At 32.2% G+C, this 144,179-nt stretch overlaps 4 protein-coding genes across 4 annotated transcripts; 2 read left to right on the plus strand and 2 right to left on the minus strand.

The window, feature by feature from the left end:
* Positions 1-4,398: 4,398 nt before the first annotated feature.
* LOC134691650 (slit homolog 1 protein-like) lies at positions 4,399-29,245 on the plus strand. Its single transcript, XM_063552208.1, has 11 exons — positions 4,399-4,459; positions 10,057-10,227; positions 13,500-13,571; positions 14,947-15,018; positions 20,048-20,119; positions 21,135-21,206; positions 23,356-23,427; positions 23,958-24,100; positions 24,898-24,930; positions 26,794-26,887; positions 28,692-29,245. Exons 2-11 carry the CDS (start codon positions 10,073-10,075, stop codon positions 28,735-28,737), a joined length of 831 nt encoding a protein of 276 aa, XP_063408278.1. The 5' UTR covers positions 4,399-4,459; positions 10,057-10,072; the 3' UTR covers positions 28,738-29,245.
* A 3,957-nt stretch (positions 29,246-33,202) lies between these two features.
* On the minus strand, positions 33,203-63,091 carry LOC134690604 (uncharacterized). Its single transcript, XM_063550572.1, has 6 exons — positions 62,548-63,091; positions 56,902-57,039; positions 55,113-55,245; positions 53,406-53,603; positions 51,766-51,971; positions 33,203-34,031 (listed from the first exon to the last, which is right to left on the minus strand). The coding sequence occupies exons 1-5, from the start codon at positions 63,009-63,011 to the stop codon at positions 51,783-51,785; spliced, it is 1,122 nt and encodes a 373-aa protein (XP_063406642.1). The 5' UTR covers positions 63,012-63,091; the 3' UTR covers positions 33,203-34,031; positions 51,766-51,782.
* A 15,322-nt stretch (positions 63,092-78,413) lies between these two features.
* LOC134690607 (uncharacterized) lies at positions 78,414-88,396 on the plus strand. The gene is made up of 5 exons (XM_063550573.1): positions 78,414-78,457; positions 80,529-80,679; positions 81,355-81,543; positions 86,325-86,495; positions 87,011-88,396. The coding sequence occupies exons 3-5, from the start codon at positions 81,519-81,521 to the stop codon at positions 87,883-87,885; spliced, it is 1,071 nt and encodes a 356-aa protein (XP_063406643.1). The 5' UTR covers positions 78,414-78,457; positions 80,529-80,679; positions 81,355-81,518; the 3' UTR covers positions 87,886-88,396.
* Positions 88,397-98,971: 10,575 nt separating this feature from the next.
* On the minus strand, positions 98,972-114,071 carry LOC134691651 (MAM domain-containing glycosylphosphatidylinositol anchor protein 1-like). The gene is made up of 7 exons (XM_063552209.1): positions 114,005-114,071; positions 112,331-112,468; positions 111,649-111,746; positions 107,792-107,921; positions 103,210-103,391; positions 101,612-101,696; positions 98,972-99,751 (listed from the first exon to the last, which is right to left on the minus strand). The coding sequence occupies exons 1-7, from the start codon at positions 114,066-114,068 to the stop codon at positions 99,744-99,746; spliced, it is 705 nt and encodes a 234-aa protein (XP_063408279.1). The 5' UTR covers positions 114,069-114,071; the 3' UTR covers positions 98,972-99,743.
* Positions 114,072-144,179: the final 30,108 nt, after the last annotated feature.

Below are 144,179 nucleotides of genomic sequence, written 5' to 3' on the forward strand. Positions count from 1 at the left end.
CTACGATATATATATATATAAAAGTAAAGTATGATTTGTTTTAGATCAATCATTTATCAAAGTTGAATAATGAGATAATAATTTACTTTTAACAATCAATTTCCTTTAATTTTGTTAAAATAAGCGATTAAACATAATTTTAGACTCATTCAATTGCAAGTGAATTAGTCGACCTCTTTAAATCCGTATTCATTTGAACTTCAATTTTACCCATGGCTAGAGATTGACAACGCATGCATTGTACGTTTACTGGTTATTTAAACAAAAAGAATGTCAACAATGAAAGTGAAACTACGATTAATCATTTTTCAAAATTACTAATTCGATGCACATACAATCATTCGTATACGGTTAAAACAATGAGAAACATCTATGTTTAATCTATAAAACAAAATCAAACAGATCTAAAATAATCCAATTGCACGTGTTGGTTTAATCTATTCATATCTTTATTTATGTTTACGTCGCTTATATGGTCATCTGAATTCAAATTGATAGTTAATTAGATGAAGTCTGGACTACAATACACACAAAACGAACCTATATATTTTTTTTTATTATTAACGAACCTAGTATATATTATTCACCACATACTCTGTAAACTGTTCATTTTAGACTTTTGATGGTTTGGATAAATGTTTTACATTGTTATAAATCAAATATGAGAATTTGAGTCAAATCGGTGACCATGAATTTGACAGCTGGCGCCCCTTTAAGGAGAATTTGACAGCTAGTGCCCCTTTAAGGAGAATTTGACAGCTAGTGCCCCTTTAAAGAGAATTTGACAGCTAGTGCCCCTTTAAAGATTGTAATAAAGCAGATATATAAGCAGATAATTTTGTTTTGTTTTATCAATTCTTTCAGTGTTAAACAATTTATCTCTTTATGGATATAAAACTACTTTAGATACCTTGTCATTAAAGTGAGATGGTTAGCGCTATAGAACCAGGTTTAATCCACCATTTTCTACATTTGAAAATGCCTGTACAAAGTCAGGAAAGTGACAGTTTTTGTCCATTTGTTTTTGATGGGTTTTGTTATTAGATTTTCCCATGTGATTATAGACTTTCCAAATTGATTTTCCTCTAAATTCAGTATTTTTGTGATTTTACTTTTTGCCACGTTTAGTCGGCCACTTTTTTTTTTAATTTTTGCTTTGTATTGATCTGAGGAGTTAAGTCTGTTTTTAACTAATGGTCATAATATGTTCTTATTTTGTGTTGTAACAAAACTGTCTAATGTGAGGGGACGGTTTGCGCTGTCAAACATTTTTAACAACATTTTTTATGTTACTGTCCCAAATCAGAAATAGTTTAATGATGCTTTTTGTTTCATGTCTTTCATACTTTTGTACGTATATTGTTTGTTTTTAGACAGTTAGGTCTGAAGTTAATTGTTTCATATTTTTCACGTTAACGCCTTTTATAGCCGACTATACGTTATGGGTTTTTTGCTGTTTGATAGAAAAACAATTGTAGCGGGATTAAACGTTTTAATGGTACCAAACCTCCACCCTTATCTGAAACAATAGTGTAAAATCACAGCATAGAAAGACACACTATTAAATACTATTTGGAATAGCTTAACTCAATAAAAACCGTAGTTAAAAAGAGGGACGAAAGATACCAAAGGGACAGTCAAACTCATAAATCTAAAACAAACTGACAACGCCATGCCTAAAAATGAAAAAGACAAACAGAAAAAACAATAGTACACATGACACAACATAGAAAACTAAAAAATTAACAACACGAACCCCACCAAAAACTAGGGGTGATCTCAGGTGCTCCGGAAGAGTAAGCAGATCCTGCTCCACATGCGGCACCCGTCGTGCTGCTTACTTATCAGAGTATACAGCCTGTCTAGACATAGGTATGCATCACGTACTGTGATGAACATTAAACATCATTACATGAAATTGATTGTGGTGTTAACCACTTAACTTTTATTTGTAAAAAAGGAACGTATCATTTGTTTTAAATTGTGTTGATGGAATTCATAATTTTTCTCTAAATTGTGTAATAGGATCCTTACATTGTACTTTTGATTGTCTAAATGGAACGTACCATTATACCTTGAATGTGTAAATGAAACGTGCCATTTTACTTTAGATTATGTTTAAGAAACGAAACATTTTAAGTTTATTAAAAGAGGTTAATGTTGTACTTTTGGTAATTTAAAAAGAAGGTACAATTTTACCTTTGATTTTGTAAAAGGAAATACATTTTGTTTTTAAGAGGAACTTTCAATTTTATCTTAAATATATGTTTTTTGTATTTCATTTTAAAACAACAAAATATTCATCTTAGAATCAGACTCTTTGTGAATATCATTGTATATTACATATTCAAAACCAAAAGATAACCTTTGAAACTATTATCTCTGTATATGGTTTCTTGTTTTTATACATGGCTATCACATTAAAGTATCCCAAACCTTTATCCCGCCTTCTTCTTTCATAATACTGTTCAGTAAAAATTGTAATTAAAATGTCAATGTACCCATTTTGAGACTTTTCAATTATATACATATATCAAATTAAAGTCATATACTGGAACAACGCGTTAACATGCATGAAACAAATTAAAAAAAATATTATATATCATTTGATGTACTTGGTTTCACTTGTGTCATACGAGTGCACAAATTAAATAAAAAGTAGTCCATGTATGATTTAATGAATGTGAAATAAAAAAAACTTAGAGAACATGATGTCATGGATGTTGCACAAAATCAAAAGTTCCCACATATAACACTAGGCGTATATCTAGATAATGCTAGATAATTACATTTTAATTTTTTAATTCGTTTTATTGGTTTTGTGCATTTTGAGAATGATATTCAAAAACGAAATGTATATTTAAACAGTCAAAAGATTTAATATACAACGATACATTAAAAATAAAAAACGATTTTTTGGCAATGATTTAGCAAACTATGTTCGTTTCATAAATAGACTTAAGTACAACTTCGGACATGTTTATTAAATCCAAACATTACTTTTTTAAACATGCGTATTTGATTCATCAATATCCGTATCTTACCAGACAGTTCGTGAAGTCTTATGAGGGACTTTTAATGAACAAAATATTTTATGAAAACAATTTACAAAACTATAAAGATCTTTGTTAAAGTTTTATCTAATAATGTGAAAATAAGGGTGAATGTATCCAAATCATTATCGCTTTAATAATGCAAGGAGTTATAATTTTGCTGTGAATGTAAAACGGTGTTATTTTATCTCTATGATTTTTTAGGATATTGCATATTTCTTATATATCACTTGTAAAAATGTGCTCGTTTTGTGTCAGAAAGCTATCATGAAAAATTGTACCACTGAAACATGTGTTAACACCAATAATATTCATACAGAACCTTATATAAATATTAAAATGCTATAAAAAAAGCTTCAATTATGTGATTTAAAAAACTCTAAAGGAAAACGAAAACACAAAGGCCCGGTAATTAGCCTGATTCGGCGGGTCACATTCGTGAAAAGAGAACATGATTGTTGTAACGAAATGTGGAACATATCAAAGAATTTTACATTCATGAGCAGCAGGATGGGCGCAAAATGTGAGATAACAAGCACATATACCAAACAAAAGTGTTTATTGGTAAATCTATCTTTGCATAAATGGCAATTTGCTCCAAAAAGAGAGCATATCTCTTTGAGAGGTTTTCAAGGTTATGGAGAAGATTTTCTTTTATCCCTACGTTTTCATCTTTATATATTTAGGCCAATGGTGTTGACTTATATAAGTAAACATGATCAACATACCATGAAATACACAAACACCTTTCACTAAATACCCTTAGTGTTTTATCTTCTGTATTTATACTTATTTTTGTCTTTATTGGTCTTGTAATTTGTTAGAAGCAATATATAAAAGTGTACGACTAAAATTTTTGTTGAACAATTGCAATAATAACTGTTTCTGGAGGGTTGTACTTATATGATCAACGAAACAGTTGTCACATGTGCAGCAATATATGCATACCCTTTTGAGGCACATGATACACTTTAGTTTTACATGTTTTGTTTTGTGCAATACAATTTGTCTAGTTCAAAAGAAAAAAACTTCCCGTGACAAATCTGACCGAACAGGTATATGCCGCTAACAAAACCCTTTACTTCGTAATAATGCAACAAGACATCATTACATAGACTTGGCCTTATTTTACATGTACACGAATTTGAACTATAAGAAGAATGATCTTGTTAACAACAATATTGTTTTTGATCAAAATTCAACCTAATACATTGAGTTTCAAATATGTACGTGTTTAACGATCTATGGCATTCATTGAGTTGATAGTCTAATATGAACTATGTTTTTTTATAATCTTAAACGTTCTACCGTGACAGTTTGCATATTAAAGCGGAAACATTAATGATTGAAACCACAGTTCAATGCTCATCAAACGACGATTATGGTTGTATTTTATTTCAGGTGAGGTAAGTAAAAATTTAAAACTATTTTTTTTTTATATATAAATAGATAGATATATACTTTATTCTATAAAAAAATAAGTACAAGCTAACAGAGAAACCTAAACATAGACGTTTATCTGATAACAATTTTCTTATACTGTTTTAACATGTTCTTATATCAGAGAAGGGTTGGGCTCTTAACAAGATGCCAAATCTCGCTAAATTCCCATAGTGTTGCACAAAGTCAGAACATGGTAATAAAGTTGAAGTTGTTGTTGTCAGTTTAATTTGTATTACGTGAAATTTTTTAAATTATTTTTACGTAGTGTCACCATCTGGTTAAGCCTTTATATATTATGTATACTCCTGTTTTACCATCTGGTAAGGCCTTCATCTGATAAGCCCTATTTTTATAATATGTATACTCCTGTGTCACCATCTGGTAAGGCCTTTTTATTATGTTTACTCCTGTTTAACCATCTAGTTAGACCTCTTTATATTATGTTTACTCCTGTGTCACCATCTGGTTAGGCCTTTGTATATAATGTATACTCCTGTGTCACCATCTGGTAAGGTCTTTTTGTTATGTATACTCCTGTTTTACCATCTGGTTAGGCCTTTTTATATTATGTATACTCATGTGTCTCCATCTGGTTAGGACTTTTTATATTATGTATACTCCTGTGTCACCATCTGGTTAGGCCTTTTTATATTATGTATACTCCTATGTCACCATCTGGTAAGGCCTTTTTATATTATGTATACTCCTGTTTTACCATCTGGTTTGGCCTTTTTATATTATGTATACTTCTGTGTCACCATCTGGTTAGGCCTTTTTATATTATGTATACTCCTGTGTCACCATCTGGTTAGGCTTTTTTATTATGTATACTCCTGATTATGAATTATATAGTAATGCTGTTTATCAAATAGAACCGCATGTTTTAGATTAGTGTAGCTTATTTAATGTTGCGAGGCTATTAACCTATAAAGAAACATGTTTGAATTTGATGCGACTGTCTTAAACGTGAGAGGTTTAATGCTAGAATACCAGGTTGAATCCACAAATTTCTACATTTGAAAATGTCTTTACCAAGTCAGGAATATGACAGTTGTTGTCCATTCGTTTGATGTGTTTTATCCTTTGATTTTAACAATTGATTATGGACTTCCCGTTTTGAATTTTCCTCTGAGTTCAAGAATTTTTTGAATTAACTTTTTGATGGTCCTAAAACAAACAATACTATTTTGAATTGTGCTAATGTGTAATAAGAAAGCAATGCATGTGTGATAATTTGGCTATTTATTAAAACCGTTGCTAGGCAACCTTCGTTTCACCTGAACATAAAAAAAATCATAGTTTTGAATAGTTTCTATACGAAGGCTATCAATGATGTATATATAAACTTATTTGGGAAAGAGGCCAAAAACGCCTCTTATCATACCTTGTCCTTTCAAAACAGTCATAAATTCCAGCGTTTTTCCTATGATGACGTTATATAAGTCATCACTGGTTCAAACATGAACTAAATTTCATTGTTAAAAAACAAAATATCCCACGACAATCCACCAGTGTTTCATTTTAAAAGCCATTCAGGCATACGGATGATAGAATTTAAATCTTGAATAAATGGCGACGGTTAATGTCTACCCTGCTTTCTTTTTGACATAAATCACTATTTAAATGTCAACATTACATTTGATCAACATGTTTTAAATATTTTAATTTGTAAGACTGATAGGAACACTTAAATAGTAAAAGTTTTGAAGAAATCATAGTCTGAAAAATGTAAAATCACAAAAAGACTTAACTCTGAGAAAATGTAAATCAAAGGGTTGGTACAGGCATTATTTTATGTAGAAAATGGTGGGTTGAACCTTGTTTTATAGTGTTAAAAATGTCAAAATTAGGGGTACAACAGTCAATATTGTGTTACAATCTTAATCACAATAAAAACAAACAAATATTTACGAAAGAAGCACGAAAAGACATATATCAAATTTAACAACATCTTTCATTGCTATCTAATTTGTGTATTTCATTTAAGTATGTAAAATTCAACCATAAAGATTCATTTTTTTAACTCTGACGTAGAATCGCGCGTTAGATGTCAGAATGGAAGCATCACTAAGATAGAGATAAAACAAATTGTCGCTCAAAGTATGAAAAGAATATAGTCTATACATTTTAGTTATTTTAGGTATATTCTCTGCAGAATGTAAATGAGAAGTTTATCTTTTCTTTCTTGTCGATTGTCTATATGCTTATTGTGTATTTCTTCTAAACAAAAGAGTCACGTCATTATGTATCAAAGGAACACAAAATGGCATATAGACAAACCATTAGCAAATATGAAAGACAAGATTACAAAAATTATAAAAGATTAATAACATAATGGCAGGATATTTAAGTACAGAGCCACGTCATACGTATCAAATAAACACAAAAAGTAATATGAACAAATCACATAAGCAAACATGAAAGATAACACAAACAACACAATTAGAGGATGCATACCAGAATAGTTTGTAAAAAATACTCCATATGATACTTCGAAACTATATTCCTAAACCTTGGACGAGGACTCGACTGACCAGTGAATTATCGGTGACCGATGGTTGACTGTGTGATCAGAAATAGCGTATTTGACGTATCAAGCAGATTATAGGAGAGACTTTCTCTGACAGCTATCAGCTATCAGCGATCAATCTGTCTTTTAATTAATGCAGGGATCTGAGAGATGCAAATGTATTTGATATTCACATTTAACAAACACAGATGTATTTTTACTGTGATAAACGTTGACACCAACAGATAAACATTTACTGGTCTGTATGAACTAGTCAAACGATTTTTCAAACTTATTTTTGTCATCTAAATGAATTTACAATTCCATTAGAAAGTTTGGGAACGATTCACATCAACCATTCTGGACAAAGTCTTTACCAAGATCGACCTAGTTTGAACCATACTCGAGCTAGTCTGAACCAACTCGACTAAGTCTTCAACCTAAACCTGTTTATTTTTTGTATCTATCTATTGTACCTTATCAAATAAGAACTTCTATGCATACCTATATGAATCAAGGACCTACAAATTCTACCTAACGATGGTAGAGAAGATCTGATTCGTAACCTCCTACCCGAGCGGGATTGGATCCTGTACTTTTGACTAGTAACTACTACGACAATACCACCTAGCATTGCGCCAACACCGTATCTCGCCCTCTAACCATAACTTCTCTATATACAATGTATAAATGCTTCTATTCCAAATGTATGTATTTAGTTTTGATGTTATATTTGTTATTCTCATCGGATTTTGTCAAATGCTTAGTTCGTTTCTGTGTGTGTTACAGTTTAATGTTGTGTCGTCGTTGTCCTCTTATATTGAATGCGTTTCCCTCGGTTTTAGTTTGTGACCCGGATTTGTTTTTTTAATCGATTTATGAGTTTTGAACATCGGTATACTACTGTTGCCTGTACAATTAACAAGATAATTAAAAGAAGTAATTTCTGTTGTATAACACAAGTGTCTTTTTATAAATTTAGTTTCGTTAAAATGAATTCACATATACATGATAACATGTTCACATTACTTTATTTAGGAACATCAAATATGCTAGAAATTCAAGCCATGATTCAAATATCCGTAACGATACTAGTATTACAATATATATAATAGAATTTGAGGCATTTTAATAAATATTAATTATTTTTTGTAAAACCAAAAATGTTACACAATAAATAAATATTGATAGAACTTTCATAGCAATCCTTGATAACTGTTTCAAAAAGTAAAGTATTCTAAAGTTGCAGTAGAAATATATTTTAAAATCATAAAAATAAAGTTTGTCATACAAAATGCAGTTCAACACATTTTCATACCTTCGTACAGATGTGTTTTACAGGTATAATAAATAAACCTATATTTTCTAAAATCGTGTATTACTTATCCAGTGATTGAAAAGGTTTTATGATTTAAAATTTACAGGATGGTGTAATTTGCAATGGATGTTATTTAAAATATATAACCCTCTGATCAGGATGATGTAATTTGCATTGGATGTTATTCAAAATATATTACCCTCTGATCAGGATGATGTAATTTGCAATGGATGTTATTTAAACAATTGTACCTTCTGTTCAGGTGTGAGATTTGTAATCAGTGTGTCCGAATGCATTATTTTACAGTTTACCCCTTACTCGCAGAAAAAATCAAACGGGAATAAGAAAGAGCTTTGACAAAAATAACGCAAATACGTCATAAAAATTGTTACTTGTTAAATTAATGCCCCTGACTGCTAATCAGAAGAAAATATTTGTTCATTTCTCTAATTTTTCATTCCTTTTTTTAAATATATTTATATTGTATTTAGAATGGAAATATTTCTTCTGATATAAACATGATAAAGACAAACAATGTCAGTGATTTTGTTAGCTGTTTTTATCTCATTTAAAAGATCGTTACATATTCATTGTATGAAACTATTAAGCCCTTTGTAGTTTTATTAAGGAAGTTAGGAACATGCAAGTTTTGTTAAACACACACAGGCCCCCCAAAAACCCATTTTAATAAGTGTTTACTACTATCGATATAGTTGCGGTTTTCATGTAAAACAGTCCTTCACTTTAACAAGACTCTGACTTTAAAATAAGATAGCTTACCAATCTCGATTTTATAAATCTATAAATAATATAGGATGTTAAAATCTGTAAATAAATATTTATTATATTGTCTCTGTTCTCCGTTCAGTTAAAAGAAAGTTGTTTTAAAAAAAATCGAAATAATAACAAGTAGAGTCAACTATGGTTCAGACTGATCGAGTATGGTTCAGACTGATCGAGTATGGTTCAGACTGATCGAGTATGGTTCAGACTGATCGAGTATGGTTCAGATTGGTCTAGTAATGTTGAGACTTTTTTTCAAGTAAAGGTTCAGACTGAAACAATAGATGGAGGGCTGATTGTGTACTGTTCGAGTACAGGTCGATATGGGTTAAGACTGTTTCAAACGTTTCGAGTAATAGTTCAGACTATTTTCAGTATCAAAGATAAGGAAAAATAAGTACTGTCGAGTATGGTTAGAACTTGGTCGAGTGATATTCAGTAAAATTCAGTCCAATTCAGGCTGGTCGAGGAATAATCCGTACAGAGGAGTGCAGATATAGGCTATTTAAGACTTTTACTGTGTTTTTGTGATGTTTATTTCCATACTCCCTGGTATAAATTTATTTCAAAATATATTTCATTTGCTTTTTTTAAGACAAATGTAATTAAGATTTTTATGACATTTATGCTTCGATATTTGTTTTAAATACGCCAACATGAGAAGTTTTTCATAATGTACATGATTTTTACAGCTGACTTTGCTCATTGTTACAGCCCGTACGGTGACCTATAGTTATTAATTTCTGTGTCATTTTGGTCTCTTGTGAAGAGTTGTCTCATTGGCAATCATATCACATCATCTTTTTCATATAATGTATAATGAGTATCAGACACAGTAATGCACCACTATTTATAAAATAATTCAGTCATTTTAAGATAAGTTTTTTTTTCTTAGATTTAATTAATATGCAGGTAAAGATACTAAAATATACCACAATGATCTTTTGCAGGTATATTAGAGAGACAATGGGACAAACCATTTTATTAATTATATGTACTGTCTTTACAAGTACGGTCTTAGGCTGTCCTGATGTATGTTCTTGCGCTAGCAATACTGTAGACTGCATATCGTTAAATCTAACAACAGTTCCATCTGCAATTCCGAATTCAGCAACAACTTTGTAAGTACTTTTTGAATTAAAGTTAAAAAAAAAATACCGTTCATGATTGTGTTACAACGATAACGTTTAAACTTAAAGATGACAAGTTTTTAACAAGTGGAGGGTTTGTTGTTACATGTATTTATAAGCTGTAGGAGGTTACCCGACGTGTGTGAAGAATTGATCATCCTGTTTCCGAGATTGAAAGCTTCAGCATAATAAATCGCTAAATTGATCAATTTGTTAACGTAATTTTCATTTTGTTAAATTAGTGATAATATTTTGTGTATAAAAAGTAAGATAATAAAATATTTATTATTATTTAAATAAAATAAATTGTATGCAAACAGGAAAGTATTTGAGATTGTGTTTTCTATTGTAATGTGATAATTAATTGTGTATATTGGAAAGTGTTAATCGATTACGTACCCTAAAAAAGGCAAACGATTAACATTTCGCTAACTTGTTCTGTATAAAAAAATACGTATTTTACCAAAACATATTATATATTTAATTTCAAATACTGCCGTTATTTAATTTAATTCTTGGTTCATATGCTCTAGTGCAAGGATTTCTTACATTAGAGATGAATTCACATGTTTTAAAGTCTCACAATACTTTGTTATGGAATGTATATTGCATATGATGTCATATTCAATTGTTTAGTTGAATGTACTTTGTTCAGTTTTTATTTTTCGTTGTAGTATTTTGTTTTAAATTTTTTGGTTATTTTCACGTTTTACTTATTTTTCTTTGGCATTGGGATATTTCATTGTCATCCACTTACGTATTTTAAAGAATACATTGGTATTATTTGTCTTTAAATAAGCTCATAACAGATACCAGGATTAAATTTATATGTACGCCAGACGCGCGTTTTGTTTACAAAAGACTCATCAGTGACGCTCAAATACAAAAAAGTCAAAAGGTCAAATAAAAGCCGAATTTAAAGAGCATTGAGGACCAAAATTCCTAAAAGTGTTGTCAAATAAAGCTAAAGTAATCTATTCCTGAGGTAGAAAAGCCTTTTATTCGTCCGATACTTGAGTATGCATCAGAAGTTTGGGATAATTGTGGGAACACAAATTCTGATCGGATAGAAAATATTCAAATCGAGGCTGCTCGCATAGTTAATGGATGACCAAGTTATGCTAGCCGAAACGCTATTTACAGGGAGACGGGATGAGAAATTAAGCGTAGGGCGGGAGGTAAAAAAGTTAGCCATGTTTTATAAAATTATTAACAATCAGGCTCCAGATTATTTACATGACTTGGTGCCAGAATTTGTGTCTGATATTAGTAATTACAATTTACGAAACAGACACAATATCACTATTCCAGTGAAGTGTTTGTCGGTTTATCAACATTCTTATTTCCCAGCATCCATAACATTGTGGAACTCTTTCGCTATTATTATTAGACAGAGTCCTACATTTTCATCATTTAAAAGCAAATTGCACATGTTATACTATAAGAATGAAAAACCTCCGAGGCGTTTATGCTCTGGAGACCGCTTACTATCTGTATTACATGCCAGGTTGCGAAACCATTGTAGCACTCTTCAATCTGATTTGTTTAATGCAAACTTAGTACAAGATGCCAATTGTTTATGTGGCTTCGTCAATGAAGCATTATTTATTATATTGTAACAATTTTTCATCACAAAGGCTTTTAATGATAAATGGAATAAATGTTTTTGCTGTCAATATAACAATTAAGTTATTGCTCTCTGGTGGTGAGTCTTTGAATTCTGAAGAAAATGATAGCGTTTTTTCTATCTGTACAAAGGTATATAAAAAGTACCGGGCGTTTTTCTCAACTTTGAAAACCTTATTTTGTAACCGATTTTACTAGAACATGATCAATGTATGTATGTTCTTTTGGGTACGATAATAGAATGATCTTTATGATTGACTTTTGTATTTTGAAACGTTTCAATGGATTTAAGTAAAAATACAAAATTGATTCTTACAATTATGTGTATATTTATTCCGTTTTTCTGTTAATCCGTAACTATAAACTATGAGTGTGTAATTTACATTTAAACAAATTCATACACACATGACTAAATTCACTTGTCATGTACACTAACATACTTAATTTACACAGTTCGGTGTGTTTGTATTTATTTGTTTTGAAAACAAGCGCATTCGATTGGTTATATTAAGTGGTAAATATCCATTGATTCGATTCTTAAACTTTATATGTAAATTATTTTTATATCATCATGCTAAAATAATAATTGGTTAAAGTCATATTTATGTAATGTTCATTCATGTGTATATTTCTGTATATATTGGAGAAGACGTTACTAAGTTGAAAAACTTGTGTCTAATCCATTTGTCTCTTTTTGGAACAATAAAATATGTTTGAACTAAACTAGAAAAGCCTTAGTATTTCAAAAATTATAAATTTTGGAAACGATTTATCTATAGATATAATCATATCAATGATAATTCAGTTCAGCACAAAAAAGTGCTGACTGCTGGGATGGTGATATCCTCTGGAAATTAAAACTTCACCAGCAATGTCATCGACCCAGTGGTTCTAAATAAACTCATCACAGATAAGAGACTAGTTAAATTTTACCTGACGTAATGGTTTTACACTAGAAATATTGGGGCCCTTTATAGCTTGTTGTTCGGTGTGAGCCAAGGCTTCGTGCTGAAGGCCGTACATTGGCATATAATGTTTTTATGTTTTTTTTTAAATTGTTATTTGGATGGAGAGTTGTCACATTGGCACTCACATCTTCCTATATTTATATATGAAGGCAAATATGACTACCGTATAATAATAAAACAAAAGAATACTAACGAAATACATATAACAATTGAGCAAAATATAATTGAAGAATGAACATGTTTGGTCAAAGTTGCTTATTTGATTACTTTACACTAAGATTTCCTCCAAGTCTGCCGAGTTGAGAAACAATTATATGGTTAAAAGACATGTTTTTTGTTTTCCTCTTTAAATTGCTTCTCTTTGTTCAACAAAATTGGCAGAAAAAAAGATGAAATATGTGTAGATCAATTATACATTCCTATCTTTCAATTTATTATATAGTAGTTTAAATTGTTTTTCTGTATGCTCAATCTGTTACAAATTTATTGTGTATATGATTTAAAAAAAAAAAAATTGACATCAGTCCGTTTACCTTCATGTTCAATAGGTAAAATTTTATTTCGAAACGAGCTGTTCAAACTTCGTTTGACTGATATTTTCAACGTACTTGTGTACTAGGTAAAATGACAAATGTTGTTAAGCAATACATTTTTAAATCTTTTTTTCAGACAACTAGGTTATAACCAAATCTCCTTGATAAATGAACATAGTTTTAATGGCTTGACAGCGCTTCAGGCTTTGTAAGTTTATTGATAGAAAATAATAAACGTTTCTGTAACCAAAAGCTACCGAGTTTACTTAAAAATAAATTTATTTGTTATACTATTTTGTCATACACATAAGACATTCAATATTTTGGACATTGGATAGATTGAATGCAATAACTCAAGTTGGTCATATTTTGATCAATATAACCTGTTTACTACATAAGAAAAAAATATATTGGAAACAAAAAAGATCTAGTTATAATCGAATTGAGGTCAAAAATTCTTATTCATTGACAGCATGGCCAACGCTTTTTATCATTAATCAGTAAAATATCTTATTTGCAAGTATAGTCTTTTGGCTCCAATATAAGTTATGCGATAACAAATATCAGATATATTTAAATAAATAAATAAATCATATGTAGACCACAATTGTCCTCCACAGATATCCTTGTAATCAATGATGTAACGTATTTTCATTTTGGTATACGAACAATGAGATTATCCATAGTCTTTTAGATTCTGAAAAGGCGATTTACAAAATTGAAAAATATAATTGCCGTTTTTCCTTATTCTTTATTGACGTCAGAACTAATTTGCCCCTATTGGTTTAATATGATATAAGATATATGTAGATAGTTGAATATGTGTTGATCAATTTTCCATTCCCTTAAATCATTTGCCAAGGTAACAACAACAACAGTATTGCAAGATGTAATTAATGTATGATGATTTAAGTTGAAAGAACTGTATAAAAGAGGGACTAAAAATACCAGGGGGACTTTCAAACTTTCAAACGTTATCTAGATAAAAATAAACTGACAAAAGCCATGGCAAAAAAAGAAAAAGACAAACAGACAGATAAAAGTACACAACATAGACAACTAAAATGAAGGCAACACGAACCCAAACAAGATCTGGGGAAGCATATTTGTTTACTGTAGACTATTATTTCTTTCCACTAACCTTTGTCAGCTTTTGATTGCTGTCACAGTTACATATATATCCCATGATATTTAACTTCATTGCGTTTGAAATTCACTTATTTTTTGTTCACGTCTCTGTTCCTGTAGGACAAATGCTGACGTCAGCAAAATTTAGATTGAAGTCTTACAGCACCGCTTTCGATCTAGTTGTTGTATGATAAAGTAACTTGTATAGTATGAATTCTGAATTCAAAAACTAAAACAACAACCAACTGAAAAGATAAAGAACTAACCTTGAACATGTTGAAGATACACCACTTTCAAAATACCTGTTTTATCTATTTGTTCCTGTGCATTAGGTTATTAGTGTTTCGGAAAAATCTGTCTTTCCCTCAGTTGGCCTATAAATTCTACGTTTATTTATTATGATTCATATATAATTAATAGATCCGCATTAAATTTTAGAAGTTGCAATTTTTCAGGTTTTTGGATTCTAATCAAATCACCTCGCTAGATGAGTTTAGTTTCAATGGCTTGACAGCGCTTACAACATTGTAAGTAAATTGATAGTCAAATAAAAACATCGTATTGTTGCAACCATTTGTGACCGGGTATATTACATTTTCTCAAATTCTTATCCGTTTTTTTTTCTTTTCCTGATCTATTGTGATTTTTATTTAATCATCGTGTGGTTCGTCTATTCTAATTTCATCATCAGTTTCTGATGTTGACGTCATGAAAAAAGAGCGACTATACGTGATGACGTCACACAGAAAGACCACATATGTTTGCACATCATTTGAAAAGTTGTATTAAGTTTGTCTGTATATCGTCTATAAATCATAAGAGACACGAATTGCACCACTGAATCTCGTGCATTTATCTTTTTCATGTCTAACATTGTCATAAAAGTGTGAAGTTTGGCTAGACACAAAACCATGTTCAACCCACCATTTCGTCTTGAAATGTCCCATAACAAATTAGGAAAAACGCAGTTGTTATCTTATAGTTCGTTTCTGTGTGTTACATTGTCGTTTGTTTTTTTTGTTGCACTATAGTGTTTCTGTTGTTTCGTTGTTTTCGTTGTTTTTAGTTTGTAACCCGGATTTGTTTTCCTTATAAAAAAAGAACCCGTTATGTAAAACATAATTGCTGAAAGTATGATTTTAGTTGAATGGGTCAGGACTGCCTAAGATAGGCAAATATATCAAAGAAAAGTCGAAAAAAAATGCAAAGGTTAGAAAAAAAAATCCAACAGTTCATTAACACTTAACATACAAAACTATAGATTGAGCAACAAGAACCCTAACAAATACTTGGGTGATCTCATGTGCTCTGGAAGGTTATCATTGATACTTATGTATTAGATTAAGTACAAATCCAGTAGAGTGTCTTATTCAGTTAGTCATTTTCGTTTAAAAGGGGACAAGAAGAAACATATTCGTTGGCATCTGTGAAACCAACCCATGCTGGTGTACATTACATTTACGAACTGATAAGTTCACAACTTGTTACTTTTCGTGTAATGGCTTCCTTGTGCGCGGGTGTCCTCTATCAAAGAAATATTAATTATGATAGGAAATTAAGTCGTGGAATAAAGTCTTCATCTGAATATATATATATATATATACGTAGAAAGATCCACGATTTGATAACTTTTTATTTATATACTTTCTGTGTATATTCAATCATGTCCAGTGTACAATGTTCAATCAATATTGTCGAAAACGTGATTTTTACAATATATATAATCGATATGGTATTTACATTATTACACTGTCTCTTACATATTGTTGACATTGTAAACATCGTTAACATCGTAATTTATACAATGCTGTAAAGATATCGTGTTGACATCATTTACCTCGCAATTTATACAATGTTAACACGATATTGTATCAACTTTGTTTACATTTGCATCAGTCTTTCATACTGTTTACAACGTAATCATCGTTAACATCGCAATTTTTACACTATATTGTGTTCATATCTTTTTAATTGTAACCACTTGTATTCTGTTTACAGCGTTAACATAGTTATTGCGGATAAGATTACCCAAAATTATTTCTATTTTTAGAATATGAGTATATCATCACTTTGATACTATGTAAACGATTCGAACGATGTAAACAAGATATTGTCAACATCAAGATGTATAAACAGTGTAAACAATGTAAACACAAAGTTGTAGAATATATATTCATTCTTTACACGGTGTTGAAATAATATTATAAACTTTGCGATGTATACGATGTGAACGATGTACACATAAAGGAATAGACAGTATTACAATCTATACACGATGTTGACACGATAATGTGAACATCACGGTGTATATACGATGTGAACGATATAAATACAAAGGTGTAGAATATATATATTTCTCTAATTCTATGGGAATTTATCCCTTTCCGAACCCATTGTATAAAAAAAATTAATCAACGTGTGGTTGCTGGTGATCTCAAAAGATCATTGGATGATTTTAAGGGTCATGACCTTTTCAGCTAACTGGATGAATCAAAATATGATAACAAGTGTTAATGAAATTGACAACTTCGTGCAATGTGAAAGGCACTCGAAGGGGATTTTCGGTTCACAAAAAAAGAAACTTTCTTTTTAATCATTAGAGAAACAGATTCTTACATAGTTACTCGTTGATTATCGGATTTATCCAATCTCGATAGTTAAATTATAAATTTTAAAGTCCTCGCCGAGGCGGCTCGGACTTTAAAATTGATAATTTAACTATCTCGATTGGATAAATCCGATAATCCACTGGTATCAATGTAAGAATCTCTCTCTATATATATATATATATATATATGTTAGATCTGTAAATTTGCTTTCGCAAATGTTTGGTTCTTCTTTCGCGGGGATTCGAACCCATGCTACTGTGATATCGTGACACCAATTCGCCTGCACTGCAGCCGTCCCGCTAGACCACAGGACCCCCTGGGCTCTCAAAAAAGAGCTTCGGTGGGCATGTGTTACCTTTCCACGTCAGTTTTAATCTAGCGGCGTACTATAGTACATGATATATAAGGCATGAAGATGTTATTGTTACAGATCAGCTAATTTATCTATAGTAAAGGATTCTACAAATTAATGTAAGATACAGTCACAGAAAATAATTATATTCATAAGTACGTCTGAGTCAGTGACAACCCTACAACAGATGTATCCATCGGATCGCCATCAATGATGGTGATACATGGCTGTGTACATAATGTATATACAACTCGTCTAAACATCAACCCAACAATGTTAGATCTGTAAATTTGCTTTCGCAATTTTTTGGTTCTTCCCTCGCCGGGATTCGAACCCATGCTACTGTAATATCGTGAAACCAAATCGCCTGCACTGCAGCCATCCCGCTAGACCAAACGACCACATGGGTTCTCAAAAAAAGAGCTTACGGTGGGCATGTGTTAACTTTCCACGTCAGTTTCAATCTAGCGGCGTACTACAGTACATGATATATAAGGCATGAAGATGTTATTGTTACAGATCAGCTAATTTATCTATAGTAAAGGATCCTACAATGTAAGATACAGTAACAGAAACTATTTATATTCATAAGTACGTCTGAGTCAGTGACAACCCTACAACAGATGTATCCATCGGATCGCCATCAATGATGGTGATACATGGCTGTGTACATAATGTATATACAACTCGTCTAAACATCAATCCAACAATGTTAGATCTGTAAATTTGCTTTCGCAAATTTTTGGTTCTTCCCTCGCCGGGATTCGAACCCATGCTACTGTGATATCGTGACACCAAACCGCCTGCACTGCAGCCGTCCCGCTTTTTTCATCTTTATTAAGCAGCCGTCCCGCTAGACCACACGACAACATGGGCTCTAAAAAAAAAGAGCTTACGGTGGGCATGTGTTACCTTTCCACGTCAGTTTCAATCTAGCGGCGTACTACAGTACATGATATATAAGGCATGAAGATGTTATTGTTACAGATCAGCTAATTTATCTATAGTAAAGGATCCTACAATGTAAGATACAGTCACAGAAAATATTTATATGCATAAGTACGTCTGAGTCAGTGACAACCCTACAACAGATGTATCCATCGGATCGCCATCAATCATGGTGATACATGGCTGTGTACATAATGTATATACAACTCGTCTAAACATCAATCCAACAATGTTAGATCTGTAAATTTGCTTTCGCAAATTTTTGGTTCTTCCCTCGCCGGGATTCGAACCCATGCTACTGTGATATCGTGACACCAAACCGCCTGCACTGCAGCCGTCCCGCTTTTTTTTTAATCTGTATTAAGCAGCCGTCCCGCTAGACCACACTACCACCTGGGCTCTCAAAAAAAGAGCTTTCGTGGGCATGTGTTACCTTTCCACGTCAGTTTTAATCTAGCGGCGTACTACAGTACATGATATATAAGGTATGAAGATGTTATCGTTACAGATCAGCTAAATTATCTATAGTAAAGGATCCTACAATGTAAGATACAGTCACAGAAAATAATTATATTCATAAGTACGTCTGAGTCAGTGACAACCCTACAACAGATGTATCCATCGGATCGCCATCGATGATGGTGATACATGGCTGTGTACATAATGTATATACAACTCGTCTAAACATGAACCCAACAATGTAAGATCGGTAAATTTGCTTTCGCACGCTTTTGCAAATTTTTGGTTCTTCCCTCGCCGGGATTCGAACCCATGCTACTGTGATATCGTGATACCAAATCGCCTGCACTGCAGCCGTCCCGCTAGACCACACGACCACCTGGGCTCTCAAAAAAAGAGCTTTCGGTGGGCATGTGTTACCTTTCCACGTCAGTTTTAATCTAGCGGCGTACTACAGTACATGATATATAAGGCATGAAGATGTTATTGTTACAGATCAGCTAAATTATATATAGTAAAGGATCCTACAAATTAATGTAAGATACAGTCACAGAAAATAATTATATTCATAAGTACGTCTGAGTCAGTGACAACCCTACAAGAGATGTATCCATCGGATCGCCATCAATGATATATATATTATATATTATAAACACGATATTGAGATAATATTGTTAACGTTGCGACGTATGCGATGTTATGGATGTTAACAGAAAGGTACATATTTTATATACAACATAATCGCGATGTTGGCACGATATTGTCTACATCACGATGTATACGATGTGAACGATGTATTCAGAAAGGTATTGACTATAAACAACATGAACGAGATGATGACTCGATATTGTCAACACCACGAAATATACGATGTTAGGTACAAAGTATGGGTAATATTTATTTCTGACTGCATTGCTATTGATTTAGTTGGTATTATATATAATGAATTTTTCCGTAAACAAAACTGTAATCAACAAATTCCTGTTAAAATAAAGTCCTAATAGTGTAGATACATCCCTTGATATATAACGTCTTGCGTATGAATATTATCTTTCTAGGTAATAGGTAATTAATTTTTCGAAAAGATCTTTCCTACCTTCAGTTGCCATATTTTTTCAACGTAAGTTTGCACTTATTTGTATCACAAAAGTAGTTGCGCTATACATTTTACAAAATGTTCTTTTTCAGAAATATTTACGGTAATCGACTCACCTCGCTACATCGAAATATTTTCAGTGGCTTGACGGGGCTTCGAGTTTTGTAAGTAGATTAAAAGCTAGAAAAATGTATATGTGTGCAACCATTGGTTACCAGGTTTGTTATCGCATTATGTCTCCCTTCTCCTTAGTTCAATCATATATAATCTTATATAATTTAATGTTAGACAAAAAGCATCTTCTGATTGGCTGACGGTGTTTTGTTTATCAACTCATAGACGTAATTTAGTCATTTGATCGTGACGTCATTAACGTTTTTTTTTGTTCATTCCGGTTTAAAATAGAATTGAGAAATAAATTATACGAAATTACTGTAATACTTTAACTATCTATTCGAAATATCATAAAAAAAAATGCGGTTCATAGACAGAAAAAAATATTACAGTCATTACTTGAATATTGTAAAATGTTATTTCTTATTGTATATTTTTGCAGATTGTGAAGAGTTTTTTGCAACCGTCCTAGAAATACCTTTTATATGTATTTATGCTATTTTTGGCGTTACGTACATCTAACAAATGACTAAAGAACATGTGTCGACCAATATTACATTCCCCAAAAAATGTGCAGTGGAAACAGATAGGAAACAGTTTTTCAAAATATAATTACCGCTTGCGTAGTACGCCAGACGCGCGTTTCGTCTACATGAGACTCATCAGTGTCGATCTTAAGTCGCGCAAGACTTGAAGATAACAAGATATCAAGCACTGACGTCAATAGTTAAACTATTCCAGTATGACTGCGCATGCGCTACTTTCGATATAGTTGGTGCTCGTTATATAAACTTTACTGTATATGCGTTTTTGTATTCCAGAACTGCAACAACAATCGACTGTGAATTTAAAATGCTTAATAATAAAGCATACATCTCTTGATATTAAACAATGTATTAAAACAACAACATTTAAAATCATCTATTTCATTAATGTGCAATATGTAAGTGATGTTTTCAAAAAATCTGTATTCCTTTCAGCTAGCATATATTTTCTACTTATTTTTGTAGTTATTTATATTACAAAAGTAGTTGCACTATACATTTTACAAATATTCTTTTTCAGAGCTCTCGATTCCAATCTAATCATCTCGTTAGATTCCAGTATTTTCAATGGATTGATAAAGCTTGAAAGAGTGTAAGTAGCTATAGATTGAGGGCAGAACAAGTAAATTTTAAGAAACTATTGATGACTTGGTGTGTTATTGTATTATGTCCCCCTGCTCCTTGAATTATATGTTATCTTATAATTTGAAAACGATTTTTAGAGTAAGAACAAGTCTTCGCTATTAAGCTGCTCTGCCCTTTGGTGGTACTTTGAAGAACAAAAAAAAGCTAGTTACACGGAAACGTTTTGAATATCCAGTACGCTTTCGTTAGGTGTCCGTTTTATGCGGTAATCGTTCGTTGGATGTTTGTGCGACATCCGTTCTGTCCGGTACGTTTTCGTTTCCCGTACGTTGAATATTCTGTGCGTGTCCCGTTGAGCATTCGTTTCTCGTCCGTTTAATTTGATCAATACATCAACGGACTCCCAACGGATAACAATTTTGTAAAAATAAATTGTTTATCATCAGTTATACATTTGTGTATATAGGCATCTTTTGGTGCTATCCGTTTATGTGTAACAGCTTAAGATATCGAATAATATCAGTTCTAATAATATAATATATACTTGATATAAGATTTGTTATGAAAAGTAATGAAATAAGTAATATTGGTCACATTTTTTCCACACGGATATTTCGCTACAGGAACACTTAGTACACGCGTACGGGAACAGGAAAGACCGGTTATGATCGAAATGATGCCAAACATTCTTATACAACGATAATATACCCAACGTTTTCTATGCGTCTGTAGCTAGAAGTACACTAAATTAAGCACTACATGCCAATTATGTGTAAAATTATGTGTATGTGAATGTCTTGATTTCTAGTATTTTGTGACAGACTAGTTTTTAATATAAACAAGTTCGTAACTTATATAGATCGATCACGACACTTGATCCAATATTATGAATCGGTTAGTTACAGTAAATCTCCAATATGACATTGAAATTTTAGCTATATAAATTACCTTTCCCTTTTTTGCAAATAAGACTATTTACCGGATTTTTAATAACATAGGCAACACGACGGGTGCCACATGTGAAACTGGATCTGCTAACCCTTCCGGAGGGCCTTGGATCAACACCGGCTTTTGTGGGGTTCGTGTTGGTTAGTCTTTTGTTTTCTATTTTGTGTCTTCTGTACAACTATTTGACTGTTTGTCTTTCTCATATTGTGTTAGCAATGGTGTTGTCAGTTTATGTTCAATCTACGAGTTTGACTGTTCCTCTGGTATCTTTCGCCCCTCTTTTCTTTTACATAGATCCTTTTTGCAATATTTGCAATAGGTTTTATTAAGGAAAGGAAGAATCTGGACATATTCTTCATAATTAGTATTTTATTCGGAAAGCAAAATTAGAAACCATTGTGCAATCCTTAATTGTTGAAAGAAGAATTTTAGTTTCATAGGACTACCAAAGAAAGGCGAAAAATACCAAAGAGATGTAAAACCAAAAAAACAAAAACTGTTTTCCAAGTATAGTAATTGAAGGATTCTAGTTTCCAAGGACTCTCTGAGTTGCTTAATTTTACCAAAACTACATGTCAGTTATTGACATATTCTAATGCAATTACTTTGTAACAAATGTTCTGATTGGATAACAGCAAGCATAAAATTATCTATCTCCTTGTCTGTAACTAAGGAAGCCGACATTTTGAATTTCGGAATGTATTAACATGTTATTTCTACAAAAATAAACAAAAAAACTCACTTGTTGAGCCTAAAAATCTTCTTTTTACCAAATTTTATTACATTCTGAAACGGCACAGAAGCCAGAAAACGCCCAGTGTTTATGTTTGACGCCGGAAGCATACCTATGACGTCACCTAGTGTAGGGACCAAAGAACATAACATCGTTTCGCGGAATTTTCTTAAATGACAATTACACTCAAATAATAATTGAAATGTAATTATAAACTTGTTTTGCATTAGAATAGAGATAACTGTATTGTATTTGAAGCTTCGCGGACGTCCATCGGTAGTTTTATTGTCGCAAATACCCGTTTACCTGTCTCCGCTCTGCGTCGCCAGGTAAACTAAATTTGCGACAGTAAAACTACCGATGGACGTCCTTAAAGCTTCAAATACAATACAGTTATCTCTTAATTCAAGTATGACTGCACTACTATGTAGTTGGTGTAAGATATAGTAGCTTTTTACAAAATGATATTTTTCAGGAACATGGTGGATAATCAACTCACCTCACTAAATGTTAATACTTTCAATAAGTTACCGGCGCTTTTAGGAATGTAAGTAAATCTATGGCGAAAATATATTTTTCCCGACCATTAGAAACTGCGTATCTGCTTGATTCATATATAATCTTACATTTTGTAGACCTAATTCTTAATAGTTATTTATTTTAAAATTTCCAACAGATAAACGTATTTTGTTTTCATGATATTTCATCATTATCTTAAGGCGTGTCATATCTAAGAAATAAGTTATTATAAGTGCTTCTTTTAAGGGTAATAATAAATACCTAAAATTTATGGTATGTTGACTAATATGTACAAATGTCTCTACATGTCATTTGTTGATTTAAAAAGTTTTTGTCAACAATAGAATATGTGTAATTGTCCCTCAAGGCATACGAGTATATTAAAGACTTAAAATAAAATGGTTTTTACTAATTCAAGTGCAGATCATGAAGGACTATTTTGCAGTTCCAGCTTTTTAATTGCGTTTGTATACCTTACGGTTATGCATGGATCCTCAAACCATTCATGCAGTTTTTATTAAATTAGAAAGATTTTTGTTTTATTTTTTTTACCAATAGACAATTTAAGGACAATCCACTGGACTGTTCAAACTGTGAGTTGGAACAAGTCAAGTTGTACATACTGAGTTCTACAATCGCGGATCGAGATGCGGAGTGTAATGGCACAAAGTTAATTGAATATAATTTCACCAATTGCATAGGTAATATATAATAAAAACAAAATTATACGTCAGAGAAACAGATTATTATTATTTTTTAAATATTTTAAATATCATATCTGCGTTATATTTAAATGATATGAACTCGAGTGTTTAGATTTTTTATATGTAGCGCTGTCTTTACATTTCGGTGTAGCATTTTGTGAAACGTTTTTTTTTGTGCCGTCGACATTTACAATGCAAATGTCCCTTTTATGAATCTAGCCTTTCGTCGATTTATTCATTTTCGTGTGTATCAATTTTAATAGATTGCTCAAAACTTGAATTTTCGTGAATACTTGATTTCGTGTTTTTGCCAATCTTTCCATACATATACTATTGAAAAGGTATTATTCGTTGATGATTTCGTGGTTTATCTGTTCCCACGATACCCACGACAATTGGTGTCCAAAAAATAATGATGAATCCACAATATTTTAAATAGACATGACATCAAATAACACTTGCTTTGGAATTATTTTTCTTGAAGAGTTCGTACATTGGAATTAAATATGACATTTTTTTAGATTTGTGTTATAATCCGCTGTTATAGCAAGTGTCACAAATATATTCTTATGTTTTGCGTAATATTGTGGCACCTATCAAAGTCATAACAGAAGAAGCTGAATCAGCTTAAATAATAATAAAAAAGTATTTAAACTCAACGCTCGAAATATTTGAATTTTTACTTTTGTTGGCGTTCTTTTTTTGTTTATGAACATGAGTACTATGATTTGAGTATATTTTTCTCAATGATATGTTTTTCTTTTTATAATAATGTTTACTATATACGACAACAGGAGGAGCCTCAGTTACAACTAAGCAGCCAACAGGTAGGTCAATGAATAACACGTTTAAAAAAATGCGAACGGAATTGGGAAATATGTCAAAGAAACAACAACCCGACCAAAAAGCAGACAACAGCCCGAGGCCACCAATGGGTCTTCAAAACAGCAAGATCATCCTTCACATGGATATGGTTGTCAGCTGGTTCCAAAATGTGTACTTATTCAGTGAAAATAAAGTGACAACGCCATGGCTAAAAACGAAAAAGTAAAACAGACAAACAATAGTACATATGGCATTACATAGAATACTAAAGAATAGGCAACACGAACCCAACCAAACACTAGGGGTGATCTCAGTAAGGGTAAGCAGATCCTGCTCTACATGTGGCACCCGTAGTGTTGCCTATGCGATAACAAATTTGTTAAATAGTTTTATTCGGTATTTTACATTCTTGAAAGGGAAGGGGGTTGTAGTTACGACGTAAAGAACATTTCCAATATCATTTGCAAAACGGTTATTCGATAACAGTCAACTAACTCGTGATGGCGTCCGTAAAATTTACGAAGAGATGATTTCAACTTCACTATTTGGAAGGACCAACACTGTTATCTGCTGTCATATTTAGTGTCACAATCTATTGCTTTTCCAGTATTAACACCACTGCGTTAATGCCGCTGCTGTGTGAGTTTTAATTTCCCGTGGGTATCACCAGCCCAGTAGTCAGCACTGTGCTGACATAAATTATATTTGAAATGGTCATATGTTCAAATTAACTGTTTACAAAACTAAGGCTTATCTACCGCAGGAATATATTACCCTTAGCTGTATTTGGCAAAACTGTTAGGATTTTTGGTCCTCAATGCTCTTCAACTTTGTACTTTTTAGGCCTTTTTAACTTTGTGGGGATTCGAGCGTCACTGACGAGTCGTTTGTAGACGAAACGCGCGTCTGGCTTAAATACAAAATTTAATCCTGGTATCTATGATGAGTTTATTTCTACGTGACAACATTATGTTAAGCTTACCAGTCAAGGAATTATCTCTAGGGCTTGATGACTTTATTGCTTAACAATTTAAAAAAAAGAAAAAAAAAGAGAAAAAAAAAGGATATCAATAGTGAATAATCAATAAACATATAGTTTATAACTTTAGCCGTAATATTATGTATAACACAAACAAGATAATTATTAAATTAAATTTCTCTATTAAATTTTTGTGACACTCTTGGGTTCTTTTTATTATGTAGGTTGATACTTTCAATTTTCTTCATCAGAAAGTATAGTTCTTTATTGCATTGATTTCGATAGGTCACCAATGAATTTTTTTAATGACGGACACAACTTGTATTCATTTTTAGAAGGGGTTGACGGTCCTAATGAAGAAATGATAAGCACAATTTCTTACAAAAGGATCAAACTTTGTATTTTTTAAATAGTGTGTCAATAATAACACACATACTGCATTAGAAACGTTAGCTGTAAATGACTATTTGTACATACATGTATCACATTAACACACGTTTTTAAAAGGAAACTGTATAAATATTTATTATTCACATTAAAGTTCTCTTGTCAATGACACAAAAACTCCCAGCATGCACTTTACCGGATAAAATATCGGATGCATTGAATGGCAAAATGTCCCGTGTAATGCATGCATCATAGATTACTGTATCCTTATTTTATATTGAATTTATTGAGAACCTTGTGAGAAGGTTAGCGCTATAGAACCAGGTTTAATCCACCATTTTCTACATTTGAAAATGCCTGTACCATTTCTGGAATATGACAGTTCTTGTCCATTCGTTAATGATGCGTTTTGTTATTTGATTTTGCCATGTGATTATGGACTTTCCGAATTGATTTTCCTCTAAGTTCAGTATTTTTGTGATTTTACTTTTTATTTCAGATTGTACGACTATTATTGTTGCTGCTGTGTGTGGATCCATTCAATTTGTTATCATCATCGTCATTGTTTCCTGCATTTGCTGTCACTATAAGAGGTAATACACATAAAAAAGAGGGATGAAAAATACCAAAGGGACAGTCAAACTCATATATCTAAAACAAACTGACAACGCCATGGCTAAAAATGAAAAAGACAAACAGAAAAACAGAAAAACAATAGTACACATGACACAATATAGAAAACTAAAAAATCAACAACACGAACCCCACCAAAAACTAGGGGTGATCTCAGGTGCTCCGGAAGGGTAAGCAGATCCTGCTCCACATGTGGGACCCGTCGTGTTACTTATGTGATTACAAATATTGTTTACTATCATGCTTATTATTGTATCGGATTTATATGTTAAGTACCACTTGGGGTTTTAAGGGTTTCGTGTTCGCCTTGGGTGCGGAAGGTTCTGTGTATGAATCCAGACTGACAAACATCGAATGTTTACTAATTGATACATGTTGATTCTACACGCTATTTGGGGTAAAAGAGTGGGCAACATAATTATGTCCCTAAGGATTGTTACCGATAGAACAAAAACGTGTAAAATCCAGCTGAGCGTGTTGATTGAGTCAAAGCAGGGTTTATTTTTATATCCTATTATCATGTTCTAGACCTGAATACACATTACATTTTTTTATGATTAAAGTAAAACAGCAATCCATCCATACATTCGTCTCATAAGCACCCGACATTGAACGGTAAGAGCAAAGTTGGATCGAAGTCATAATTAAGTGTACAATTAGGGTAACTAGTATATGTCTCTTCTCAGACTGTCATATTGTAAACTGACATTGTCAAAATCCAGCTTAGGAAGACGAGGTAGTTCAATACACGGTTATACATATATTACATTAGCATGTTCCAGTTTAAAAATCCAAACGAACATAATGTAACCATAAATCATTGTTCTCATCATCTTTTTCCGTGAATGTCGGTAAACGGATTACTCAACATATTTGACAAATTATGGCATTTGTACTTATTACTACATAACAATGCGTCAGTAAGCGGAGGGATACAAACTGATCAAACAATCCTATTATTTTTATTTTGAGTTATTAACGTGGTACCGAATACCTTGACAAAAATTAATTGATTTGCATAGGGACAGTCTGTTTGAAGATGTGTGTGATAAGAATGATTGCCGTTATAATTATTACTGATTTCTTATCACGTATCAGTGTCATCAAAGGAATTTAAAAAATAGATGCGTTGACCCTTTGACAAGAATACAATATTTCAAAAGAAATTTAGCCACACACTTTATCAGGAAAATTCTATTGGATATATAGGAGTTTGACAATACCCTCTATAGTGTTATGTACCACCTTTTGATGAGGTTGGAAAAGGGTTATTTTCGTGCAACGTGTTTTGCCATTTTTTTTCACGTGCAGCCGTGCAAATGGTTCGTTATTCAACATGTTTTGTGAAATCGGTAAAAAGATCAGCGTTCAGGACATTTTAATTGATCGTTCATCATGAAATGGAATTTTTATTTCGCGTTCTTTTGTATAGATACCCCTACACCCCTAAATAGACTACAACATCATGTGTTCTCTTTACATGCTGATATCTAAATTGTGTTGAAGCGTTTACTTCACTTGTTTAAATACAAACTCAGGTATTTATACTTAACAGAAATGAAAGCCTTCTGTGGTAACTATATACATATTCGAATTATAAAATTAGACGCAGGATACCAGAGGAACAGTAAAAATTCGAAGAAAAAAAACGATGAAAAGGCAAAAAAAGTGTTAGAAACCTTACTTAGAATATAAAGACACAAACACAACCTAAAGATTGTAAATTATAAATTAATGCTTTGTTTTGTTTGATTTTATTTACAGCAAACACAGCAAACGCAAAGTCAATAGCGTTAATATGGATAAATAGGATCAACACATATTCAACACAATTACAATCTGTACGGACCAACAGTTTTTACCTGGTATAACCAATGATATTTCAACTGATCGGGCGGAGGCAAGGTTTTGATTTACATAGGGACAGTCTATATGAAGATGTGTGTGATAAGAATGATTGCCGTTGTAATTATTACTGATTTCTAATCACTTATCAGTGTCATTAAAGAAATTCATAAAACAATGACTGGACACTTCATTGATGAGTTTATTCTAAAACACCTATCTATCGATAGACTGGTCTATTATGAGCGAACCGGTTAAACTCCGCCCAGTCAAGTGAATTAAATCGAAGAATAGCTTTCTATTACATGTTTGATAGTATATCATTTACAGTACAATCTATCATTTTGTTGTCATCCTGTACATACATGTATGAACATCTGTTTTTTTTTTTTATGTTAATGTGAATGCTGACTGCTGTATTTTTGACATTTTTACCTATTATGTCTGTTTGTTTTGTTCATACATCGTTGTCAATATAATGCCATTAAATTTGATGTAACTGTCATACAAATGAGAGGGTTAGCTAGCTAAAAAACAGGTTTCAATCCACCATTATCTACATACGAACATGCCGGTACCTAGTCAGAAATATAACATTTGTTATCCATTCGTTTGATGTGTTCGAGCATTTGATTTTGCCATTTGATTACGGACTTTCCATTTTGAATGTTCCTCGAAGTTCAGTTTTATTGTGATTTTACATATTTATATATGATATTCAATGAACAAGTATTCAGAGAAAGGCGAAGGGAAGGGTTTTCATCCGATTTTTCCGGAAATTAGTATTCTTTCTAGAATCCCGAAAAATTAATCTGTTAAAACCAATCCTTATATGTTATTCTCTTTTATTTAGACTAGTTAAAAGAAAGTAAACTATGTTCTTTTGTTTAGAAATCAGAGACAAAATTTTCCCATTTTTTTTTTTACTAATGTACGGTTAAATATCTAAGAAAGGGAAATTTGAAAGGGGGATAAAAAATGCCTGAGGGACACTGAAACTCATAAATTGTAAATAAGATGACAACACCATAGCTAAAAAATACAAACAAAAGTACACAAAAGACATCATAGAAGAAAACCATTGACGAAGCAGAACGAACCCCAGCTAAACTGGCAATGATATTAAGTGTTACGGAAGGTAAACAGATCCTGACACATATGTTGCCCCCGTCGTATTTCTCATGTAAGTAACCCCCCCCCCCCCCTCCGTAACTGGGAAGTCACGTTTGTGAGAGGAGGACGTGATTGTAGTAATGACATTATGAAGATATCAGTTATAACATGTATAATCTGTGAAACGGATATTTCATAACGGTTAAAAAACACGTGATGGCGTCCGTAAAATTTACGAAGGGCTTTTTTTAACTACACCATTTGGTACTCTTGGTTTAATATCTTCGTAATGAGCATTAATGCTCTATCATGTAAATCATGATATGAAATACAAGTTCTGGAATATCGTATCAAGTGGTATAAATAAACTCCATATGCAGACGCTGCTGGAATTTTGCTACATAGAAATGGAAATTCCAAAATTGAGAAGCTGAAATCATCTCTTTTGTCGTAAAGTGTTGTTTTTAACCAACCCATATTGTCAATTTATAGATGTTAGTCCAGATATAAGGTATACTTCACTGTATTTGTTGTATATTTATCTCAAGTTCGATTGGCTAGATGCGTTCAACATAGTCATCATATTCGACTTATTTAGTGCGAAAACGTCCTTTATGTTGCTAAAAGTAAAGAAATAGTATTCAGTTAAATTATTTTCTTTCTTTCTAATAACATGAATAAGTTCCTGTATAAAACCATCCTCAGAAGAATAAGGAACAGGCCGGCAAGTAGCGAGACACGTTTTGTTCCCATTGAAATGTCGATTGTAGATTGTGTATTCAAAAACACGTTCTCCAAACGTAACAAATATAATGAGAATTTTTGGCTGGATTCAGAGTGAATTTTATTAAGTTGATTGTATTCCTCCCTTCTTGTGTCTACTTCTGCCATTTTTTTGTTATGTCTGCTCTTTGAATTTGTCTATATTTTGTTATGGGGAATACTTGTGTGATTTGTACAAAAGTAAAATGTTTAAATGCTTTAGCATTGAAAGAATCTTAGATTGATGTTTTCTACAATATTTTTTAGAATCCACATCTGTTGCCAGAATAAGCAGTTTCACAATAACTTTTGAGCCCGGTTTTAATGCTGATCAAATTTATGTTAATAGTTTTAAAAAGTGGTTCGTGGTGCTCTTGGAAGACGCAACATGATATCGTTGTTTGTTAGAACACATATGTAGTTTAGGTATCTAATACAGTGATGGAAGATCCGTGCAGTTCTTCCTCTTTTGTCGAAATTACAAAGAAACATAGAATGACAGAAAAGACCTATATCAATCCAGGATTCCATATAAGGTAAATATCGTCGTGGTTTATGCTGAGTTTCCAATTGTGTATTGTCCATACCTTATTCAGTAATCAAGCAGTTTATGTAATGTTATTTACACACAAAAACGATGTTGTTTGATGCTTTGTCTTGGGGGGGGGGGGGACATCATCAATATTGTCATGAAGGTAGGACAAGAGTTTTGCAACATTTAAATCATTTATGATTGACGTAGCATGGGTAATGATAGACCCATTCAGTTTCTTAATTCTGATTTGTATCAACGACCTCTCAGCTGTAATCCATTGGAAAGAGTATCTTTGTCTTCTTTCTCGCGTTTAACATATTGCTTGGCATAATCTTGACTACATGTACAAAGGAGCAAAACTGAAAATTACCAATTTAGGGACAGCAACCCAGCAACAGGTTGCCTTATTTGTCTGAAAATATCAGGGCAGACAGATTTTGACTTGATTAACAATTTTCGTCCCCGAGGGTATCACCAGCCCAGTAGTCAGCACTTCGGTGTTGACATGAATATCAATTATATGGTCATTTTTAGAAATTTTCTGTATACAAAACTTTGAATTTTTCAAAAAACTAAGGATTTTCTTACCCCAGGAGTATTTACCTTAGCCGTATTTGGCACAACTTTTTGGAATTTCGGGTCCTGAATGCTCTTCAACTTTGTATTTGTTTGGCTTTTTAACTATTTTGATCTGAGCGTCACTGATGAGTCTTATGTGGACGAAACGCGCGTCTGGCGTATACAATTATAATCCTGGTACTTTTGATAACTCTATTAACCCATTTCAGATTTGCTCTAAATGCTTTGGTTTCAGAGATATAAGACAAAATCTATATTTTACCCCTATGTTCTATTTCTAGCAATGGCGGCCATCTTGGTTGGCTGGCCATGTCAACGGACTTTATTTAAACTACATACCCTAATGATGATTGTGGACAAGTGGCTAAATTTGACTTTGTAGTTTCAGAGTAGATTTTTGTTTCAGGTTACAAACATTTACGAAAAAATTTTGAAAATTTACTATAAAGAGCAATAACTCCTCAACATGCCCAATTTACCATTTTGACTTACTTGTAGATCTGACTTTACTGAACATTATTGCTGTTCACAGGTTACCTCCATCTATAATAATATTCAAGATAATAACAAAAAAATTGGCAAAATTTCCTTAAAATCATCAATTTAGGCGCAGCAACCCAACAACGGGTTCTCCGATTCATCTGAAAATTTCAGAGCTGATAGATATTGACCTGATAAACAATTTAACCCCCATGTAAGATTTGCTCTAAATGCTCTGGTTTCAGAGGTATAAGCCAAAATCTACATTTTATCCCTTTGTTTTATTTTTTATCTTGGTTGGTTGGCTGAGTCACCGGACACATTTTTCAGACTAGATACCCCAATGATAATTGTGGCCAAGTTTGGTTTAATTTGACCCAGTTGTTTCAGAAAATAATTTTTTTGTAAAAGTTAACGATGTCAAACGCCAGACACAAAGTGATTAGAAAAGCTAACTTTTCCCTTCGGACCAGGTGAACTAAAAATACTGATCTCTGAGGAAAATTTAAAACAGGCAGTCCCTTATCAAATTGCAAAATCAAAAGTTCATGAAGTTCAAACACATCAAACGACTGGATATGAACTGTAACATTCCATCTTTCAGCTCCAATGCAAAATTGAATGAAACAAAATACAAACGGACTCATTGACACTCATACCACATCTTTCTATATCTATCAAGGTGTACTCTTCTTATAACAATTTCAACCATCAAGAATTAGGGCCTCAGTGGCCGAGAGAACAAAGTAGAAACTACTGTAATCACTAACCACATAAAAACGAAGTGGTAAGTTTGGGTGCACTTGACTCCAAATCTTAATTGACTAGGATCGTCAGTTTTCCTATTAAAGGTTGTGGTATTCTCCAGGCACCACAGCTTACTCAACAAATAAAAACTAGCCGCCACAACAAAGCCTAAAGGCTTTGCTTAAAAATGCTGTAAAAACAACTCAAAAACAAATACCTTTACATACATTTTATATTGATTTTATACTGCAACTTCATTTGATACATTCTTGGACAAAAAAACATATTAGTAAGGAAAAAAATTAATACCAAACTTAGCTTATGTAACAATATATGCATGGTCATTTATTTATCATTTCTTCTTATCTCTGATAAAATTCAAAACGCTTAAACAGACTTCTTGTGTCGCTTCAAAAGTAAGTAAGAAGCAAAATCCCTCAGGTTAATAGTTCAACATTTTATGGCAGTTGTTAATGAGTATGTCGAGATGTTGCACAAGTTTTTGTTAATCATAGCATCTATTCGGTAACTGGTATCTGACGTAAATTCTATTTTGCATAATTATCATGAGAATAAACAATTTCAAAATAAATGGTCACAGTCCTCTACATGCATTAGGTGTTTGTGGTGTGCGACATAGTTAATATATTTTTTGTTTTTGTTTGCATGGTGTAGTGTTAATGGTTAGTTCCATGATTTATCTGACTGAGTGATCATGATTTGTCTTATGTTGATATTGCCCTCTGAATTATGGTTTTCAGCTTCAATTTAGACACATCTGCATAAAGAAATTTCTGCAATGGAGCAATTCAGGCTTCCTTTCCATATCGATCTAAACATGTCTCATATAAAAAAACATGTCACATATTTCACATCTGTAATAACCTTAGAAAACCCATTGACTTCGTTCAGACTATTTGAAGCCTCAAAATTTACACAGATGTATCTGAAACTGTGAAAGCCAGTGAATATTATGTTCCCAATCAAAAGCTGAACATTCAGCTGCTTGCCAACTCAGATATCTTGTCATGACGGCCATATACCTAAACTAGAGGCTCCAAAGAGCCTGTGTCGCTCACCTTGGTCTATGTGAATATTAAACAAAGGACGCATTTGAATTCATGACAAAATTGTGTTTTGGTGATGGTGATGTGTTTGTATATCTTACTTTTCTGAACATTATTGCTGCTTACAATCATTCTATCTATATTGAACTTGGCCTAAGAGCTTCAGTGGAAAATGTTAGTTAAAATTTACAAATTTTATGAAAATTGTTAAAAATTGACTATAAAGGGCAATAACTCCTTATGGGGTCAATTGACCATTTAGGTCATGTTGACTTATTTTTAGGTGTTACTTTGCTGTACATTGTTTCCCTTTACAGTTTATCTCTATCTATAATAATATTCAAGATAATAACAAAAAACGGCAAAATTTCCTTAAAATGACTAATTCAGGGGCAGCAACCTAACAGCAGTTTGTCCAATCCATCTGAAAATTTCATGGCAAATAGATCTTGACCTGATTAACAATTTTACTCCCTGTTAGATTTGCTCTAAATGCTTTGGTTTTAGAGTTATAAGCAAAAAACTGCATTTTACCCCTATGTTCTATTTTGAGCCATGGCGGCCATCTTTGTTGGTTGGCAGGGTCACCGGACACAATTTTTAAACTAGATACCCCAATGATGATTATGGCCAAGTTTGGATTAATTTGGCCCAGCAGTTTTAGAGGAGAAGATTTTTGTAAAAGATTACCAAGATTTACGAAAAACGGTTAAAAATTGACTATAAAGGACAATAACTCCTAAAGTGGTCAACTGACCATTTTGGTTATGTTGACTTATTTGTAGATTTTACTTTGCTGAACATTATTGCTGTTTACAGTTTATCTCTATCTATAATAATATTCAAGATAATAACAAAAAACAGCAAAATTTCCCTAAAATTACCAATTCAGGGGCAGCAACCCAACAACAGGTTGTCCGATTCATCTGAAAATTTCAGGGCAGTTAAATCTTGACCTGATGAACATTTTTACCCCTCATCAGATTTGCGGACACAAGTTTTAAACTAGATACCCCAATGATGATTATGGCCAAGTTTGGATTAATTTGGCCCAGCAGTTTCAGAGGAGAAGATTTTTGTAAAAGTTAACGACGACGGACGCAGGACGACGGACGACGACGGACGCCGACGGACGCCGGACGCCAAGTGATGAGAAAAGCTCACTTGGCCCTTCGGGCCAGGTGAGCTAAAAATATAAAACATTGATTTAGTTTTGCATCGCATTTGATATTGATCCTTTACCAATGTTTACAGAATAGGTATTTCAGTTTAAACTTTACAAATATTTAATTTATGTACAACTTATTTGAAAACAATAATATAAAATATAGGTCACTGATGTGTTAAATTTAAAAAAAAAATGCAATGCCAAACTAGAGGCTCTAAAGAGCCTGTTTCTCTCACCTTTGTCTATGTGAATATTTAACAAAGGACATAGATAAATGCATGACAAAATTGTGTTTTGGTGATGGTGATGTGTTTGTAGATCTTACTTTACTAAACATTCTTGCTGCTTACAATTATCTCTATCTATAATGAACTTGGCCCAGTTAGTTTCAGTGGAAAATGTTAGTGAAAATTTACAAATTTTATGAAAATTGTTAAAAAATGACTATAAAGGGCAATATCTCCTTTTGGGGGTCAATTGACCATTTTGGTCATGTTGAATTATTTTTAGGTCTTATTTTGTCGTACATTCTTGCTGTTTACAGTTTATTTCTATCTATAATAATATTTAAGATAATAACAAAAAAAAAGTCAAAATTTCCTGAAAATTCCAGATCAGATAGATCATGACCTGATTAAAAATTTCATATCTTTTCAGATTTGCTCTAAATGCTTTGGTTTTGAGTTATAAGCCAAAAACTGCATTTTAACCCTATCTTCTATTTTTAGCCATGGCAGCCATCTTGGTTTGTTGGCCAAGTAACCGGACACATTTTTTAAACAAGATACCCCAATGTTGATTTTGGCCAAGTTTGGTTAAATTTGGCCTAGCAGTTTTAGAGGAGAAGATTTTTCTAAAAGATAACTAATATTTACGAAAAATGGTTAAAAAATGACTATAAAGGGCAATAACTCATTAAGGGGTCAACCGACCATTTCGGTCATGTTGATTTATTTGTAAATCTTACTTTGCTGAACATTATTGCTTTTAACAGTTTATCTCTATCTATCATAATATTCAAGATAATAACCAAAAACAGCAAAATTTCCTTAAAATTACATATTCAGGGGCAGCAACTTTACAACGGTTTAGTCACGTTTCTCCAACATTTGATAATTAGACTAAAACAACATTAGGGATTAGGGGGCCCTCATAAGGACTGGCATCGTGATAATTACCTGTAATTCACCTTTATCAGGTCTTAACGCAAATATTGTAAAAAGGGATATTGTCCAAAAAAAATTCTTTCAAAAAATTAACAAACCATATATTTTTGGTCGAGTATAACCCGAAACTGTTACGTAATTATTTTCATCCGTATTTGATTTACAAAATTAAAAAGGTTATTCAACAAAACAATCATTATATAGACAAGCTAATTCTTTATCAAACTGAAAATTTCATAAAAAAATATTAAGAAATAATCTCGAAATTATTATTTTTAAAAGATTTTTTTTTATTAGTAGGAGATATTATGGACATAATTGTGCAAATTGTGATACAAGCATGAAATTTGGTAAAAAGGTGGACAAAATGATAGTTAAAAGAAATCAGGTGCTGGCCATCAAAAATTTTCATTTTTTCAAGATGGCCACCGATCATTTTGCAAATGGCGTCATATCCAGTCGGCTACATTTCGTAAATCCTTGAAAGCTGTGTTATAGGTAAAATCCAATGTTAGTTTTTATTAAACGTAAATTACAGTTCCTAAAGGACGAAAAAATAACACATGAATGACAAAAAAGAAGGAACTTCCGGTTCCAAAATGGCGGCAAATTTTTTGAAAATGTATTTTTTTCATAATTTCCATAATTAAGGTAGATTGATGGTATACCGCCATCTTTGATTGAAAAATCACAGTACAAAATCGGTCTAGTTATTTGTCTAAATCTGCAAATTTAGAGACAAATTTGCAATTCAATAGTTGGACTGTTTTTTTTTCTATTTGAAGAAAACTTGTTAATTAATCGTATCATACAAAATATTTTAATAAATATCAATTTTTTGGTTTTAAAATAAAAAAAAATCAAAAGAGCCATTTAAGGGGAGATAACTCTTTTAGAACAAAATTTATACTGGGCTAATAGGGATTTTTTTTTATTTTTACTTGCAGCTAGAAACCAAGTTCGGTGACACCATGTTTTCTTTTTATTTTCTTAAAACATATTATGAAACCTTTCTTCTCACAATGTATTTCAAAATTCTATCTCATAGAATTTTTTTTATGCACACTTATGTGTTTTTTTATGAACAAACTAACCAAATTTTGGCAATTGTCAACGACTCATAGCTTGAAAAATAGCACGGTGACCCATACTTTTTATTAAATTTTTGAAAAGAGCATAGTAAAATCTTCATCTTGGCAAATTATAAAAAAATTCTGACTCAAAAAATATATACTTGTGATCTACCTTAAATAAGTGATATTATATTCTTTGTTAAGATTAAATGCCTAGTTTTGTTAGAAAGACAGGTTGGTTATCTTATTATTATCTGACAGTAGCAAATAAAAAAAAAACGTACAAGCAAGGACAGAACGGTAGCATTTACAGTCACCAACACAGCTGGATTTTTCGCCTCCTCATTTCAAAAGTTCCCGACAGGAGGATGCAACTTTAACGGCAGCCGAAGAAGTCCCTTTTGGTTTCCAACTGTCATCATTTTTTTCTTTCATCCAACCCCAGTGTTCATGAATTGGTACATATATCACGCTGAGCCCAAACTTGTCCTCCTTGGTACGCTGCTCTTTGGATGTGCTCCGGAAAAAAACCCTCTTGTAGGCGAAACTACATCAGAAATCACAATGCCGCTGCTTCCTAGGGTAAATATTTATATCGTGCCTCGTTAACAGCAAATGGTGATGCTGTTCTGTCATATATGATGCAAACAGATGCTTCTATTATGTCCATATGCATGTGTCTTTATACTTCAGCAAAGAAAAAAATACGTCCCTTACATGTTGAAATACTTCCCATGTCATCCAAACTGACCTGTTCCCTTTCCCACGAAAATCCGTCAAAGTGTCACATCCACTGAATGTATGAATGAAAGGAAGAGTAGCTACACGAGGACCAAACGCATTTGAAATATCACGTACAGGAAGCCATCAAAAGTCTTCATTCCTGCCAAAACCTATCCACAGTTTGTTCTGCCATATTTTTGGAGTGCTGTAATTCTTAATACTACTACATCTGTGTCGGTGCTACCTAAAATTACCGTCTTACAATAATTTTCATAATCATGCCGAACATGGACAAACATTCGTATATCTGCTTTTCCATGCTTGCAAGGTGAAGCTGGAAAGTATCCTTATTAGTCTCTAAAAAAGCTTTTCTGTCGGCAAGACACTTGAAAAATTTCGTTTCGTTATCATCTTCATAGAGAAAACTACTCCAGAACCAACTTTTGTCTTGTCACATCTAGCCTTTAAGTTATTCATTTCGTAAACATCTAACACAATATCTTCTCTTGAATACTGATCGATGCAAGATTTTATTTAAGGCAGTATGACACATTTGCAAAGTCATCCAATATTGTTGCCCAAAAAGGTGGCCTGGAATAAACCATTGCCGCCCAATTAACGATAAATGCGTCAGAATTTGGATCTGCAAATTGCAAAATGTTTCAAGTTGATCCATTTGCACCGATTTGATACCACTGTTTAAATGACATCCTAAGACAAAAACAGAGGAGCAGTTTGTCTTTATGGATTAAGAAATATTCCAAATCAATTTGTCTATTGCGACAAGAAATAAAAGTCTAGAAAAGATATCGCAATACTTTGTAAGGTTCTCTCGCTTTGTTTTGTTGACAAAAACGTTAACAGTTTTATTTTACCGACAAAATATGAAGTTTTTTTTTTATCTGATTATAAGAAACAGGTTCTCATTCGTTTTGCATTTGCTTCAAACGATCTTGCCTTTGATCTTTTTAAAGAAATCCTTTTGTGTTCATTAAGTCGTGCATCTGTTATAGAATGCCTCTATCACTAGATCTCGCAAATTCATCTGGTAGTCAACTGACTTCTGGTCCAGCTACCATCAAAACGTCTAAATGGGGTCTTCGGTTAAACCCATGACAACACATCGCCCTTTACAATTGCATTGTTTTATTTTTTTCTGCCTGATCAATTGTGCTATAAGAAAAATATTTTCTGGTCTTACGTACAGTGAAATTATCATTTTCAAAATCAATTACCACCCTTGGTTGATGTAAGAGAAGGTAAGCCAGATCTCGGAGAAGGTCGGTAACGATCGAGAACATGTAACACGATCAAGACCTATATACATACGGTATCATGCTTAATATGGACTGTGTGTACAAAATCTGACTCATGAAATGAGCATGCAACCAAATAAGTCACAAGAAGTTCTTATTTCATAATTGAACGCCAGGAATTAAACTGTGGTCGAGATGACTATATTTTCTTACACCAGTCTATCAAATCATTGAACGTGACAGAGTCATGACATGATTATAATTTCTGTGGTTAGCTTTCTTAAGCCGATATATACCATTCAAGCTAAAACAGAGTTATATGATGCGCGTGTCTAGTCCTAGGTACAATTGAACATACATACAAAGAATGTACCGTTCTAGGTGTTGCAATATTGGTTTTATTGAGGACATATGTTCTTCTACTATCACGTAATATATCACCAAGAATTTTATAAAAAGTCATTTCAATGTGCAATCTACCTCACATGACGATAAACTTATCTTCTCTGTACAAATCAGGCCATTCCCACTGAATATTCATAACCAAAACTGGCTGATCTGCCGTTACTATTGATGTTTCTCTCGTATTAAACCCATTTTCCGTCTTATTCATCAAATACCTGATCATTGTAAAAAGTAAAATCACAAAAATACTGAACTTAGAGGAAAATCAATTCGAAAAGTCCATTATCACACGGCAATATCAAATAACAAAACGCATAAAAAATGAATGGACCAGAACTGTCATATTCCTGACTTGGTACAGGCATTTTCAAATGTAGAAAATGTTGGATTAAACCTGCAACTGAATGGGCTTGTTTTTAAACAGTGGCATCATAGATTTTACACTTACTTGAACAGCTCTACAAGACTACAAGAGCCTTGCTTTTTAGAGTAAAGAGATGAACTACGATGTATACCAGTTTGCCCTGGTAGTGCATACAAACACTAATTATGTCTATAAATAGTTTGCGCATGCGCAAAATTTATAAATCATGTGAGTTATAACCTTTAAAAACGTTATCAAACAAAATCATAATATCATTGAAAATCCAAAATCACTTATTTTATATTAAATAGTTAAAATGATATTTAATGAATTTTGTTACATTTTCGCGCATGCGCAAACCCTGTATATGTCAAATACTCATGTCTAGTGAATTATTTTTTTTTTTTTTTTTTTTTTAAAGTTCTCATGTTTTATTGATAGTTTTTCACATTTGTTAGTTGATACATCAAATACCGGTACCTTATACCGGCCTCGTTAACCGTTAGTAGTAATAAATTTTGTTAGTATTTGTTAGTTTAATTTGTGTTTGAAACATACATTTTTTTAATTAATAATATAATCTGACTGATTGTTAGTCAATTACAAATAGAAAAAAAATACAATATAAGCATATATAATTGCAAATCATTCACATTTATAATTACGTAATTTTGTACCGTATTTGACCCTTACTTTAACATTCTCATTATTAAATACAATCTACCTGACACATATTGCTCGTTTAGAAAAATCGTGCAGATGTCTTAATGTGATCAGATAATCGTAACTTGACGTGATTGAGGGATAATATACTTCACGTGTTAATCTTTTCGCTTTTGGATTATTATCAAAAGGTGAGATATTTTATGTTTATTATTATAGAAATATGAATTTATTATCTTTGTTCATAATCTGTACCTTATTGTGTTTTGATTTAAGTTTTAGAATAGGTGTAATTTAAGGGTTTTTCTTTACGGCCGCTGAGGTGTCGATTTTTATATTTTATAATCTAACAGTTTAAAGAATTTTTTGAAATTTGCGAATTAAATTACTTTTACTTTTTTTTACACATCTGTTAACTTCAAAATATAATTCAAATTCTTTTTTAAAGATATTGTATATGTCGGCGGATTTTGTTCTTTGCTCCGACGTGTAAAATGATTTGTAAATTGAGAAACCTATCAACGTTATAATAAGATTTATGTCATTATAATGTCGGTCTCCTATTTTATATCCAAAGACTATATCTATTAAGTTTATTTTCTTACAGAAGTTTATGATATTCATTTTTTCTGTTATTTTATTCCACAAATCTTTTAAAAATTTACAGTCGATAAAAAAATGTTGATAATTGTCTGTGCATTTGCATAAAGTACACTCTGACGTATTATATATTTTCCATTTAAAAAGATTTTCTGTGTTCGGCAATATATAGCTAAATAATTTCCATTTATATACTTTAAGTTTGTTTGTGTATATTTCTTTGTTTGTAAATGATAAGGAGTGTTTAATTTGTAATGGTTTTACGCCTAATAATTTTTGCCATTTTATTAATCCAATGTTTGGAGTTATTTTGTTTTTTAAAAAATATTGATATACGGTTTTGTTATCTAGATCTGCTAAATTTATTTCTGTTTCATTCATTCTGATTATTTTTTCGTTGATATTAACGCGGGTTTTGACAGATTTATTTGTTTTCAGGATATCTATCCAACATTTTGGAATAGCTTTTTTTAATATTGATAGTTCGGCTATCCAGTTGTGTTTTATTTCTAACTTACGTAGTATTGTCTTTTCGTTGATTTGACCGTTTTCGTCAATAATTTCATTTATATAGATTATATTGCTTCCGATCCAATTGAGCATCAATAATGGTTTATTTTTTATTTTTATGTTTTTATTACCCCATATAATTTCTTTGCGTATTTCTCTAAAGTTAGTGGGTGATTTAGTTTGACCTCCACCTTTCCGTATCCAACATTTTACAATATCCAGATAAAATTCTGGTAGTTCAGTTGTTATTTTAAGTGGTTTTAAATTTTTAAGTTCTAAATTCATTTTGAAGATAAGGAAGTTTTTCCCGTATTTATCAAAAAAGAATCTCGGAATAATTGACCAATTTTCATGTTTTGACTCCATTAGTCTTGATACCCATTTAATTTTAAGTGTGTTGAAGTAGCTGTCGATATCTATCATATTAAGTCCTCCCGTATTGTAATCTGCTATGAGAGTTGACCTTTTTGATTTATCTTGTTTACCGTTCCAGATGAAATTAAAAATTTCTTTTTCTAGATTGTCGCAATACATTTTATTTATGACTGTCATACTTGCTAAGTATGTAAATTGTGGGATGATAAGTGATTTGATAATAAGAATTTTACCGATGATCGTAAGATGTCTTTTTTCCCAAGATTTCATGAGTTTTTTTGCTTTTTCAAACTTATTTTCCCAATTTAGTTTGGCGCATTCTGCTTTATTTGTGCCGAAATACAATCCCAACACTTTAACGGGTTTATCTGTGAATTTTATATTATCTACCTTATCTTTACAATTTTTTAGTTTTCCTATCCAAATTCCTTCCGTTTTGTTTTTATTTAATATAAGACCAGAAAATGTGCCAAATATTTCAATAACGTTTAATGCTGCTATAATTTCATTTTTTGATTTAAGAAAAAGAGTGGTATCATCTGCTAACTGGGAAATTTTTAAATTATGTTTTGAATGGTCAAGTTTGATTTCAAAACCTTTAATGTTATAATCATTCCTTAATTTACATGCCATAATTTCAACTGCGATCACGAAGATCATGGAAGAGCAGGGGCATCCTTGACGCACCCCCCTTTTTAGACTAATTGGTGCAGAAATCCATCCATTATTGAACACTGAGCTATTTATATCAGAATATAACGTCTTGATCCAGTTAATAAATGAACTATTAAAGCCGAAATGTTCGAGGGTTTGGTACATAAAGGTCCATTTTAAAGTATCAAATGCTTTTGAAAAGTCTAGAAACAAAATTGCACCTTCAACATTAAATTTGTCGGCGTAATCTATGATGTCTTGTATTTGTCTGAGATTGAAGCCAATATATCGTTTTTTTATATATCCTGTTTGGTCTGCATTTATTATTAAATTTAGTACATTTTTTATTCTTTGAGCTAATGTGTAAGATAGTATTTTATAGTCCGAGTTTAATAAGGAGATTGGCCTATAATTTGAAAGATCTAGTGGATCATTCTTTTTGTATATAAGATTAAGAATACTTTGTCTTTGAGAAAATGGTAGCTTTTGCCTGTCGTAACTTGTATTAAAGATGTTAACAAGGATTGGACCTAATGATTGCCAAAACTTTTTATAGAAATTTGTTGAGATACCATCTTTACCTGGGCTTTTATTGGGTTTTAAATTGTTTACTGCTAGTGTTAGTTCATCTATTGTAACATAGCCATCGCACGTCTGACTTTCATTTTTTGATAGTTTATTTTTTACTTCAGTACTGTTAATATATTCCCATGATTGGGCTATGTTTTCGTTTTCTTTTGAATATAGTTTTTCGTAAAATTTCTTTTCAATTTGAAGTATTTCACTTTGATCTGTAACAATATTTCCTTGGTCGTCTTTTAGTTTTATTATTGTTTTTTTTGTTTGTTTATTTTTTTCTAGGCCTAAAAAGTAAGCTGTATTTTTTTCGCCTTTTTCTACCCAATCTTGTTTAGACCTTAATTGGGCGCCCTTAGCTTTATATTCATAATGTGTTTCTAGCTGATTTTCAATTTGATTTATTTTTTGCAAAATATCATTATTTTCATTTTTTTGGTATTTTTCAGTTAAGAGTGTTAATTTTTTTTCCATTTGCTTTATTTCGTTATTTTTATTGTAAGCTCTACTTTTGCAATAATTTATTGTAAATAATTTAATATCAAGTTTAATCGCGTCCCAAAGAAGATGCACATCCGTAGTTGTGTCTTGCATGATAGTTTTATATTTTGTAATTATTGTCTCTATTTCTTTACAATATTCATTTTCTTCTAAAATAGAATTATTTAATTTCCAGTATCCTGGACCTTTACTTTCGGCCGTTACGCTTTGTAATTTAAGAGATACGCCTTGGTGGTCTGTGCTTTTTATTAATGCGGGTCTTATATCGCTTGATTTTGTATTGAGCACAAAATCTTTATTAATTAAAAAGTAATCAATTCGACTTGCTTGACTGAAGTTTTGTCTTTTCCAGGTAAACTGTACTTTTTTCGGATTTAAATATCTCCATATATCGATTAGATTGTGTGTTTTAATTAAAGATTTTAAACTGTTTACTGGTTTTATATTTTTTCGTTTTCCATTAGTAAGTTTTCTATCTAAGTTTGACAATGCATCGTTCATGTCGCCGCCTAGTATTACTGTTCCAATTGCATAATTACTTATGAAATCAGACAGATTTTTAAAGAACTTGTTTCTTTCCGTTTCTATGTTTGGTGCATATATGTTAATGAGCGAATAAATTATGTTTTCTATTTCTATATTTAACATTAGTATTCTACCGTCTTTGTCTTTGTTTTCATTAATTACTTTACATTCTAACTTATTATCAATTATAATGGCTACCCCTCTACTTTGGGTTGTACCATGACTAAAATAGATAACGTTACTAGTTTCAGTATATAATTTTTTTTCAAGATTTGCATCATAGTGACTCTCTTGTATAAAAGTTATAAGACTTTTTTGATTTTTTATCCATTGATAAAATCTTGTCCTTTTCTCTTTATCTCTGAGTCCTTTAACATTTAGCGTACATATATGGATGTCTTTTATCATATTGATTGATTTTAAATTTGTTATTTATTTTATTTAAAGTACGCTTGACTGACTCGTAACTACTTTCTTTGTTGATAAATTCTAAAGGTGTAACACGTGACAGCCTGGTGGTAAAGTTGTTTAAAACTGTTGGGTTACTTTTAGTACCATTCATTAAAATTTCAAAGTTGTTTATTATTTTGATTCTAATCATAGGTGGTTTGTGCATTCTTTCTTTTTTAATTGCACTTTTAATTTTAAAAAGTGAAGATAAAAATAGGCATTGTTTTGTCTTCACACATAAACAGTTGTTGTTTATATAAATATATTTTTCTGGGACTTTCAATTTTTTATTTTTTATTATTTTAGCTTTTATCCCAAAAGTGCCTAGTTTAGTTAAAGTTTCCGCTAGCCGTATGTGATCGTTTGGCATGTTTGTTCTAACTTTAAATATAAGCTTTAAGATGTTTTCTGATCTTATGCATGTTATAAGGTGTTTACATATTATACAATGTATACAATAAAGAAATACGAGTACATGACAGTAGCGCAAGCATGCAAACCATGCGCATACAATGATGGTAACATACAAACTGTAACACATGTCTGATAAAAACAGAGAATACCTGTACGTTGTTAGACAGTCTTTTGGTATCTCTGTTGTGGTCTCGTAACAAATAGTATACAACAAATTACATATTAACCAATGTATATATAGCTGTAAGTCTTTACATTGCGTTACTGTAATATAACAAGTTCTATAACACAAAGTCATTCGTTTACTACATGATTTCCTTGCTGTATTACGTAACTTGTGTTTGTGTATCTGAAAACATCTATTTACAAACAGTATCATCATGTACGAATAATATGAAATTTTATTTATGTAAATATGTATTACTTTATTTAATTTTATTGATTTATTTTTAGGTTTATTAGATAAGATTTGACAGTCGGTGCTTGTCAGAACAGATAATGTAAGTATTACTGTTGTTATCTTTTCTTTTAATATTTTTTGTTGCGATCTTGTTGCATTATATCTGTTGTTAATAAAGTTTGAATTGTTACTAAAAATAGAATTGGGAAAGCCCATTTTTGAAAATGTATTTGATTTTATACATTTCTTACAAGTAAGTTTGTTGATAAAATACAAATGTACTAGTATCATCATCACTGTTGAATACTTCAGATAGCATTTGATTTTATGTTGATACTGAATGTATGACATATAGGTTTCATTTGTGTTATCACTCTTTTGTAATAAAGGAAAACTAAGTATGGAAAAGATTATATACATTATATACAATGACATCATTTTTTTGTTTTTTTGTATTAAGATAAAAGATATAATTAAAGTTTTCGATTAAGTCTTTGCAGCCTTGTTTTCTTTGTCTTGGCTTGGTGGAGTTGGTGGTGTTCTTCCTTTTAGATTTTCTTGTCTTCTATTTGGAGTGGTAAATCTGTTTATGTCCAATTGTTTCTGACTTGTTTGTTTACCCGAATTGTTGGTTTTTGAGACTGCACTATGCGAAAGGCTTTCATTTTTCTCTGGTATGTTTTTCTTTTTTCTTTCTTTTTTCTTCTCTGGGGTAAGATTTTGTTTGTCATCTGTGGTAACTGTTATGTTCTGTTCCAAATTAGTACTTAATTGAATTGAAAGATCTGTACATCCATCTGTTTTGTCCACTTCTTGATTGTGTTGATGTGTGATATCTTCTATGTGTTCTTTTTGTGTTGTTTCTTGCATTATGTTGTCAGGTTCTGTTATTTGATTTTCCTTCTCTTGTTGGTCTTTTGTTTCTTTTTGTCTCATATTTTCAAAAAATGTTGGACAGTTTATTAATTTGTGACCTGACTTGTTGCAGCCTCTACACATCCATTCATTGGGACAGTCACTTGTAAAGTGGCCATGTTGGAGGCATTTACTGCAGATGAAATGAGTGTTTATGTCTATTTGACCAAAGTGTGAGACTCTAGCAAGATATTTTCCAAATTGCATAGTTTTTGGCAGTTGTTCCTCAAATTTCTCACAGAAAACCACTCTGTCTCCTGTTTCACAATCTGTCATTTGATTATCTACTCTTAATCTGTCTCTGTTTATGGATATAACTTTGATATTTCTCTTCTCTAATTCTCTTTGTATCTGTCCATCATCTGCAGATAATGGCACATTCTTTACTCTAACTTTTTTTAAATTGCTTTTATAGTTGGGGTTGTTTGGGTTATGTGGAAGGAGGGGGATGGTCTTTCCTCTGAGGACTACTCCTTCACTTAGGAGTTTAAGCCTGTCTTCTTCTGCGTCTAAATATAACCTCCACATTTTTCCTATTCTCTGAATTCCTTTTATATGTTCTCTTTTTATTGACATTGACATTCCTCTGAATATTTCTAAGTGGGTGAGCCAAAGTTCTTTGGGTGGGTTTGAGGCTCCAAAAACGTCTGTTTCTTTGATAAATATAGGTTTGACACCGTTTGTATCATTTGTTTTTGTTCCGTTTGTATCTGTATTGATTGTAAGGTTACCAGCAGTTACTTTTGCATATGTTGGCGCCATATTGTTTACGTTTTCTGTCGAGTCAGATACATTTCGACTCGGTTTTAAGTGTTTATCATCGTAATATGGGTTGGTTTGCATTGATTGTCTGCTGCCTATGTCACTTTCCCATTCATTTTCCCAGTCTTTAGACATTTTGTTGTTTTTTTAGCATAAAAATTCAATATTTATATGAGAGTTCTCACCACGAGAGACCTTGGTATCAGGGGCGATAATCCTTTTCAAGTGAATTATTCACACGTAAGGAAGGTACCTACTAAACCTGCCAGCTGTTTTTCACTAAAAGAAGGTAAACGAAAAGTTTTTCAGAAAAAAGTCAATATTTTCAAACTGAAAAAACCAGCCATTTTAGAAAACGGTGGTGGCCATCTTGAAAAAAATGTTTTTTTTTAATGGCCAGCAGTTGTTTCTTAAAAAGTATATAATAATGATGCTTTGTGGTAATTTTCATGCTTGTATCATCATTTGCACAATTCCCTCGATTTTGCCTGCTAATATCTTCCACTATAAAAGTAACATGAAAAATCGAAATTTTCACTGAATGTACCTCATTTTAGTAATTTATTCTATTACTTGACATATTTTTGTATTCGTGTTACATGTAAATGTTAAAATCTAAACCAATGCAAAACAGCCAAGTTTTATTTATGTAAAAAGTCATCGAAAGCTATTGTCTTCTAGTGCGAAGAACCATATCTACTTAGTCGTTCTGTCTGTATATCACAAGAGTCGAAGCCAGTTTTCATGGTATGCTGTCTTAAAAGATGAAAGAGTCAGTCGTATATCTGTCCACTTTTTCCAAGAAAACAGAGCTGGTACAAATTGGATACATCACGTCGCGTCGTGATCTATATAGTGTTTAACTGTGGGAATTTGCTTAATGACTCAAGATATATAAATTCGTAATAGCTCTTAAAATACAAAATGTTAATTTTTATTCAAGATCAAAACATTGTAATCTATTATAATACATTACTATGAAAAATAGACAAAATTATAAAAAAAAAATAAAAAAAAAAATGCTTTCAGCCGTACGGTATTATACTGGATGTGTAGTGATTGATAATTTAGTCTTAGATTATTTGTTGCTTATTTATATTTTTGAACAGTTCTTTTATTGTTCTGTTGCACCAATGTCTCAAGATAAGGGGGAGTGTTGGAGCCTGTGTACTATATTCGTTTTTCGTTCATTATATTGTACATAAATTAGGCCATTAGTTTTCTCATTTGAGTTGTTAAACATTTGTCTCAAGATTCTCGGGTCCTTTTATAGTATATTCGTTTTTCGTTCATTATATTGTACATAAATTGGGCTGTTAGTTTTCTCGTTTGAGTTGTTAAACATTTGTCTCAAGCTTCTCGGGTCCTTTTATAGCTGACTATGCGATATAACTTTGCTCAGCGTTGAAGGCCATACGGTGACCTTTCTTTGTTAATATCTGTGTCAGTTGGTCTGTTGTGAATAGTTTTCTCATTGGCAATCATACCACATCTTCTTTTTTTTTATGTATAATTGTATCTTCAATGTCCTTCGGTCTCTTGTAGAGAGTTGTCTTATTGTCTATCGTACCATGCACATCTTTTTTTTTTTATAAAATAAAAAAATTACATCACTGCGTAAGATTATATCGACTTTTACAATTTTGGAAGACTATTAAAAAATATTTATGTCTTTAAAAAATATATACCTTTTTAACAATATTTTGGTTAAGAACAGGTGAATTACAGGTAGATATCAAGATCCAGTCCTTAAGAGGACCCCATAATCCCTAATGTTATTTTAGTCTAATTACTAAATGTTGGAGAAACGTGACCACACCCTTACAACGGGTTGTCTGATTTATCCGAAAATTTCAGGGCAGATAGACCTTGACCTGATAAACAATGTCACCCATGTCAGATATGCTCTAAATGCTTTGGTTTTTTGAGTTATAAGCCAAAAACTGCATTTTACCCCTATGTTCTATTTTTAGCCATGGCTGCCATCTTGGATGGTTGGCTTAGTCGCTGGACATATTTTTAAAACTAGATACCCCAATGATGATTAGGCCAAGTTTGGTTAAATTTGGCCTAGTAGTTTCAGAGGAGAAGATTTTTGTAAACGTTAATGACGACGATGAAGGACGCCAAGTGATGAGAAAAGCTCACTTTGCCCTTCAGGCCAGGTGAGCTAAAAATGGCATTTTCTGAAAAAAAGGGAGATAATTTGGAGCTTTTTCAATAATATATATATTCTAAAAGTCATCAGGGGGCAAACAGAATCGATTTTATTGGTTGATTTTTGTACCATATCATTTAGTAATAACTAATATTGTAATGAATAAAATTTGTAATGAAAAAACAAATGTTTAATTTTTTGCTTAAAATTTTGTACCGCCAGCCTCCTTAAGGCCAAGTGTCATGACAGGCAGGGAGGTGACGTTATTATGTTTGTGTAACCATGCAAATTTTATCATAACGTTTCAACCACTAGCAAATTGTCCTATTATTTACAATGTTTACAAGAGTAATTCAATGTTATATTTCAGAGTGAAAAAAATCTCAAACATATTAATTACAACAATATATATGGTGTTTATAATGAATAAAGTCATAATAAATACCAGGATTAAAATTTTATATTAACATCAGACGCCCTTTTCATCTACAAAAGAACAATCAGTGACGCTCAAATCAAAAAATGTTTAAAAGGCCAAATAAAGTAAAAAGTTGAAGAGCATTGAGGACCAAAATTCCTAAAAGTTTTGCCAAATACAGCTAAGGTAATATATTCCTGAGGTAGACAAGCCTCATTTTTCTCCAAAATTCAAAGTTTTATTAACAGATAATTTATAATTATGAACATATCAATGATAACTCAAGTCAACACAGAAGTGGTGACTACTGGGCTGGTGATACCCTAGGGGAAATAAATCTCCACCAGCAGTGACATGGACCCAGTGGTTGCAAATAAACTGATCATAGATCTCAAGTTTCAGAAACTTTTATATTTTTTATATTTTTGAAATTTGGACATGAATAAATAACAGCTGTGCAATAAGCACGTGATAATATAAAAAAGAAGATGTGGTATGATTGCCAATGAGACAACTATCAACAAAAGACCAAAATGACACAAACATTAACCATTATAGGTCACTGTATGGCCTTCAACAGTGAGAAAAGCCCATACTGCATATAGTCAGCTATAAAAGGCCCTGATAAGACAATGTGAAACAATTAGCCTGTCATCTTGTGAAAAATTAATAATAAATGTTTTAGGAATTATACGGGTTGTACAGAAAGTCATGCTAAGTATATACTGACTCATTCCTTATTCCTGCTCAAACGGAAGTTTATATAAGAGACAGAAAAAAGTAGCTCACAACATGTTTTATCTGATTCCAAATTCAAGCAATAATTCTGATTCCAAAGATTTTGGCAACAGAAACTTTGCATGTCAATACATAAGTTGAAAATTTTCATAAAACAGAAAGTTGATAAAAGAGAGAAACAGAAATTTCAGTGTTCATGGTATAATGTTTCTGCAAAAAAAATCCCCACATTAAGGGTGTAAATTTTTAAGCAATACCTTTTTAACCAAAAAGCTGAATAAAAATTCAATAACACAAAAATAAAATAAAGAATCATCACAAATAAATAATATAACTAACAAGTGTGTGACGTTTTATGCAATTAACATAAATAGTTTCGTAGAGAGCGCTACATGTGAAAAAAAACCAGCATTGTTTTAGTTGCAAAGTCCTGTAACTCAAAAAGTTTTTATCTTATTTTCACCAAAAGTTTACTGATTGTTTGACCATCATAAGAAACAACTATGTAAAGTTTCATGAAATTTGGATAAGCTATTCTCAAGTTACAGTGCAACATTTTTAAGACAGATGCTGGACATTTGTATACAATAATATGTCACGTCAAAAATTTGATTGATGTAAAAAATTTACTCATACTATTCATCTTATTGTATATATTTAAGTTATCAATATGAAATCAGGACCTTTCATATTTAAAACCTACAAAATCTGGTTGAAATTCCACCAGTGATTTCAAAGTAGGTGAAAATGTGAAAGTGAAAAAAACAAAGGACTTAGGGTGATTAAAATATCTTCAAAGTTGATTACTAAATCTAACATAGCCCCATGTGTCATTGGACAGATGCTTGAAGTGATGGGTTACTTTTAAAATTCAAAATCAAATAATGTTTACTTACAGCACTGACAAAAACTGCTACATATATGACTTGATCAATCCAAGTTTAAGTAAAGGTGGAATTATATGCCTTCTATCCTCAGCTTTAAGAAAGTTGTATGGCTGACTAAATCGTATAACAGGTCCAGTTCCTGGAGGAAAAGAAGGATTTCCTGTTCTTATTTGCTCAAAGTCTATTTCAGAACAATCCAAATGTGTAAATGTTATCTGAAAAATAAAGACAAACATGATTTGAACCACTAAAACAATTTAAACAACTCTTTAACAGTTCTCAGATACTGTATATATAATTGGTAATTTTTTGTAGTAGCCTAATTTTTCCGCATTTTTGCTGTCAACACTAAAATTAAAATCCACAAAATATTGTGGCCAAAAAGTCAGACTTTACTTTGACTATCTAATGATGATAATGATTCAGATCGATCAATTTTCTGAAAATGATTCACTTACACTTAGTCTTTTCAGCCGAAGTATTCAATAACTATCATGACTATAGTGTTGAGTGTTTGACATTTCCTTTGTTAAAAAAAAGTCAGTCTTTAATTATCTTATCGAATCTCTCTTTGATATAATAAAAGCATGTACAGGGCAAACACCAAAGAGACAGCTGTCCAGATTCCTTCTTTTATTTTTGACTTTTGTTTAAAATTTCAAAAATTAAAAACTTAAGAAAAAAGCTGCCTACTTTTGCCTCCAAAATCTCAAAAATTTAGTTCCGCAAAAAATTCCACTCATACATTAGTTGGATTAGTTTTTGTATTGAAATTTTTGTTCATGGTCCTGAAAAGCTGTCTTCCTAAAACAATTCATGCAGTAATAATGACTGACCCCCCCCCCCCCCCCCCCCCCAAAAAATAAAAATAAATAATATCACTATTAATACACATTTAGATTCAGCATATTAAAGAACCCCAAGAATTCAAGAATTAAACCTAATTGAAATTGATCAAGAAGTAAGCAGTTTAAACAAACAATAAGACACTGGCGGATTTAGAATTTTCATGAGTGGGGGCCCACTGACTGCCTAAGAGGGGGCCGGCTCCAGTCGCGCTTCAGTGATTCCCTAAATAAGCAACCAAATTGTTTGCCAAAAAGGGGGGTCTGGGCCCCACTTAATCCACCTCTGTAATAAAAATATTGTTTTTGGCTCCTTTTGACACCTTTTCCTTGACAGTTGGGACTTTTCCCCCAAAATCAATCCCAACCTTTCTTTTGTGGTGTGGAACCTTGTGGTACAATTTCATAGAGATCCACAGACTTATATTCAATTTATTGTCAGGAAACCAGAAAATGCATAGTTTTTGCTCCTAATTCATAAACAGTTGGGACTCTTACCCCCAAAATCAATCCCAAGCTTCCTTTAGTGGTATGGAACCTTGTAGTTAAATTTCATTGAGATTCATTCACTTATACAAAAGTTATTGTCAGGAAACCAAATGTCTTCAGACGACGATGTAATAGACATTTTAGCAATAAAAAACTTCCACATTTTTGTGTTGCGGTCGTATAAAAAGTAAGCTCACAATAATTTCATACTAAGAAGACATTGGCTAATAACTATATACTTTTATGCTCCAGTTATATTTTGAGAATTTTTTAATTATCATATAAGAGTGCATTGAAACTTTCAACAACACTTACACTAGTGCACTGAACAATAAAACCAAATAGACCATACTGTATTGATGATTTGAAATGAAAATGTGTCAATAGGTCACCACCATGTTGTCCAATTAAATTAGAAGATATATGATGAATTTGCTGTTGGCCTCCTTCTTCATATCGACTTGTTTTTGGAGGTGATGGTTCTTCATTATTTTGCAAGGCTTCTTTTTCTACCTGAAATGACACATATACATGTAGTACCGTATAGCAGGTTATTTTCACAGGGTGTAAAATGTGGCTTATTTTCCCAGATAGAACAAAGTCACCATGCAAAGGTATTGTTAAAAGTTTTAAATCTGCCAAAATATTTTGCATATCTTATTCAATGGAAATTGTGATTTTATACCTTTGAAAATTACCAGCTTTACATACGTTATAACAAATGGTAAAGGAAACAATTTCCCTTTAAATATCATCCCTAGCAGGGTTGAAAACTAGTACTTTTTTATTCATCAGTTTGGTTTAAGTTGTCTGATAGTTTTGATGTTAATAAACAGAAGGGAGATCTAACAATTTTGAACATTTTTGCTCTAGTCAGCTTTTCTATCTCTTAAGCTTTTCAGGATAACAGACAAAACCTGCATTTTACCTCTATGTTCTATTTTTAGCCATGTCAGCCATGTTGGTTGGCAGGCAATGTCATCAGACACATTTTTTAAACTAAAAACATAATGATGATCATGGCCAAGTTCAAAGGAGATGATCTTATTGAAAGTTACAAACATCAGACAAAATCAACAGATGACAACAGAAGACCAATGCCAATTAAGTGAGAACAAAATCTAAATTGGCCCTTTTAGCCAAGTACATTGTAAAATAAAAAGGCTGTCAGACACCAGTGGCATGTTCAAACTAAGTTAAAGGGTGAATGTGGCTAAGTTTGGTTGCAATTTCCTTGCAGTTTTGTTGATGTTTGTAGAATTTAATTGGCCACATCAGAATATATATGCCAAGTGTTGAGAATAGCTCATACTGGTCCTTCAGGCTAGGTAAGCTTAAAAGTAAGTTCTAATTTAAAATGACTAACATCCTGTCACATTATTTGTGTCATAAAAACACAAAAATGTATTACTATGACCTTCATAAATAAGACCATTAGTATTCTTGTTTGAATTGTTTTACATTGTAATTTGGGGGCCTTTGTGGTATGGGCTTTGCTCATTGTTGACGGCGGTATAGTGTCAGACCTATAGTTGTTAATTTCTATGTCATTTTGGTCTTTTGTGGAGAGTTGTCTCATTGGCAATCATAAATAAAGGCAACAACAGTAGACCGCTGTTCAAAACTCATAAATCCATGGACAAAAAACAAAATCGGGGTAACAAACTAAAACCGAGGGAAACACATTAAATATAAGAGAATAACGACACAACACTGAAATGTAACACACACAGAAACGGACTAAGCATCAGACAAAATCCCACGAGAATAACAAATATAACATCAAAATCAAATACATGAATTTGGGATAGACAAGTACCGTGCCACGTCTTATCACAATGTGAATTTACACTCAAAAATAAGACAAAACAAACGAAGCAACGTTAAAATGTAACACACACAGAAACGAAAATAATATAACAATGGCCATCTTCTGGACTTGGTACAGGACATTTTTAAAAGGAAAAAACACATCTTTTTTTATATAGATCTCAAAGGAAAGTTGTTGCTGGCAAAACATACCTCACACACAACAAATATCTTTGATCCTTGGTCATGGCTGCATTTAGGAAAGTCATAATAAACTAGATCTGGTGTTGATGTTACTTCTACATCTCCAATCCTCAGGGTTTCACATTTTACACCAGGTGCACCACTGCAGTTAAACATACATGTAATGTTGTCAATCATTTTGTCAATACTGTGCATGCAATACTGTAAATTCAGACACTATTGTGTGCATTAATTATTGGGATTTTGTCATTTTCATTGATTTTGGACTAAAATGCACTTTTATTTTTGTGCAATATTCAGAAAAATCCTGTTTTATTCATATAAAAAATAATAATTAAAATGCTAGTTTTAATTATTGCGATTAAAACCCTGTTGCATTTATCGTGTTTATTGCAATTGTAAAAACATGGCAATAATTCTGAATTTACAGTATTAATGATTTCAGTGTCTCTCAATTGTCTTTTATAAAAATAAAAGTCTGTTTACTTGTCACAAGTGGAAATGAAAGATCAAAGAAATGTAAAATCAAGCAATTTAAAAAAAAATTAGTGAGCTCTCTCATGTTTACAAATGGTTTAGTCATGAATTTATTTGGAGGTACTTTTTTGTTGGTAAAAAATTGGTCTATAGTCATGATAGTATACATGGTATATATTCTGTATTCTTACTTGTGTCTTACACAATATTATGCACATCAAAACAAAATAAGTATAGATCCCAGGCTCGAGATGGGCATGTCAGCAAAATTATAGTACCCAGACTCGAGATGGGCATGGCAGCAAAATTATTGTACCCAGGCTCGAGATGGGCATGGCAGCAAAATTATAGTACCCAGGCTCCAGATGGGCATGGCAGCAAAATTATAGTACCCAGGCTCCAGATGGGCATGGCAGCAAAATTATAGTACCCAGGCTCCTGATGGGCATGGCAGCAAAATTATAGTACCCAGGCTCGAGATGGGCATGGCAGCAAAATTATAGTACCCAGGATCAAGATGGGCATGGCAGCAAAATTATAGTACCCAGGCTCGAGATGGGCATGGCAGCAAAATTATAGTACCCAGGCTCGAGATGGGCATGACAGCAAAATTATAGTACCCAGGCTCGAGATGGGCATGGCAGCAAAATTATAGTAACCAGGATCAAAATGGGCATGTCAGCAAAATTATAGTACCCAGACTTGAGATTGGCATGGCAGCACAATTATTGTACCCAGGCTCGAGATCGGCATGGCAGCAAAATTTTAGATCTCAGGCTCAGGATTGGCATGGCAGCAAAACTATAGATCTCAGGCTCATTGTTGAAGGCCATACTGTGACCTATACTTGTACAATGTACCTGTTAATGTCTGTGTCATTTTGGTCTCTTGAGGACATTTGTCTCATTGGCTATCATACCACATCTTCTTTTTTATATCAATATTAATTCACAACACTGTATAAGAGCTGAGAAAGTTTATGATTAATTACAGCTAATTTCCTAAGGCAGCAACTATTTGATTATCTGGGGGCGATTTGTTTCCAGGTTTAGGAGAAAAAAAAATTGTTTCACCTTCAGCTGTCACTATCATGACTATATGTAATTTACTAAAATTGAAAGAAAAAATTTGTTTTTGACATGTCCCCCAAAAAATAGATAGTTTTCCCCCGTAGACAAAAATAAATTGTCTGGAAAAAAATCAAAAGCCCCCCCATGAAAATCAAATGGGTGCTGCCTAATGCCAAAGTTGTACTCTACAAGCATTAGGAAATTAGCTGTAAAAATGTTTTCTCAAATGCAGTTCTGCTATTTTTACTTACATTGCATCTAATCCAAACATTGCACTGAAATGTTGAAACAGCTCCTGAAACAAATGTTCTGAGACTGGTAAATCTTGTTCCCTGAGCCATGTCATATACATCAATCTTTTGCTGAACAGATCTCCATTGACTCTGAATCTGCTTGAAAAAATACTTGCTTAAACAACTTGTTAATCATGTTAATGCTTAAGTATAATGTACTTAATATTGTTATATATACACAATGTACATTGTACATGTTGTACATGATATACAGATATATGTGCATGCATGGTCGTACATGTCAATATATATATGTTTTATGGAAACCTGCGAGAGTTGTGTCCCTTTGTATAAAGATGAATATTTGTCATGTGAAGTTATCTGTCTCTTTGAAATAAATGTACTACATGTATGGAAATACATTGTAGATGTTTTTTTGCTCTTAAAGTTAATTAAGCAAATATAAATATAAAGCAGCATGAGGAGGCAGGTATACATTGTATGTATTCTCAAGTACGTAGTATGAAATGTATGAGCTGCGTTGGATAGAAATGGACCTTATGTAAATCAACATTAATACATGCGCTTACATGTTTTGGTTATGAAAAAAAATCCACAGAAAGCCTAAGACTGTTTGGAAGCTGAATATTTATTTGAATGCTTTAAAACGGACCAAACTTCATCTTTTATTTGATTGTATTTCGTAAATGAATGTTTCAAAGTCAATCAGAGTCTGACACATTTACATATTCACGTACACTTGCATAAGGTCGATTTCTATCCGACGCAGCAAATATGTTGGAGGACATATACATGTAGGATTTGTGATTAAGCATAATACATGTATATGAGGGTCTCACTAATTCGCAACAAGAAGCATCAAGAAGCTTCTTTTTTTATATTATTTAGTGACATGAAAACAAATTTAGCCTCAATATCATGAACATGCTCAAGAAATCTGAATATTAATTATTTCAAATAAACATGATCAATAAATATAATTACTTTATTGCAAAAAGTAAAACCCTGAAGTGTATCTTTTCTTTAAGGCTGGTATATTAAGGTATGTTGGAAGAACTGCATATAATGACAACTGATGAAAATACATGTACATTTTGTACCAATAGCCATAATAAAAAATGTAGCTTGTTCTCCCATAAACAGTCAGGGGACTAACTTAAACAAGTGATTTTCTAAATCATTGATTCAAGTAACATTGTTTCCATAAAGGTTGGAAGTTAGAGTTGTCTTTCTTTAATAATCACCTATTTAAGTAGTACGAATTAATCACTAGAAGAAGTGATTTAATTTTATTATAGCTTTAAATATAGAATACTAATGATCCAGGGACTAATTATGTTTTTAAACTTATCAGAACCAACATCTGTGTTGTCTAGGATGACCAGGTCATGTCAGGAGATGACCTTGTACTGAATCTAGGATAATGACATAAAAATCACTTGTTTAAGTATCAGACCTCAATTTCCTTCCCAAAAATCACTTCTTTAAGTATCATTCTTTTAATAACCCCTACTAATTTCAACACCCCCGAACAGTGGATTTTTTATCGCGAACAGTAGAATTTTATTACATAATCTGAAAGATGAAACCTTGAACTTCACAGGAAAAATCTTTTAAGAAAGTATCAATTCATTATGTAAAGCCATTATTATAGCATTTTTTCAACTAAAATAGAATTTTCAGGTAAATGATAGCATCAAAGGCATAAACCTTGCTACAGTGGAGATCAGTTCTAACCTCTCATTAGAACTGTCAGAATAATCTGTCATAGAACTGTTCTAACCTGTCCTAGAACAGTTCTAGCTAGAACAGTTCTACCCTAGAACTGTTCTAGGTAGAACTGTCAGGATCAGTTCTAGGTAGAACTGACTAAATCAGTTCTAGGTAGAACTGTCAGGATCAGTTCTAGGGTAGAACTGTCTAAAACTGTTCTAGGTAGAACTGACCAAATCAGTTCTAACTGTAGAACTGTCAGCAGAACTGACCAAATCAGTCAGGACTGAAGAACAGTTCTAAATGACGTCACTACAGGAAGGGCACTTTAGAATTTAGAAGAAAGAATCAGTTCCAATTACTTTACTATATATAATAGCGGATTTTTCTATATTTTTACTGATCAAAATTTACATGTACAAATATCGAAGTGGATAGGAGGTTATCCAACTCATCGGAGAAATATTTTTATAAGATTGCAAATGAAACATCATTATTTACGTTTCTTCGTTCCCCGTTTTCAACAGTCTCTTCATAAATATAACTCGGCATTTAATTCATGGAAATTTAATCTTAATTTACCTTGTTTGCCTTGGATTTACATACATGATTTAGGATTCTGTTTTGACAAATGTTCAAACGAAAATTGTACAGTGGATGGATTATGGGATTAATGATATCAGTGTTGTTAAAGGTAAAAAAAACTACATGTCATTGTGTATGTACATTTGCATTAGCTCGTTGCCAAACTTATCCATAACGATTATGAATAATATCTGGGAGTCCTGAAAGTCTGAAAAATATACTCGATCTGAACATAAATGAAATATTTGCCACTGGATGCTACAAACAAAACCAATCATTGTCCTTCTTCAAATTATATATTAACAGTATAGTCAGTATACTATTCCAAGAAGAGAACTTCTCATACATGTACTTTTCATTTCAAAATAAAGTATATGAATCAGTCATGTGAGTGTTGGATTATGCCGTTAAATAGTTTTCTTTAAAAAAACCATCATGAACCATACTGACTTAAAAAGTCACTTTTGTGACGGTTCAATATTTAATAATATAAGTTTGGATGTAACGGGTCTTCTGACGTTATTTTGTTATCAACACCCATAGAAATAAGTTAGTCATGTGAACGTAACATCATCAACGTTTTTTTATGGTTCGCCAAGGTTAAAACATTTTGTTAAAATGAAATTTAGAATTAAATTATAAGAAATGACTGTAATATTTTTTCTGTCTATTCGAAATAACGTAAAAAATGTGGTGCACACTGTTTAAAAACCCGCTACGCACATTTATCAGTGTGCACCAAATTTTTATGTTATTTCTTCATAGACAGAAAAAATATTACAGTCATTCCTTAAATAGTAATATTATCGATACAGAGAGGAAATAATGGCGCTCTAAAATGATGTGGATAAAATTTGGTGTCCTCTTTATCATTCAATATCTGTCCTGACTTAGAAATATTATTGGTTTACAATGAAGCCATATATATTTACATGATAAAGAATATATAGATATAGGAAGATCATGAAGATGTGGTGTGAGTGCCAATGAGAAAACTCTCCATCCAAATAACAATTTAAAAATAAGTAAACCATTATAGGTCAATGTACGCCCTTCAACACTGAGCCTTGGCTCACACTAAACAACAAGCTATAAAAGGTCCCATATGTTCAGTTTTGGTTGATGCGGTCAAATAATTTTGTTATTAAAACGACTCAGTCTGATATATCGAAACTTCTGAAATTTGTTAACAATTCAATATTTTGAATAAAAAGAGGACACGCTGTCATTTGAATTATACAATCCATCGTGATCGGTTGTTGTCTGCTCTATGGTTGGGTTGTTGTTGCCCAGACACATATTTTTGTTCCATGAGTCAGTCTGAGCTATGAAAACTAGCTGATGTTTGTTTCTGATGCGATATTTTGAATAAAAGTAGGAAATGATGGCACTCTCAATCAATGCGAATTTTTTTTGTGGTTGTTGATTTCCAATATATTGCAGTTATTTATAAACTACAATCCCTCTGGACCTAAAATTATAACTGATGTACTGTCCAACTATATAGACTTGCATAAAAAAAAAGAAAATATGGTAATTTTTGGTTGATGTGGTCAAACAATTTATTACACGACTCAGTCTGAAGTATGAAAACTACTGATATTTGTTTACGATTCAATACTTTGAATAAAAAGAGGATATGCTGGCACTATAAATTCATGCGAACAAAATTTTGAGGTCATTGTTTTCCAATATTGCTGTAACTTGTATATTATAGTCCCTCTTGACCTAAAATTATAACTGAATTACTGTGCAGCTATATAGATTTGCAGGAAGAAAGAGCAAATAAGGTCAGTTTAGATTGATGCGGTCAAAAGATTTTTGTATAACAGGTCCGTCTAAGGTATGAAAACTACTTGTAAAAAGATATCACATTTGTTTACAATTCAATATTTAAATAAAAAGAGGACATGCTAGTACTATCATAAATTGAGTGCAAATAAAATTTTGAAATCATTAATGTTTTCCAATATAATTGGTATCCTTGCCTAAAGATAAACTGGATTCCTACAGTTTGCAGCTAAATGTATATAGATTTATATGATGAAATCAAATATGATCAGTTTAAGTTGATAGTGGCTCAATGGCAGATCCAGAGCGGTGGGGGACCCCCTTTTTGACGATCAATGCATTTGAATGAGGACATTTAGTTGGACCCCCCCCCCTTTTAAAACTGCTGGATCCGTCCCTGGTGGTTTGGGCCAGAATAACATTTTACACAAAGATTAAGGTCAGATAATTTTTTTATGTAAAATGCGCCATCCTGACTCCCCAAATGACAAATGTAAAACAATTGAAATAAAAATGCCCCCCCCCCCCCCCCTTTTTCCCAATATTAACGGCTTAATCTATGTTCAAAAATGAAAGAAAAACAAATAATTTATGTAACACATCAACAAAAGAAAATCACTGAATAACAGGCTCCAGACTTGGAACAGTCACATACATGCAGAATATGACGGGGTTAAACATGTTCTCTTGCCGACGAAAAATTTGAAATAAAACCGGCAAAATAGCAAAACTCTTTATAAAATTAATCGCTATTTTGCCGAAGCCTTTATATTTAGACAAAGAGTTCTTGAAACATATAAATCAATTCTAGACGTAGAATTTATAAATCAATTCTAGCCATAGAATTTATAAATCAATTCTAGCCGTAGAATTTATAAATCAATTCTAGCCGTAGACTTTATAAATCAATTCTAGCCGTAGAATTTGTAATCAGAACTGTTCTAGAAGTAGAACTGACTAAAACTGTTCTAGAGTAGAACTTTCAGGATCAGTTCTAGGTAGAACTGTCCAAATCAGTTCTAGGGTAGAACTGTCAGGATCAGTTCTAGGTAGAACTGTCCAAATCAGTTCTAGGTAGAACTGACCAAATCAGTTCTAGCTAGAACAGTTCTAACCTAGAACTGACTAAAAGGTGTCAGGCTGACAGTTCTACGTACTGTCCTAGAACAGTTCTCCTGACAGATTCTGACAGATTTAATGAGAGGTTAGAAGTGATCTCCACTGTACTTAAAAGAAGCAAAAAGTTGATATTTTTTTAATTTTAGTAATTAAAAGATGTCTCATGTACATGTTTTTAAACCTATGTGTTTAAAATTTTGAAAAAACTACAACATTCCAATTTGTGACAAAATCTTGAATTTGCTACTCAAATAAAGTGATTTAAAAATCACTTATTTCAGTAAGTCCCCTGACTGATAAAACCTATAAGATTTCAGTCACCTTTAACAAATTGAAATAAGTGCAAATATGGTCCTGTGACATAAACATGTACTGAGGCATGGTACATGTAGGTAGGCATTTTGAGGCGAAAAAAAATATAATAAAATTACTCACGATTCACGCCAATATTCATCTTTAGCATCTGAGGGACCTGGTAATGGTGGAACACTAAAACTTTTGTCATTCCATGAACCATCATACTTATCATACAACAAAGAAGTTGCAGTTTTAGATGGTACTGATGAAAAGTCATCAAAATTTAAAGCCTGCAATCCACTTGGCATACAAGAAAACAAATGATCACTTATTTTTTTCACTCTCTGATCAATTAATACTTCATAATCATAACTGAGTCTATATATTTTAAAACTATTTATAATGTCCATTGGTGTGTATGCCTTCGACAACACAGTTGTAATCTGCAGCTGATTCAAGTGGTGTTTATCCCAATTTGATGTACATGTTGGGACCTCCGTTTGACTATCGTGGAAAATAGTCCCAGACGATGGACCTGACTCCCTTTCACATTCTAAACTGTCGGAGAACTGCCAGTTAACTTTCTCCCTTAATCTACTCATCCTTTATTTTTGGCAAATTAGGTTCACAAGCCATCTTCTGTTTTCGCAGGGGGATTATTAGTAAGGGGAGGGAAACCAATGATAATATACTGGAAGGATCTATAATTATAAATGTATATGTTCTGTATCTCCATCCTTTAGTAGGAGCACCATCATGTGTTCTGGTGTAAAGAGGAAGACATTTACCACATCGCATCGGTACAGATTTAATGTAAACCTATTGGGACTTTACCATACCAAACGACCATATATCAGATATTCGAAAAATAAATCGTATCTTGCAATTGTCTTGTATTGTGTAAATATCATGCCTATGAAAGGCACACCTCTGGTTTCAGAGTAGAATACATTGGTTTGAAAACATAAATTTACCTCAAAATGACAATAAGTTACAAATAACATTAATATTGATACATTTGAACCCTATTTTTCTAAAAGTTAAAGGTTAATTAACTGATGCGTATTAATTACAGCCATGCATAATGTAATATTTTAATGTTTTGTATTTTTTTTTATATCTACCTCTAGTTGATTTGGTTTTATAACTGTTTATTTGTGTACAGATAAAATTAATGACGCAGTTATAACTATACAAAACCAGGCTGAAGCTAGCGAACAACAAGTTAGACAAATGGCTATAGGTTTATCATCTCCAGTTAAAGTTGGCCGAGGAGCTTGTTTTTAAAGTTTATATAAATATATTTTAAACTTTGTAGCTAAAAAGTAAAATCACAACAATACTGAACTCAGAGGAAAATCAATTCGGAAAGTCCATAATCACATGGCAAAATCAAATAACAAAACGCATCAATTACGAATAGACAAGAACTGTCATATTCTTGACTTGGTACAGGCATTTTCAAATGTAGAAAATGGTGGATTAAACCTGGTTCTATAGCGCTAACCCTCTCTCTTTTATAACAGTCTCATCAAATTTCCTTATATTAACATGATGCGTTAAATAAAAAGTCAATGTGTCTGGATTCGAAGTAATGCACATTTGTGATTAAATTTATAAATATATCAGATATCATATACATATGCATTTAGTTCATGGAATTTACCATGATACATTGTCGTGCCAAAGTTGGCTATGTCATTTAACATTTATGATATATGGTTATATAAAATGGCAACATTTAAAAAAAGACCTTGAATATATTTGTTTCTGTTGTGCACATATTTTTGTACATAAGTTAAGATTTATGTTATTAAAGTATCACCATCCATTACAATATCAGTATATATATACACATAAAGTCATAAGAACCTAACATTTAAGTAAAAGGATGTACATTATTAACGAATTGGTGGCAGGTAATTTTCATTACAACTACCTGCAATGCTCCTTACACGTGTCACCAGGTCGTAGTATCCGAACTGTTTGCTGGTTCTTAACTTTGTAACTTGAGTCAGTGATGAGGATTTTTTTTCGTCTTTTCTTCTATTAATATATGGATGCATAATTTTGTTTGTTTACTTAGTGTTAACTGGAAGTAAACCATAATTATAAACAAAGATGTGGTAAGTCCATATATAAGTAATATACGGGAAAACAAGAAATATCTTTTTTTTTTTTTATAAAATTTCTTTCTAGAAACTAAGGGACGACATCAAAAGATCAATGAAGGATAAAAAAAACTTAATTCAAATAGTTTGGGGGTGGGGGTTAAACTTGCTGCAAGTTTTGTTTATCCTACATCGATTTTACATATATTCATATGGGTAAATCAATTTTTCCCAAGTTAAGTTAAGAGGGGGTAGGGGGGTCATTAAAAAAACTATCTAAATTAAGTTTTTTTTATCCTACATTGAACTTTTGATGTTGTCCCTAAATAGCGTCTGATCATAAACAAGCTTCTTATCCAAGTTTGGCACACAAAAAAACAGGATAGTTTAAGAAAGTCAGTAAAATTTCAAAAACTTTAACCATTAAGTGAATATACATGTTTTATGTGGACGCCACCATCGACGACGAAATGTAGGATTGCTGTCTCTCCTTTACGACAAAAGTCGCAGCCATGACAAAAATATATGGAAACTAACAATGAATCAAATCAAATCAAATGTTTGATTGTCGTAGAAACTTAACAGTTTGTGACTAACACATATTAACACAATAAACATACATACATACATATATATGAACTGTTATTATCACTGTAGCTATGTACTAGTTTATGAGAATAAAATCATTCATTCATATAAAACATACACAATAAAAACAGCATTTAAATTTGTAACTACAAACAAGCTGTTGAGAGTTCCCTGCACTTAGTTCTAATGACTTTTTCAAGAAGGATCCTAACTAATTTGTTTGTAGTCCTTTTCTAGAGGCGTTGATGGATTTAGTAAATAATGATTTTTTCTTCTTTCTTAGAGTTTTATTATAATCACAATAGAGTAAAACATGTTTCTCATCCTCTAGTATGTTACATGTATGGTAATGTCATAATGAAATTATCTCATTTTTAAAGATTTATCTTTCTGTCTTTTGGTACATCATTTATAAAAAATAAAGCAGGATGAAATGAATTACATTAGTTTAAAGTTATCTGATTGGAAGTGAAACCGTCTTTGTATTGTTTTATAACTCTGTAAAAAAAACCTGCCAACTCCCATTCTGCATAACTAATAAAGTAAAAGCAGTTCTCCATACTGAATCAAAAGCCTTTTTTCAGGTCTATGAAGCAGGCATAAATATTTTTTTATGCGTAAACTTTAATGCTATTATCATACCATAAAATGTTTTTGCTCTAAGTATATCATTATCGTATATATATCTTGATAAAATTCCAACGTTTGTCAACTTCATGAAATAAGTTAATGGCAGTTAGTTTTGAAAAATATATAAACCAAATTATGATGTTATGTTTGATTGTTGTTTCACTGCAATTGAGACCATACTTGTGACGTGATGAAACGGGTGTAATCATGTAGAAGCATTTGTATTCGTGACGTCATAATAAAAGGTTTAAACACATTTGCATAATAATATTCATGATGTCATGAAACGGAATTACTCATATTGTTTGCCTAGTCGTTCAAACCGGGAAAAATGACGTAAAAAAAGAAAACATTCATATTATCGATATCTTGTACCGAATTCAATCACAATAGTCCGGCAATTAAATTCTTTTGAAAATGAATTTGTTGAATTTGATCCGTGTTTTGGGGGGATGAATCTAACAGAAAAATTTCCTGGAAAAGACATTTATTACTTTTAGTTCCTTCATTTTGCAAAACATCATCGGCTACAAATGAGTTTATGTGGTTTGTGCATTTTAGTAGCTCAATAAAAAAGAAGATGTGGTATGATTGCCAATGAGACAACTATCCACAAAAGACAAAAATGACACAGACACTAACAGCTATAGGTCACCGTACGGCCTTCACCAATGAGCAAAGTCCAAACCACATAGTCAGCTATAAAAAGCCCCGATAAGAAAATGTAAAACAATTCAAACGAGAAAACTAACGGCCTTATTTATGTAAAAAAAATTAACGAAAAACAAATATTTAACACATCAACAAACGACAACCACTGAATAATTTGCTCCTGACTTGGGACAGGCACATACATAAATACTGTGGCGGGGTTAAACATGTTAGCGGGATCCCAACCCTCCCCCTAACCTGGGACAGTGATATAACAGTACAACATTAGAATGAACTATGTATATGTTATAAGTAACCAAAGTAATCTAACAAGCCACAACGTCAATGCTTATAACCATCATAGCAAGACTATCTTAATTATAAGAAATTTGATTTCCAATGCTCTTCAACTTCAAATTTTATTTGTTTTTGACTTTTTATTAATTTGAGCCTCACTCACGAATAATCCTCATCATAATCCTTGCATCTATGTTGATCGAGGTTTATTCCTATAAACAATTATGATCGGAAGGAGTCAATTTGATCCTAGGTTAATTGTGTTGTGAAATATAAGGAAAGACTATAAACTAATGATAAACACTTAAACGTCGGGAGGTTTTATTTTACATACATTATATATTTAACCCAAAAAATAACTACTTCAATCTGTAATTAATTAGTTTGTCTATATTTACTTATAACTTTAAGTCTAAATCCTAGAAAGATCGAAGTATTCATTATCAAACTTACCTCGTTCATGTCGTTACTATTTTATTTTCCTGCTTGATAGATACCCCATGTACAGATACAAACTGTAACTATGGCGAATGTGTGATATCTGGTTCCAGCTTCTATTGCTCTTGTTGGTCTGGCTACTATGGAGAAAGATGCGAGAGTAAGTATTACTGATATCCGAGGATTTATGTTTTTAAATCAAATGCTCAGATTCAGCAAATGAACGAAAAACAACTGTCATATTCCTGACTTAATACAGGCATTTCCTTGTGTAGAGAATTGTGGCTAATATCTGGTGTTATGGCTAGCTTAACCTCTCACATGTAATAACGTCTTAAAGTATTCCATTATATTAAAATATCGAAGTAATTTTAAAAAATAACCTCATTAGCATTTTATTTTCTTGCTTGATAGATACTCCATGTACAGAAACAAACTGTAACTATGGCGAATGTGTGATATCCGGTTCCAGCTTCTTTTGCTCTTGTTGGTCTGGTTACTATGGAGATAGATGTGAAAGTAAGTAATGCTCCCTAAGAAAAATTAAAACAGAGAGTCATTCATCAAATGACAAAATCAAATGCTTAGATACATCAAATTAATAGGGGGAAAATGTAATATTCCTAACTTGGTCCAGGCATTTCCTTGTGTTGAGAATGGTGGATAATATCTGGTTTTATAGTTAGCTGAACCTCTCACATGTATCACAAACGTTAAGTATTCCATTATATTGATAACAATGTGTGAGCTGTAAGCTGGTATTTTTTACAAGAAAGTTTGGATAAAATTAGATGACACCAGCGACGTGCAATGATTTTATTCTAAAACAGATGACAAGTGTGAATCTAACGTATAATGAACGAGATATATTGCCAAAAATTATACAGCGATTTAATTTTTAAAAAGATACAACGTCATGTTTACTTAGTTACGTTTGCGTATGACTGCTTACTTGTATCAACTACGTTTACTTATGTAGATACACCATGTTCAGGACAAAACTGTAACTATGGAAGCTGTGTTATATCTGGATCAAGTTTCTACTGTTCATGTTGGTCTGGTTACAATGGAAACAGTTGTCAATGTAAGTATACAATAATGTTACAGTTAAATCAAATAAACCTTGTAGATACTTAAGAATATAGTTAGCTAAAAATAAATTTAAATCGAATTTAAAATTTCGACCATGAGTAAGAAGAACCTTGTATTCAAAGGAGCAAAATAAGCTAAAATGACAAAAAATTGTGAAGTATAATGGGGCGTTATGGCTCTCGATTGAAATCAGACAGCGCTAAGACATTGAAAGTGAAAAAGTCTGATAACTATCCCCAATGAACTCGAATGTCCTATCATTGTCTGAATGCGTATGGTATATGAAGTTAGATGCTTTCCGTTATATTCCAGGGAAAGTCAGTCAATTTTGTTTAGTCACTTTACAATCATCACTTTGTAGTGACACATTCGGTTTTCTCTGATCAAAATCTGTCTTTTCTTGACGGTTTCCTGTGAAACGAACATTATCTGGAGAAATTTGTATTTCATGCGGGTTTTTTTTTACCGATTGACTCCAGATTGCATTAAAACTTTGCCGTCTTTGTTCCGGAACAGTCCTGTTATTTATACGAAATTTGGCTCAAATTCCACGTCGGGGTCCAGACAATTACAAGACACGATACGAAGGAGTCCATACAATGCTGCACCGCATACTGTGATAGGATTGCGTTTCGGTAGTTCCTGATTAGCTGCGGAACCGTAGCTGGTTCCTGATTATCCTGAATATGTCGATTTCGTGTATAGGAAAGGACCTTATGAAACGGGTTTCGAAAGGATATCTTCCGTAAGCGTAGGTTTTCGATCTGGTCACTGTCAGATCTCTGTTGGATCGCATTTGCATTGTGGATTTAATTTCGTTCCACGACTTCTTACTCCGGGATCCCTTATATAGTTTTTGAAACGATTATGTCTTTGCAAACTTCAGTCACTGAATTGCTGCTTTGAGTTTGTGGCGATAAATGTTTGATTGTTTCCTTTCTATACCTCATAAAGGTACGATTCAAGTAGATGATGTTTAGAAGTCGCATTTGCCAGAATGATCTTCAATTCGACATTACTATGTTTTAAATGTGCGAGTGAGGGGTTTCATTGTCAAGAAAGATAACAATTTTCATAGATTTCTTTCGCATATCCCGGTTGATATCCAGTGCATATTCAGTGAAAAATGAGTTAGTCATCCACGAATTGTTGTTAGCCTTCCAAGTCACAGAAAGCACTTCAACATCGTAGTTCTGAAAAAATCTTATTGTATTTGCGTTTCAAATGATTGTATATAGACAATAGAAGAACGTAACGTCATTAAAGCTTGCGTAATAAATTATGGACTTTCCGATTTGATTTTCCTCTGAGTTCAGTATTTTTGTGATTTCACCTTTATACTGTTATCAAAACTTTGATTTTTTCAAATTCTAAGGCATTTCTAATTCAGGAATTGATTACCTTAGCTGTATTTGGACAATTCCTTAGGAATATTTGGTCTCAATGCTCTTCAACATCGTACTTCATTTGGTCTTTTAAACATTTTTGGATTCAAGCGTCACTGATGAGTCTTTTGTAGACGAAACGCGCGTCTGGCGTATACAATTTTAGTCCTGGTATATATGATGAGTTTATTTACTGGTTTTCTGCTGAAGGACATAACCAGTTAACATGTATATAAATGTAAGTTTGAAATCTTCTTTATCTTTTGTAGACTCCTACACTTATATCAATGAAGGCCAAGTTATTATGAGTCCAAATTATCCTTCAAATTATTACGACAACGCTGCCATAAGTTGGAGCTACAGAACTGATGTTGGCAGACGAATTGTTATAGTCGTTCTGGCAATCGACCTTGAAGAAAATTTTGATTGGTTAAAGGTATTGTAAAATAAGTTTAAAGAGTTGAATATATGTAATTTATCAAGACATATCAAATTAATCTGCACAAGTTTGAGAAGATGATTTCAACTGATTTCTACGAATGATAAACTACAAACAAAACTACAGTGTTGCTATAACAAGAGAGACAGTTTAAATGTCGGATAAATGCATATAAAAAAGATGTGTTATGAGTTCCAATGAGACAACTTTCCACAACAGATAAAAATAACACAGATATTAACAACTATAGGTCACCGTGCGGCCTTCAACAATGAGCAAATCCCATACCGCATAGTCAGCTATAAAAGGCGATATGACAATGTAAAACGATTCAAACGAGAATAAAAAATAATGGAAAAAAACATTACCTTTTCTATAGTACAAATGTAGAATACACATCTGTTGTGCAAGTCAGTTGACTAACTTACCTCTTAATATATTTATAAAAAGATAATTGGTTAAAAGCCATAGCACAAGTGTATAGTTGATAGTTGGTTTAAAGTAGCAATTGAGACTTTTTTCAATAAAAATTAGTAGTGGTGTTACATTCGTCAATATAAATATGAAAACAACATGGTGTTGAGAAAAAATCTGAAAGGTTTCAAAAGACGAAGAAGTTGATGATGAACAATTGAAATAAAATCAAAAAACACATTTAAGGCTAACAAGTTGTTAATGTTGGCATTTGTTTTTGTATTGACCAATGGAAGTAAGTTCTTAAAACTTACTTTGATATGACACTAGTTCAAATACTACATATAAAGATAGTCGGTAAAAAAAATCATTTCATAGCATGCTAAAGACCAAATACAATAAATACGGAGTTTATAAATTCCATATATCTTGTATTAGGTCATTAGCACACTGTGTAACTTTTATTATTCAGGTTGTTGTAAAGGATCTTTCAAACAAAGGTTACAAACTGTTAAAAGAGGTTTAAACTCAAATGGTCACACTTCATCGAACAAAATCGATAGAAGGTTCTTTTTATTTAAGTATCCGGGAAAATGTAAAACTATAAAAAGGTGCACACAATGTGAGTTGCATATTTTCATTGCAAGTACAAAACAAACGAGATAATTTAAAAATTCCCTGTGAAATAATGTAGGATAACTTAATTACACAAACTGTCTTCCCTCTATTTATAATAATGTTGAACAAGTTTTATTATTTTGCAAAGATAAGTAAAAATATGTTAACATTCACAAATGATAAACCAATATTCCTTAGAGTTTGAAATGCATATTCTCAATGATATTAGCATTCGTAACTTGGAGGAACATTTTGATTGGAAGTATTCTGATATATGCTTATGTTTATTGTCTGCAAGATATGTCAAAGGTGTACAAACAAACAATGTGTCTACTAGGTCTTTCATGTATTGGAACATTACAGATTTCCTGATTAATCTTGGTCGAAACCTTAGGAGTTGCATGATTACACACTATTCACCGTTTCAGAATCTAATGCATTTTGGATAATATTTTCAAAAGTGTACACCAAAACGTCGTAATTTGTTAATAGTCCAGTCCATGTAGCATAAATTTGACCCGAACCTGAAAGTAATTGCAACAGAATATTTTAATTTTTTAATCTTTAGCATTATACCCCAAATATACACAGAAAAAAGTCCCATAAAATCTAACTAGAGGAAGACTAAAAAAAATCAGCATTTAAAATTCCTATGGAGATTTGCATTGAAAAGGGAGATAACTCTTGCAAAAAAGGCAGAAATATCAATAAAAAGTGATACAAAATAATAACTTTACCACTTCTATTCATCAGAATGTATTGATTCTTTAGCGGTCTTTAGAGTATAACAAACATCTCTAAAGGTGTTTTCATATATTTTATCAAGCTATAATCTAGATTTCGTAATTGACCATTTATTTAATTTTTTAACATGTCAAGGTAAAGAATTTAAAATTTAATCCAAATTATTAAGCATGTATTCTACTTTTTGTGGTTTAAAGTTTCTTTAGATAAGTAAGTTGCTGAAAAAATATGATATACAAATATAAACAATACCAAATTTTCACATTATTTTTTCAAAATGGTTACAAAGCTTCAAATTTGCAATTTCTTTAATGAAAAATGCACGAAAAAAATTAAACTACCCATAACACCTAGGTTTTGTACATTTCATGAGCTGAACATTGTATAATTTAGTCAAATACAAACTTATAACCCCATCAAAGTACTAGTATCATACTTTATATAGATATAGGAAGATGTAGTGTGAGTGCCAATGAGACAACTCTCCATCCAAATAACAATTTAAAAATTAAACCATTATAGGTTAAAGTACGGCCTTCAACACGGAGCCTTGGCTCACACCGAACAACAAGCTATAAAGGGCCCCAAAATTACTAGTGTAAAACCATTCAAACGGGAAAACCAACGGTCTAATCTATATTAACAAAACGAGAAACGAGAAACACGTATATATTACATAAACAAACGACAACTACTGTACATCAGATTCCTGACTTAGGACAGGTGCAAACATTTACATTAATTTCAAGAAAAAACAGCCAAAAAGAGACCAAAAGACTCATTTTTGCAAGAGTTATCTCCCCTTCCAATGTTAATTTCCATAGGAAATTAAAAATGTTGATTTTGAGTTTTCCTAGAGATTTTATGGGACTTTTTTCTTTGTATATAAAAGACATAATGCTATAGATTAGAACTAAAATATTTTCTGTTGCAATAAGTTTGAGGGTAAATCTTAGTTTGACTGGACTATAAAAACCACATAAACAATGGAAATGCAACCTATGACGTGACGTTATTTTCACTTTAGGGTACGAACAATAACATTACCCATACTCCTGTAGATTCTGAGGCGGCCAAAACATGTTGTCCGTGCCCGTCATGCCACGTTGCCTGAAAGCTATGTTTTTAAAATTTTCTGAAGTACTTATGTCTCAAGGTCTTATATGATTGGGTCTCTAGGTCTGGAATAAAATCAACATTAAGTAAAATGGTCCTATCGAAAGGGATACATAACAAAATAGAGGTAACTTATTTTCATATTTATTTTAGGTATATCACCGTCCAGATAAGATAACTGAGTTGGCAAGCTGGACTGGAACCCTTTATTCTGGATTTGTTTATTCTCACGATAATTATGTATATATAGAGTTTACTTCAGATGGCAGTGTAACATCCACTGGATTTCAAATTGTGGTATCCCCTGAATAGTAATAGATGCTATAAATGAGAAAAGTGTTATTACTCAACAGACGCCCTTAAAACTGTCATAGAATGAAGGGCTATTAGCCTCCAGGGTTTTACTTCTTACTTCATTTGGAGAAAAACCAAAAGTCTTTAAAAACAGTTTTGAATTTTATCAGAGATAAAACAAATGATATAAAAATGAACACATATATATCGTTAAATATGTAACGTTTTATGTTAGTCTTTTTTCATAGACAAATGATTTTTGTCCAACTTATATGCGTATATAAATATACATATTTATACTGCAATAAGTTAACAATCTTTACATTTATATTGCAGTATAAAAACAATATATGGTTAATGTATGAAAATATACACTGTTTGATATTCTGTACAAAACTAGCGAAGGGCGAGGTTTCTCATCCTCATACAAAACATAAATAAAAATTGCAAAAATCACAAAAATACTGAACTGAGAGGAAATCTAATCGGAAAGTCCATAATCACATGGCAAAATCAAATAACAAAACACATAATAAACGAATGGACAAGAACCGTCATATTTCTGACTTGGTAGAGGCATGTAGAAAATTGTGAATTAACCCTGGTTTTATAGCGCTAACCCTCTCATGTTGATGACAGTCTCTTCAAATTCCGTTATATTTACATTGATGCGTGAACTATTTTTTCTGACTTTGATTTAGTATTGTAAATATGTATAAATAATAATCAATGTATGGTTAACTCAAATCATACACGATGGTTAAACTTGTTTTACAGGCAATACCCCTTGTGTCTTTTTGACTTATTCAATTTTTATTGAGCAAAAAAGTTATGATAAGATTGAGAAAATAATTATTTTAAGGATAACGAAATAAGGTTTCAGCTACCACACCCCTCTATTTTGTTCGGCTAGTTATTTAAGGTCCTTTTGATCATATAGATTCTATCGTTTTCAGAACATAAAAAAAAATTGGCTTTTTTATTTTCCGGATTTAAATGTTCAACTGACGATCTCCTCCGTGTAGCTACTGCCATCTTAGATAAGGTCTTTTTGATCGTCTACCAATTTCATTAAAGGTCATCAACTCCTACCATGCGTCGTCAGCAAATTTACGTTCAAACGAATAATAGGTAGATCTTTATATTTGTAAATTTGGCTTTAATCAGATTACTATTCGTATCACCGTATCACTATTTGCAAATTAGACGACAATCCTCGCATTGTACCCTGTGTTCTATTTTAAGTTAATAGGTGGTCATCTTGAACAGGAAGCCGTATCACTGGACACATTTTCTATACTAGATATCCAAGAAAGATTGTGGAAAAGTTTTATTCAAATTGACTTAAAGTTACAGAACAAAGAACGACTGACGCCAATGACCAGGGGTCTGTTGTTCAACTTGTGATTAAACTAATCATTTGATTAAGTTTAAGCTTTAGAAACGCGCGTCTGGCGTACTAAATTATAATCCTGGTACCTTTGATAACTATTAACGAGTCGTTAAGAGTTAATTGCATGATCAGTAAATACAATTAATAAATTGCGATGTTCAATTCATTTTAATCATTGTATTTATTATGAAGAAATAACATTATAAAAATGTGTTAAACCCTGAATAACACGCGTAGCGTGATATTTAAAATTGTGGACCTCTTTTTTGTTATAGTAATTTCGATTAGACAGGGGGAAAATACTGTCATTTCATTATAATTTAATTATAAACACCATTTTTAAGGAGTAAATTATGAAAAAAACGTTTATGGATTCACGGTCACATAAACAAAAATATGTGTCTGAGCTAAACAAAAAATGACCAATCAGAAGACGTGTTCCAAAATTAAGCTTAATTTAAGACATAGCAGTACTTGCAAATGTTAGAATTAGAAAAAAAAGATTTCAAGTTGATAATATTGAAGACGTATAGATTTTCCGTTAATACTTAGTAATTTGCATTTTACAGTTCTCGAGTCTCTCTCCCAATAGACCACTTTCGAGTTCATCCGTCACCAGAAAAAAACTCGTCAATTATACGCACCTTTATCATTGTCATTTCTGCGTTTAGGGGCGTCGTCACTTCCGTTCCAATGTTAAGCGAGTGGTAAGAAAACTATAATTCTATATTGTACGAATTATTCGGCAAATTGAATTTTCAAAATTGACAACCAGCACTGCTGTCATTAAGGAATTGTCATTAAGTTCCTACAGAACAACCATTATTTCTAGTTTATCCTACACAATGACGATCACTTAGACGCTTGATGAACGTAAATAGTGCAGGGATACAGGCGACCCCCTCTATATGGTAAATGACGTCATAAAGGTGCGTATAATTGACAAGTTTTTTCCGGTGACGGATGTACTCGAAAGTGGTCTATTTACGTAACGAACATCTTTACTTTAAAACAACATATGTGATAAATAATGCTTTAAAGGTCTTATGATAACAAAAGTGTTTCATTAAATATTCATTGAACATTCTTTAAGAGACCACGAGGAATAAAAAGTGTTTATTATGAAACAAAAATAATTCAGTTAAAAAATTAATGATGCACTCAACTTTTACTTTGTTATTGTCTATAAATTAAAAGTCTACAATTTGCCATCCAATATAAGTTAAATGATTCGCTTCTGACCCCCTATGGATCCAAAGAGGGGTAGTAAAATCCACAGTAATTTATCGTTCGCTGTACTTTTCTGTTTGGATTTTGTTGGAAAATAAACGATGAAACAAAAAACATTAATACATGATATCACCATACACAGTAGTTGTGACGTCATGAACACCCTATGAAACTTTCTTACCCCCTACGTATCTATAGCGGGTCACCAAGTGACGGATTTAAACCAATTAAAACGTGATTATTTACCCAGCGGGGCGATAAGCTTAACAATAAAAAAAAGTCGTAGTATTTATAACAATGTCTGGTCTCTTTTTAGTTTTTTTTTATCCAAACCATTAAGTTACTTCTCTTATGTGTTAGCTCAAGTCTTGACGTAGGACCTCGTTTTCTTTCAAGGTTTTTTTCTTCTTGTAACAACCGTATGAGGGGTCCGTAGGTGGGCCCTTGCAAGGTTAAAGTTATGTCCTATCCAATATACCCGTGGCAGACAAAATTTCTCCGTCCAATATCCCGGAGGGTCTTTATAACCTATTAAATTTATTGTTATTTTGTTCATGTCCTGAAAATGCATGACATATTTGCTACTGGACGTTAAGCATCCAACAATCAGAAATCAATCATCAAGCATTTATTGAATCTTTGTAATAGTTTACTTCAATTTATTTCAATCGTGTAATCTTCTAAAATAGATTTGTGTCTTTACAATAGATAGCTTAAGCCTTCAATCTTACAAATTCATCAAAGTTAGGAATAGATTTAACAGACTCTATTTAAGATTGTCTACAAAATGATGTGTGAGCAAAAGTGTTTACAGTATAACAAAATAAATAAAGTACTAGGCCATGAGCGCATGCATGATATGCCCGCCGCTTTTTTTTCATTAAAAAGTAAAGTTCCATAACACTTCAATGTCGTAACAGATATTTATATGTTGTTTCATTAGTTATAAAAATAGTCATCAAAGTTTCATGAAAACTGCTCAATTAGTTATGCTTTTTTGTCCGATAACTTGAAAATGCCCCCTTTTTAGGAATAAAATACCATAGCACGGAAACGTTAAATTTAGAATTCATAAAAATTGAAAGGAAGCTTCCGCTAATAGAGAAAAAAAATCACCAAAGTTTTGCTAAAAGCATTATTTTTGAGTTATTGGCCAAAAACTGCACAATTTCCCTATAAAATGAATAAAACCCCATGATTTGGAAACGTAAAAATCTGAAAATTTATAAAAATCTACAGGGAGCTCTGGTCAATAGATCTAAAACAAATCCTCTAAAGTTTCATGCAAATTGGTACATGTAAAAGAGTTTACGAGTTATTGTGCGACACGTTGACGACGGACAGACGGACGGTCAACAGGTTACACTTAAATGCGTCCCATAAACGGAGGTATAAACATATACAAACATAATATTCGACCACAACGTGACAAGAGGTCTCAATAATATGTCATTTAATATTTCCTGTTGTCTATGTCTTTTAAATAATATAGGCATGCAATAAATTCTAAACAAAGGTCGATGTTGTTTGTGTTTTGTGTCCCCCAGTGGGAATGCACTTTCATCATCTTAATATTTTTTTTTCATTTCGCTTAAGGCCTTGCGGTTACCTGTTATAGTTAATATAGCCACGTCTTTATGTGTGCTAAAGCCACGTCTTTTACTTTGCATATTTTTAGAGTTTATTAACACATGCATATAATAAGGGGTTGATTTTTTATTGTTGGTTGTTAAACGTCAATGTGTATAATGAAGATGATAGGTTGATCGTATATACCATTGAGACAATCAAATAAAATCACATCCGTATCTAAAGAAGGAAAAGAGGGTGCATGGGAAGATAAGACGACCTCGCTATGAAAATTGCTTTTTCAAAAAAAACATTTTAACTTGAGATACGGTTTGAAGTCGACTTTCAAATTCAGAGCATCGTAACCGAAAAAAACCCACACCAGAGACAACCTGACTGCGAATACGTCCCCTCCCCCTGAACCACAGACAACATAAAAAACACATGTACATGAAATACAAAGGATATTTAAAAACCTCACTTATTTTTTGTGTTGTATCGTAGATGATTATACCGTTTCCCATTATTTGCAACTGAACATTAATATATACTGTATGTCCTCAGTACGGGGCACCGAATGGGACTCTTGTGGTTTTGTACTAAAAATTCAATTTTGTACAGACAAAAGTGACTTTTGTTACCTAATTTGAAAATTGGGCGACACAAGTCGTTTGGATTCTGTGAACTAATTTGCATACAAAATTGAGTTTTGTGATACAAAATTGACAAAATTAAATTTTGTCGCCCAAAATTGAGACAACATTCAATTTTGTCAATTTTGTCGTCACAAAAATGAATTTTGTCGTGACAAAAATGAATTTTGTCTCACACAATTGACTTTAGTGTTTTACTTTCCATATCAGGTAACAAAAGTCAATTTTGTATGCAAATAAGCTTATATTTGCATACCTTTTTGACAAAATTGACTACAAAAATGAATTTTGTCATGACAAAATCGAATTTTGTCTACAAAAATGAATTTTGTCTACAACATGGTTACCAAGGAGAAACTAGAAACGACACCTTGGATACAGGACAGGTATGAATTCGCGCGCAATCTCTCTCTCTCTATATATATATACATGTATATGTATATAATTATTCACAAATTAAGAGTTGTAATGAAATCAAATGATACAGGAACTCGTTACTTTTGTTGTGTGGATGCAGGGAATAGGTCCCAGTGATTGCATGTAGTGTATGCCCTTATTTTTCACAGTAAGGGTTTTTGACTTATTACTGACCTGCCTTCATATCCATTCGTTTTTTCGGGAACTTTTAAACGTTTTGTAGCTTTGTTTATTGTTGAAGGCAATACGTTGACCTATATTTGTTAATTTATTTGCTATTTGGTCTCTGGTAAAAAAAAACCACGGGGGTCTGTTCACAGAAGATGAAGACAAATAAGAATTAAAAGTTGTACTGACATGTTTTTATGAAATATGTCCCAGGTGTTTATAAAAAAATAATTGAATGAACAAAAGAAGAATGACAACTAACATTAAAATAACAACAATAAACACTACCACGAAGAATGACAACTAACATTAAAATAACAACAATGATCAGTACCAAGAAGAATGACAACTAACATTAAAATAACAACAATGAACACTACCTAGAAGAATGACAACTAACATTAAAATAAAAACAATGATCAGTACCAAGAAGAATGACAACTAACATTAAAATAACAACAATGAACACTACCTAGAAGAATGACAACTAACATTAAAATAACAACAATGAACAGTACCACGAAAAAAGAAAATAACAACAATGAACAGTACCACGAAAAAAGAAAATAACAACAATGAACAGTACCACGAAAAGAGAAAATAACAACAATGAACAGTACCACGAAAAAAGAAAATAACAACAATGAACAGTACATGTACCACGAAAAAAGAAAATAACAACAATGAACAGTACCACGAAAAAAGAAAATAACAACAATGAACAGTACCACGAAAAAAGAAAATAACAACAATGAACAGTACCACGAAAAGAGAAAATAACAACAATGAACAGTACCACGAAAAAAGAAAATTACAAAGACAATAACCCAAATGATAAATTAAACAGTGAGATGCAGAGAAAGGTTACTGTCTTATTTGTTTAACCGATATATTGGTGTCTGTTTCATGTATAGTCTATACATTCAATGACAAACACCAGCTGAAGGACGCCTCCGGGTGCGGGAATTTCTCGCTACATTGAAGACCTGTTGGTGACCTTCTGCTGTTGTTGTTTTTATTTGGTCGGGTTGTTGTCTCTTTGACACATTCCCCATTTCTATTCTCAATTTTATCATGATTAACCCTTAAATCTATTTATAAAAAAAGAAGATGTGGTGTGATACAAGAGACCAAAGTACACATTCCCCATTTCCATTCTCAATTTTACTACACGCTATATATATAACGTAAGGTTAAATGTAAATATAAACCCTAGTATAGGTTCAATCCTTACACGGTGAACAGGATTTTAACAAACAAAAAAAATAGTGCGCATGAAAACTTCCTTCTACCGGAAGTTATTATTCTTACTGCCACGTACCCACTACATGTATTACGCCTCAATATCACATACTCAGCTGAGAAAAAAGTAAACATATACATTGTAAATATAAAGCAACCATAGAGACCAAACTACCTTACTTAACCAACGAGGTATTCTCTTATTTGAATATCTCGACACTTACACAAGTTAATTGTTATGGTGGTGTAAATGTGTTGTCAGTAAATTGTAAAGTACGCGTACACTGGTTGGTTTAAATTGGTACAACTAGAAAATGGATTTTGATGTTTCTAAAAGATGTTAAAATTAGACTTCAGTCATGACTGTTTCTTCCGAAAACGAAACAAGCATTCCGTTCTTTGTGTTTTACTAGTGACCTCTGAAAAGATGAAAAGTAAAGGAGACACTGACAACGGTATGGCTTTAAATAAACGACCAATAGACAGGCAATAGCATACAAAACATAAAAAACTAAGAATCACGAACCCAAAAAGAAACACACAAACTTAGGGCAATCGCAGGTGTTGCTGTATCCCTCATTGTTAATCGACATCATTTCATTCATTTATATTAATTTTGTATACATACAGGTACTAAGAATTCATGGTGTATACAAACAAACCAGACTATTGGCTATAGTAAAGAGAGATTCCAACAGATGTTTTGGATATGGAGATATTTCAGTCAGTATCCCACAACATTGTAACATACCGGTGTATCTCATCAAAAGAAATAATCCAGGTAATGAAAACGTTTACATTTTGTATACTAGTATATATTACGGTAATGTGTTAGTCCATCTGAGGATATCATATGCCATATACATTTCTGATGGGTATCATGATTAACCCTTAATTTTTTTTTTATAAAAAAGAAGATGTGGTGTAATACAAGAGACCAAAGGACACAGAAATAAACAAATAGGGTACCATACGGACTTTAATAATGAATAACACCCATAGCTATAAACGGCTCCGAAATGACAAATTTAACATCATGGGATCGGTGTGCAAAGGCTCCGTGTTGAAGACCGAACCTTGACCTATGGATTTTTTTGGAATAAAAAAGTTTGTTTCCAGTTTTTGGAGAAAAAAAATAATTTGTTTTTAATTCTGAGAAAAAAAAAATGTGTTTGTTTCACCCTCAGGTGCCACTATATGTACTGCTAAAATTTAAAAAAAAATTGTTTTCGACTTGTCGCAAAAAAAAAATAGATTGTGTTTCGCCGTAGGCGAAAAAAAAAAGTTTGTCCAGAAAATAATCCATAGTCCATCCCCCCCCCCCCCCCCAGAAAATCAAACGGTTGCTGCCTAAGGTTTTTTGTTTTGCCAAGCTGTGTGTATTCACAGATGTTCGACGCGATCAGGTTATCAGGCGACCACTGGGTTGTTTTAATCTTGTGACTATTTATTTCAGTGAAATGTTCAGCTTTGCTACATGAAGTTATTGCCAAACATAAACTACCAGTCGAAGTCAAGTGTGACACCACAGAGGAACCAGAAATACCACTAAAAGGTCGTAGAGTGCGTTTAACCGGGGACATTATACTTAAATTGACACAGGAATGCGATCTGAAATTCATGTATGGGAACCCAGTTAATGAAGGTTTGTTAAATAGAAAATAGTCAAACATGTTTAGAAGAAGGCACTGGCAACCAGATTCATGAAATACAATCTAAAAGACATGATAAGAAACGGCTCTGAATGGAGGGCAATACCATTACTTGTTAGTTTAAAGAAGTTTATATAAGGTGGATTGGAAAAAAGTTATTACAACCCCTTTGCGGGTGTGAGTGCTGCCTTGTAGCGGCATTAACCTGCTCTTTTTCGAAATTTTCAAAAGTGTCTTACATAAAGGAAATATTGCTCTCTCTTAACAAGGTTCAGCCATTTAACGCCCCTTCAGACGGTATATCATCGTTATCTCAAGATCATACTTAGTATAGTATATGCAAATAGTGTCAAGGGAGAGCAAAAAAGTTAGTCCCAAAAATGTTCTCCCTGGAATGGGGATTGAAGTAGGAACCCTTGTGTTTATAGTCCGATGCGCTAGCCCGAAAACCTCGGCACTCTCTTTTTCAATATCTGGTTTATAATGAGGGTCAAACACATTGTTCAAGCAAGTTCAGAACGGCAACACAAGAGACAAACAATGCTAGCCTAAACTTACATTTTGTTTTCAAATTACGAAACAGTTCATATTTTAGTATATTGACCGACCCAATACAAATCTTAGATATTCTTCATGACCTTTATATTTAATTTTTTCATATGATAATATAGAATATAGAGATGCGATATGAAGGCAAGTGAGATAACTATCAACCGACCAGAGACGACATGACGCAGATATTATATACTGTTTTACAGCTATAGAAAACTTCTTTAACTATAAACACAACCCATACTTAGGTATCAAAAGTACTGACACAAATAAGTGTTGTCAATTCTTTAAAGTAAAAAGAAACTAACAACCTGATGTATGTGCAAAACGATTTACAAAAAAACAACAAGAATAAAAGACATTTCTGGATGCAAGCTTACATACAGAGATGCAATATTAAACATTTTTTGGTGTGCGAATTGAGACAAAGGTGTAACAGCAAAACAATGAACACACCTACATTTGTATACACTGTTTTACATGCATACGTACATCTGTGCATTTGTATTCAGATATCGCAGATCAAATTTATTCGTTCATTGTGTAATCATACGTTTTTTGATTGAGTTAAGTCTGCCAATTGATATTTTATCGTATGTTTTTCTTTGTTGTGATGTTATGCTATTGTTTCAGAAAAAGGGAGAAGGTTTGGATCCATTAAAACGTTTAATCCCGCTGCAAATGTTTGCACCTGTCCTAAGTCAGGAATCTGATGTACAGTAGTTGTCGTTTGTTTATGTAATATATACGTGTTTCTCGTTTCTCGTTTTGTTTGTTTTTAGGCATTTTCTAAAATGCCTGGATGATTTAGGCATTTTACAAATTGACTATTTGTTACAGGCATTTTCTAAATTTAGGCATTTTGTAAAATGACTGAAATTTTTAGGCATTTTCTAAAATGCCTGGATGATTTAGGCATTTTACAAATTGACTACTTTTTTTAGGCATTTTACAAAATGCCTGAAAATATGGTAAGGCATTTTACAAAATGCCTAAAAGACTAAAACTGAATGGAATGTATTCAAAATTTTACGACTAAAAATATCAAATAAATAATTTTATTCTATAATTAAATATTGCATGAAATTTAAACAGTAAAAGTTTTATAATTGTAATTAAATCAATCTTTTACATAAACACTGAAGATGACAAGTATTTGTTGCTGCATGTAATGTTTGGATGACAGCGACTGTTACACATTTGTCCTGACTTTTTGCAAAGGCAACGTTTAGTGTTACATCTAGTCTTACCACTAGCACTACAGCCACATTTTGTGTAACCCTGACCATCACACAAAGAAACTTTACTGACAGCTTTTCTAAAGGATATGTCATTATCATAATTTACACAATGAATAGATATAAAATTACTGTCAGATAGTTCAAACTGATTCCTGGTGTAAAGTCCACGTAATATTCCATCTTTAATTCCAAGTTAATATTCCATCTTTAATTCCAAGTTTATAACTAAGGATTTTCTTAGCCCAGGAGTAGATTACCTTAGCCGTATTTGGCACAACTTTTTGGTATTTTTTGGTCCTCAATGCTCTTCAATTTTGTATATGTTTGGCTTTTTAACTGTTTTGATCTGAGCGTCACTGATGAGTCTTATGTAGACGAAACGCGCGTCTGGCGTATTAAATTATAATCCTGGTACCTTTGATAACTATTATAACCATGCTCTTCCTTTCCAGTAACAACAGCCATAAGGTTACGTGGGTCTCCTTTCCCTCGATCAACATGGGGAATTGCAACCAACACATTTGCTCCAATATCCACCTCTGTTAAAACTCTTTCTGATAGATTTCTCATCCTGACAGCTTGTTTTGTCATTGATTCTGATGCATGCCTTCTCTCATTTCTGATGACCTCTTTGTTTGAACACAGGTGACAAGTGATAGTATCAGATATGTTTCCCTTTGAAAACAGCTCATGTATGTACTGTGCACAAGTAGAACACTGAATATTCGAAAAACATAGATTTTCACACACGGCACACACATGAACATCTAATTCTGTTTCCTGAGTTTTAGATTGATTTGATGGTGCATTTAGCTGACTTTCCTCGTCATGTTGGTATAGATTATCAGAGCTTAACTCATTTGGCCTTTCATTGCTTATTTCATCTGGCTTATCAGAGCTTTGAAAATGCTGAATCAGATCTACCTCGGTCTGCAAAGAACCAAGAATCTCTTGAGGTAGTGATGATGATGATAGTCCTATCTTAGCATCACAGCCAAACATTGCCTTGTATGGTGATCTGTTTTTACCAGAATGATGACTGTTGTTTTTTTCAAACTGAACAAATTTCAACCCTATATTCCACTTTTTACTGTTGTTCTCTCTCATCCAGATAACCAGCATGTCTTTGATATCTGCATTTCCTCTTTCAACACTTCCTTGTGACTGAGGATGTCGAGGTTTTCCATGAACTATTGTACAATCTGCCCACATGTCTTTCAGTTCTTTTATAATATTGGCCGTAAATTCACGTCCGTTATCCGACTGCAGGATATGTGGGGCACCAAAAAGTAAAAATATATCTAGTAGCTGATAGGCGACTTCTGATGCGTGCTTTGATGTAAGTGCTCGCAATATAGCAAACTTGGTCAGATGATCTTGATAATGCATGACAAATCTGAAATCATAGACTGAATGTCTACTAGATCAACCTGAGCTCTACTGTTAAAGTCCTTACTTCTCAATGGCTTAACAACTAGACCTTTACTGACAATTTTCCTTTTTTTGAGTTGACATTCTTCGCACATTTCTTTAAACAAATTCAGAGCATGCCTTGTCACATTCGCGTACTTCTTGTTGACATCGTTTAACATTTTATCTCTTCCACCATGTCCAGTGTTCAAATGTGCTCTCATTATAATGCTGTATATTTCCTCTGCATATGCATAATTTAGGATAGGATCTGTCAATGACTGTCGCTTTTTAATCAATTTTTCGACATGACCACAGTGTAACACATCAAATCTGCAATTTCAAAGTATATAAATTTGTTAATTTGTAATTTTTCAACGGTTTCCTTATACAATTAGATTAAAAAAACAATTAAGTAGCAGAAAAAAAGAAAAAAACCCAAAAAGTCTCAATGTTTTGTCAATGAATTGGTGCATGCTAAATATCCAGTGGCAAATATTTCATTCATATTCAAGAGGTCTGTGAGGTAACTTAATGAGAGTTGTCTCATTGGAAATCATACCACATCTTCTTATTTATAATTAACGTTATTACAAGTTGTCAACTTAATTTTTATATGTGATCATGTACTTTTTCACTTGACCATTTGTTAAAATGAGTGCATCATATTTTTATTTTCAATATTTTGCAAGAGCATAGGAGCCTATAGCTTTTCTTATTTACGCTTGTTATGAGAACTTTAAAATAAATTACAGCTCAACAGTATACATGCACCTTCCTTTGCATATGATAATAATCCGATGAATGTCCTTTTAATCCAATCTTAATTTTGTTCAAAATAGTTTCATATTATTCTCTGTTCCATATTATACTTTTCTGATTAGAATCAGAATTTTCAATTAATTGGTTTGTAAATCTTTGTTCTGGTGTTAGAACATCATAACCTTCTGCCATGATGAAAAGAAGATCATTAATGAAATACAGAGTGAGTACTTACTCAAAGTTGTTGGAGTTTCTAATTATAGACACTAAAACTAGTAAAACATAAAAACTTAACCTGCAGGCTAGATTTATAAAGAATAATCTTAAATATATTTAAATCAATACTTTTTTGTAGTTTTACAATATATTTCTATCATCTAATTCATGTATTGCATATTTACACAATTTGCCTGAAATAGACCAGGCATTTTGTGTAATTTTCATTAAAAATTTCAGGCATTTTACAAAATGACTAGGGTTTTTTAGGCATTTTACAAAATGCCTGTCAACTTTAGGCATTTTAGAAAATGCCTAAAAATTCAGTCATTTTACAAAATGCCTAAATTCAGAAAATGCCTGTAACATATAGATTAGACCGTCGGTTTTCCCGTTTGAATGGTTTTAACCTAGTAATTTTGGGGCCCTTTATAGCTTGCTGTTCGGTGTGAACCAAGGCTCCGTGTTGAAGGCCGTACTTTACCCTATAATGGTTTACTTTTTAAATTGTTATTTGGATGGAGAGTTGTCTCATTGGCACTCACACCACATCTTCCTATATCTACTATTATATGCTGTTAACTCTTTTACAGGACAGTTATATCGTAATGTTATTTCGATACCATATCACATGAGCGGTTTAACGTTGACTGCCATAACAGGGTTGGAAAATGGTAACCAAGACTACTGGGTGTCCATCTTACATTCCATGACTTATACAGCAGACAACTACATCAAATTTGAAGGCAAAATGGGCGGAAATGGTTCGTTTTCAATAACTTAATGTCGAAAAAAATCATATGAAGACAATAGAATGTTAAAGTTAAGGTTAACATGAATGGCATTAAAATTGAATAGATCATTATTGTAGGGAACATGTGTACTAAGTTTAAAGTTGATTGAACTTCAACTTCATCAAAAAATACCTTGACCAAAACCTTCAATCTGAGGGGGACAGACGAGTTTTCTTGGTTCAGTGGACCGTGCAATTTGAATCAACACTCTACTTGATTTGACATTACAATTACACATATCAAATCATAGGAAACTTGTATACAACGTTTCAAGTTGATTGAACCTCAACTTCATCAAAAACTACCATGTCCAAAATATTTAACCTGAAGCGGGAAAGACGAAATCAAAACGAAAAATAAAACAACACTTTGCAATCAAAAATAAAGTTTTAAACGCCTATGTATTTATCTATAAATTTTCGTAAGAATCATATCTATCGAATTAAAACATGATTTTCTGATTAAAATATAATCTTTTTGTTTAGATTTTCTCACGTTTTCTACATCAGCACCTACATCTACTATGGAATATGATTTTATTGGAACCAATAAATCTGATATGACAATAAATAAAACAAAAGACCCAACGTATGTATCGACTAAATCCTCCATTCAAGACGAACATCTCTATGAGGAAATTCCGGCTGATAAAATCAAATCCTCGGAGCATAATATATCTAACAACACAAAAGTGTCTTCAGAAGACAGTGAAATAACTGAAATTGCAAATCTTCCATATGAAAATTTCGATAAAATCAGTATTTCAAACAAAACAATAGTGTCTTCGGAGAACGATGACATTGATGCAATCTCAAATCTTCCATATGAAAATTTTAATAAATTTAGTTTTTCAAACAGAACAATAGTGTCTTTGGAGGACTGTGGCAATACTGAAATCTCACATCTTCAATATGAAAATTTAAAGAAATCAAATTCGGTGATTACTAAATCAAATTCTGGTGATTTACAAACAGTTGCAACAAACTCTTCGACAGATTTAGCATTTAAAAACAGGGAGTATCAAAATACACCAATATTAGAAAGTACAAATGATTGCTTCGAAACAAAGAAGATAACGGATAAGACTTCGCCGAGGATAAATATCGTAAATACCACATATTGCCCTCCTGACGTCGAGAATTTGTCAGTTCAAGAATTAGGACAGTATTTACATGTTTTGAACTTGGGGAAACACGAAGAAACCCTTTCCGACGCCCTCATTGACGGATCTCTTATCAAAGACTTGGATGAAAAGTTTCTCCGTGAGGAGTTTGGTTTCACACGATTTGAGGCGATTAAACTGATGAAATTTGCGCGAGATGGATATTTGCCGAAAACTTCACAAGAAACCTTTTTATAACGATCGTTTGCATTTATTGATCAGCATTTTAAAAAAAAGTACTTTTATGGTCGATTTTGTTGATTTAATTTATTCCATTAAAAATGTAAAAAAGTAAAAGATAAGAGTTTCCAAACCGATTGAATATATTTTGTACATGTGACCTACATGGGGGGATAGATTTTCTGTAACTTGTACAGTGATCTTCATTTATAACTGCTATGTCGTCATTTTGGTTTTCTGTAAGAGAGTTGTATTATTGGCAATCATTCTACATTTAAAAAAAAAATCTAGATTTAAAAAAACTTTGGTTGAACCTGTTGAAAACTTATTTGAAACGGGATAGCACATTCTCATTTTACGGAAATGGTGTTAACCGTGCCCGAAAATTTAGAAATGATCTTTGTAAATTTATCGCTCCTTTAAATAAACTTGTTCTAAAAGGTTACCAATTCAACACTGTAATAAGATCATTGAATATTGTTTTATTGGTATAGATATTGATTTTGTTATCAGTGAATTTAAAAATTAAAAGCAAATAAATATTACTAGTATATTACATACATATACATATTCATGGATCTACAATTTGTCGATACCTGTATCTTGGCATTGCACAAGGTCATGATTTCTCAGACGTCTTTACACTAAATCCATTGGATGTTTGATGCGTACGGATTGATAGTTTAGTCTTAGATGCATGATTTTTTTATTAGTTGTTAGTGGCTTTGAACTAACTGTCATATTACTGTGAGTACTCTCAGATCTGTTCCTAGTGTCTTTTTGTTGTTGAGATGTACAAGTACCCGACCACGTCCACTTGTATTTTTGTCCAACTGATGAGTTAAACTTTTTTCCACTGATTTTTATAGTTCGTCCTCATGTTGTACTGTTATACCACTGTCCCAGATTAGGCGGATGGTTTGGATCCCGCTAACATGTTTAACCCCGCCACGTAATAAAATTAAGAAAGGAAATAGGGAATGTGTCAAAGCGACAACAACCCGACCATAGAGTAGACAACAGCCGAAGGCCACCAACGGGTCTTCAATGTAGCGAGAAACTCCCGCATCCGGAGGCGTCCATCAGCTAGCCCCTTCAAAAATATGTATACTAGTACAGTGATAATGAACGTGATACTAAACTCCGAATTATACACAAGAAACTAAAATTAAAAATTATACAAGACTAACAAAGGTCAGATGCTCCTGATTTGGGATAGGCGCACAATTGCGGCGGGGTTAAACATGTTTATGAGATCGCAACCCTCTCCCTATACCTCAAACCAATGTAGAAAAGTAAACGCTTGAAAATACGCTCATTAAAATTTAGTTCAAGAGAAGTCCGAGTCCGATGTCAGAAGATGTAACAAAAGAAAAGAAATAAAATGACAATAATACATAAATAACTACAGACTACTAGCAGTACTTAGATGACATACCAGCTCCAGACATCAATTTAACTGATTGAAAAATTATGTCTTCATCATATCAATTTTACATGTATGTATGTGCCTGTCCCAAGTCAGGAGCCTGTAATCCAGTGTTTGTCGTTTGCTTATGTGTGACATATTTGTTTTCGTTCATATTTTGTACATAAATAAGGCCGTTAGTTTTCTCGTTTGAATTATTTTTCGTTGTTATTTCGGGACCTTTAATAGCTAACTATGCGGTTTGGGCTTTGCTCAAGGTTAAAGGCCGTACAGTGACCTTTAATTGTTAATTCCTGTGTCATTTTGGTGTTTTGTAGACATTTGTCATATTGGCAATAATACTACATCTTCTGTTTCATAATCATCATAGATACTAGGATTAAATTTTAAATTACGCCAGACGCGCGTTTCGTCTTCAAAAGATTCATCAGTGACGCTCGAATCCAAAAATGTTAAAAATGCCAAATAAAGTATAAACCCATTGAAATGTATTTGCCTTTACAAAAATAATCTGCTGCAACAGTTGAGTAATGATAAAAGAGTCATACTTAACAACAAGTGAAATGTATATTAATGTAGTTATGGGGAAAGAAGTAGTAAAAACAAATATGACATTCAAAATAAATTAACTGAGGATTTCTATTAAACCTGAAAAACTCAAACACTTTAATCCAACGGAACCAATTTGGAAACAACTGGCATATTTTTGTTTGGTGAATCGGTTTAATATCGTGGCATTTTTCGTGTTTCAACTTCACGCATTTTAAACAACAAGGAACAGCATGAATAGTACAGAACAACTCGAGTTTTTTATTATGTTGTTCACATCGTATATTGATTTCCCGAACGAAAGCCGGGAACTTCATGAAATCTTCGATCGGTAAAGTGCGATGACTTCTGGTTGCTTTACAAAGACCATGGCGCTGTTTACATTCGGAACAAGTCGACTTATCACATTCAGAACACCAAACAGTAGCTGGTTAGAAAATACCACGAAGACTGTAGATGTCAAAATGTGGTAATTTGCTTGTCATATTTCTGAAATATTTTTTAAATGTGATTAGCTTGGAACATTAAATAATACAGAAACTTCTAAGCTAATTAAAAAAACGAATTCATTGCTTTTATTAAAAAAGATGTTTTTATAAAAATTTTAACCGACTCAATAAACTATCCGACAGAACCAAATTAAAACTTTTGAATTTCACAATTTTACTGTATGACAAGAAATTGTTTCAATAACATAAACGGTTCCAATATCGCTGCACCAGATGCACATTTTGACAATCTATGTCTCTACAATGGTGTAGTGGTTAGTGCATCGGACTACTAACACAAAGGTTCCTGGTTCGATTCCCGTCTGGGATGAAAATTTCAGAGAACGAATTTTCGGCTCTCTCTTGACACCATTTGCGAGTATGGTCTTGAGGAAACGATGTTAGTCCATCAGAAGGGGACGATAAATAGCTGAACCGTGTTAAGAGAGAGCCATATCTTTTGCACGTTAAAGACGCCCTTATAGATTTAAAACTAGGATAATGCCGCTACAAGGCAGCACTCACACTCGCAAAGTGCAGAGGGATTAATACAAGATGCAAAACTTGTTTCCCAATCCGCTACAAATAAAAATGTTTAAACTATGTCTCTACAGTGATGCGCGAGGCCAATATATTTGAAAATGTACAGCTTATCAAAAGGATTAAGATCTATAAGCCAAATAAGACGAAAAAAGTATGACAAAATCCTGTCAATTAATAAGAAATTTTATATGCATGAGGGAGATATATTTCCGAATTCATAATTTGTTCCCAAATTTGGCATTTGTTTTAAGATGTACAGTTGGACGAAAAAAATGAGTCCCAGTTTTTACCAGTAACGATAGTCATTGATATTGCAAAGACATATATCCAACTATTTTGCAAGTCAATTAACAAAATGTCACAAATATTTAATAAACAGACCGAGAGTTAAAATCATTCCTCAGTAAAGGACCGAAATATCGTCCCCCTTCAGTTATTAATTGAAATGAGTGTCGTAATATTATCCACGACTCACTCCGTACTAACTGTTTGAAATAGATAAAACGGGAAAAATCTCTTTTTTTCAATTCAGTAATGAACATAGTTGATATACGTATTCAAGATTTTAAAGAACATTTTATTATTAACAATAACCACAATAAACCTATTTCTCGTACTTTTGATCTTCAGTGCTGTACAACTTTGTACCTTTTTCACGTTCGATCTTTTATATCTAGGCGTTATGTATTCAGGTTTAGTTTTCTGTAATTTTTAATACTTCAGTTTCTTTATGTATATCTCTTTCATATTCATTTGATAAAATTTACTGTTTGCAATAGCATGAATTGTTCTATATAATAAGAATGTTCTTATCCCGGGCATAAAACAATGCCGTATTTGGCGAAACCTTTTCAACTTTTGATCTTCAGTGCTGTACAACTTTGTACTTTTTTCACTTTCGATCTATCTGGGCGTCACTGGTGAGTCTTGTGTGGACAAGGCGCGTTTTTGGCTTATTGAATTTTATACCTGATGCTTTTTGTTATCTATTAATCATGTTTTTCTTTGTCTAATATGTTCTCCTATTTATTTGTATTGTAGTCCTGTAATATTATGTTGTTATTTCAATATTATATTTAACTTTGCCATTAAAGTGCGAGGTTTGGCATGCCATAAAACCAGGTTAATTTGGTAATCTGGTAATTTGCTTGTCATATTTCTGAAATATTTTTTAAATGTGATTAGCTTGGAACATTAAATAATACAGAAACTTCTAAGCTAATTAAAAAAACGAATTCATTGCTTTTATTAAAAAAGATGTTTTTATAAAAATTTTAACCGACTCAATAAACTATCCGACAGAACCAAATTAAAACTTTTGAATTTCACAATTTTACTGTATGACAAGAAATTGTTTCAATAACATAAACGGTTCCAATATCGCTGCACCAGATGCACATTTTGACAATCTATGTCTCTACAATGGTGTAGTGGTTAGTGCATCGGACTACTAACACAAAGGTTCCTGGTTCGATTCCCGTCTGGGATGAAAATTTCAGAGAACGAATTTTCGGCTCTCTCTTGACACCATTTGCGAGTATGGTCTTGAGGAAACGATGTTAGTCCATCAGAAGGGGACGATAAATAGCTGAACCGTGTTAAGAGAGAGCCATATCTTTTGCACGTTAAAGACACCCTTATAGATTTAAAACTAGGATAATGCCGCTACAAGGCAGCACTCACACTCGCAAAGTGCAGAGGGATTAATACAAGATGCAAAACTTGTTTCCCAATCCGCTACAAATAAAAATGTTTAAACTATGTCTCTACAGTGATGCGCGAGGCCAATATATTTGAAAATGTACAGCTTATCAAAAGGATTAAGATCTATAAGCCAAATAAGACGAAAAAAGTATGACAAAATCCTGTCAATTAATAAGAAATTTTATATGCATGAGGGAGATATATTTCCGAATTCATAATTTGTTCCCAAATTTGGCATTTGTTTTAAGATGTACAGTTGGACGAAAAAAATGAGTCCCAGTTTTTACCAGTAACGATAGTCATTGATATTGCAAAGACATATATCCAACTATTTTGCAAGTCAATTAACAAAATGTCACAAATATTTAATAAACAGACCGAGAGTTAAAATCATTCCTCAGTAAAGGACCGAAATATCGTCCCCCTTCAGTTATTAATTGAAATGAGTGTCGTAATATTATCCACGACTCACTCCGTACTAACTGTTTGAAATAGATAAAACGGGAAAAATCTCTTTTTTTCAATTCAGTAATGAACATAGTTGATATACGTATTCAAGATTTTAAAGAACATTTTATTATTAACAATAACCACAATAAACCTATTTCTCGTACTTTTGATCTTCAGTGCTGTACAACTTTGTACCTTTTTCACGTTCGATCTTTTATATCTAGGCGTTATGTATTCAGGTTTAGTTTTCTGTAATTTTTAATACTTCAGTTTCTTTATGTATATCTCTTTCATATTCATTTGATAAAATTTACTGTTTGCAATAGCATGAATTGTTCTATATAATAAGAATGTTCTTATCCCGGGCATAAAACAATGCCGTATTTGGCGAAACCTTTTCAACTTTTGATCTTCAGTGCTGTACAACTTTGTACTTTTTTCACTTTCGATCTATCTGGGAGTCACTGGTGAGTCTTGTGTGGACAAGGCGCGTTTTTGGCTTATTGAATTTTATACCTGATGCTTTTTGTTATCTATTAATCATGTTTTTCTTTGTCTAATATGTTCTCCTATTTATTTGTATTGTAGTCCTGTAATATTATGTTGTTATTTCAATATTATATTTAACTTTGCCATTAAAGTGCGAGGTTTGGCATGCCATAAAACCAGGTTAATTTGGTAATCTGGTAATTTGCTTGTCATATTTCTGAAATATTTTTTTAAATGTGATTAGCTTGGAACATTAAATAATACAGAAACTTCTAAGCTAATTAAAAAAACGAATTCATTGCTTTTATTAAAAAAGATGTTTTTATAAAAATTTTAACCGACTCAATAAACTATCCGACAGAACCAAATTAAAACTTTTGAATTTCACAATTTTACTGTATGACAAGAAATTGTTTCAATAACATAAACGGTTCCAATATCGCTGCACCAGATGCACATTTTGACAATCTATGTCTCTACAATGGTGTAGTGGTTAGTGCATCGGACTACTAACACAAAGGTTCCTGGTTCGATTCCCGTCTGGGATGAAAATTTCAGAGAACGAATTTTCGGCTCTCTCTTGACACCATTTGCGAGTATGGTCTTGAGGAAACGATGTTAGTCCATCAGAAGGGGACGATAAATAGCTGAACCGTGTTAAGAGAGAGCCATATCTTTTGCACGTTAAAGACACCCTTATAGATTTAAAACTAGGATAATGCCGCTACAAGGCAGCACTCACACTCGCAAAGTGCAGAGGGATTAATACAAGATGCAAAACTTGTTTCCCAATCCGCTACAAATAAAAATGTTTAAACTATGTCTCTACAGTGATGCGCGAGGCCAATATATTTGAAAATGTACAGCTTATCAAAAGGATTAAGATCTATAAGCCAAATAAGACGAAAAAAGTATGACAAAATCCTGTCAATTAATAAGAAATTTTATATGCATGAGGGAGATATATTTCCGAATTCATAATTTGTTCCCAAATTTGGCATTTGTTTTAAGATGTACAGTTGGACGAAAAAAATGAGTCCCAGTTTTTACCAGTAACGATAGTCATTGATATTGCAAAGACATATATCCAACTATTTTGCAAGTCAATTAACAAAATGTCACAAATATTTAATAAACAGACCGAGAGTTAAAATCATTCCTCAGTAAAGGACCGAAATATCGTCCCCCTTCAGTTATTAATTGAAATGAGTGTCGTAATATTATCCACGACTCACTCCGTACTAACTGTTTGAAATAGATAAAACGGGAAAAATCTCTTTTTTTCAATTCAGTAATGAACATAGTTGATATACGTATTCAAGATTTTAAAGAACATTTTATTATTAACAATAACCACAATAAACCTATTTCTCGTACTTTTGATCTTCAGTGCTGTACAACTTTGAACCTTTTTCACGTTCGATCTTTTATATCTAGGCGTTATGTATTCAGGTTTAGTTTTCTGTAATTTTTAATACTTCAGTTTCTTTATGTATATCTCTTTCATATTCATTTGATAAAATTTACTGTTTGCAATAGCATGAATTGTTCTATATAATAAGAATGTTCTTATCCCGGGCATAAAACAATGCCGTATTTGGCGAAACCTTTTCAACTTTTGATCTTCAGTGCTGTACAACTTTGTACTTTTTTCACTTTCGATCTATCTGGGCGTCACTGGTGAGTCTTGTGTGGACAAGGCGCGTTTTTGGCTTATTGAATTTTATACCTGATGCTTTTTGTTATCTATTAATCATGTTTTTCTTTGTCTAATATGTTCTCCTATTTATTTGTATTGTAGTCCTGTAATATTATGTTGTTATTTCAATATTATATTTAACTTTGCCATTAAAGTGCGAGGTTTGGCATGCCATAAAACCAGGTTTTATCCACCACTTTTATTCCCCTTTAAAAGTGTCCTGTACCAAGTCAGGAAGATGGTCATTGTTATATTGATGTTCGTTTCTCTGTGTGTTGCATTTAAACGTTGAGTCGTTTGTGTTTTCTCTTATTTTTGAGATATTGAGATAAGACGTGGCACGGTACTTGTCTATCCCAAATTCATGTATTTGGTTTTCATGTTATATTTGTTATTCTCGTAGTGTTTTGTCTGATGATTGGTCAGTTTCGGTGTTGTGTCGTTGTTCTCCTCTTATATTTAATGCGTTTCGCTCGGTTTTGGTTTGTTACCCCGATTTTGTTTTTTGTCCATGGATTTATGAGTTTTGAACAGCGGTATACTACTGTTGCCTTTATTTATGAAACATAAACTAAAAGAACTAGCCAAGGAATTTGTTTTTGTCCCGGCCGATAAAGCAGCTAATAATATCATTATTGTTTGACGTAAATTCTACATCGAGGTTCTGAAAAAAGAAATTACCAAATCACCAACAATCTAACTGACTCCATTCTCAGAAAACGACATCTGTAACAAACATAAACTTTTAGCTTCCGCTTTACAATCAAAACCAAATACAATGAAAGTCCCAACTATGTATTGGCTTCCGAAGCTCTACAAAACACCTTACAAATATAGATTTATTTCGTCTTCAAGCCATTGTTCCACAACTAAATTGTCTATTCTATTCACAAGCACACTTGGTACAATACAAAACCTGATAATAAATTGTTCAAAATTAATAAGGCTTTCGAAAATAGTGGAATTAATTACTTTTGGAGTGTCAAGAACTCGTTGGAAGTACTTGATAAAGTGCATGCTTATATTGGTGATTTTGAATCTATTCAAAGTATTGATTTTTCTACCCTGTGTACTCCATTGCCTCACATTCTCATTAAGAAAACAATCACCCACCTAATTAAATGAGCATTTAAAAAGTCAGAATGTGAATATATATGCTCAAACTCTTTTAGGTCACTTTTTAGTAGCAATAAACAAAAAAACTATGTCAGTTGGACTTGCTTTGATACTATATATGCCTTTGCATGTTTACTGGATACACATTCTTGTTCGCCTTGGAGATTCCGTATATCGACAGGTTATCAGAATTCCAATGGGGACTAACTGTGCGCCACTTATTGCGGACCTGTTTTTGTATTGCTATGAGATACTTTTTATGACAAAAATCAGCAAAGACCCATCGAAACAACATCTGATAAACAAGTTTGATAATACTTTTAGATATTTGGATGACATTTTGGCTCTCAATAATGACGACTTCAGTATGTCTACTAAAGAAATTTATCCTGTTGAACTTACTTTAAATAAAGATTATACTGCCCTTTCCTCGATCTTGATATCTATATCACTAACGGAAAGCTTAATACTAAAATTTATGATAAAAGAGATGATTTGTCATTTCCTATCGTTAATTATCCATTACGGTGTTTATATATCTCAACTTGTACGATTCGCTTGTGTATGTAACAATGGTTTAGATTTTAACGAGAGAAATGTATGTATTACTGAAAAAAATATTACATCAGGGTTTTCGATATCACAAACTAGTCAAAACGTTTACCAGATTTTATCATCGTTATAAGGCCATCATTCATAAATATATCTCAACATGCAGACTTCTTATACGTTTAGGTATTTCACATTCATTTTTTTATGGAAATATTCTTCATAAAGCACAAAAATGTCACCCCCAGAAACTAACAAAACCTTTAAATAGACTTAGTAAGAAAGGATATGGTTACGATACTGTTGTCAGGTCATTAAAGATTGCATGTTTTGGCGTTAATATTGATTCACTTATAGTGTCTTTGCATCGGAACTAAACACATTTATTAAAAAAAAACAGTTGTTGGCATGGCACGGGTTATGTTCTTCTCATATATGTTTTAATGATATAATACTAAACCCCTAACGGGAAGGATTGTGCCTTATATTCATATGATGAAATCATAATCTTTCAATCATTTTAATTGAAGTCTGGAGCTGGCATGTCAGTTAACTGCTACAAGTCTGTTGTTATTTATGTATAATTGTCATTTTGTTTATTTTCTTTGGTTACCTCTTCTGACATCAGACTCGGACTTCTCTTGAATTGAATTTTAAATGTACGTATTGTTATGCGTTTATTTTTCTACATTGGCTAGATGTATAGGGGAGGGTTGAGCTCTCATAAACATGTTTAACCCCGCCGCATTTTTGCGCCTGTCCCCAGTCAAAAGCCTCTGGTCTCTTTTAGTCTTGTATTATTTTAATTTTTGTTTCTTGTGTACAATTTGTAAATTAGTATGGCGTTCATTATCACTGACCTAGTATATATTTGTTTAGGGTCCAGCTGAAGGACGCCTCCGTGTGTGGAATTTTCGTTACATAGAAGATCGGTTGGTGACCTTCTGCTGTTGTTTTTTCTATGGTTGGGTTGTTGTCTCTTTGATACATTCCCCATTTCTATACAAAATTTTATAGAATATCGATAGGTCACACTTATTGATATTAGAATTTTCCTCCATAACAACTTTGAACAAACACATTTCAATTATTTACTATTGACTTATACAACCTAAAACGTGGATCTGTTTTACAATAACAACAGACTTGCTCATTGTTGAAAGCCTTATAGTTGTCATTTGGGTTTTTTTTATTTGGAGGAGAGTTGTGTCAATATCAATTATACCAAATCTTCTAATCAGTTTATCTGGATCATGTGCATTGTTTTTATTAAGAGTTAATCTCCACGTTTCACACCACTTGTTTAAAATGTCCAACTGCTTTTGCAGTTTCTCTGCGTCAGGTGCAATCAATGCAATGTTATCATCGTATAATAACATAGAGACAATTTTGTCATCTATTTGAATACCTGAATTTGCTTCTTTAATATTTGAGACTAAATCATTTAGATAGATAAAAAATAAAGTCGGTGATAAAACACAACCTAGTTTAACACTAAGAGCAACACGACAAAATGATGTCATAAAGTTATTTACTCTGACTGCACAATTGACATTACTGTATAAACAGTAAATACAATTGAATATATCGTTAATGCAAATTTTCCTCAATTTAAATAGTTAACAGTCTCTATCAACAGTATCAAATGCTTTCTTTGCGTCAATTGTACCAAGTCAGAAAATTGGCCACTGTTCGTTTATGTGAATGTTTCATTTTCAGTGTTGTGTTTCTGTTATTTGAAAACCTGGTTTCATAGCTATATAGTTGACTTAACCTTACACTTGTATGATTTATGTTAATGATTTCATTATGATGACATCAATAATTAAGCTAATGAAGCACACATAATTTATTAACAGTAATATGTCAGTTCACGTGGGTTTTCACCTGTGGAAAACACATTAACTTCAAGTTATATTTACTTACACATTCATATTTATTGTTCAGTTGACGATTAATAAAAGGGTTATTTAATTAATTGTTGTTACAATAAAAGAGACTGACAGAAAGCATTATATCTGCTGCTTTCTACATGCAAAAATAACGACATATATATAAAAAAAAACTATTTCAATTGTGCTATTTTTTTATTCATTTTTTCATCGTTGTATAATTTGATCATTATAATAAAGAAGTAACTTTTATCATCACACGGTCATCATTAAGGTAGTATGGGTGTCTTCCTCCATCTTGGATTGTAAAAATCAGAGAACCAAAGGTCCATATTTTCTATCAAGCTTGCAAAATTTGATGCAGAAATGCAGATATTTAATGTGAATGTTCATTCAAAAGAACCAATTTATAAGAATATAACTTATAAATATTAATATTTTTGCTAAGGTCAATTATTTTTGTTTGTTCAAAAAATAAATTGAATTGGCATTTTAAGGGGAAGTAACTCTAAAACAGTGCATTTGCTGAAAGATTCTACATGGAATTTTCCTATTTTGTATTTTAGCCAGAAAACATGTACTTTGACCCTTTCTTTTCTTTTGATATGCTTAAAGCATTGTCTGAAAGCTATCTTTTCTTTAGTATTTAACAATTCTATCATTTTGTTTAGTTTCTAATCACAAAATGGTGTTTTTTCCGGTATAATCCATACAAAATATGTCATTTTGTCACATCCTGTAGCTTGAGAAAATGCGCGGTGACCTATAATTTGTATTATATTTTTCAACATATATCAATAGATACTACGTTTTGGCAAAGTATGAACAAATTCTATCATTTTTATTTTAGACTCCCATACCACCTTAGGTACTGGTTATTTAATATCACATGATCATTATAATGAACAAGCAACAACGAATATCCTACAATCAATGTAATCGTTTTTTTTTCTGTTTTCTGTTCAATCTCAAGCATCTAAAAAAGAGAAACAAATAGTCTTACACAATTTGTCTTAACTATTTATGGAGAATTTCTGATATTCAAATATTTTATGAATATAAATGCTTGTTAATGACTGTACAATGTATTACCTAATGTCATATCCTAAGAGAGAATATTTATCTTAAGTGTAGATTATGATTGACACTTACATGTTTGTCTCTTTTTAACTGTTTTACTTTCTGATAAATTACAGATCATGTGTTCATATTCTACATACACTCATCTTAAATTTGGCTTGTCATATTCTGGTACGATTTTTATTTTCTGTCGTTCTGTACAAACTTTTCAATGATTTCTTTATTGTGTTTATCATTCCCATAGAACCAGATGATCAAACTTACAAGCTATAAAAGAGGGACAAAAGACACAAAAGGGACAGTCAAACTCGTAAATCTAAACCAAACTGACAACGCCATGGCTATAAAATAGTTATCAAAGGTACCAGGATTATAATTTAGTACGCCAGACGCGCGTTTGATCTACATCAGACCCATCAGTGACGCTCATATCAAAATACTTAGCAAGCCAAACAATTACAAAGTTGAAGTGCATTGAGGATCCAAAATTCCAAAAAGTTTTTTTTCTAAAAAATATTGCAAGGCTTAATCTTAGTCTGGTTAAGTTTGTTTATGATGAGACGGTATTATGCCTGTCGACTGTTTTACTCAGTGCGTCATCTTTTTCATAGACTTGTAGCTTCTCAAGGGTGTTTAATTCAAACGTAAATGAGACCAAGGGAAGGCACTATGAAAATGAGGTTAACATCTTTTCACTGTATAACTAGTTTAACACCAACCAATTGTTTTAAATTTCTATTTGTTTCTTTTGGTATCTTGTGTGGTTTTTTTTAGGGAATCGCCGTTATTGATATTTTTAAAACAATTTCAATGTTTACATATTTTAACTCTTTTAAAGGTTCCAATCCAAATGCATGTGATACCTTTAAATACAGTTATGCATATTAATTTAGTTTGGTTGAGTATGTTTTTTTTTAAAAGACGATAAACATGTTACTTTATTTTAAAATCACTCATTTTGTTTTTTTAACACTTGCACTGTTAAAATTTTGAAAAGAAAAAAACCAACGTCAACTTTATTATATTTATTGAACAATTGGTGTTATATTTGATGTTTTTTAAAATCAAATGCTTGATGGAATATATTTAAAAAGGTAGATAAAAAAAGGAAACTTTTCACATAAAAACAGTTGTCATTTGTAATCCACATTGAACAACATTTGTTTTGAAAAGAAAACATAGTTATGTATTTTATCAAAGTCAGCTGTTAAACAGGTTAGTTGTGTGATTTGACTTATGTACTTCAAACTATCGCAGAGACAATCTTGATAAGTAAGTATGTATCAGAAAATAATACGTTTCCCAACGATTGTAAATGAATATTTCTTTACAAGTTATTGCTTTTAGATATCATTTTGTATCATATTATTTCTCCTATGACAATTTTGAAGTATTGAACATTTTTAATCGATCGATTGTTACAGATATATCTCTAGAGACATATATGAAAGTTTCAAATGCAAAGTGAATTTAGGAAGAAATGGTCTATTAATTTCAAATGCAAAACATTAAAACATTTTTCCATCAAGTATTATTCTTCTTTGGATGGTTGTTGGTTTTTCCCAATTATAATTTAAATGGGAATTTTTGAACATTGTTTATATTTAAAAAAAACATCATGCAGCATCATGTCATCCTAGTTTCCTCTTTTTATTTAATGGTAATGGAAACATAGATCCAGTGGTTTTAGCTTTACATTCAACGGAAAACAGCTCATGATTATTCCTGCTAACAACATTAATAAATCAATACTTACTAGTACATGTACCAGATTTGAGATTTATATCATCAATAGCAATGTCACTCGTATACCAATCCTTTACAGAAGCTTTTATGGTGATCTGAAAAATAAAATCAACTTATATTTCTGAATTTGAGATATCATATAACGAGAACGAGTATAGCAGTGACCATATCCATAAAACATTTTTTTTTAAATATTGATGAAAAGGTTCTTCATGGATACACACTACTTATCAATTGATAATTCAACTGATTTATATCAATTTGCACAAAACTCACCATTTGATATCTAAAGTATTGTTATCAAGTTACACAAGACTCACCACTTGAGAACTAAAGTGCGGTATAACAAGTAAAACAAAACAGACAATTTGTTAACTAAAGTATTTTATGTCAAGTTTCACAACACTCATTACTTGAAAACTACAGTGTGGTATGTCAAGTTAGTTATGACTCATTACTTGAGAACTAAAGTGTGGTATGTGAAGTTACACAAGATCACCACTTGATAACTTAAGTGTTGTATGTCAAGTAACACAAGACTCACCACTTGAGAACTAAAGTTTTGTAGGTCAAGGGACATAACACTCACCACTTGAGAACTTAAGCATTGTATGTCAAGTTACACAAGACTCGACACTTGAGATCTTAACTGTGGTGTGTCAAGTTACACAAGACTGACCACTTGAAAACTATAGTATTGTATTTCAAGTTTCACAAAACTCACCACTTGAGAACTAAAGTATTTTATAAAAAATTTGAACCAACCGTTTTATCAGAAAAATAACACTGGTTACATAGCAGTTTGACAAAAACTTATTTTGATCTTTGAAAAGCTTTATTTACCTTAACAACATAATGTAATTAAAACGTTAAGCTGATTTTACAGAGTTATCTCCCTGTAGTGTTAGGTACAACCTTACGTACTGTATTTCAAGTTTCACAAAACTCACAACTTGAGAACTAAAGTCTTGTATTTCAAGTTTCACAACACTCACCACTTGAGAACTAAATTATTGTATATCAAGTAACACAAGACTCACCACTTGAGAACTAAATTGTGATATAGTAAGTTACACAACACTCATCACTTGATAACTTTAGTTTTAGGTATGTCAAGTTCACCACTTGATAACCTAAAAGTGTGGAATGTCAAGTTACACAAGACTCAACACTTGAGAACTAAAGTGTGGCATGTCAAGTTACACATCACTCACCACTTGAGAACTAAAGTATTGTATGTCAAGTAACAAAAATGACGTGGAAAAAATCACCAACATGAAGGCTTCACCAAAGAGCAAAGTCAATACTGAAGAGCGTGACTAATGATAAAATTATAAATGACAAATGCATATGACACACTGAGACTGACCTCTATCGAAAATTCATAATGGTGGTGATATGTTTTTCAAGTCATTTGACCTGCAGGACCGTTGTCTTATACTTGTCATATACACATGTATAGATACCACTTCTCCGCAATTTCAGATAACGGATGTTGTTTTTGTTTTCGAAAACATTCTGACGTCAGCATCAAGTGCCTTGAGTGTAATTTCTGCTTAAATAATATTTTTTCATACATTGTTCATAAATGAATCGTAGAATACATACACCGAGATTATTATATAGTGGGATATCTATGGTAGCAGTTTTCCAAGACTCAGGATTAGGTTGCTCTCCTGTTTTTGTCCATATGCTAGTCAAAGAAGATGTTTTATCCCCAGCAGATACTTCCAAAGTTCCTGTAGCTGATCCTTTCATATGGTACTGGAATGTCAGACACCAAGGACAGGCTAGAAAAAAATAATTTAATGATCAATATACTTAAACGACAGCAATGAGACATGAAATTGATATGTTAAGAATGCAGTATCATTCCCGTGCCTATGTTGATTGTTTTTGTTTTATCTAAAAGGTAATTATCCATTGGAATATAATTTAAAGTGGCATTAGCTAATTCGATTTGAAATAAAATATATGTTTTGTTCTTCTTTCAGACATTTACTGAAGCAGAACAATCCTGTTGTACTGCAATATTGACGTCTGACGTAACTTACGTATACTTGAAAATCAGAAGTGTTGTTTATAAGAATACGAAATCTATAAAAAAAAAAAAAAAAGACCAACGCAACCAACAAATTCAATACTAGTATAAACCTAAAATGGACGATACTGGGCATATAAAGAAAAAAGTATGGTTATATACAAATATGATGTGTAATCCGCTAAACATGTGTAAAACTGTTTTTTATAATTTAAGGAAATGTCGTTTTAATTGATGGAATTGAATTTTCTGTTATCTCAATCAATTTAAATGTTTAAAACAAAATGTTGACGGACTAATCAACATCCATGTTAAAGTAACCTTTTTACTAAATGCTAGCGCAGCCACGAAATTACGAAATTAACCCTGGTTCTACGTACTTAACATAAACTACGAAGACCAATAGGTCTGTTTGAATTTGCATATTGACTTTTATAGAACATAATGTTCGTTCCACTTGAGACTGTGAAACATCTAGTTAAATATATGTTTTTTATGTTCATGGCATTACAGGAGATCTCAACATAGTCGAAGACCATGAGGTCAAAACTTTTCACAAAAAAGGACCTAAAAGAGAAGCGAAAGATATAAGAGTGACAGTCAAACTCAAATATCGAAATAGAACTGATTACATACGACACAACATAGAAAAAAAGACTAAACGAAACGGACCTCACCATAAAAATCAGTGTTAATGTTTAATATATGATAAAAAAACCACCTGTAGACAGTTATTTGAATTAAATTAGTTCTAAAATAGTAATAGAGTCCATGATATACACATTTCTAAATAAAATAATAATTTGAAACTTGTTTTGTTTAATACTCCAGAGTTCTCTTAAAATATACCGAAATTTACACAAAGACACTTTCTTTTATTAACCCTTACATAAACAACAGTTATTGTCCTTTTCTAGATTTAGACATTTGAATGTTTTTAAGGGAGACTCCAAACTAAAATGTACGACAATAGTTATCAACGGTACCAGGATTATAATTTAGTACGCCAGACGCGCGTTTCGTCTACATAAGACTCATCAGTGACGCTCATTTCAAAATATTCATAACGCCAAACAAGTACAAATTTGAAGAGCATTGAGGATGCAAAAATGAAGCGATTTGCCATTCCCTTTGGTTAATTTTCCTTCTAGACGGCGCTGTTCCTTTGGCATGCTTGGCTCTATCATACGGTGTTTATGTACTTTTAGTATCTCAATTCGTTCGTTATGCCCGTGTATATAGTGTATCATAGAAATTAACGAACTTAATCAATAAATTACTGGTAAATTATTAAGTCAAGGATTTCGTTTCCATAAATTACTTAAAACTTTTACTAAATTCTTTCATAGTAAACATGGCTGTACATGTGAAAAACTTATTAAAAACGGTATTGCACATCTTGAATTTTACGGCAATATGTAATGACAGAGGAAGACTATGCAAATGCAGAAGTCATCTATGAACACGTGTTAGAAATAGTAGATGAAATCCAAGATGACACTGCTGGCATGCTCAGATTTTATGCTCGACTTCTTATGTACTTATAGAGCGGAAATGACTATCTCATCCGTGTAAACTCATAAAATCTTTAAACAAACGTATTAATAAATTTTGTGTATAGTTTACATGGGCACAAGCATCGACTTTGTAAACAGCAAATTAAAACATTACTAAGTTTGTAATATTTTTAAGCGGGATGTTTAGAGATACATCCACGTTCATGTCTTAAGCTTTTCTTTGAAGAAGTTAACTATTAACTATCCTACTGCCGGTCGATACATATGTTTTGGCATTGCACAAGACATGCCTTTTTTAACTATGCATAACGTTAAAATACTAAATCCCTAGGATGTGTTTCATTTGATTTTAGTCTAAACATGTTGCATGCTTTTTATCATTATTAACTGTTTTTGCTTTTTAACAAATATTATTATTATAACTCTAAATTTTCACTTCTTCATATTATGATTGATTGATTGATTGTTGGTTGCTTAACGTCCAGTGGCAAATGTTTCATGCATATTCAGGACGAGAACAAGTTCATAATAAATACAATAGGTAGGTTGATACGATAAAGGCCATCTGGGATAATGATCGGGGAAATTTGGACTGTCACTGGAAAATGAGGGTATCTTGAAAAGGGACAGAAATTTTGCCTTGCAACAGGCTACCCACGGACCCCTCAAAAGAGCTTCATATTATGAACAGATTTTTTTTTTTTTTTTGTATTTCAGATAAGAGTGAAGGTTGGTACATATTAAAATATGTTAATTTGTTTGCATTTGTTCTAAGTCAAGAATCTGATGTTCATCGCTGCTGTTATGAGTGAGCCAAGGCTCCGTGTTGAAGACCCAACGTTGATCTAAAAGTAAAATCACAAAAATACTGAACTTAGAGGAAAATCTAATCGGAAAGTCCATAATCACATGGCAAAATCAAATAGCAAAACAAATAAAAAAAACGAACAGACAAGAACTGTCACATTCCTGACTTGGTACAGGCATTTTCAAATGTAGAAAAGGGTGGATTAAACCTGATTTTATAGCGTAAACCCTCTCAGTTTGAAGACAGTCTCACCATATTCCGTTATATTTTCAATGATGCGTGAACTAAAAAGACATAATAAATAAAATAGTCAAAATATGGATACAGCGGGCACCATCGTGTATCAATTTTAAAAGAAACAATTTAACAGAACCCACAACACATTTATCTACACGTTGTTAAGATGATAAACAACGTCAGTACGCAGAATCTTTACATCACGACCATCGTGTATTATTTGAGAAGTTAAATATTTATCAACATGGTCTTGGTACCTTCCGATGATTTTTTTTTTGAAAAAGGACGAGAAGTTCTTTGATATACCCCTGGTTCATCAACTTTCTACTCAGACACTGATGGTTTACTTTTACAAATTGTGACTTGAATGGAGAGATGTCTCATTGGCATTCATACCACTTTTTCTTATATATCAATATCCTTAAAATGAGGTAAGTTATATGGCCTTCAAAATATTGTTTATATTCATTACATCTCTGAAGCGACATTAAGTGTCGAAATCCGGATATGGTGCACCAATGTTTGCACCTGGTGTTTGCGGTTTACCATCTTTTCCTCAAGTTTATCATGTGTTTATTGTTTTATGTTTGGTATTAAATTGATATTTAGATCCGTTTTTTTTTTATCTTGTGGTCCATTTTGTTTTCGTAAAAGCAATGGAATTCAGCAGGGTTAAAGAACTTCCGACCTGCGAACCAATTGCGTTTTGGTAAAATAACCTTTTTTACTTTTCTGGTCTTTTTAAAAATGTTTTCTGTGCTGTTTTGAGACCCCACTATTATCAAGTTTGTTGTACATGCACATGAATACAAATTGCTGCTTTTATCCGTCTGAATTATAGGTTGAAACGGTTTGAATGCTTATGAATATATAAAAAGAAAACAGCAATTTATATTGCTAAGCAATATAACAACCTTAAAAATGATAAACAATGAATTGTGTTAAACCATTCAAATAGAAAATTTACAAACACAGAAAGTATTACGTTGGGTAATTAAAGTTTGAACTTTATAAATAAAATCATTTATTTAAAAAAAAATCTAATTTTAGTGTTCCTATTATAGGCGACAACCCTACAGAACACTTCAAATTTCACACAAAAATGGAACTTCCATATTACAAATCAAATAAAAACAAACATGACAAAAGAAGAATGCAATGTCTACGTACTTTAGGATACACTAAAACAATTACTAGCAATAAAGCAGATAAAAACAACATTACAGTAGTTCAACATAAAAACGACTAGATCAATGATGGTAATCAAACGACAAATTAGACTCTATTGAAAAACCAGAGGCAACATACAAATATCATGATTTAAATTAATGAAATGAAATTGTATGAACAACAGCAACTTCTCAGAAGAAATAACATCGAAATTCATCACTTACGAAAAACCAATATATAAAACACCCTTTGCCTACTTTCTGCCTACAATCATCGACATGTCAATCAGAAACATTCTTCTAAAGTCCGGTTATATTCTTTAAGGTAGTCCGTTATTGTGTGAGCATAAAGGTAGATTATCAAAATAAACTGGGGATACACGATAACCAACTATTATGAAAGTAACGAATATCCTACCTTGTAAGTCAGTAGCTTCCGTTGTGAGTACAGCTCTTGTAGAAGGGGAATTATTAGATGCCTCTACGTACATGTAGTATGTCCCTTCGGCTGCTGATCCAGGACCAGTGTCATCGGAAGGGGTCCCTGCCTAAAGCATTAGTAATCAAAACTTAAAAAACAATAAAATTAATATTTATTTCTATCCACGTTTATTACGTTATGTACGGAACAACATGTTAAAGGTGTACCTTTTAAACTCAGAAAAAACAATCCTTTTAATTTGTGGATTATTCCAAAACCGCTTTTAAAAAATTGTATGTCATGTTGTAATGCTATGGAGTGTACACTCTTAAAATGTGCCACCGTTTAACACTGTATAAACCTCTTAAATTACAAAAATAAGCATACAATTGATATATTGATATAATCAAATTGTTATACCACAAATATTAAATTGCATCTTTAATTAAGCTTTCTTTGTTTTTCTCTGTATTGTTTTAATGCTGACACCGATAACACGTGCAGTCATATGTCATTCGATAATTGCTGAAATAAAATTGTAATTTGGAATAATGGTAATGAAGGGTATGCACCAAGGACTCACATATTACAATTTAAATAATACTGTCACACCTTGGTACAAAATATATGTTACATGAGTATATATACTTACAGATTTTGACATGAATAAGGATCGCTTCATTTATTTGTAAAGGGACAACAATGTTACTTTGACACAGATTTATGTTCGGCGTATATAGAATGTTAATAGTAAAATGGAAATAATTATCCTAATATGCAGTTTTTAAACATTTACCGTGATATTGCATAGAAAAAAAACTTTGTATATCTTCAATGAAAGTGGCTTGTCAAACAATTTCCCTGTATGTATGTACAAGATGTGCATATTATTAATTACAGAGTGTGCTAGTGATCTAATACGGTATATATGGGGTCAGTAAATTCCATATGGGATCAGAGTGAAACTCGAATCCCCATATGGAACTTACTGACCCCAAATATACCGTATTGCATCACTAGCATGCTATGTAACGAATTTATCTTACCGACTATCTTAACGTGTAAAATTTTGTTTTTATAAACTATTAACCATTTGCAAATTCAAAACGATTCCAATTCGCTGTTTCAGAATCTAAAGCATCATAAGTAATTTCATTGTTCGAACCCCAAAGTGAAAAAAAAACCGTTACGTCATTGGTTGCATTTCCATTGTTTTTAACGTTTTAAACCAATCAAAACGATATTACCCAGGATGCATTAGATTCTGAAAAAGCAAATTGACTTCTGGTAATTAACACAACTAACGTGTAATCAATGTACAAGTTTCAATCAATAGACCATGACTAAGGACAATATGTCAAATCAGGTTTACAGATATGAAATTTGCAAAAACTGATGCAACTATATATCAAACATAAGATAAAGAACCACTAGTTCAGGTCCGGTCGGAAGAACATACAGGAAAGTAATACATATTCTAATTAAACCATCATATTTAATTATTTTGGGTAACAAATGTGGGGATAGGGAAACAATGTAGAACCCTTGTTGAAAGTTTCTTAAGTTTCATTAATAAAAAAGTATACACATGGAAAAAAGTATTGCATCACCTTGATTTTTTAAAACTTGAAAAATCAATCTTTTATTTTGGATTGACTATGATAAAATAATTGTAAAATGATATTGAAAAGTACATAAAAATGCATTTTACAACTCTTACTGTAGTCGAACTTTACAATGTCAGACATTTCAAAATTAATCTTTAAATCATTGTTCACATCATGGTTGATCGTTTTACGCCAAAGAATTAGTACTTTGTGCGCAGCTTTCATTCAAACGGATAACTGCATCTTAACGTCTTCTGATTCCAGCCATAAATCTGATTTGTTGCTAAGCTATCAATACCATTCTTGACGAAGGGTATTGTTTATTTCATGACTTGTTTGAACTGGGTTGTCGTTTCATGCACTTTACGCCAAAAAGTGTCCCATATATGCTCGATATGGTTCAAATTCGGGCCACGGTTGGGCCAAGGAACATAAACCGAATTCCATTGGAACAATGGATCTTCCTTCACGACGCTAATTTTCAACTTTGGCGAGCTCTGCACTATAGTGGATACGAGCATCTGTGTGTCTTTTCGTATGCAAAAGTCTCCGAAATGGTATTTTCACTCGATAACCAGTAGCGATGAGCCGATCTCGAATAGTTCTTGTTTGAAGGCTCCTATGGTCATCATTCTCTTTTTAGGATTGTATTGTTTGCAATGGGTTTCCTTCTGAACAACATTCATTATGCTTTATTTTATCTAGCGAATGTTATAGGGGGTCTTCTTGACATCGGAAGGTCGTTGACATCGTTTCTTGCCTGATTTTTATTCTCAAAACGACTTGTAGTGGAATGGTGATGACCAACAATACGTGGAATTATCACAGCGACATATCTGCTTCCATCATGCTGGTTATCTGCCATCTTGCTGCAGTTACTAGTATGACTTGTGGATGATCAATTACAAGGTGTCAATAACATAAATTTATAAACTTGGTTATTTTAAGTGTTGAAAACAATGAGGATTAAACCAGCAGTGTTAGTGTTAACGAGTACAGTAGCTGCATGTGCAGATAAGAACTGATAGAGTCGATATTTATTGATTAAACTCAGGTGAAATTTAAATAATGTTTAACTAGTTCTATTTCAACAAATGATTAACAAAAAAAAGTGTTTTTTTTAATTTGAATTTCAATTTGGTGTTTCAATACTTTTTTCCATGTGTATATATGAAATTAAAACACAAGTGCACATTTGCCCTGTTTTTCAGACAAGAAGTTCCTGTTTTATACTTCCAAACGTTCATCAACTAGTACGCTCTAATATGCAATTTGTCATCACTAGTCAGAATAAGGTATTGTTTTGATATGAAATGACTGCCACTTTATATGAACATCCGACTAGGTGCTCATTAATCTTTGAATTTGCCCAACTTAACATAGAAAGCAATGGGGCCATCAATTACTTGTTTGTATACAACAATTGAGTAACCGTATCGCATTGTTCTTACCACTGACACAATCAAATACTAAAACAGGTGTTAACAATGATACAGCGACCTTGACCTATGACCTAGTCAACTCAGGATTAATTGTTATGTTCATTGTTTTGTTTATCAGTATATAATACTATTGAAATCTTTGATTCTAGATGTATATGTTCAAAACCAGATTCCGTAAAGTACAACCGCTTTAATCCTCATTGAAAATGAGTGTCCGTCTCCTACAAAGTATTCTTAATATGCTCTCCAGTTACGCGGTGTGTTTTAATCTGAAAAGGAGGTAAAGCAATCAATTTAGATTGGGAGGGGTAGGCATCTAGTTTTTGCATCATTGTAGAACCTCATATTCTAACGCTGTTTTGGTTTGTTAACCATAGCAAAATACCGATTTCATAATAATTCATTATCCATACCAATTTGGAAACACAGATTATGAAAAAAACATGTGAACTCTCCTCACATTGTTTTTTTAAGCACGAAAGCATTAATTTTGAACTTGTGTATCTAAATATCCATTTACTACATTATCTTCCTCTCTTAAGAAACACTACACTTCATGTAAAGCCGGTCGGTAATTGACCGTTTCAGAATCTAATGCATCCTGGGTAATATTTTCAAAAGTGTACACCAAAGCGTTTTGATTGGTTTAATACGTTAAAACAATGGAAATTCAAAGAATGACGTAAGGTTATTTTCACTTTGGGGTAAGAACAATGAAATTACCCATGATGCTTTAGATTCTGAAACGGCCAATTGTACGACTATTTGTTGAAAGTAGACTTGGTTTTGTTTTAAAAAAACTTACAGATCCTCGAGTCCAATCAAAGTCATCCAGACTTGATTGTCTAAAAAAACATTGTTCAGTTGTCTCAAATCCACAGCTATGATTTATGTCCGGTATAACTGTAAATGATATCAAATCATTTTATGTTTAAGTCGATGGAATCATGAATTAGTATAATCTTAGTATGTACATCTAAGTCATGGCAGTCCTTTTGCCATTTTGATTTATATACAATGTAGTAATTCGAAAAATATAATGAAAATTGTTTTAGCACACATTTGTGCTTTTCATTTTGCATCTGTCCAACCAAATTAGAATATAGATTGAAATGATTATCTGTCTTCGGTTCTGTGATACGGGAAACTTGTTTGCTAGATTTATTCTACTATTTTTTTGACGACTAAGTTAGCAGTTTACATTGCAGTCTAGATAATTCAATTAGCAGCATGATGACATCATCAAGGACAAGGTCGCACTATTAACAATCTACCTTAATTGTTTGGTCTTTAACGGGGAAAGTTCAAATTGGATATGCTTTGTACAAATATGTTATTGTTAGATTTACAATGACGTTGTAGTCGGATATACTAGTTGCTTCATTATTTTATGTCGAGCACAAACTGCTTACGAAAGAGGAAGAACAAAACTTTTCTTTGAATTGTTCAATTTCATTTGCAATATGGTACGTTATTCAAAGATTTGCCTTTGGATTCCTCTCCGCAGCATGGTTTTTTATTGCAGCATATGCCCTTTTCAATCCATCCGAGTCCAAATATTTGTTCACAGGTTAAGCCTTTCCGTCCACATACACCATTTAAAGCCAGACATTGTTCAGTTAGTACTGAAAAGAACAGTACTTCGATACAATATGAAATCATTCGTTATGGTTTATAGATATAGGAAGATGTGGTGTGAGTGCCAATGAGACAACTCTCCATCCAAATAACAATTTAAAAATTAAACCATTATAGGTTAAAGTACGGCCTTCAACACGGAGCCTTGGCTCACACCGAACAACAAGCTATAAAGGGCCCCAAAATTACTTGTGTAAAACCATTCAAACAGGAAAACCAAAGGTCTAATCTATATGCATTATACATTACTATTTTATATGTAAGGTCATAAAATGTTATAAGTAAACCGTTATTGAAAAAGGAGCTAAATATTACCGCGAAGGACAGAGGGGCGAAAAATACAAGATGAACATTTAAACTCTTAAATTGCAAATAAACTGACAACGTCATGCCTAAAATGAAAATTAGACCAAACATTCACATAATAGTACACAAGAATCAACATAGAAAATAAAAAATGAGCAACACTAATAAAACCAAAAAAATGAGGTGATCGCATGTGCTCCAGAAGGGGAGATCCTGCTCTGCATGTGCAAAATTGCTGAAAATTATATATGTAGTTATATCTAGCAATAAGGCAAGCTCTATTTGTTTCAGTTATCAGATTAAACATGGTATTTCACAGAATCATTCTGGAGAAACATGGAAAGAAGTACAACACCAATGATGTGGCCACTTCTTGTCCTTTCAGTAAAACAAAGTTAATGAAATAAGTTTGGATGAGGCCGTCTTGCTCTGTCATACCGTTTTGGTGTAATATTAGCATTGTGTGGATTTTTATTGATTTAAATAAGTTTTGGGTTGAACAATAGTTTGGCTTCGAGCATCACTTGATAGACATTTTTTTGAAATATTGATCTAAAATATGAAGACCTTATAGCTACAAAAGGACGAACAAGTTAATTTACGCATACACTTTTCAGCTTTATGTATTAAGGTTCAAATAGGTATATCACATCCCAAGCCAAATCTTTTAACATTTTATACATTTTCACTTCATCAGGAACTAGCAAACCAAATTATATGAAATCCAAGTATGTGTAAGGCCGAATGAGTTGCTATATTTGGACAATAGATATCTTAATTAATTTTAGAATAACTTTGTCGGAGAGAGTTGGAAACTTGATTTCTTAATACGCAAGGAACTGCAGAAGTGGATTCGACACAGTTTTGATTGTAAATGAAAATAACACGTTTCTAACTACCGCTAATCGTTAACGCTTTATTGTGTTTGTATTGCTGCGAATAATACTGCCGAACTGAGAACACACTGCTTCAAACCTTCTTTTCTTAATAAAACTAATGAACGCGGAAATTCGTTTCTAAAAAGCCATATCAATTGAAAACCAAACCTCTCATTTGTATCTCCGATTGTAGGGTTAAAAGCCTAAATCATAATGATAATATCTACCAACGTGCCTTAACTTACTACTCTTACACGACACCTAACTTACATGACCTTAGCCAATTTACGCCTGTTTGATCATTTAGCCAAAATGCTGTACTCGTTTTAATATACTTACTGCCGCCATTAGACACACAGATGGTGCAGAGGGTGATTACAATCAAACAACAAAACTTCATCATAATTCTGAAATGAATATACTTCTATATCAATTTTATATTCCGGGTTATTGATAACGTACCGATAACCAGCAGCAAGCGCAGTACACTTGTATTCATTAAGGAGGCTCGAGGGTCTAAAAATAATTTTTGGATTTAATATAGGATTTCTCTATATTTTTCTATAAATGATCGTTATCTTATACTTATTAGAAAAATGATATAACAAATTGGGTCACCTTTCATTAACGCTCACAATGTGCCTTCGGAAGAAGCATACATTTTTATTAATGTCCTTTTATTCTGTTGAACTAATAGGAGAAATAGCGATAAGATCGAATTAAAAAAAGAACTAAATTACAGAAGTAACTTAAATTTTGCAATTATTTAGTTTATGTACAGCTTATTCGAAAACAACAATAAAAAAACAGGTCACCGATGAGTTAAAATAGATATCAATTGTACATGTTGTTATGTCAAAAAAAGCATTATTGCACCAAAGAGAGAAAATTTGGAGCCTTTTCAATGATGTCTAAATTTTAAAAGTCACCTGGGGCCAATACGAATTGATATTTTGGAATGATTTTTGAACCATATGATGAAGTAACAACTACTAAAAGTAATAAATAAAATTTGAAATGAAAAAAATAATGTTTATCTATACACATGGAAAAAAGTATTGCAACACCAAATTGAAAATGACATTAAAAAAACACTTTTTTTATGATATAATTTGGTAAAATAGAACTAGTTAATCATTAATTAAGTATCACCTGAGTTTAATCAATAAATATCGACTCGATAAGTTTTTTATCTGCACATGTAGCTACTGTACCCGTAAACAGCAAAACAGGTGTTTTTATCCTCATTGTTTTCAACACTTTAAATAACCATTTTTTTTAATTTATGTGATTGACACCTTGTAATGGGTCCTTGACAACTCTTAACTGCAGCAAGATGGCATAGTATCAGCATAAGAGAGGCAGAGATGTCGCTGTAACAACTGCACGTATTGTTGGTCATCACCATTCCACTATAAGTCGTTTTGAGAATAAAAATCAGGCAATAAACGCTGTTAAAGACCTACTGAGAGAATGAAGACCCCCTATACCATTTGCTAGGGAAAATCAAGCATAATGAAGGTTGGTCAGAAGGAAACCCATTGCATACAAGACAATCCTAGAAAGAGAGTGGTGGCCATACAGGAGCATTTTTAACAAGAACTGTTCGAGATCGACTCATCGCTACTGGTTATCGTGTGATAAGACCATTTCAGAGACCTTTGCTAACGAACAGACACACAGTTTTCCGTATCCAATGAAGTGCAGAGCTCGCCAAAGTTGGACATCGTGCAGAAAGATCCAATGTTCAAATGGAATTCGGTTCATCTTCTTTGACCGATCGTAGCCCGGACTTGAACCATATCGAGCATATTTTGGGACACTATTGGGCGGAAAGTGCGCGAAAGGACACTCCAGTTCAAACACATCATGAAATAAACAATGCCCTTCATCAGAAATGGTTGCTGCTGCCTTAGCAACTATTTAGTCGATTTAAATTGAGGCTGGGCAAAAGTAATAATTGTGTGGCGTATAACGATCAACCATGATGTATAGAGTCATCTGAAGATTAATTTTGAAATGTCTGACTTTGTAAAGTTCGACCACAGTTAAAGTTGTAAAATGCGTTTTTTTGGTACAAAAAAAACCACTTCATTATGTTATTCAAATTGTGGTTATATAAATCATTTTTTTTTAAACATTTTCTGTTCGTTTCAATGCGAATGTTATCATAAACTATGTTTCAATAATATTATACACATATTGTATTAATATTTCATAAAAAAAAAGAGCTGAGTTTTAAATAATCAAGGTGTTGCAATACTTTTTTCATGTGTATATTTTCTGAAAATCTTATACCCGCGAGCCTCCTTAAAAGATCAATTTTGACTGCTATTGTTAAAGCTCCAAAAAGACTGAACCGTAAGTCCTAACTTATCAATATAAGGGCAACCTGATGGGTTTGCATGTGTTTATAAAGCACTTTCTTTTGTAAACCATGAACGTATCTTATTTCGACAATATTGTTCAAAGTTCATACTTTCATATGTTAATAGGGGAAATGGATAATTGGTCGTTTGAAATTACAACTAAAAAATGAAGTTATTGAGATCACGTCTAGATTCGTTTAAAGGGATTCGTGTTGCTCTTGTTTTAGTTTAAAGTGTTGTTCCTTGTTATTTTTTTATTTTTTTATTTTTGTATTGTATAAAATGATTACAGTCCTACCTATAATTTATCATTTACATTTTAAAATTCAACATTCGGTCACGTTTAATGGTAATTAAAATGTCCTATGATTTAAGATTTTTGTATATCTTAGTGTTAGATAATACAATAAACGGTACTAATTTTCTTATAACAGTCAATTACTAGAATCTTTGTCTTTAATATGGAAAAAAGTTTGAGTTTATGCTTTATTAACGTATAATGCTTCAAAGAAGATGTCTTGTGACTGAAATACAACGTTAACCAGATTTGCATTTGACAATGTACAGTAATAAAAACAAGTATAATTGTTCAGAGGCTGCAAACACCAATTTCAGATGTCGAAGTCGAAAAAATAGATGAATTTAAAATTGCTTACACCTAGAAATTACTAATTGATTTTAACAAATTTACATAGCAACCATCTTTTGCTGTTCAGTACTAGAATGTATGTAGGTTGTGTGAAATTCTTTCAATTTTGAAGTTTTAGAAATTAAAAAAAAAGAGAGAGATGGGATAGCAAGGTCGCATTCGAAAACGGAAGATGACAAAATTCAAAAAAGATGAATGGACTCACATTAGTAACAAACAATACATGAAAATCTAAAGACAAAGTAACACTAGGATAATACATATGTCAAAGGTACCAGGATTGAAGTCTTATATTTGTGCAAGCTCCGCGTTTCGTCTACAAAAGAATTATCAGTTGTTTAAGTTAAGTGACATTTCTGTCTTTAAATTTTACTTGCACATTATATATCTGTGTTGTGATTGTCTAACGCTCTCTGCAAACAACATGAGCTGTAAACCATCGGATGATAAACTGTTATGTTACCTCTTTAATTGTATTGATCAGAGAAAATCACAAGAATTGTGTAACCAAGAAAATAATTAAAAACTTACCTCAATTTACAATAGGAGACCAGCAGATAAAAAGATAACTTCTAAAATGAAGTGCCTTCTTATAAATCAAATCGAATTTAAAACATTGAACATGTGTTAAAGGATTGTTATCCAAGATGTGCAACATCAAGTAGTGACAGATGTTGTTTTTCTTCCTTTAATATCTGAATAAGCAAATATTTTTAGAACGTGTAAAATATTTTAACTGTTTTAATTTTGCACTAACATGTATTGGTAGATAATGTTATTGCATCAGCAAACTTAACATGCCTTTTTCAAATAAAAAGGCCAAATATATTTACATAAATAAATATACAAACTATATTTAAATGATAGAAGTAAATATAAGTTTCAATACATATTTCAGAAGAAAAAAAAACATATATTTTTTTTCAAAGTACTTTACATATTGTTATAAATAAAAAAAAATACATTCTGATTTTGATAAAACAATCTCCAATGTTAATGTCAAAAGATAACTAAACACGCCCTTCGCATGTTTCCTCTACACACAAAAAATATATAATGTAATTTAAACCAAAATAGCAAAAAAGATACCACTGAGATAGATATAGAGTTAAAAATGTTTAACCGTATTAATTTATAATTCTATAGACAAATAATGTGATATGATATCATTTACAGATAATATCGCTTGTTTCGTTTTTATTTATATATGTTGTCCTTACATTTATAAATGTATGTCCATTCAGATGTAAAACAATCATTTTAGATATGTTGAGTCAAGCCCTTTTCAATTGATATGTATAGTTTGTTAATATGTGTTGCTCTTACACCATTGTCAAGGGTCAGGAGTGTTGTGTATCTGCAAATCTGATTAACCCCGCCATATTCTCTATGTGCCTTTCCCACATCAAGAGCTTGTAATTCAGTTGGTGTATTTAGTTGCTGTAACATTGGTATGTGCATATATCAGGTCCTTAGTGTTCTCGTTCGGTTTGATTTACGTTAAACTTTGTCTTTTCGGGGCTTTTATCGATGACTTTTCCGTAAGAGTTTTGAACATAGTTGAACTTTGACCTTTCTTTTTAATCTTCGTTATCATTTGGTCTGCTGTGGAAAGTTTCTCACATATTGGCTATCATACTATATTATGTTATGCCATAGCAAAAGTCGCTTAGACATTATTTGTATAATGTTTAGTATATAAGATGAAACTAAAAATATGACAAGTTGTGCAAAATTGATTTGTGACAGACTACTTCCTTTGTTAATCTTATTGATTATGCAAATTTTCCAATTTCTGATGATTAATGTGTATATACATCTTTTATGGTTTGTTCAACTTAACTTACTTACCGATTTACTTATGTATATTTATAAATATTGGGAATACTTCAGCAGACTGTCACATGTTAAACTAAAAATATCTTTTATATTTTTCTCACTACATCAGCAGAAGTTCACATGTTAAACTATAACAAATCTTTTATATTTCATTCAACCTTTCGCACTTTATCAGCAAAATTTCACATGTTAAACTATTACAAATCTTTTATATTTTATTCAACCTATCGCACTTTATCAGCAGAATTTCACATGTTAAACTATAACAAATCTTTTATATTTTATTCAACCTATCGCACTTCATCAGGAGAACGACACATATTTCTTTCTTCAAAGACAGGCAATATGATTTTATATGTACCATATGTCCTTGATACAGGAATGTATATTTGAAAATAAATAATTACAAAATAAAATAATTGCATACAATTTCTAAAAAGAGTGTTTTTTTGTTTTTCAAGCGCATTCATCTTTATATAGAATTGTATAGGGACGCGTAATGATTCGAAGGAAAAATTGTGTTTACGTTGTCAAGAAAAACAAATGTTACTGTTCGCCAGAAGAGTGTAAATATATGAGCCTCGTCTTTAAATTTTACTTTTGAGGTTGTGACACATTAACGTTACGACATTTAATAAAGAAAGTGAGTAACACAAAGGCGTTTCTTGTCATCACTTGTACAATTCCGTACTATTAAAATATTTATGAAACTGAAATAGACATATAATACATATATCTAAATATATAACATCTAAAAAGATAACCGAACACGCCATACGCATGTTTCCTCCACACACAAAACATATATGTAATTTAAATCAAAATAGGCAAAAGAATACCACTGAGTTAGATGTAGAGTTAAAATGATTAATAGTATTTATTAATAATTCTATAGGCAAATAATATGATATGATATCATTTACAGATAATACCGCTTGTTTTGTTTTAATTTTATATGTTGTCCTTTCATTTATAAATGTATGTCCATGCAGATGTATAACAGACATTATATAGATATGTTGAGTCAAGCCCTTTTCAATTGATATGTATAGTTTGTTAATATGTGTTGCTCTTACACCATTGTCACGGGTCAGGATTGTTGTGTATCTGCAAACCTGATTAACCCCGCCATATTCTATATGTGCCTTTCCCACATCAAGAGCTTGTAATTCAGTTGGTGTATTTAGTTGCTGTAACATTGGTATGTGCATATATCAGGTCGTTAGTTTTCTCGTTCGGTTTGATTTACGCTAAATTTTGTCTTTTCGGGGCTTTTATCGATGACTTTTCCGTAAGAGTTTTGTACATTGTTGAACTATGACCTTTCTCTTTAATCTTCTTTCTGTTTTGGTCTGCTGTGGAAAGTTTCTCACATATTGGCTATCATACTATATTCTGTTATACCATAGCAAAAGTCGCTTACACATTATTTTTATAATGTTAAATATATAAGACGAAACTAAACATACGACAAGATGTGCGAAATTGATTTGTGACAGACTATACCTCCTTTGTTAATCTTATTGGTTATGCAAATTTTTCAATTTCTGATGATGCATGTCTTTATACATCTTTTATGGTGTGTTCAATCTGTCTTACTTACCGATTTACCTATGTATATTTATAAATATTGTGACTACATCAGCAGAAGTTCACATGTTAAACTATAACAAATCTTTTATATTTTATTCAACCTATCGCACTTCATCGGGAGTTTGACACATATTTATTTCTTCAAAGACAGGCAATATGATTTTATACATACCATATTTCATTGATACAGGAATGTATATTTGAAAATAAATAACTACAAAATAACATAATTGCATACAATTTATAAAAAGAGTAGTTTTTTTTGTTTATCAAGCGCGTTCATCCCTATATAGAATTGTATAGGGACGCGTAATGATTCGAAGGAAAAATTTATTTACGTTGTCAAGAAAAACAAATGTTAATGTTCGCCAGAAGAGTGTAAATATATGGGCCTCGTTTTTAAATTTTACTTTTGGGGTTGTGACTAGTTCAGAATAAAGGATACATTTACGTTACGACACTTAATAAAGAGAGTGAGTAACACAAAGTCGTTTCCTGGCATCACTTGTCCGATTCTGTACTATTAACATATTTATGCAACTGAAATAGACATGTAATACATTTATATATATATATAAATATATATCATCTCGGTAAGAAAGATGATTCCTAATGAATGTTTGTATATGTGGAATTAAGAGCACAATTAAATAAAAAAAAGATGATCAATGTTACCAATATAGCTTTCTGACTTTCGTAATTTTCAAAATTCTCAAACTTTCAATATGCCTAAACGAAAAAGTAACTGGTATGGATTATTTTGTGCAATATGTATCTAGTGACATATTGCGGAGTAACATATATATAGAAAATATCTTGTTTGTATTTAACATGACAGTAAATATCTTATGTTATTATACTTCAGTGTGTTTTTTCTATATAAAAAGTAATGAAATAGTTGTGCTATTTCATTCCACAGAATCATTTGCCAGTCAATAGTTTCAAAGACTATTGCCCCGGTGAATAGTTTCATAATCATCTTTCCCGTACTTTTTCATGCTTATTTTTCATTAGACAATAATGATGACATTGAATACTCTGCTTGGTTACGTATGCTTTGCAACGTCAAACTCCCGCTAATATTGTAGACGGTGGAATCTGTTTGTGTTGATTGTAATTTCCCTTATAAGAAGCAATCATAAAAAAGAAAAACAAATCTTCACGGGGAATTTTTTAAAGATTGCTAAACGCGATAAAATATGCACACATTCAAAGAGTCTCACACAAAAATGAAATATAAGACAAGCTCATGATACTCTCATGCACTCAGAATTTCTCAATAACCATAATACTCACAGCAAAATAAAATATAAGACAAGCTCATGATACTCTCATGCACTCAGAATTTCTCAATAACCATATTACTCACAGCAAAATAAAATATAAGACAAGCTCATGATACTCTCATGCACTCAGAATTTCTCAATAACCATAATACTCACAGCAAAATAAAATATAAGACAAGCTCATGATACTCTCATGCACTCAGAATTTCTCAATAACCATAATACTCACAGCAAAATAAAATATAAGACAAGCTCATGATACTCTTATGCACTCCGAATTTCTCATTATTAACTTATAAATGAACATATAATAGATACCAGGACTAAATTTGGTATAAACGCTAGACGCGCGGTTCCTCTAGAAAAGACGCATCAGTGACGCTCGAATCCACAAAATTCAAAGGGCCCGATAAAGTACGAAGTTAAAGAACATTGAGGACCGAAATTCCTAAAAAGTTTTTTTTAAATACAGCTAAGGTAATCTATGCCTGAAAGTCACTGACATATCTTCGTACAATCTCATTTGGTTATCTTTTTGCCATTATTATTCCCAATTTCCATGTTTTTGAGGGAATTAAACTGTTTTCATCGACAATCAGAACTATAAAAAAAAAAGTGTCTAAACAAAAGAAGATGTAGTATGATTGCCAATGAGACAACTGTCCATAAGAGACTTAAAATGACACAGACATTAACAACAATTGGTCACCGTACGGCCTTCAACAATGAGCAAAGCCCATATCGCATAGTAAGTTATAAAAGGCTACGATAAGACAATGTAAAACAATTCAAACGAGAAAACGAATGGCCTTATTTCTATGAAGAAAAAACATGTAGTTTTCTTTATACAGTTTTGACAGTACGAGTAAGTCTGTAATTGATCCTTGCAATTTTCGAACTGGTATATTGTTATGAAAAATTACGATACGTACATTGTACTATATGTTCAATAATTTTCTTTTCAAAACATTGTTGGCTTATTGCCTCTTAATTAAAAAAAAAGTTTCATTACAAAAATAAAGATATTTTCATCAAATACAAGTATTCATGTTATCAATAATCAATACAAGTATTCATGTTATCAATAATCAATACAAGTATTCATGTTATCAATAATCAATACAAGTCTTCATGTTATCAATAATCAATACAAGTATTCATGTTATCAATAATCAATACAAGTATTCATGTTATCAATAATCAATACAAAATACGATATTTTAATAATCAACATGTAAGTGATGAAGTAATTAAAAAAAACATCAATGCATAATTATACAAAATAAACACACAGTTGATGTCCATACATGTCTTTTTCTTTTATGGACCTCTTTAGCAGAAGTTACAATATAGTGGAATTCTTACTTTATGATAAGTCTACGTAAGGATATTAAATTACAAACGGCACTAACAATATCATGAAATTAGTCACACAGATCCTGACCAATTATAATATTATGAGTCGATGTTTCAAATTTTGAGAAATGCTACTTTATTGAATAGTCATGAGACTTTTGAGAAGGTATGATAAGCTATATAATTGGCCCCCTATTTTAGTGAAAAATAAAAGACAATTGTTTTTCTGAAATATATGTTTTTTTAACTTCCATAAATATCGAACTTATATAAACATCATTGAAGTTCGAATATTTTTAACTTTTAACAATCAAAACGACACGTTTTTCTTTGCCTAGTAACGGAAAAACAACAAAAAGGTCGGTACCTAACAGTAATATCGAATGAATTATATAGAAGCGGACCAAGAAGATATTTTTAGATATTGTCAAAAATGACTTTTAAAATGTTTATATATTAATTGAAAAAGCTCCAAATTATCTGCCTTTGGTGCAAAAATGCATTTTTTGTCATTTAATTTGAAATATCTTTTTTAACTCATCGGTGACCTATATTTTTTTTATTGTTTGAAATAAGCTGTACATAAACTAAATAATTGTAAAATTTAAGCGCTTTCTTATATTAGGTTATTTTTTATTTCGAAATTACCTCAATTTCGCGTATTAGTTCAACAGAAAAAAGGGACATTTTAGCAAAAATGTATGCTTCTTCATGAGGCAGATTGTGATCTTAAGGGAATACGATACAGTAGCAGGGGCAGATAATAACGTTTTCAAAACTGTTCGTGTTGTTTTCGCGACGTTAGTAACCAGGACGTTGTAATTTCGCGATGTTTCTAATAAAAACGTTAATATTTCGCTCTAAAAGAAGTCATATTTCGCGGAATATTCACTGACGTCATTAATTTCGATTGTGTGAATTTCAAAAAAGTACCTGCTAAAAAAGTGGCCATGCCGTTTCTAAAAGACGGAGAAATCCGCCGAAAAGCAGTGAGATTAAAGAAAATACTTGAGATGTACAAAAATAAATCAATTCAAATACAATTTTGCATGACGAAATTGAAGAAATGTTAATAGACACAGAAGAGAGTACTGACAGTATAGCATGGAAAGACGGAAAAAGAATTGTGGAGCTTTTTAGTCTGGCACTGAATAACTGCCAAAACAGCACGGCCGAGCGGAATCTGCTAAGCGTAGAGAAAGAAAAAATGCAAGGAATTGGGTCTATCTTACTATTTGTTGCTTAAACTGTCACATACTGAAAAACATTTTACCAATAACACGATTTGGAACAAAACGACCTGCAATAGCTAATTATGAGTATAGGTAGCGGCTTAACGTCCAGTGGCAAATATTTAATTGCACATTTATGACATCCAAACATTATTTTAATGAAACTTAAAGAAATGAGTAAACGTATGAACCCGTGATTAATGAGAAAAATTTAACAAAATATGATGGCCGAATCGGGTCTGGTGTTGAAATCCATGCACATAAGTCATTACTATGGCGTGTTGTACAGCTGTGCAACATTTTGCATGACGAGAACAGTTATTTTCATTTATTGATTATGAAGTCGAAATATAATAATATCTTAAATTGAAAAACATCGGAATCAAAATTATTAAGTTTGTGGGTTTTTTTCTTTTTTTGTTTGTTTTGCATTTGACAGCCTCCAAATTTTACGGAGAATTGTCATTGTAAGGCTAAATAAAACAGACTATCAATGAAATAACAAAACCGACTGCATGTGCGAGACCTTCATTGGTGGACAAGTTCGTATAACACACATATTCGTAAATAAAATAATAAATAAAGAGAGTGCCTCATCCATTTCTTGACTTGAAATTGGCACATAAAAAATATAGTTAGACGATCGGACAGACGAGCAAAGAGTTTTCAAGGGGGTTTCATTGGGGGTTCCGATCCCGGATCCCTCTTATTGCTTTGTCAGATTCGTATCCCGCTTACGCTATGTACGTAAGCAATTCTCATTTTTTTGTGATTTCCCTGGTCCTGCTAGACCTCATTTCCCGTTTTCACGACAAAATAATTTGATTTTCGCTTGACAAAGCAATCTGATATAGAATCCTTTTTTATAGTTTTTATTTATTATGAAAAGGATCCTGTCCAAAGTTCGTTTCGTAAATGTTTAGCACAAATGTTTTTCAATTTTATGATTAACCATCTTATAATTTTTTATGATAAGTAACAACGCTTTGAAAAACACCTGCATATACTTGACAGCGAACTCGTGTACGGCGGGAATGAGTACACGACGTGGTTGCGATTAAAACTAAATTTAACGTTATTTAGCGCCATACTGACAGACGTCGTAAAAAATTAAGGTTTATGGCTTTTATTGAAAAAACAAGCACATGGACCCCATTTTCTTTCTTTTGCAATCAATCAAGTACTGTTTCAAGAATACTCCGCCAAAATTTCAGGAAAAATTCAACGATCAAATTTTTTCTGCACTTCCGAAAAGACGCAAAAATATGGTCAATTTCTTTATTTCGGATATAGCACTCTAAATCCGGAACAAGATGATTATATATAACCTTAAACTTATTTCAGCATGTTGATGCCACGGACCAAGGGAATATTTTACAAAAAAACCCGATGAAGTTATGACTTTTCGTTCAAAAGTATCGTTACTTTCTTTAAAAGTCATAATTTATGAAATTTCAGAGATTTTCTTCCAAATATGCAAATTTCAAACCAAATTATCTCAAAAAGTAAGTCATGAAGGTACTTTTTTCTTTGCATATTTGAAAAGTACACATTGAAATTGACCTTCTATCAAAATTTTAAGAAAAAATCAACGAGGGATCTCTACTGTATCGTATGCCCTTAAATGAACGGTGACCCCTTTTTTTATTTCATTTTTCTTTTATGATATGATAAAGTTTATTTATAAAAAGATATAGCGAAATCCTATATTAGAACAAAACATTGATTTATACCCAGAAGTCCCCTTAATATATATATATATATAAAATTACGTAAATAATATCACCTGAATGTAATAATCGGTTCTTTAACATTTAAGGAAATAAAAAACATAACAAACATTTTCTTCCACTCACACTTCACATAGATTTTGCATCATATGCAAGAAGGAAGGTACCAGTAGAAATAAGTTATGCAAAGTTCCTTTAAAGGCAAGAACCCAAGCCTTTATAAAAATGCCGTTTTCATGGATGGGAATACACGCTGTCGCAAACATCATTTATCTGAACAACTTTTCGACGACACATCACTTCAAGCATTAACTGCAAAATACACTATAAACATATATGAATCGTTCTGATATAACTTTATTATAAGAAAATGTGAGAAAAACCTTAACAACCTCTCATATCCTGAATTTTGACATTCCATTATCATTATCTGATGGTGACTTTTACAATCTAACTGGATTATCAAAGCAGCAATTCAATGAACTCTCCTCATATATTGTTTTTCTGTTTGTCTTTTTCATTTTTAGCCATGGCGTTGTCAGTTTGTTTTAGATTTATGAGTTTGACTGTCCCTTTGGTATCTTTCGTCCCTCTTTTTGTATCAACACGTCAAACCAGTGTTAGGTTTGTACGCACATGTATATATGTCTTGTTAACAAAACTAAGGACAGGACTTTCAAATCATATACTTGGAACAATATTTTCTTTAGCAAAAAGCCAAGTGCAAAGATGTATTCATAGTGCCAGAGTTTCCCTTATGCAGGATATTGTACCACATTTCATTGGGTTTCAGTATATAGGCCACGAAGATTTTGTTCGGAACCACACCACTCCAATAATAACAACTCTGTTTGCCAATGATTCTGAAGATGCTGCAATTATTGTCTTGGACGGTACTTATATCTACCTACAGAAAAGCGCTTATTATGAAGTCCAGAGGTTATCATACAGCCTGCATAAAAACAGACCGCTAGTTAAATCAATGGTCATAGTAGGAACAAATGGATATATCCTGTCAGTACTGGGTCCCTATTTTGGAAAAAATAATGACGCGGCAATAACAAAGCACATTATTTCTGTCAATGCCGAAGGCATGAATGAGTGGCTAGAGACTAGCGATGTTTTTATGGTCGACAGGGGATTTAGAGACGTAGTACATTTTTTAAAAGAACAAGGATATAACGTAGAAATGGCCGTTTACCTGAAGAAGGGATCAAAACAGCACCCGGTAGAAGAAGCCCGAGTCAAACAATGGAGGTTCGTCGACAAGGTAGTTTCTAACCATTTCATTCCTATCATTGGTGATTTACTACGGATTGTATGCGCTGTTTGCAACAAGTTTCGGCCACCACTTGCTGGTACACACCCTGAGGATAAAAGTGTTCCGAAGCAATGCTTGAAAAATGCAAAAAGAGAAATGCAATCCAAAAGATGGTGACGGAAGAAGGCTTATTGACCAAACGTACCATTTACAAATTAGTTGACGCATCAAATGTTTTAGATGAACTATCAGATTTTCAAGTTCTGAGTACGGATAAACTACAAGAAATAACCATGGGGGTATATCAGCTTAAACAGGTCCATAACTATGCCAGAGAACACGAGGGTGAAGACGGAAATTTTGAACTGCATGTGTGCAAAATCAAAGAAAACCTGCTCATAATTGAAATACAATCTAGGCACAGTAACAAACTTTCCCATACTGTCTTCATAAGTAACAGTGACGAAGGAGATATAGAAGGATATTATTGTACATGCAAATCGGGAGCACGAGTTGTTAGGTGTTGTGCACATGTTGCAAGTGCGCTATGGTATCTTGGGTATCAAAGACTTGAACAGCAGTCTGGATCAAGGAGAGACTTTAAAACATCTGTTTTAGATGCATCTCACATACCGAGTTCTGATGAAAGTGACTGTGATTCTTTGCCAGAGGAGTAAACAAAATAATACAACATGTGTTTATGTTACAGCTACTTTTCACTTCTATTTTAGGGCATAACTAATTAAAATTCTGTTTTTTAAGAAAATGTTTAAATAAGTCATTCAAGGTAGGTTGTTGGTTTATGAGAAAAAAGATTATTATTATCTTGGATTGTACAGTACAAAATCGGTCTAGTTATTTGCCCAAATTAGCAAATTTGGAAACAGATTTGCAATTTTATGGTTAGACTGTTTATTTATATAAAGAAAACTTGTTAATTTATTGTATTATCCAAAATATTTTAACAACTATCAACCTTTTTGGTTTTTTAAATCATTTTTTGTAAATGAGCCATTTAACGGGAGATAACTCTTTTAGTACAAAATGTATACTAGGCTAATAGGAATTTTTTTTATTTTTACTTGCGGCAAGAAAACAAGTTCGGTGACACCATGTTTTCTTTTTATTTTCTTAAAGCATATTACGAAACCTATCTTCTCACAATTTATTTCAAAATTCTATCTCATAGAACTTTTTTTATGCACTATTATGTGTTTTTCCATGAGCAAACTAACCAAATTTAGGCAATTTTCAACGACTCATAGCTAGCAAAATAGCACGGTGACCCATACTTTTTATTATTTTTGAAAAAAGAATAGTCAAATCTTCATTTTGGCAAATTATAAGAAAATTCTGTCTCAAAAAACATTTACTTATGATCTACCTTAATCACATATTTTATGAGCATTTACAAATAGCTAATGTCTTATTCTCATTATTTACCAAATTATGCTGATTTAGTCATTATATTGTTGTCCAATTACTTTTCTATAATGAAATGGTGATAACTTATTCATGTTAGTGATTGTTATCGTCAATGCAAATGTTAGTATTAAAACAATATTTTCATTTAATTTTCGGTGAACTTAACATTGGAATATTGAAATCTCAGACAATACCGAGTACATAAGCTATTAAACAAATTGCTGTTCATATACATTTAACTTATATGAGATTGTTGTATTTTGTTTAAAAAAAAGACCGTTCAATTAAAATGTAGTAACATAAAAAAAGGAGAATGCTGTTATGTAATAGTCACGTATTAAATATGTGTTGTGTGTCCATGCTACCCACTGAATTTATAAGTCTAAAACACGTCGAAAACCTTACCTGTTTGGAGTAATGGAAAATTATTTCTGTTGATTTTAAAGTTTAGAGTATAGGTTTCACTTTGTAAATACAGCTGTTTCTGAAAACCCTCCTCTTTTTGGAAGAAATTTAAATCATAGAAAATTAATTTTGTTTACATACTGGTTCCCAGTTATGCTCTCTGTGTTCCATATCGTAGCGACATAACTTGGGAATGTTACCAGTAAATAAACACGTGCATATTGTTAACATTGAAATATGTGGTAACCATTTATTTGAGGTAGGGGTAGTTAAGAAAATTAGTGTAAGTTTAAACTCTGAGAAGTTCAGAGCAAATAAACGTTGAAAATATGCCGCACAACCCTATATTTTGACCTTTGAATAAAATTGTGGTGCAAATGAACTTTCAATTCGAGGATAAGATTTTTTCAAAACTTTATAGTGAAAGTGGTACAGTTTTAGCCGTAAAAGGAGTTCCTATGGGAAATTGCATTGTCAATATTTACAGAAATGCAACCTATAAGATGGTACAAACTAAAATAAAAATATCTTAATATGTTTGTTAAAACACATTCCATTCTGACTTGCTGTTGTTGCATAGGAAACACTAATACATATATACATGATGTTGATAACTAGAACTACAAAAGACAAACGAAAGCCGTTACTCAAAATTTTAATATTGCCTAATAAAGTCCTCAGTGTTTTGCAGAGATCATGGCCATTACTAGATTGAAGCTATTACTGTCACACAACGCATACTAAATATGCATCTTGATAATTTCAAGCATTTGACACCACCTCCATTATTTTAAATATTTCAAAACCATTTCAAAGAGATAGTTCACCAATAAATGATATTTAATAATTACATTAGATGTATTTTTCATTATTATACTTTATTCTGATTGGTTAACTGCACATCACGTGTTATTCCGTAAGCAATTGCATCACTCAATAAAAAAATTAATTCATGTTAACACGTGTGCCCACAATAAAGTGCACAGGTGAATGAAATAAAAAAATATATAAAATTCGTGTTTTCATGATCATAGCTAAAAAATGTAATTATAAGTATTGAATGCTTTTTTTGTAACTTCATAGGGTTGTTAAAGCGTTGACCGTGCACACATCTTTAGAATGAACGCGCTTCATACAAAATGTACTTCGGTCAACGCTTTTACACCCCAATGAATTTACAAAAATTCTTAAATGGTATTCAGTAAAATCTGTTGCTAGGCAATAAACTGTTCTTGTGACAAAAATGGCTCTATGAGAAGATCTTCTAATGAACTTTTACGAAATTATAAGTAAAGAGAGTGACTAAAACTCTGTAACATACTAGTATCTTATAAATTGCTAACCGTTGCTATGCACCATTTCTGTTGCTACGTTGTTGTCAAGTATTTATACAATAGAGCTACAATTCAAATGACATTTTCATTTTTTACCAATTGTTATTCTTGAACATGCATTCTGTTTTCGCATTTATTTTTATTATTACAATAAAATGACTACTTCATTTGCAGTTAGCTTTAATTTAATATTTTATGCTGTTGCTAAGCAACATTTGTGTTGCTAGGCTCAATTTAAACCTAGTAAAAAAAGATAAGGATAAGTCACATTTTGTATTACTATGTAACACCATTATACATGTTTTATGAACACAAACAATGCTAGATGCATTCTAAAAAGGACATAAACCACCTTTAATTAACCGTTGCTAGGGAATATTTCTGTGTTAGGTTGTTGCTAAGCATCTTGTAAACTCAATTTGAAGTGACTATTCATTTGTAACTTCAAGTTATCCTCAAACCAACAATCTTGTCTGGAAATATGGTTATTTGTACAGATACAGCAATTCATATTTGCTTATTCTATTATATAAGGAAAACGGTTGCTAGGCAACCTTCTTTTTACCGGAACATAAAAAAATCATAATTTGTACACAATCCTGATTCCCTAGATAGTTATCAGGTTGGCCTGGAGACCAATCAGTTACCGTAGCCATCGTCTGACTAGTGTCCCATTTCCAAACACCTTCTGTTTCAAAATCTGTTGCACCAATCCAATAGGCTGTAAAAGAAAACAGTGTTCGAACGAGCCTCTGATAAGCTTTCTGATAGGTCAATTGAAGATATTTGGATCCCCTAGAGAATGTTTTTCCATTTAGGTGCTCGCCCGTAGACAAATATCATTTTAATTTTTCAGACAAAAAAAAATGGAAAAGAATTTAAATACATCAGTATAAAAAAATGATATTATATGATTTCAAACGATTACAGCTACTTCTCAAGACGAAGGTCAAATAAGTCAAAGAGGTTATGTCATCAACATTTGTCAACGAAATTAAGATTGATGGACACATTGACGGAGTGTGACTTTCAATGGCGGGTTATATATGAACAACAGGAGACGCGTATTTAGTTTGCGCACGTTGCAATGCTCTATGTAGAGTGTTTGCCATTACCTCAATTAATCTTGTATGGTTGTGTATTCTCCGCAATAAATAAATTAGTCTCTGAATATACCAAATACTGCTGCCATACAGATTATTATTAATAGTCCGGCGGCTACAAGCATATTTCAGACGAATTGTGCACATCATGTTACAAGCATGAAATTTGGCATAGACCTTCCTCAACTATTACTCTTTTATTTCAGATAGGGAGGCATTTGAAAAAAATGTCTCACTTCCGGTAAAATCCAAAATGGCGGACGTCATACCTAAATCAGCCCAATATCGAAGGCTAGTATGTAAAAATGTGTTATTATCATGCTACTAACCAAATATTTGGTACAGACCTTTGTTTTTTACTACTTTCGGATAAATTAAATAGATAAGGTGTCTTCAGAAACCCTACTTCCGGTTTAAATCCAATATGGCGGACATTCTACTTAAATAAGCTTATTTTTTTAGGGAGGGTCATTGAAATGTGCTTTAACGTATTGCTACTATCATTACATTGTGTAGGAACCTTTCTTTGGTGCTTCTGATGGATACAATGTATAAGACATATGTCTTAAAACCCATTACTTCCAGTAGTATCCAAAATGGCGGACATAGAAATATCATTATTTTATTCAAATTTTCAACTTTTTTCAAAATGTTAAGAAAATGATGTTATTTTGTGCTGGTCATTAAACTTTTAGCTTAAAGTTATCCCCAAAACCACTTATTCTAGCCTGTTGTAAGTATTTAGATATAAAGTTGACACTTCCGGTAAAAATATGACGTAAATTTCAAAAATAGTCCTCAATCTATTTCGTCGATGTAGAGTAAAATAAAATCACTATAGTACTACAAAATATTTAAAATTACTTCTATTTTGCCAAGAATACATGTTTATTCACAGTCACCATGACCCGATTTTCCACATTTAAAATGACCGCGGTATCCTTTCTTACATCCATAATGTACAAGCTTTTGAGAAAATAATGAGGCCTCAAAAAGAGTTTTTAAAACGTTATTATCTTTGTCCTCGCCTGGAGTGGGTAGCATAAGAGCCAATCCCAAGCTCGTCTCCCTGAACACATACCTAAGTATATTGCATGATTTACATGCTAGAAAAGACTAGACCAATCTGAGGGAATAGCTCATTTACAAAAAGGCTTCCCTTTTGCGCAAATAGTTGTTTTCTTGCTTCGTAAACCATGTTATACCCATCTGTTAAGTTTGTGCGATCTTACAGTAAAACCCCGGTGATTTAGTCTGATTAATCATCATTCTTTTTGTTAAAGTCACATCTTCAAATGCAATCAATGTCTCCCACATAGTCTTTTTTTCCCCTTTCAAGCAAAGAGAGAACCATATCACAACAGGTAAAGGCATGGATATCAATAAGTGTGTCAGATCACTCAGATCACTCGTTGCCTAGTGCATTTGAAAGGCCCTTGATAGATATTAATCCAAAGTCTTTTGCCCTCCTAAATACTATCCACAGTTCGTCTACCCCTATGTGACGGAATAGCGAAACAGTAGTGACAGCATCATCATTAAGGACTGTTCGAATCATGACTAGTTTAAGTTCGTGTTTCACTGCATCAGACACATGCACCATGATTTTAGTGTCTGCCTCTAAATATGAACTTATTGCTGAACTTGAAATACATCACGTAATGGATAAGATAGAATATCCAGACCTTTTGTTGCTATAACTACCATACGCATCCAAGACTTCATCCACTCGTATTTCAGTTTCAAGGTATTTTATTAAGGTGAGGACATAATACCCAATCAGGATACTCGTTAGGCCGCAATTCACAATCGGAGAGCTGATTTCCAACAATTACAAAGACTGTGGTATTGTTTATCACATCCATAAATTCTGCAAAAACACACATTTTCTTGCCTTGTCTTTATTTCGATCTTACAACAAAACCACGTATCGTTTTCAATGACATTAAACTTATCAAATCCATATGGTGATGTTGGCTGGTCAATCATCATTCTAAATGCTATAGTCACATGTCCAAACTCCATTAATGTCACCAACGCAGTTCCTTTTCCAGCAAACGTGTTATCTTGTAAAGCCTAGTGCATTTGAAAGGTCATTGATTGATACATATCTTACACTTTTTCCCCTTCCAAATGCAAACCAAATTTTGTCTGCCCCTATGTCACGGAATAGCAAAACATATATGACATCAGTATCGACTGTTTGAGTCATGACTCAGTTAAGTCTGTGTTTCACTGCATTAGACACATCGATCTTGATTCTAGTGTCAGTCTCTTCGTGTAAACATGGTGCTAAACTTGAAACATCATCAAGTGGTGGATAACAGTGAACATCCTGAGCATTTCTTGCTTTAACTACCTTGTACTCAAAATTGTATTGAGAAAGGTTCTGTGAATGAAAACTTAAAAGTTCTGTCTTACTGTTGTCATTTCTCAGAAAACTTTGCCAATTTTTAGGCTGTTTTTAATCCTGGATTCGTCTGTGTATTCCCTTTCCCCTAAATGTTGCTCTTCCTTCTTTCAGCAGCATTCAAACTACCAGTATTGTTTATGTTCACATCCAACTCTACATCCACTGTTGTTGCAGTTTCAATGTGTTTCCTAACGAGTATGATGATTGAATATTACCTTTATAAAATACCTTGAAACTGTAAAAAGAGTGGATGAAGTAGTTGATGAGTATGGTAGCTGTAGCAACAAATGCTCAGGATATTCTATCTTATCCACCACGTAATGTATTTTAAGTGTAGCACCATGTTCACATAAAGATACTAACACATAAATCAAAGAGCATGTGTCTGATGCTGTGAAACACGAACTTAAACGAGTCATGATTAACAGTCACTGCTGATGCTGTCAATACTATTTAGCTATTCCGTGACATACGGGCAGACGAAAAAGGATTGTGTTTGGGGAGGCAAAAATCTTTGGATTAATATCTATCAATGACCTTTCAAATGCACTAGGCAATGAGTGATTACACACTTTTATTTCTGACCCATACCTTTACCGGTTGTGATACTGTTCTTTCTTTGCTTGAAAAGGAAAAAAGACTGCGTGGGAGACATTGGTGGTATTTGAAGATGTGACTTTAACATAAAGAATGATGATTGATCAGCCGAAATCACCGGGGTTTTACTGTAAGATCGCACAAACTTATCATATCTAACATGATTAACGAAGCAAGAAAGTCAATTTTTGCACAAAAGGGAAAACTCATTATAAATGAGGTTATTCCCACGATTGGTCTAGTCTTTTCAAGCATGTAAAACGTGCAATATACCAATGCAGGTGTTTAGTGAGACGAGCTTGGGATTGACTCTTAAGCTACATAGTCTTGACACTAATGGATTGCGAAGCGACAAAGAGGGTCCCTTTAGAAAAAAAACTCTTCTAAGACCTAATCATTTTTTCAGAAGCTTGTACATTATTGATAAAAGAAAGGATGCCGCAGTTATTTTTAATGTGTAAAATCGGGTCTCCCGTGCACTGCCTTGTGTGCATGTCATACTGACTGTAAATAAACAATGTATTCTTGGCCAAATAGTACTAATTTTAAATATTTTTTTAGTACGATAGTGATTTTATTTTGTTTTAATCAATCTATCCAAAACTCTACATCGAAGAAAAAGATTGAGGAATCTTTTTTGAAATCTACGTCATATTTTTACTGGAAGTGTCACTTGTATATCTTAACATTTACAACATGCTAGAATAAGGGTGCTATAAACAGTTTCGTATAAAAAACTAGGGTTATTCCCCGACTAAAAATAGACATGGAGGGAAGTTCCTTTTTATCAACATAATTGGTGAAAAAGTATCATGTTTTTTGTATTTGATTGTAAAAATAAGTTAATTAGCTTCAATTAAAACAGGTTGAATGATTAAAATTATTTAAAAAAAATAGATTAAATACACATGTTTTGAGGGGAGACAAACTGTAAACATCCTGTTTTTTTTGGCAGTGAAAAGTGCAAAACTTATTTGCATCCCCTGTAGCTCTTTTCGGAGCAGGCGAACGTAGCCTGAAGCATAAATTTAAAGAAAGACCAGGTGAAAACCTATGAAATTCATACAGTTTTGATTATGAAAAATGTGCATGTATCATGTCTTCATGGGTGTGCACATGGCCTGATTTCATGTTTTTTGTGCACAGATTTGGCAATTTTTTCCCCCTTTTCTCTGGATTAAACTGTTTGTTAGTATTAAAAGTACAATTTATTTTTATTTCATTATAAACTAGAGAAAAGTTTGATTCTAATGATATCTAGTTTTATACAAGTATCTTTATTAACATTAACACCAATAAGGGTCAATTATAAATGGTCCCTCAAAATATGACGTCATAGAAAAAACTGCTGATTGAACCCTAAGTGGTTTTTGGGATAACTTAAAGCCAAAAGTTTATTGACCAGCACAAAATAAAATCATTTTCTTTACATTTTGAAAAAAAGTTGAAAATTTGAATAAAAAATTGATATTTCTATGTCCGCCGTTTTGGATACTACCGGAAGTAAGGGTTTTAAGACATATGGCTTATACATTGTATCCATCAGAAGCACCAAAGAAAGGTTCCTACACAATGTAATGATAGTAGCAATACGTTAAAGCACATTTCAATGACCCTCCCTAAAAAATGAAAAATAAGCTAAAAGAAGTACAATGTCCGCCATGTTGGATTTTAACCGAAAATGGGGTTTCTGAAGACTTCTAATCTATTTGATTTATCCAAAAACAGTAAAAAACAAAGGTCTGTACCAAATATTATGATAGTAGCATGATAATAACACATTTTTACACGCTAGCCTTCGATATTGGGCTGATTTAAGTATGACGTCCGCCATTTTGGATTTTACCGGAAGTGAGACATTTTTTTCAAATGCCTCCCTATCTGAAATAAAAGAGTAAAAGTTGAGGAAGGTCTATGCCAAATTTCATGCTTGTAACAGGACGTGCACAATTTTTCATAAAGCCGCCGGACTATAAAACAAGAGCATCGATGATTTCGTCTGTAGTTGTACGATGTCATACCTTAAAATGTTACATATTTGGAGAAGTTTTATAGATAAGGCGTATCGTTATTATATGAGTTCATTTCAATTTGTTTGACAAACTGTTTTACGTTGTGTGTGCTTATCTGTGACGTCTGTTATTGTTGTATTACATGTTTTGATTTAAAACACACATTTATGTTTGAAGAGAAAACACATATATTAGATGTACAGGTCTTATTCATGTATTTACAGAGAAACAGAGGCGATATTATAAGAAAGGCCTCAGACATTTTCTCTGGTGAATGGTAACCATTTAAAAAGACTGGTATTTGCACTCAAAACATTGAACAGGAGTGACTTTAACAGATTTGCAAATGAAATTATTTGGATGAAAAATATCCCACGGTTGAAGATATTCAGTGGGTTTTTTTCCCGGAAATTCGGGAGAACACCTGTTTTAATCCAATAGATAACTTTCGAGTTCGATGCATTCTCGTTCAAAACTCTGGTTTCAGTGAACATCACTCGTGCGTTTAGGGGCATCGTCACTTTCGTTCCAATGAGGGGCGATCGGCTGGAATACTACATAGCTACATTGCACAAATTATGTGGAATTAAATTCTCATACTTGACAATCAGCACTGCTGTCATTAAGAGATTATGATTATGTTCTTACAACACAAACATTATTTGACATTTATCCTGCAAGATGACCATCACGACGACGCTTGATGAACGATTATGGTACAGGGATACAGGCGATCCCCTCTATTTGGTTAATGACGCCATAAAGGCGTTCATTGTGAACGAGTTTCTACCGGTGACGGATGAACTGGAAAGTGGTCTTTTCAGCTCAGATTATAAGCACCAAGATTTCGAATGAGTTTAATGAAGATGTATGAAAAGACGTAGAAGGTTATGAACTTTAATGATAAGTGTCCAACAACATAGAACATATTCAGCGCAAGAATGGTTGATGTTACATGTACATTAAGACAGATACGTACAAAAGTGTTTTCTGCAAAACTAGCATTGATAGTGGTTTTTTTTTTAATCACATTGTGTTATTCTTTTACATCTATATCTAATTAAAGGCAATACTGTAGTCAAGGCATCTACTCATATTATGGATATATTGTACATACATGATCGATATTTAATTGCCTTTCCTTTCAAGAAGTTCTTCTCATTTTCGGAATATACCTCTACAAGCATGCTTTGTTGTTCCTCACAATAAACCTGTTAAAATTAAAATTACAAAAATACTAAACTCCGTGGAAAACTCAAAACGAAAAGATTCTAATCAATTGGCAATAAATGGACAACAACTGTCATATTTCTTACTTGTGAAAGGCATTTTCAAATGTAGAAAATGGTTGATCGAACCTTGATTTACATCGCTAAACTTCTCACTTATATGACAGTCGCATCACATTCCATCGTATTAACAACGATGCGTGAAAAACAGACATAATAGGTAAAATTTTCAAAATAGGGTTACAACATTCATCACTGTGTCACAATTGTGTATCAATTAGAACAAAACACAAACAAATATATATGGTAATATGGGGGTTTGAAATAATAAAAAAAAAAAAATCCTTTCTTTTATTTTAATAGAAATAGTACAAATTCTCAGAACAAAATGTTCGTCATTAAAAATTAAGACAAACATTGTATTTTTTTCTTTACAACATGTATAATCCATTTGGGTATTGAAAAACTGAACGAATATGATTATGGAAAACTTAAACCTATGTAGATAAACAAAGCAGATAGGTTGCTGATTCAAATAAACGGCGTTAATTATTATTCAGAATGCGAATGTTCTTGCAAAACGACTCACGCAGAATGTGTAAGAAAGCAGATGAAACGAATAGTGCGTATTTATGGACCTTTAACTAAAAAGTCTATCGTGAACTGTGATATCAATAACATTATATGTGATGGCGAACGTAAACGGTATGTATTGTCGAGACAATTTCGTATCGTTCTATTTAGTATTTTAGCAGTCTTGTGTAAGGAGCAAAATCGTTAATACAATCCTTGAAATAAGAGAACAGACGATCGTTTGTGAAGACAGCAAAGCCTGCTGAAACATGTCACTAGTGTTTGAAAGACAAACATCTATTATATTTGTCAACCAAATAATGGTTTTGACCTCTAAAACTTATGTTGTGTTGATTTCAGCCCATTTTATTCATAACTCTAGTAAAAGGTCTTTGTGGTGCACTCCAATTTCATTCCGACCATATGGTTTGTAAATGAAATAGCACAAAACTAATAAAGTCACGTATGCCCAGAACAAAAAGAACAGATTGTATATGTAGATTGAGTCTGAAAAACTGGAAAATGTAAATCGAAACAACAAAATCATAACGGGGCTCATAGATTTCATTTTTATTGTTTAGGAAAAATCAAGAATTGTAGTATGGTCAATACGAACCTTTGAATCATCCCATGATTTCTGGTCTTGACTGAAGAAATAACAGTGACCTTCAAATAGCTCCCAATCAGCTGGACAGTGTGTAAGAACTATAAAAATATGAGCATATCTATGAACAAAAATAATATAAAGGCTGTTAAGGTGCAATATTTTGATTCTTTTGAAAATGCAGTAATGCGAACTATTTGAAATTTGCATATTTACATGCATTATGTTTAGACATGTATGTGGATCAAGAGATACAAGTGGATATAAGATGTTTTTTTATGAAATTACAAATAAAATTAAAATAAAATGCGTCATCAAGGTTTATGTCTTTTCCAAAACCCATAAAACTGCTGCACCTATCTATTTTTTCTTCCGTTTTTCATTCGAGGCAACCTATTTTGCAGTCCACACACATTAATTATAGAGTAGCTTAAATATCCATATATGGTTCTGTGTGTACATTATATCGACGAACAATAAATAGAATCTTACAGTGTCTTAGTCTGTTTATACTTTAATTTTCGTGTTTATACTTTATATAGTTGTTAATGTTTGTGTCATTTTTGTCTTTGATGGATAGTTGTCTCATTGGCAATCATACCACATCTTCTTTTGTATATTTAAAAAAAATGTTGTAAAGTCAAGAAAACTTTACAAAACATATAATTTACGGTTTGTTGTTATGGTAACTGGTAATGTGAAGCTAGTTTTATTCTATTATTTTGCAAACAATTTGTACTAATTTAATAGAAGGAGTAATACAAGTACGTGTTTTGTCACAATAACCTTATAAAAGGTTGATCATTATTCCAAAATAACGCAGTAAACAATAATGTTCAAAGTTGAAAAATATGTTCGTGGGGTCTTACTGCGCTATTTAAAAATAAATATGTAAATGTTACATTTTACATGACAATTAGTAGATAACTTATGTGGATTGATAATTTTGGAAGATATGTAAGTTTTTTCAAGTTGACAGATATTTATCATTTAATAAATTCATACACACGTAATTATTTTTTTTATAAAAACCATAAGATTATTTCCATAAATAGAGGCAACAGTAGTATACCGATGTTCAAACTCGTAAATCTATGGATGAAATACAAAACTGGGGTAACAAACTAAAACTGAGAGAAACGCATTACATTTAAGAGGAGAACAACGACACAACATTAAAATGTAACACAGACAGAAACGGACTAAGCATTAGAAAAAATCTGATGAGAATAACTAATATAACATCAAAACCAAATACATCAATTTGGGATAGAAAAGTACCGTGACGTGTCTTATAGTAATGTGAATTCACTATCAAATATGAGAGAAAACAAACGACACAACACAAACACCACGTTAAAATGTGAAAAACACAGAAACGAACTTTGATATAACAATGGCAATTTTCCTGACTTGGTACAGGACATTTTTAAACTTAAGAAATGGTGGGTTGAAACTGGTTTTGTGGCATGCAAAATCTCGCACTTTAATGACAATGTTAAATATAACATTGAAATTACAACATTATTACAGGACTACACTACAAATAAGAGAACAAAGACACACATGATTTATAGATAACAAAAGGCATCAGGTTTAAAATTCAATACGCCTAAACGCGCCTCGTTCACATAAGACTCATTAGATATAAAAGATCGAAAGTGAAAAAAGTACAAAGTTGTACAGCACTAAAGATCAAAAGTTGAAAAAGGTTTTGTCAAATACGGCGATGTATTTATGCTTGGGATAAGAACATCCTTATTATTTAGAACACTTTATGCTATGGCAAATAGTATATTTTATAAAATGAATATAAAAGATATACATAATGAAACTGAAGTATTAACTTATTACAGAAAACAGAATACACAATGCAAAGACCAACACAGAATAATAGATAGTCCAGGCCTAAACGCAAACAATGATACAAAATGAGGACACATACGAAGTGGTGAAAAGGCACAAAAATGACGTCACACTTGAAAAACTATATCTCAAAAGTGAGATAGAATTAGAATTGATTTAAGATTATAATAGAACTAAATACTTATATTACATTTAAACACAATGATCATTGCAATACTTATTAATAGCAATTAACTAGAATATATATTATATATATATTTAGTTTGTTTTGAATCCAAACTATCGTACAGATTATTTTGAACAAAATCAAATCAAATAAATGAAGGCGGTGATTAAATTTCTTTACCATAAGTCATGAAACAATAGAAAGTCGTCTACAAATTTCAGAAAACAATAAAAAAACATTTTTAATTAATACAACATGACTATAGTCATTAAATATGTAACAGATAAGAATTTATAAATATTCATCTCATTTCGTGTTTGCCGTTTTAAACACATATTGATTCTCTATTGTTTAATTGGGGTTAATTCAACAAACACAAAATACAATATGTTCAGTAACATTTAAACGTTTTTAATTCTTTTCAAATAGGTAGTATTTCTTTTGAATATTCCTTCTATTTTCTTTCATTGTATTTCAAATATTTCTTTCTTAAAGTAGTACGCAACGTTATTAGGAAGAAGTTAAAGAAAAGCTTAAACAATAGAATGAAATAGTGTTGTAAAAACAATACTTCCATTGTTTCGAAACATGGTTTCAAAAAAGGACTACTAAAGTCTAATCGCGACATTCAGACTTTCTTGTCGAAAAATACAAAAGACAACGATAAACTCACAAACTACAGTACTCAATATAGAAAACGGAATACTGAGTGATACAAATTCCTCCAAAAAGGTAGTAATGTCAGGTGGTATGGAATGCATTTGTTTCTTTACCCGTACACATGTTACATCAGGCAATTTCGTTCAGTAACGCAGGTACAGACAATGTATAGGTCTTTTACTAGGTATTAATTTTTGTAATTTTCTCATCTTATAATTTGTTATCAAGATACTTCAAACTTAAAAAAATAATTTCGCAAATATCAGAAACGTGTGTCGATGTATGTTTATAAACTACGGTGTTGACATGATTATCAATTATATGAAAGTTGTTATTCTTTCGTTTGATGTGTTTGAACTTTTGATTTTGCCATCTGATTAAAGACTACGATTTTCCTCGGAAGTTCGCTATTTTTGTTATTTTACTTTTTCTTTTATTCTGTGTGCTATTTTTTGGAGACTCTTGTTAATTTGGTGTTTACTATCAAACACAGTATTTAACATAATGATAATAGTCGACCGATCCTAAAGCGCATACAGTGAGCCTTACACGTCGTGTCTCAAACTTATATGTAGCGTTTTCCAACACGCTTGTTAGGTATGTATTCCGTGGGTGTAGCGAACAATAATACGTGAGACAAACGCTAGAGGTAGATGAAAATTGTTATTCTGCATATAAATTTCCTGGAGTTATGTGTTCACCAAGTGAATACCTTTGCATTCTGACGTACTTCAAACCGACCTTTAAACGATTGTTTAGCGGTCCACTTGCGTGCACCTAACGTATACGGACTCAGTCAATTTTCTATGTATGTATGGCGCACGTTGGTCTAAACGCCAATGTATGATGCCGACATTACTATGCGCTGTTGAATATACTCATTGTTCAAGGCTGTACAGAGACGTTTAGTTGTAAATGTCTATGCCATTTGTCTCATTGCGTATCACGTTTACACATCTCCATTTTTCAATTGTTATAAGAAAAGAAATTCATGTAAAATTTACCTGGTTTATATATCCTCCATTGTAAATCTGATATGAGGGTTGTTTCCCCTTCAAGATTTGAATGAACTATGCAAAGTTTATCATCATCATTGTAGCTATAATAAGTACACATCTTGTGCATATTGCATATTGCAGCACAAGACACACCCGAAGATGATTTTATTTTCATGACCCACAGAGCAAACGTTTTCTGGTGATATTTCAGCACATACTTCTTTTCCGTTAATCTTGACCAGACTACAGCGACGAAAACTATTATACAAGGCAAATACTTTGCTAGTTTCATTGTTTATACAACGACCTAGACGTGACTTTATTATTTCAGGTAAGAACTGAGTGCTGTCAGGTTGCATTGTAATAGACTCAGTTCAATATAATATTAATATGATATTACTTGAAACACTTCAATTATGATAAAAAAAAAACATATTATGTACATAACATAAAAAATATAGTTAGAAAAAAATGAAATCAATAAACTCATTAATATTTCCTTTATAACTATTTCAAATTAAAAAGTAACATGTCTATGTTAAACTTGAATAAAACTAATCAATATTTTTATATCGTTTTGTTTTTAGAAAATATTAAATTTATTAAATTAAGTATTACAAAAAAGATAACATTATTTGATATTGTATGTTTCCGTTTACGGATGTATAAAAAAGAACGAACAATGAACAAAGCCAATAGCGCATAGTCAGCAATAAAGACCCCCAAAATGACAATAAAAGACTATTCAAACGAGGGAGCTAAAGGTTTTATTTATATAAAAAAAATGAAATGAAAACCAATCAAATATGCTACACATAAACAAACGACTACTGAATTGCAGGCTCTTGACTTATGACAGACACACACATACATACAGTGGCATGGTTGAAAAAGTTAGCGGAAAACCAACCTTCCACCTAACAAGGGACAGTGATATAATAATACAACATAAGAACAATCTATAAACATCAGTTAAAAAGGGCTTAACTCATCAGATGGACCAAAATACAAGTAAACGTGATATATACCTACAACAAAAAGACACTAGAAACATATCTAGATCTAAGAGTACTCGCAGATTTGGCAGTTGGTTCAAAGCCACTAACAAATAATTAAAAATCATGCATTTAAGACTAAAATACATATCCGTAAACATTCAACATATAATAAGATTTAGAAAAGTTAATTTAAAGGAGCGATAAGATTACCAGGATCACTTCTCAATTTTCGGGCACGGTTAACAACATGTCCGTACTTTATATATTACACGATACTTTGGATTCATTATTATTCGTTGTATACAATTTTTCGTAGATTTCATGGCTAGCCGAAAACAAGAAATTAAAATATCCCACAAACAATATATTTTGTAATTTGTGCAGATTTGGAAAAACCACAAAAGTAAATATCCACGAAAATGCAAGTTTTCCTCGATCCACGAAAATAGGCGAATCCACAGTATAATATGAATACATGTTGTGTACAAGTTATCATTTTGTACAAAATAATTGAACACATTCTAATTTGTATTTTGACTTTGTACAAATTGTAATTTGTACAACTTTTCACGAAAATTTACTTATAACTTGTTTTATAATTTATTATATGTATTTTGGTGGAAAAACATTGGTATACACTACATACGTGTTCACATTGACTTAAACTCGGTGTTGTGTTAGTGTAACTCACACATACATTTAACATAATTACGTTCCCATTGATAAAACTCAATGTATACATGTACATGTAGTTTAAATCATGTTTTATCTATATGCAGGCGATAGTCGATGTAGGCCTTGTGTAGGTTAAGTGTA

The sequence above is a fragment of the Mytilus trossulus genome, chromosome 11 (assembly GCF_036588685.1).
Source record: "Mytilus trossulus isolate FHL-02 chromosome 11, PNRI_Mtr1.1.1.hap1, whole genome shotgun sequence".
Taxonomy (NCBI): Eukaryota; Metazoa; Mollusca; class Bivalvia; order Mytilida; family Mytilidae; genus Mytilus; species Mytilus trossulus.

Excerpts from the sequence above, each read along its gene's own strand:
- LOC134690607 (XM_063550573.1), top strand. The coding sequence starts at position 81,519 with ATGTATGGGAACCCAGTTAATGAAG. Across the intron at positions 81,544-86,324 it reads TGGGAACCCAGTTAATGAAG|GACAGTTATATCGTAATGTT; the intron begins GTTTGTTAAATA and ends ACTCTTTTACAG. Across the intron at positions 86,496-87,010 it reads AGGCAAAATGGGCGGAAATG|ATTTTCTCACGTTTTCTACA; the intron begins GTTCGTTTTCAA and ends CTTTTTGTTTAG.
- LOC134691651 (XM_063552209.1), bottom strand. The coding sequence starts at position 114,068 with ATGATGAAGTTTTGTTGTTTGATTGTAATCACCCTCTGCACCATCTGT. Across the intron at positions 112,469-114,004 it reads CTGTGTGTCTAATGGCGGCA|TACTAACTGAACAATGTCTG; the intron begins GTAAGTATATTA and ends TGTTCTTTTCAG. Across the intron at positions 101,697-103,209 it reads CACTATATAATAATCTCGGT|ATCACCATAAAAGCTTCTGT; the intron begins GTATGTATTCTA and ends TTTATTTTTCAG.
- LOC134690604 (XM_063550572.1), bottom strand. The coding sequence starts at position 63,011 with ATGAGTAGATTAAGGGAGAAAGTTAACTGGCAGTTCTCCGACAGTTTA. Across the intron at positions 57,040-62,547 it reads GATGAATATTGGCGTGAATC|ATTCAGAGTCAATGGAGATC; the intron begins GTGAGTAATTTT and ends TTTTTCAAGCAG. Across the intron at positions 51,972-53,405 it reads TTATTGTTCAGTGCACTAGT|ATAACATTTACACATTTGGA; the intron begins GTAAGTGTTGTT and ends TTTATTTTTCAG.
- LOC134691650 (XM_063552208.1), top strand. The coding sequence starts at position 10,073 with ATGGGACAAACCATTTTATTAATTATATGTACTGTCTTTACAAGTACG. Across the intron at positions 21,207-23,355 it reads TTGATAAAGCTTGAAAGAGT|GAACATGGTGGATAATCAAC; the intron begins GTAAGTAGCTAT and ends GATATTTTTCAG. Across the intron at positions 23,428-23,957 it reads TTACCGGCGCTTTTAGGAAT|ACAATTTAAGGACAATCCAC; the intron begins GTAAGTAAATCT and ends TTTTACCAATAG.